Source organism: Phyllobates terribilis, unplaced genomic scaffold, assembly GCF_046119375.1.
Source record: "Phyllobates terribilis strain yellow unplaced genomic scaffold, ASM4611937v1 Scaffold_8__6_contigs__length_399053987, whole genome shotgun sequence".
NCBI classification, from domain to species: domain Eukaryota; kingdom Metazoa; phylum Chordata; class Amphibia; order Anura; family Dendrobatidae; genus Phyllobates; species Phyllobates terribilis.
The window spans coordinates 353,651,707-353,795,885 of record NW_027362768.1 but is presented as its reverse complement, the minus strand read 5'-3'; the positions used below and the strand labels follow the sequence as shown (position 1 = coordinate 353,795,885).

At 45.2% G+C, this 144,179-nt stretch overlaps 1 protein-coding gene across 1 annotated transcript; it reads left to right on the top strand.

Annotated features, from left to right (window-relative positions):
* The first annotated feature begins 45,006 nt into the window (after positions 1 to 45,006).
* Positions 45,007 to 118,759, top strand: LOC141157763 (uncharacterized protein C8orf76 homolog). Its single transcript, XM_073645293.1, has 3 exons — positions 45,007 to 45,100; positions 54,144 to 54,211; positions 118,367 to 118,759. The coding sequence occupies exons 1-3, from the start codon at positions 45,007 to 45,009 to the stop codon at positions 118,532 to 118,534; spliced, it is 330 nt and encodes a 109-aa protein (XP_073501394.1). The 3' UTR covers positions 118,535 to 118,759.
* Positions 118,760 to 144,179: the final 25,420 nt, after the last annotated feature.

Below are 144,179 nucleotides of genomic sequence, written 5' to 3'. Positions count from 1 at the left end.
GAGAAGCAACTGCAATCCAGCAGAGGCAGGGGAACACTGTCAACATTCTGGGACAGTTTTCTGAGACCCGCCCCGCTTACAGGCCCTGAGGCGTGGGGTACTCACAAGGAGTGGGAAGTTTCAAAAGATGGTGAGGGAGTACCTTGCCGACCTTACCAGCATCCTCCGTGAATCCTCTGTGACTTTTAATTATTGGGTATCCAAGCTGGACACTTGGAATGTACTCGCTCTGTACGCCTTGGAGGTCCTGGCCTGCCCTGCCGCTAGCGTGTTATCGGAGCATGTTTTTAGTGCCGCTGGGGGAATTATAACTGATTAGCGCACTCGCCTGTCAACTGACAATGTTGACAAGCTGACCCTTATGAAATGAACAAGGGCTGAATTGGGCCAGACTTCTCATCACCACCAAATGACAGCAGAGTAACAAAGTCAAATCCACTGTGTTATTTCGGGAGGTGTATTCCCATGCACCGCTTCACATCCACACATGGGTATACGCTTCCTCATTTCGGCTGTATTTTGCTCTTCTCCTTATCCTCAGCCTCTACCACCACTATACTACCAGGGTGACCGTGGTCCGTGTTGAAGCATTGCAAGTTCCTCCGTCCTAATTTTTGGCAGCTTTTGCTTGGAAGGCATAGGCAAAGACTATGGGAGACTAACTCCCCAATAATGGGAATAATGTTTTGAATATGCTGTTCTGTATGGCTCTTGTTTGCCAGCATTGCAAGTTCCTCCGTCCTAATTTTTGGCAGCTTTTGCTTGGAAGGCATAGGCAAAGACTATGGGAGATCCACTTCCCAATAATGGGAATAATGTTTTGAATATGCTGTACTGCATGTCTCTTGTAAGGGGCATTAAAATAGTCTTGTTAAGCTACTGTGACCTCCACCACTCTTCCAAGATAAATTGATATTGTCTTTTTATTCCACTGTGACCTCCACGTCTCTTACAAGGGGCTTTAAAACAGTCTTGTAAAGCTACTGTGACCTCCACCACTCTCCCAAGGGGCATTAAAAGCGTCTTGTTAAACCACTCTGAACTCCACGTCTCTTCAAAGGGGCATTAAAAGCGTCTTGTTAAACCACTCCGACCTCCACGTCTCTTCCAAGGGGCATTAAAACCGTCTTGTTAAACCACTCTGAACTCCACGTCTCTTCCAAGGGGCATTAAAACCATCTTGTTAAACCACTCTGAACTCCACGTCTCTTCCAAGGGGCATTAAAACCATCTTGTTAAGTTACTGCGACCTCCACCACTCTTCCAAGGGGCATTAAAACAGTCTTGTTAAACCACTCTGACCTCCACGTCTCTTCCAAGGGGCATTAAAAATATCTTGTTAAGCTACTGTGACCTCCACGTCTCTTCCAAGGGGCATTAAAACCATCTTGTTAAGTTGCTGTGACCTCCACCACTCTTCCAAGGGGCATTAAAACAGTCTTGTTAAACCACTCTGAACTCCACGTCTCTTCCAAGGGTCATTAAAACCGTCTTGTTAAACCACTCTGACCTCCACGTCTCTTCCAAGGGGCATTAAAAATATCTTGTTAAGCTACTGTGACCTCCACGTCTCTTCCAAGGGGCATTAAAACCGTCTTGTTAAACCACTCTTTACTCCACGTCTCTTCCAAGGGGCATTAAAACCATCTTGTTAAGCTACTGTGACCTCCACCACTCTTCCAAGGGGCATTAAAACAGTCTTGTTAAACCACTCTGAACTCCACGTCTCTTCCAAGGGTCATTAAAACCGTCTTGTTAAACCACTCTGACCTCCACGTCTCTTCCAAGGGGCATTAAAAATATCTTGTTAAGCTACTGTGACCTCCACCACTCTTCCAAGGGGCATTAAAACCGTCTTGTTAAGCTACTGCGACCTCCACCACTTTTCCAAAGGGCATAAAAACCATCTTGTTAAGCTACTGCGACCTCCACCACTCTTCCAAGCGGCATTGATATTGTCTTTTTATTCCACTGTGACCTCCACGTCTCTTCCAAGGGGCTTTAAAACCGTCTTGTTAAGCAACTGCGACCTCCACCACTCTTCCAAGGGGCATTGATATTGTGTTTTTATTCCATGTCACCTCCACGTCTCTTCCAAGGGGCTTTAAAACCATCTTGTTAAGCTACTGTGACCTCCACCTCTCTTCCAAGGGGCATTAAAAGCATCTTGTTAAACCACTCTGAACTCCACAGCTCTTCCAAGGGGCATTGAAATGTTGTTTTTAATTAACTCTAACCTCCACGACTCTTCCAACGGACATTGCAATTCCTCCTAATTTTAGTCAGCTTTTGCTTTTCAATGCATAGGCGAACACTAAGGGAGACCCACTCCCCAATAATGGGTAGGAGGTTTTTAGTACGCTGTAATCCACGTTTGTTTCAAGGTGCATTGCAGTTCCTCATAATTTTTGGAAAGCCTTCCATTCACTGCTTAGGCCAACAGTGTACAGGAGACCCAGTTGCTATAAATGGAAAAAACGGTTTAGTTAAGGCCCTCTACCTCCATGTCACTTCCAAGGGGCACTGGAGTGCCTCGAAATTTTTGGTAGGCATTGAACTCATTTTATGCCCTATAACTGTGTAGCCGAACCGTTCCTTTTGGTACAGAAACATATCCTACAAGACATGTGTGGTTGACTGGCCTGATATTGATGTGAATGGTCCCTGTTCCTCCTGCTCTTTCTCCTTTGCCACCACCTCATCCATCATTCATCACCTGAAGCTTTGTTTTAACGGGAGTCATAGAACTGGGATAGTAGCAGGAAAACATCCAGCAATCCTCAGAGGAGGTAGGATATGCGCCAAAACCCTGACCACCTCAGGCCTAGCGGCTACTACATACATGCGCTTGCATTCCAAGGAACAGAAAGCTAAGGAGATGGATGGCCTCATGATCAGGAATAATTTACTCGTTGTGTAGGAGGCCGACCACTGCTGCAGTCTACCTTCTGAACTTTGTGTTGAAGCCTGATTGACCCAGGACCCGCAATCCTCTATGTCTGGAGGACGTGTTGCATCCCAGTGTCCAACTGTGTCCCGGCTTCCACAATATTAACCCAGTGTGACGGCGTCAGTCAGATGGACCATTCCTGGCCACATTCATATGTCCACGTGTTTGTGGTTAGGCTGTCCTTCAAATAGGGGCAGCTGGGGACTGTTGATGGACACCCGGCCGCCCCCAGGTGGCTGGGGACTGTGTGTGGGCACCCGGCCGCGGGGTGGCAGGGGATGCCATGACATGGTGGCCGGCGTCTGCCTCCACATGCCTAAAAGGCCCAATTTTAAGTGCAAGCAAGCTAGCAGTATGGTATTGCAGCCTGGGGGTGGTCGGGTGGCAGGCTGCATACTTGCGCTTGCATTGCAAGGAATGGGGGAGGTACAATTGAACACTGCCCTGGGACAAGGACTTGCACGGGGATAGTTGCAAGTTTGCATCCTCTGATGCGGCAAGGATCACTTCTGATAGGCACACTTTTAGGCAGTGACCTGGGTGTCAGAGATGCTTCCAGGTTTCTTCCCCATGATGTTCCCATGTCTTTTCAGCACTGTATGCATGTGTCACACAGCACATGGCCAGATAAGATTGTAAAATGTTAAAATGACATTTCCCGGTGAATGCATTTGTCACAGTTGAAAGCAATACAAAAGTGCAAAAACGCATAAAAAATGCTACTTGTGAACATAGCCCAAGGTGTGGAGGAGTATTTTTGTTTTTGGTTATTTATTTTACCTTATACACAAGTCTTTATCCTGGAAAGGAAGTTCCTTAACAAATTTCACAGGAAAACCGTTTCAGTTTCGTTTTTGAACGTTTTATTGTGTGCCCGTAAAAGTGGCTTAATACTTCTGACCACATTGTTGACAGCAGTGACCTGGGGGTCAGAAATGCTTCCTGGGGCGATGCAATAGGTACTCAAAAGAAAGACCTACTTCAATTTTGCTTAATCGCGCGCGCCGTCCTAAAAAGTCTCCGGCCAATGGCCGGAGGACTTCCCCTATAAATGGCACCTCCTCCAATATGGAGGTGCCCGTGCAAGGTTGTTGCTTTGTGATTCTTACTTTGCTTCAGCCCCCAGGTCCTCTGCAAGTCAGTCCTGTCCGCCAGTCTGATCTTCAGTCCAGTCCACCAGCCTAACTACTCTCCAGCCCGACAGTCTGTCTACAGTCCAGTCTGCCAGTCTGTCTATGGGCTCTGCCCGCCTGCTAACCTGGAAGCACCTGCCTGTTACCTGCTGTGCCTGCCAGCCCGCTTACCTGGAAGCACCTGCCTGTTACCTGCCAGCCCGCTTACCTGGAAGCACCTGCCTGTTACCTGCCGTGCCTGCCAGCCCGCTTACCTGGAAGCACCTGCCTGTTACCTGCCGTGCCTGCCCGCTTACCTGGAAGCACCAGCCAGCTACCTGTTGTGCCGCAAGTTTGCCTACCCGGAACACTAGCCTGACTATCTGCCTGCTTGTCTACCCGGACCACCCGTCAGCCTGCCAGCCGAAGCTGATCTGTTGTACTGGTCAGTTCCTGCCTCCTGACCCGTGGGATTCACCTGCTCTCATACAAGGTCAGTCCCAGAGTGGCACCTGGTCCCTCTGCTCGGTTCCTCCCTGGTTCACGGAGTCGACTGAGCCGCCGTGCGACCTTGGTCGGACCGAGTTGATACTTAGACACGCCCCACTGGCCCCTCCTTGCACCGCAGCACAGAGGTTCCCCCACCCGGATCCGTAACACCATCCAATGATTCCAGAACAACATTCAGAAAACATTAATTATTTTCCTGGGACTTTGGGTGTTATCAAAATAACTCTGCTCTGGGAATCTGTATGTAATATAAAAAAACTTTTTCAGAAAGTTAACACTAAAATTCTCCAATGTGCCTGGCCAGCAGAATCCTATGGCCCTTAATAATGATTAGGTACAGTGACGTACGGTCCTATATAATGGACACGGACTAATTCTTGAGCACTTTGGAAGACTTCACTTGGCAACCCGTTTTCCTTTTGGCTTCCATTGATATTAAAAGTCTGTACACCAGGATTCCCCAGGACGGGGGTCTCCATGCGGTCCAAGACATTCTGATTAACCCAAATACAAATGAACAATTCATTGTATTTATGAGCGAAGCATTACATTTCATACTTACTGATAATGCTTTTAAATTCAATAATAAATGGCATCATCAGCAGTTCGGCACCGCGGTAGGATTCTTCGTCACATGGATTTACACCAATATTTTATGACCGTTTTTGAAAATAATTATATTTTAATCTAAAGTCATCCGTTCATCAGATTTATTTGTATTTTTTGCTGTTTTGTGGACAATATTTTTCTGATATGTTCTGGTACAGACTCACAATTTAACCAGTTTGTTAATGATTTAAATAATATTGAAAAAATGTATATGAAATTTACTAGCAAGTTTAGTGATATCAGAATAGAATTATTAGAGATTTCAGCCTCTATAATTACCAATGAAATCATTACTAAAAACTACAGAAAACTAGTCTTTCCTGCAATAAGAAAGTGCACATGCTCCACATGTAGAAAATCCAATCCATACAGTCACTTCTTGTGAATCCGATGTATATATAATATTATGGAGAATTTCATGGAACAGGACACATAATTAAAAGAAAGATTCACAAAAAGATGGTACCCAAAAAATGAATCCCAGCAGCTCTGAATGGAGTAAGCTCCAATTGCCTTTTATATTCTAAAGATGAAGAAAGAAGAATAGAAAATAATTTTTGCTTTTCTGTTAAACACCGTCCCTTACCTGCGTCTATAAAATCAGTTATTTATAAAAGTATTGGCATATAATTGAAAATTATCCAGATTATAAAGTAGTGGCCTGAAACGCAATTGCAATAAAAAAATACATTTTAGTGAGGAGCCGCTTTAGTGATAGGAAAACCACCTGGTTAGAAAAATCCGCACCAAACGGAAATTACAGATGGGGCAATTGCACAATATGTGATTATAATGCGAAAACGAACTACATCAGACTGTGAAACATAACGCATCAGGGTAATGAGTTTATTTCATGCCAATAAACATCATAGTCTATGTCCTGCTCTGTGAATGAGGAGCGTTTTATATAGGAAGAACAATACGTAACCTACAGGTCTAAACAAAAGGAACATTTTAAATCAATTAATACAGGAGCTTTTTCTTCTCATTTAATCGAACATATAAACACCGAGAAGGGAAAATTAATATATTACAGTTTGCAGGTTTAGAAAAGGTCCCACCACCACTCGGGGGTGGTGACAGACATAAGATCCTATTAAGAAAAGAAGCATAATGGATCCTCCATACTAACACATTAGGACCTCTGGGGTTAAATGCTAAATTTGACATGAGAGTGTTCTTCTAATTCATATTTTGTCCACTTGACCTTCCTCTATCGAATGCAGCAGAATAAGTTTCTACCATGACACTTTGTAGCAGGGCGTATATAAGGCATACACTGATGTCATGATAGACTCGGGCCAGATGAAGCGTTAGTCACAGTGCGAAACGGCCGATACATTTTCATGTTGCCTGTGTGCACATCCCATCCACCGCTGCACAGAAATAAAGTATATGGGCATTTTACTTCCAGGGTGACTGACACGCTTTTGTCTTTTCTCTGAAGATCCTGTATGTGGACTACACCTTTCAGAGTGTCCAGCACTGACCTTGTGGTCGTATATCCTGGGAGATCCATTATATACATGACATGGCTGCTCTTCCAGTGCAGCCAAGTGATCCATAGTGCTGGCCAATTTCTTTTTACTTGCTTCCTCACAGTAATAATACCGTAACATTACATCCATAGAGAGATAAAGCCATGAAACTACGTCATCCTGTGGCTACTGCAGGGTATTACATCACTGTGGACAAAACACCACAGTATAAAACCCACTGGAGAATGTAGAGATTTATATACTCTTGTATGTAGATGAAATGTCAGTGTGGCCTCTACACAACACAGGGCTGTGGATAGCGGCAGTAGGAGGCAGAATGTGAAATATAAGGATTAGTTCCTATTTTCATTCATGTACATCACTGCAGATATACACCCATCAGCCATAACATGAACACCACCTGCCTAATATTTTGGGTACTTTGGAGACGTCAGTGATGTTTGCCGTGTAGCAGGGGGCATTCTCCTAATGATAGGGACCTCTGCCAGTAGGGAACATGGCTGCCATGAAGGGAGATACTCAGTTTTAGATGAGTCCTGGGACGTAATATCAGGTTGGTAAATTCACCTTAGTTTAGTGAACAGGACGGTGAGGGGAGGACACAGAAACATTCACCTCGTGGGCAATATGGGCCTGAAAACACCGGGATTTACTTGTCTTGACCTGTGTTGTGGTGTCATATACTGGAGCACAGAACTATTTCTCTTATACTTATTTATTTGGGAAGTCACTGTTCCTCTTCCATCTGCAATCTTTACGTGTACCCTAATGTCACAATTGATTATTTCTGCTGCTATATTTAGGTGATTTGGTGTCCTCCTTACTATATTCTGTAACACTGCTGTGTTCCTTCATCGCCGATTGTTATTTTAATATGTCTTTGTGCATATGTTGTTTTTAATCAGATCATGCCCAGCAATTTTGTATATCTAATAAAGATACATTTATTTATTAAACTTTATATTTGTTGGTGCATCGGTCCTTGTTTTTTTTCTAGGTGCTCATAGTTTTTTGGACAGTTAGATGCACAACATTTAGGACCCATCAGTAGAATCTTAAAAAAGGTATGTTACACTGCAAAACAAAACTTTTCTCATACTGGGTTATCTGATTATGTCAAACTTAGACCTTCAGCGGTTGATGACATCATCGCTTACGCTCTGACTGATGATGTCACAATGGCGATGATATCACAATACTATGGAATTGTAAAGTTAAGATTCCACTATCACTTTTCTTACTTTACCTTCAACTGTTGAAGAGTGAGGACGACTTTTGTATACTTAGCAAATTCTTTTTCATTGATATTAACTTATCATGGGAAGTAAAAGGAAGTGTGGTGAGGAGAATAAGAGGAGCGCTAAAAAGAAATGCATGGAAGAGAGTTTTTCTCAGAGAGGAGAAACTTCTCAGGACATTGTACAGGATGTACCTGTTGAGAAGACAGAAGGTCCCTGTACAACATCTTTTGGGCATCCTCTACAGAAAAAGACCCTTAAGAAGGGGAAAAGAAGAGGGAACACATCTCCTGAGAAGGCAGATGAAGCCCCAAATAAGAGAGGGAGAATGGTGGAATCTGAGAGTGGAAAGGATGATACATCTGAAATAAGGTTTAGCGGGTCAGCTAAAACCAGGAGCTCTCACAAACATCAAGAGAGTGGTGAAGATCTAAGTTGTAGAGAACAACTTAAGAGAAAGAGGACATCTGACACTGAGACCACTACAAAGAGAAGACGTGAGAATGACAAAGCCATCTACCAAGCTCCAGAAGGTAAATTCTATAGTCATTAAGTCACAGACCACATCCATGTTTTATATAGTGTTCATTTATTTTACAAAATGTAACCTAATGACATAATCGTATCCCGTACATCTTACCATGTACATCAGAGCTCTCCACTTTCTATACTTGGGGCTCTCCGGCCGGAACATGGTGGTATCCAGCTTCATCATGTTCAAAGTTCATGACTGGGTTAAAATAATTGTCAATTTATTGTAGCATTAAATGCGAGTGCGACAGTAAGATTAATTGTTAGTTCTAATGTTTTTCTTTCTAGGAGTAATTGGTGCACAGACCACAAGCGTTTCAGACCCAGTGACTGCCCGTATTTCCCTGGAGAGTTTCACCTTTACCAGGAAGCTTGGAGAGGGCAGCTTTGGCAAGGTGATGCTGGCCATACATAAAACCAGCGGACATCAGCTGGCGATCAAGATGGTCAAGAAGAGGGAATTGGTGGAGAACGCTAGACACGCCATCCGCTTAGAGAGAGAGGTCCTGGAAATCACTGGAGAGAGCAGATTCTTCACACACGCCTATGGCACCTTCCAGACAGTGGTAAGAGACTCCTTTCCTTCTAGAAATCCCCCCTTTCCCCCCATCATGTTTAGTTGCTTCCATTAGAGTGCAAATCCAATCTTTGCCAGTGCAAATGAAAAGATCTGCTGTGTGCCCTTGCCGCCATTACTGATGACTATCGTTAGTGGATTTTGACTGAATCTTGAACTCGTACGCCTCCAGAGTTTGCAGATCATGGGGACATTTTTTCCTGAACATGCATTATAGTTCCCTGAACCATGGTAAATGTTATCAGGACGTAAAAAAGCCACATTATTTACCATCATCTTCCCTCCTTTCACACAGGACTATGCATTTTATGCCATGGAATATCTGAGTGGTGGCGACTTGACTGCATTTATCAATTCCAGAGCCCCCCTGGATGTCTGCACGACCAGGTAAAAGAACAGCAGCTCTGTGACATCTGTGGCCGCTGTCTCCCATCATAGTTATTAGTGGTTCTATAGAAGTATTAATGCTTATAGGAATTTTTTTCTTCCTTCTTAGGTTCCTTGCAGCAGAAATCTTGAGTGGACTAGAGTTTCTCCACAGCCAGGGGATTATTCACCGGTAATAAGTCATTTCTTTTTAATACATAGGAGAAGGTTTACTTTGTTAAATTGTGAAATGTGCCAGAACTAAGTAATCCGAATAATAGGTGGTGTAACGTCAGACAAAAGTCACTAAAGATGCTCCAAATTTACTGTGATGAAATTTGGTGTGTTTTCAGACAGTCTGGTATACGTCTACACAAGACGGAATTAGTAACTCTGCCCCCCAGTGTTTAGTGAGTGGTCCTGTGCAGCCGCCCCCACAGCAACCCAAGCACTACAACTGATCCACGTCTGATTCACAGAACTATTTTTCTTTCTTTTTTCAGGGATTTAAAACCAGACAACATCCTTCTGGACAGCGATGGACACGCTAAGATCGCTGATTTCGGCCTTGCTGCAATGAATGTATTTGGCTCTCAGAAGATCAGTGACTTTGCCGGCAATCCCGGCTATATGGCTCCTGAGGTGACTATGTGACTACTGATATCTCATATCTTATTATCCACCTGTGATCTTCACTTACTGTGGAGCTTGTGCAATCACAGACCCATCACCACAGCGGCCCTCATTTACTAACGCTGTCTAATTGATGGACTGTGTAAGGGCCCCTATACATATAAGACTAAAGTCAGCCGAACCTGCCAATATCACAGGGTTCAGCCAATGGTCTAATGTGTATGAGGGCCTCTCAAGTCTTCACCCGGGAGGAGAAAAACACGGCACATCGGATTTCCAATGACCGATCTTTTGTTCTTCGGAGGAGTCTAGCAGCTTCTTTCTCATAGAGAACAAAGGAGCTCTCGCCCGAGCCGTGCATTCCTGTTTATGGGGGAGGTAGCTAACAACGATCTTTTGGCCAACACCTATGTAATGTTTATGGGGGCTTAGGAGTGGAGGAACACTACCGGTAAACCTGGCCACGGTTGTTTTGTCTCCCAGAATGGAAAATATACTAACTTATCATTTTAATCTGATTTTTCCACAGATGCATCGTCAGCAGCCCTTTAATTACACGGTCGACCTGTTCTCTTTTGGGATCACAGTCTTCCAAATGGCCACAGGATCTTACCCGTTCTATACTGGTCGGAATCGACTAAGGATTAAGCGTTCAGTGCAGCATGATAAACCTCGCTATCCGAACACCATGGATTCTAACATCAGGGACATCATAGAGAGAGTGAGTAATTAGACCCTTATATCTGGAGACACAGAACAGATAGGACTGTCATGAGTTCTGATAACACGCTGAATATTTCATCACCGTTGTGTTGGGTATTTCAGCTTTATCCAATACAAGTGATTGGGACAACGCTGCAGCCCCCGGCACAGCCCCTCCTATATGTACAGAGTTCTTATGTACAGCCTTATTCATATTATAAAGAGGCCGCGGAGCTCACCAAAATCTCTTCAAACAGCTAATCATCGTGATCATTGGGCATCAGCCCCCGTCTGATCTACTACAGACGGCCTATCCTGTCCTATCTTAACCTGTCCTATCGTATCCCATCCTGTCCTGTCTTATCCTGTCCTGTACTATCCTGTCCTGTCTTGTCCAGTCTTATCCTGTCCTATCCTATACTGTCCTGTCCTGCCCTATCCTATCCTGTCTTATCCTATAATGTACTTTCCTATCCTATGCTGTACTGTCCTATCCTATCTTGTACTATTCTTTCCTATCCTGTCCTATCCTATACTGTCCTGTCCTGCCCTATCCTATCCTGTACTGTCCTATCCTGTACTGTACTATCCTGTCCTATCCTGTCCTATCCTATCCTATTTCTTTCTAGCAATGGTTGTTATAATAAATTCATCTTTCTATAAGAAAATGAGAATACATTTGTGACACTGATGTTTTTCTGCGATTATTTATATTATTACTTGTGATATAATAATGGTTCTTATATATTTGCAGCTCTTGTGTAAATCACCAGAGAAGAGACAGGTTGCTTGCAGCAATTTAAAAGGACATCCATTCTTCTCGCCCATAAACTGGGAGGAATTGGAGGCGGGAAGGTTACGTCCACCATTTACAATGACACCTGTAAGTACACAGCATTATTTTATTATACTGTCACCTCCTCGTCTGTGTAATGTGACAATATGTGTAAGAAATACTCAAATAATGAGTAATAATCATACATAGTGTAGGCCAGAATGTGTTTATCCTCCCCTGCTGGTAAACGTGTGGAATTACAGCATGGGGCAGGATGGGCAGGCCTTTACATATTTCTCAAAAGTGTAATTATTGTCCCCAATTCTCCAGAAGGCCACTTGTTTAATAACTTGGATCCATTAGGCTGCTTTCACACTGTGCATTTTTTTGGTAAAAGCGCCATAATGCTCTTGCCATTTTTTTGGGAAAGCCACAACAAAAGTATGCATTTTTGTCGATACTGCGGCAAAAGAAACCAATGTGGTTGTAACGTGTGAGCGCAGCCTAGTGGTGCAGTTGTAGCCGATGTGCATACCGCAGATTGCCAGGCACCACCAGTAGTTGACTTGTTCTCAAGCTAAAAGTACCGGTGGATGGTGGTGATTAGGGGTAATCTGCACATGGTTACCACGGCTCATCCACAATCTGTACAGGTGCCCTATGGAGGGGACTGATATAATGAAATACCTAATGAATTAACCAGACTGATTTGTTTTTCTTCTATAGATCCCAGTGATGCAAACTAGCAAACAAATTGAATTGCAGCAAGTGATGTCCCGCACTGAAGCTCGGAAACCACCTATAACCCCGGAGGACCAGCGGCTGTTCTGTGGCTTCTCCTATATCAGCGACAGGTGGAAGAACATTCAAAGCCGCAGCAATAACAGCAATGGAAATGTAAAGCAGTTCCCTCCCCCCAATACCTGACTACTGGGTCAGGGAGGCGTGGACCTGGGTGTCTGAAGAAACAGGCGGGGTCTGTTTGAATCCCACCCCTGAGCTTTACCATTGGTCTCTTGTCCAGAGTTCTTCCATCTACTCTGTTACATATCAGAGACCATGACCTCCTGCATTCTCTATTGCTGCCCCATACCTCATCTGGTGGCATGCTGCTTGGAGATGTAGGACCATCATACTACAGGACGGCACGGTGGCGCAGTGATTAGCGCTGTTGGCGAGCAGCACGGTGGTCCTAGGTGTAAATCTGGGACACCATCTGCAATGAGTTTGTATGTTCTCCCCGTGTCTGTGTGGGTTTCCTCCGGGTACTCCGGTTTCCTCCCACAACTCAAAACATAATGATAGGAGAAAAAAATAAAATTATTAATTATTGAACATCATCATCATGTACCTCGTGTATTTCTGTATTTATTACCAGTAAGTGATATATAGAAAGGTGGTAACACTGGACATTCTGTCATGACTTTCATATCCTATTACTTATAATGTCTACAGTGACATAAAACATTAATTTCTCAATAAGTAAGTTTTGAGCCTCTAGTAGTCTGCACAGTTACAATGTAACACGTAAACTCACCGGCTCCTTCCTACAGCCCTCCCTATACGTTGTTATTGCTTCCTCCTGAGAATGAGGTTGTGTTGTTACTAGAACTCCGGGTTTTCTGTTCCTACGTGTGTTATGGGAATCTTACTTAGTTGTATATGTACAGCGGGTGATGGTTGTGGGTGCATGGAGTGGGCTCAGGAGCTGAGACTGGGTCATACAAGGCGGGAGTGGGTTGGGTACACAGCTGACTCGTGCCTCTAACTGACTAAGGTTGTATTGTTACTAGAACTATGGGTTTATGGTTCTGAGTCAGGGGCGCATCTTCCTGCAGCCTCAAACTCTGATATTATCACTCACTTCCATCTCTCCATGAGGCCAAATAAAAATAAGGATAAAAAGTGATCAAAAAGTCATATGTATTCCAAAATGGCACCAATAAAAACAACAGCTCATTTTACAAAAATACAAGCCCTCATACAGTTCTGTTTACAGAAAAATGAAAAAGCTAGGACTCGGACAATATGACGAGCCCCTAAAAAGCTAATAAAAAGTAATTAAAAAAATATATGTGGCGCCCCTGCGGGTTCAGTCACCACAGAGGTACTGCATCTCACCCACAGGTGTGGTATCTCATTCTCAGGTAAGGAGGGAGTACTGCTCGGGACCCAAACACCTGCATCCAACACTACACTACTCCAGACCAGCAGGAGGGGCAAGATGCGTCGCTCTCCTGCTGAGCCCTGTCCCTGGCTGGAGTGGGGGGAACCAAATTAGGGGGAACCATGTAGTGGGTGTGGGTGGAGGAAGCAGCTTAGGGGAGCACTTGAAAGGAGGATATAAAATGAGAAGCCATCTTGTGAAGTCAGGTCAGTCTGAAGGTTCAGTCAGAGGAGAAGAGAGTGTGGAGCAGGAGCTCAGCAGGAGCTCTGCTCAGGAGGAGAGCCTAGTGAGACAGGCCCAGGACAGACTGAAGAGAGGAGTAGAGTGAGAAGAAAGGCTCCAGTAAAGCAGAAAGGATCCCAGGGGCACAGGCAGTGCGGATGCCACCCGTGCACCCGAACCCACCAGGAGTGGAAGGATCAGGTCGCAGAGAGGGGACTGGCCCTTTAACTAGCAGAGTTCTTCAAGTCTCAACTAGACAACCGGAGGGTGCAGCATTTCAGGTGCTGCAGCCAAAAGCCACATCTAACTCATCAAAAAGGTGGCCATAGAGGACCCAGGGGACAGAGAAGACGTCGCCCGACAAGGTCCGCGGTCACTGGCTTGGGGCACTGGGTGTGAGGTGCAGGGAGATGGCCAGAGGGAACACACAGAACGGGGTCCCGTTAAGTACTCTGGAATTGCCTGGGGGTTTGCTGAACCCCTCCCTGAGTAAACACAGGACAACGTGGGAAGTTACCCTGGCCCTGGTAACTTGAAGTCTAAAAATCGTGAGTAAAACCCTGAAGACTGCACCCCACTGTCTCTGTGAATTTTTACTGCGCCATCATCCCCTGCACCACCCTACACACCTACTTCATCTATAACATTCCTGCAACGCTCTGGAGCTAAGCTCTACCTGTGGAGAGCTAAACCAACTCTGCTGTGCTAACATCAGCTCCAGAGGACCTGCTCCGCAGCGGCGGCTCCCTTTTGCTGGCGTCACAAACGTTATATAAAAACTATGAATCCCCTGTAAATAACCCCTTTTGATTGACCGCCCTGGATCACGGACCGGGTCAATGCCACTGTGACATCCCCTGCATCGACCGGCCCGGCACCGAGTACCCCACGGCCCAGGGGGCACATCATATACACTGCGCAAAAAAAAACAAAAAAACACTTAAACAACAGAATATAACTCCAAGTAAATCAAACTTCTGTGAAATCAAACTGTCCATTTAGGAAGCAACACTGATTGACAATCAATTTCACATGCTGTTGTGCAAATGGAATAGACAATAGATGGAAATTATTGGCAATTATCAAGACACCCTCAATAAAGGAGTGGTTCTGCAGGTAGGGACCACAGACCACATCTCAGTACCAATGCTTTCTGGCTGATGTTTTGGTCACTTTTGAATGTTGGTTGTGCTTTCACACTCGTAGTAGCATGAGACGGACTCTACAACCCACAAAAGATGCTCAGGTAGTGCAGCTCATCCAGGATGGCACATCAATGCGAGCTGTGGCAAGAAGGTTTGCTCTGTCTGTTAGCGTAGTGTCCAGAGGCTGGAGGCGCTACCAGCAGACAGGTCAGTACATCAGGAGACGAGGAGGGGGCCGTAGGAGGGCAACAACCCAGCACCAGGACCGCTACCTCCGTCTTTGTGCAAGGAGGAACAGGAGGAGCACGGCCAGAGCCCTGCAAAATGACCTCCAGCAGGCCACAAATGTGCATGTGTCTGCACAAACGGTTAGAAACCGACTCCATGAGGGTGGTATGAGGGCCCGATGTCCACAGATGGGGGTTATGCTGACAGCCCAACACCGTGCAGAACGCTTTGCATTTGCCACAGAACACCAGGATTGGCAAAGTCGCCACTGGCGCCCTGTGCTCTTCACAGATGAAAGCAGGTTCACACTGAGCACATGTGACAGACGTGACAGAGTCTTGAGGCGCCATGAAGAGCGATCTACTGCCTGCAACATCCTTCAGCATGACTTTGTACAGAACAAAGTATTCAATGAGAATATTTCATTCATTCAGATCTAGGATGTGTTATTTGAGTGTTCACTTTATTTTTTTGAACAGTGTATATTTTTTTCATGTAAAGAAACAGTAAAAAATAATTAAATATATATATTTTTGTTATCACTATAATTTTATCGACCCCAAAAAAAGTTAACTTGTTGTAAGAGAATGAGAAGTCCTAACAATCTGAACAGCCATGTTAAACCTAGCAGCCATCTTTTGCAAAGTTTGAGTTTTGCAGCTAATGAGATGCATGTTCTGCGGCTCTAGCCACAATGGAGCCATGGAATGATGTCAGCGCCATTAGCAGGTATGGTTAGCATACACAAAGGTTAATTGGAGCAGCTGCAGGTCATTGTGAAAGTAAATAAGTGGCATTATAGGGTAGAAAATAGTGTCATTGTAATAGTGGTAAAGAAATTAGGACAATACAGTTAGCAATATGTGAGGAATTATGAGGAAACCATCATTAGTTAAGAAGGACATGGGGATTCATGGATTGTAATGGAGTTTGGCAAAAATACTCATAAATATTGTCATGTTGCATTATTTGTTGTTCTAAGACGCATGTTTTCCCTGCAGTATGAGGTTATCATGTACAGTGGGTACGGAAAGTATTCAGACCCCTTTACATTTTTCACTCTTTGTTTCATTGCAGCCATTTGGTAAATTCTAAATAGTTGATTTTTTTCTCATTAAAGTACACTCTGCACCCCATCTTGACTGAAAAAAACATAAATGTAAAAATGTTTGCAAATGTATTTAAAAAGAAAAACTGAAATATCACATGGTCATAAGTATTTAGCCATGAGTCTTCTTGGGAATGATGCAACAAGTTTTTCACACCTGGATTTGGGAATCCTCTGCCATTCTTCCTTGCAGAGCCTCTCCACTTCCATCAGGTTGGATGGTGAAAATTGGTGAACAGCCATTTTCAGGTCTCTCCAGAGATGCTCAATTGGGTTTAGGTCAGGGCTCTGGCTGGGCCAGTCAAGAATGGTCACAGAGTTGTTCTAAAGCCACTCCTTTGTTATTTTAGCTGTGTGCTTAGGGTCATTGTCTTGTTGGAAGGTGAGCCTTCTGCCAAGTCTGAGGCCCAGAGCACTCTGGAAGAGATTTTCATCCAGGATATCTCTGCACTTGGCCGTATTCATGTTTCCTTCAATTGCAACCAGTCGTCCTGTCCCTGCAGCTGAAAAACACCCCCATAGCATGATGCAGCCACCACCAAGTTTCACTGTAGGGATTGTACTAGGCAGGTGATGAGCAGTGCCTGGTTTTCTCCACACATACCGCTTAGAATTATCACCAAAAAGTTCTATCTTCGTCTCATCAGACCAGAGAATCTTATTTCTCATAGTCTGTGAGTCCTTCATGTGTTTTTGAGCAAACTCAATGCGGGCTTTCATATGTCTTGCACTTAGGAGAGGCTTTGTGGAACTTTCTCCCATGTCCCTACTGCATCTCTGGAGCTCAGCCACAGTAATCTTGTGGTTCTTCTTTAACTCTCTCGCCAAGGCTCTTCTCCCACGATTGCTCAGTTTGGCTGGATGGCCAGGTCTAGGAAGACTTCTGGTGGTCCCAAACTTCTTCCATTTAAGGATTATGGAGGCCACTGTGCTCTTAGGAACCTTGACTAATGCAGAAATTCTTTTGTATCCTTGGCCAGATCTGTGCCTTGCAACAATTCTGTCTCTGAGCTCCTTGGACAGCTCCTTTGAGCTCATGATTCTCATTTGGTCTGACATGCACTGTGAGCTGTGAGGTCTTAAATAGACAGGTGTGTGCCTTTCCAAATCAAGTCCTATCAGTTTAATTAAACACAGCTGGACTCCAATGAAGGAGTAGAACCATATCAAGGAGGATCACAAGGAAATGGACAGCATGTGACTTAAATATGAGCAAAGGGTCTGAATACTTATGACCATATGATATTTCAGTTTTTCTTTTTTAATAAATTTGCAAAAATTTCTACATTTCTGTTTTTTTTTCAGTCAAGATGGGGTGCAGAGTGTACTTTAATGAGAAAAAAAATTAACATTTTAGAATTTACCAAACGGCTGCAATGAAACAAAGAGTGAAAAATTTAAAGGGGTCTGAATACTTTCCGTACCCACTGTATACGCCTTTTGCCGCAATATGTAGTTCCTTTGTTTAAGCCATGTATAAAAAGGCTCTGATATTGTTGTTCGGGGCCAGTCCATCGCCACAACACATCCACACCATGGTCAGACCACCACCAGATATTCCAATGCTGTGTTGCTGATCTGGACACCTGCGAGTGCCAGTGCATTTTCCCTGTCTGCATTCTGAACTGTTCTGAATAAACTTCATTCTCTGCTTTAAAGAAGAAATTGTCCACACTGTTTTCCCAGCTCTTCCAGCTCTTGGTAAGGACTTTCTTACACATGTCAGTTACTCTTTGTAAAGACTAAAATTTAAAACCAAACACAGATTTAATCTTTTTTGCTCCTGCCTGCTACCAAAATAATGATAAATGATGATAAAAAAACCTTAAAAACCCCAAAATTGTCCCAGAAAAAACAAGTCCTCATGCAGCCCAATCTGTGGGGAAATAAAGGTTATGATTATCAGAATATGGTGACAAATAAGTATTTTTTTTAATGCAAGTTCTTCTGCAAAAGCAGCAAAAAATAAGAAAAAAATCTACAGTATATAAATTTGATATTGTTGTGATCATATTGAATAAAGATTCCATGATCAAAATATAGAATTGATTCCATCCAAACTGTAAAGAAAAATATATCAAAAAGTCGCATGTACCACAAAATGGCACCAATGTAAACTACAGCTAGTAGCACAAGAAATAAGCCCTCGTACAGTTCAGTTGTCCGAAAATTGCGAAATTATAGCTCTCAGAATTTGATGACCCAAAATCAGAAGATTTTTTTTTATCCATGAGCGTATTAATTGTACAACAGTAAACTATATAAATTTGTTATTGTCATATTTGATCTGTCCAAAACAAACTGTTTACATTCGCCCTGGGATAAAATGCTCTCACTTTTACTAAAGACATTATCACTCCTGGATCACACAAATAGAGGCCAAAACTGTCTGTGACACTATGGGGTTAAGGCTTGTGCGTTCTGCTATTTTGTCCTGTAAAGCAAAAGGGACGGTTCTGTGTCAGGACAGGAGGAGGTTGTGGAGAACATTGACGCTTCAGTCAGGATGTTGCTTATGACAAAATGAAGCCCTTAACGATGAATGATGGATATGGCACATCTTGAGCGAGTATAAGACTAACCACGCAAACCATGAGATCGGCGAGAGGTGCTGAAACACCATCACTTCCCTGCACGATCAGCACCGGGAGCTCGGCTTATCTGACAGCTGAGCTCCTGTGGTAACAGCCATAGCCGGTGCTAGAACTGACCCTGGCTGATTAACCTTCCAGATGCCACGATCCATAGTGATCGCGGCATTTATAAGTTGTAACAGGGAGAGGGCTCCCCCTCTCACCACCATCAGCACCCCATCGACACAATCACCAGGAGTTGAAAGTTGTCATGGTACCCGGAGGTCAAACAATGACCTCCTGGTCTGCTAGGTACGGTGGCCTGTTAGACCCAGCCGTAGGCTGCCAGTTTAATATGATAGGTCTTATGCATTGCTATTGGTGTTGAGCGAGTATGTTCTCTTCCGAGTATGCTCGGGCCGAGCTCCGAGTATTTACAGCTGCTCGGTGATATGTTTGAATCGCTCCCGTGTGCATGATTTGCAACTGTTTGACAGCTTTATTACATGTGAGGAATGTGTAAGAAATAGAAATTCCTCACATGTATTAAAACTGTCAAACAGTTGCAAATCATGCACACGGGAGCGATTCAAACATATCACCGAGCAGCTGTAAATACTCGGAGCTCGGCCCGAGCATACTCGGCAAAAGGGTTAACAGAACATACTCGCTCAACACTAATTGCTATACATGTGTGTTACAGTGCATGAGACCAGTGACCAGACAAATAAAAGTTAAAGTTCCATAGAGGGACTAAGAAAAAAAGGGAAAAAAAGTTAAGAAAAAAATCATAAAAATGATTTAAAAAAAATAACCAAAGAACAAAAAATATTACACCAATAAATGTGCATATTTATTTAAAAACAAAAATGAAGAAAAAAAGTACAGATATTTGGAATCGTGGCGGACGGAACAATGTGATGTATGAAACTGTCACTCAATTTAACCCCTAAAATGAGCACCGTAAAAAAAAAAAAAAAAAAGTGGCAAAAACTTTTGCATTTTGCTGCCAAACAAAAAGGGGAATAAAACGAGATAAAAAAATTGTATATGAAATCCTGAAAAGATTATCTTGTCTGCTAAAAAATATTATAAAATTCTATGAAACACATGTATGTTCAAGACGTTCATCACACTCGTCAATATATTCCTTGAGGGGTATAGACTCCAAATTCGGGTCACATGCAACATGGCGTCTGCAATCTATTGCAGACAAATTTACGCTCTAAAAATCATACAGCGCTACTTCCCTTCCAAGCCCTGCATGTGCCCTAACAGTAGTTTTCTCAAAATTCTTTTTATTTCCACCACATATATTGTATTGTTCTACTCAGGAGAAATTTCACAACAAACTGTGGTGTCTATTTCCACCTTTTACATTTGCAAAAATTTAAAATGTGGGGCTTAAGAGACATTTTAGTAAAGAAAATGTTAATTTTCATTTTTTTTTTCCAGGTTTTTCCAAGTTGAATTTATTCCTGTGAAGCGCCTAAATAGTTATCAAACTTTCTGAATGTGGTTTTGAATACTTAGAGGGGTACAGATTTTAAAATGTGGCATTTTTTGCCAGTTTTCTCACATCTAGACGACTTCAAAAGTGAAGCGGTTCTAAAAATAAAGGTTTTCTAAATTTCAATGAAACAATGAAAAATTGCTGATAAACTTTTAACCTTTTCAATAATTTAGCAAAAAAAAGTCATTTCAAGAATGATGTTGATGTAAAGTAGAAATGTGGTGAATATTATTTATGAATTATTTTGTGTGGTATGACTGTTTTAAAAGCAGAAAAAATTAAAAGTTCGAAAATTGCACATTTTCCACATTTTTGTCAAAGTTTAGATATTGTCATACATAAGCACAAATCGTATCGACCTAGATTTACTACTATCCTGAAGTACAATGTGTCACGTAAAATGACCTCAGAATCACTGGAATATGTTGAAGTGTTCCAGAGTTATTACCACAAAAAGTGACGCATGTCAGATTAGAAAATTGAGATTCGGTCATTAATATACAAAGTGGCTCGGTCCTTAAAGGGTTAAACAGTATGGGGCTGATTCATTAGGATGTATACGTAGTGGAATAATGGGCCCCAATGAAAATTTGGATCTGGACCAGAAAAGCATGTTGGCCTGATGTATAGGGTTCTGTAGAATTCTACATCCTATAAAGACATACCGTATTTTTTGGACCATAATACGCACTTTTTCCCTCCCAAAATTTGGAAGGAAAATGAGGGGTGCGTCTTATGGTCCGAATGTCTGGGGAGTTGCGGTGGTGGTGGAGTGGGATCGATGGCGGCACACACCATAAAAGCAGCGCACACTCCTCACTCTGCCTCATCGCCTACAGCCAGACACCGGCCCCGAGCATCTCACCTCTTCTGCCACCGCCAGGTTTCTGAGGGAGGGAACGGAGGCTTCTGCTTCTTACGATCCTGCTCCACCACCACCGCAACTCCCCGCTGCTGGAACACTCCGGGTTCACAGCATTCCTCCACTTCCGCCGGCTTCTTGAGGGACCCTACCTCCTGAGGGACCGCCCCCCAGGTAAGATACCTATATACCTATTCAGACTATAAGACGGACCACCATTTTATAAAAACATTTTTTTCCTATTTTCCACCCCAAAATTTGGGGTGCGTCTTATGGTCCGGTGTGCCTTATAGTCCGAAAAATACGGTATGTGTTTATCTTACCTACATTAGAAAAAATATGTAAACCTCATAGAAAACACAGCAGTAAGATCATTTTCTAGGTAAAACTTCTAAATAGTAATCAGAGAGTTACCAAATAACAATCATCACCATATTGCTACTGAACAAGTTCACTATACCAAAATTTATTAACCAGTCATAAACAATTTGAAGGGGAAAAATGGCACCACACAATGACCAGATATTATCACCACACAATGGCCATATATTATCACCACATAGTGTCTGAGTATAACCGCCATCTTGTTACTGAACAAAATCTTCTGCTCTGGGTGCAGAAGTGAGTATTTTGACCATATCATCATTTTTATGCAGAGCTTCAACCTCCAAGCTATATAAACTTGAATGCTTATTGGATGAAGCAGATTATGAAAGATTTTAAAAATCGCCTTCAAATATTGAAATTCTACTCTGTAAGCTCTGGCCAAGGTCATTAATAAATATGTTAAAAAGAAAAGAGCCCAATACAGATCAATGTTAACTGTGACCCAATCATAGCCAAGCTTACGCCAGAAATATACTCCAATCAAGGAGTAACATTTATGCTGGAAGTACACGGCACATGTAAGATACATCTAATACATCACGGACACGTGGACAAGTGCTTGTGGCCAGGGATGGTACATCTCCCTGACGGCACACTGGGTAAACATAGTGCAAGCCGGGTGCCCAGTCGGACCTTGGGACGGAACACATCCTCCCCACACCGAGGATTGCGGGCCCTATGTCAGTCAGAGTTGCCCCCACAATGTACAGCTCCTACGCATCATCCTCCTCCTCCTCCTCATGTTCAGCCTCCATCTCACATATCAGCACATCAGTTACAAGCTGGAAGCACTGCAGTACTGCCTCAGCCAAACGGCAACAGGTTGTGCTGAAACTCATAAGTTAGGTGATAAACCTCACACTGCTTGTGAGTTGTGGACAGCTGTGAAAGAGCAGGCAGATCTGTGGCTGACACCGCTGAACTTGCATCCAGGCATTGTCGTGTGTGACAATGGCCGTAACCTGGTGGCGGCTCTGAGACAAGGCGAGATCACACACGTACCATGCCTGGCTCATGTGCTTAACCTTGTGGTTCAGCGGTTTCTTAAATTGTACCCCGAGTTGCCAGATCTGCTCGTCAAAATAATCCGCCTGTCAGCTCATTTTCGCAAGTCGGCTACAGCTTCCGCCGCCCTTGCTATGCTGCAGCAACGTTTGCAGCTTCCGGCACACCGACTGGTGTGTGATGTCCCCACACGTTGGAACTCTACCCTCCACATGTTGCAAAGGATTTGTGAGCAGAAGAGAGCAGTTGTGGAGTACCAGCCGCAACAAGGCAGTCGATATTCAGGTCAGACTCCACACATAAGACCTCAGGAGTGGACCTGGATGTCTGACATATGTACCATCCTGACAAACTTTGAGGAGTCCACCAAGATGGTGAGTGGTGATGACGCCATCATTAGCGTCAGCATCCCACTTGTCTGTCTTTTGCAATGCTCTCTGCAGAGAATTAAAGAGGAGACATTGCAGCCAGAGTATGATGAGATGGATCAAGAAGCCGTAAAGGGCGATTACACACAGCCCAGCCTCATCTCATCCCAACGTGCATTGGGGGACAATGAGGGAGAGGAGGAGGAGGAGGAGGAGGAGGAAGAACAAGAGCTGGTAACATGCGCTGTAGACGGTAGTACCTGTACAACTGTCATACCATCGGTTCAGCGTGGGTGGCCTGAGGACAGGGGGGGAGGAGGAGGAGGAGAGCATGGTCAGTCGTCATCTTGGTGAGGACACGGAAGTCTTGCCCGTTACCAGTCTAGCACGCATGCCTGACTTTATGTTACAAGGCCTTAACCGTGACCCTCGCGTTGTCAAAATGTTGGGTGACAGTCATTACTGGTTGGTGACACTTTTAGACCCCCGCTACAAGGAGAACTTTCCCTCTCTTATTCCTGAGGTGGAGGGGTCTACAAAAATGTGGCAGTACCAGAAGGCCCTTGCTGCAGAACTGTTAAAAAAATTCCCATCTGAACACGCTAGCAGCAGAGGTCACAGTTCGTTGACAAACCAAGGTGTACAGGCGAGAGAGAAGCAACTGCAATCCAGCAGAGGCAGGGGAACACTGTCAACATTCTGGGACAGTTTTCTGAGACCCGCCCCACTTACAGGCCCTGAGGCGTGGGAAGTTTCAAAAGATGGTGAGGGAGTACCTTGCCGACCTTACCAGCATCCTCCGTGAATCCTCTGTGCCTTTTAATTATTGGGTATCCAAGCTGGACACTTGGAATGAACTCGCTCTGTACGCCTTGGAGGTCCTGGCCTGCTCTGCCGCTAGCGTGTTAACGGAGCGTGTTTTTAGTGCCGCTGGGGGAATTATAACTGGTAAGCGCACTCGCCTGTCAACTGACAATGCTGACAAGCTGACCCTTATCAAAATGAACAAGGGCTGAATTGGGCCAGACTTCTCATCACCACCAAATGACAGCAGAGTAACATAAAGTCAAATCCACTGTGTCATTTCGGGAGGTGTATTCCCATGCACCGCTGCACATCCACACATGGGTATACGCTTCCTCATTTCGGCTGTATTTTGTTCTTCTCCTTATCCTCAGCCTCTACCACCACTATACCACCAGGGTGACCGTGGTCCGTGTTGAAGCATTGCAAGTTCCTCCGTCCTAATTTTTGGCAGCTTTTGCTTGGAAGGCATAGGCAAAGACTATGGGAGACCCACTCCCCAATAATGGGAATAATGTTTTGAATATGCTGTACTGCATGTCTCTTGTAAGGGGCATTAAAATAGTCTTGTTAAGCTACTGTGACCTCCACCACTCTTCCAAGATAAATTGATATTGTCTTTTCATTCCACTTTGACCTCCACGTCTCTTCCAAGGGTCTTTAAAACAGTCTTGTTAAGTTACTGCGACCTCCACCACTCTCCCAAGGGGCATTAAAAGCGTCTTGTTAAACCACTCTGACCTCCACGTCTCTTCCAAGGGGCATTAAAACCGTCTTGTTAAGTTACTGCGACCTCCACCACTCTTCCAAGGGGCATTAAAACAGTCTTGTTAAACCACTCTGAACTCCACGTCTCTTCCAAGGGCCATTAAAACCGTCTTGTTAAGCTACCGTGACCTCCACGTCTCTTCCAAGGGGCATTAAAACCGTCTTGTTAAACCACTCTGAACTCCACGTGTCTTCCAAGGGGCATTAAAACCATCTTGTTAAGCTACTGTGACCTCCACGTCTCTTCCAAGGGGCATTAAAACCGTCTTGTTAAACCACTCTGAACTCCACGTCTCTTCCAAGGGCCATTAAAACCGTCTTGTTAAGCTACTGTGACCTCCACGTCTCTTCCAAGGGGCATTAAAACCGTCTTGTTAAACCACTCTGAACTCCACGTCTCTTCCAAGGGCCATTAAAACCGTCTTGTTAAGCTACTGTGACCTCCACGTCTCTTCCAAGGGGCATTAAAACCGTCTTGTTAAACCACTCTGAACTCCACGTCTCTTCCAAGGGGCATTAAAACCGTCTTGTTAAGCTACTGCGACCTCCACCACTTTACCAAAGGGCATAAAAACCGTCTTTTTAAGCTACTGCGACCTCCACCACTCTTCCAAGGGGCATTGATATTGTCTTTTTATTCCACTGTGACCTCCACGTCTCTTCCAAGGGGCTTTAAAACCGTCTTGTTAAGCAACTGCGACCTCCACCACTCTTCCAAGGGGCATTGATATTGTGTTTTTATTCCATGTCACCTCCACGTCTCTTCCAAGGGGCTTTAAAACCATCTTGTTAAGCTACTGTGACCTCCACCTCTCTTCCAAGGGGCATTAAAAGCATCTTGTTAAACCACTCTGAACTCCACAGCTCTTCCAAGGGGCATTGAAATGTTGTTTTTAATTAACTCTAACCTCCACGACTCTTCCAACGGACATTGCAATTCCTCCTAATTTTAGTCAGCTTTTGCTTTTCAATGCATAGGCGAACACTAAGGGAGACCCACTCCCCAATAATAGGTAGGAGGTTTTTAGTACGCTGTAATCCACGTCTGTTTCAAGGTGCATTGCAGTTCCTCATAATTTTTGGAAAGCCTTCCATTCACTGCTTAGGCCAACAGTGTACAGGAGACCCAGTTGCTATAAATGGAAAAAATGGTTTAGTTAAGGCCCTCTACCTCCATGTCACTTCCAAGGGGCACTGGAGTGCCTCAAAATTTTTGGTAGGCATTGCACTCATTTTATGCCCTATAACTGTGTAGCCGAACCGTTCCTTTTGGTACAGAAACATATCCTACAAGACATGTGTGGTTGACTGGCCTGATATTGATGTAAATGGTCCCTGTTCCTCCTGCTCTTTCTCCTTTGCCACCACCTCATCCATCATTCATCACCTGAAGCTTTGTTTTAACGGGAGTCATAGAAATGGGATAGTAGCAGGAAAACATCCAGCAATCCTCAGAGGAGGTAGGATATGCGCCAAAACCCTGACCACCTCAGGCCTAGCCGCAACTACATACATGCGCTTGCTTTCCAAGGAACAGAAAGCTAAGGAGATGGATGGCCTCATGATCATGAATAATTTACTCGTTGTGTAGGAGGCCGACCACTGCTGCTGTCTACCTTCTGAACTTTGTGTTGAAGCCTGATTGACCCAGGACCCGCAATCCTCTATGTCTGGAGGAAGTGTTGCATCCCAGTGTCCAACTGTGTCCCGGCTTCCACAATATTAACCCAGTGTGACGGCGTCAGTCAGATGGACCATTACTGGCCACATTCATATGTCCACATGTTTGTGGTTAGGCTGTCCTTCAAATAGGGGCAGCTGGGGACCGTTTATGGACACCCGGCCACCCCCAGGTGGCTGGGGACTGTGTGTGGGCACCCGGCCGCGGGGTGGCTGGGGATGCCATGACATGGTGGCCGGCGTCTGCCTCCACATGCCTAAAAGGCCCAATTTTAAGTGCAAGCAAGCTAGCAGTATGGTATTGCAGCCTGGGGGTGGTCGGGTGCAGGCTGCATACTTGCGCTTGCATTGCAAGGAATGGGGGAGGTACAATTGAACACTGCCCTGGGACAAGGACTTGCATGGGGATAGTTGCAAGTCTGCATCTTCTGATGCGGCAAGGATCACTTCTGATGGGCACACTTTTAGGCAGTGACCTGGGTGTCAGAGATGCTTCCAGGTTTCTTCCCCATGATGTTCCCATGTCTTTTCAGCACTGTATGCATGTGTCACACAGCACATGGCAAGATAAGATTGTAAAATGATAAAATGACATTTCCCGGTGAATGCATTTGTCACGGTTGAAAGCAATACAAAAGTGCAAAAACGCATAAAAAAATGCTACTTGTGAACATAGCCGAAGGTGTGGAGGAATATTTTTGTTTTTGGTTATTTATTTTACCTTATACACAAGTCTTTACCCTGGAAAGGAAGTTCCTTAACATATTTCACAGGAAAACCGTTTCAGTTTCGTTTTTGAACGTTTTATTGTGTGCCCGTAAAAGTGGCTTAATACCTCTGACCACATTGTTGACAGCAGTGACCTGGGGGTCAGAAATGCTTCCTGGGGCGATGCAATAGGTACTCAAAAGAAAGACCTACTTCAATTTTGCTTAATCGCGCGCTCCGTCCTAAAAATTCCCCGGACAATGGCCGGAGGACTTCCCCTATAAATGGCACCTCCTCCAATATGGAGGTGCCCGTGCAAGGTTGTTGCTTTGTGATTCTTACTTTGCTTCAGCCCCCAGGTCCTCTGCAAGTCAGTCCTGTCCGCCAGTCTGATCTTCAGTCCAGTCCGCCAGCCTAACTACTCTCCAGCCCGACAGTCTGTCTACAGTCCAGTCTGCCAGTCTGTCTATGGGCTCGGCCCGCCTGCTAACCTGGAAGCACCTGCCTGTTACCTGCTGTGCCTGCCAGCCCGCTTACCTGGAAGCACCTGCCTGTTACCTGCCGTGCCTGCCAGCCCGCTTACCTGGAAGCACCTGCCTGTTACCTGCCGTGCCTGCCAGCCCGCTTACCTGGAAGCACCTGCCTGTTACCTGCCTGCCCGCTTACCAGGAAGCACCAGCCAGCTACCTGTTGTGCCGCAACTTTGCCTACCCGAAACACTCGCCTGACTATCTGCCTGCTTGTCTACCCAGACCACCAGTCAGCCTGCCAGCCGAAGCTCATCTGTTGTACCGGTCAGTTCCTGCCTCCTGACCCGTGGGATTCACCTGCTCTCATACAAGGTCAGTCCCAAAGTGGCACCTGGTCCCTCTGCTCGGTTCCTCCCTGGTTCACGGAGTTGACTGAGCCGCCGTGCGACCTTGGTCGGACCGAGTTGATACGAGTTGATACTTGGCACGCCCCACTGGCCCCTCCTTGCACCGCAGCACAGAGGTTCCACCACCCGGATCCGTAACACCATCCAATGATTCCAGAACAACATTCAGAAAACATTAATTATTTTCCTGGGACTTTGGGTGTTATCAAAATAACTCTGCTCTGGGAATCTGTATGTAATATAAAAAAACTTTTTCAGAAAGTTAACACTAAAATTCTCCAATGTGCCTGGCCAGCAGAATCCTATGGCCCTTAATAATGATTAGGTACAGTGACGTACCGTCCTATATAATGGACAGGGACTATTTCTTGAGCACTTTGGAAGACTTCACTTGGCAACCCGTTTTCCTTTTGGCTTCCATTGATACTAAAAGTCTGTACACCAGGATTCCCCAGGACGGGGGTCTCCATGCGGTCCAAGACATTCTGATTAACCCAAATACAAATGAACAATTCATTGTATTTATGAGCGAAGCATTACATTTCATACTTACTGATAATGCTATTAAATTCAATAATAAATGGCATCATCAGCAGTTCGGCACCGCGGTAGGATTCTTCGTCACATGGATTTACACCAATATTTTATGACCGTTTTTGAAAATAATTATATTTTAATCTATAGTCATCCGTTCATCAGATTTATTTGTATTTTTTGCTGTTTTGTGGACAACATTTTTCTGATATGTTCTGGTACAGACTCACAATTTAACCAGTTTGTTAATGATTTAAATAATATTGAAAAAATGTATATGAAATTTACTAGCAAGTTTAGTGATATCAGAATAGAATTATTAGAGATTTCAGCCTCTATAATTACCAATGAAATCATTACTAAAAACTACAGAAAACTAGTCTTTCCTGCAATAAGAAAGTGCACATGCTCCACATGTAGAAAATCCAATCCATACAGTCACTTCTTGCGAATGCGATGTATATATAATATTATGGAGAATTTCATGGAACAGGACACATAATTAAAAGAAAGATTCACAAAAAGATGGTACCCAAAAAATGAATCCCAGAAGCTCTGAATGGAGTAAGCTCCAATTGCCTTTTATATTCTAAAGATGAAGAAAGAAGAATAGAAAATCACTTTTGCCTTTCTGTTAAACACCGTCCCTTACCTGCGTCTATAAAATCAGTTATTTATAAAACTATTGGCATATAATTGAAAATTATCCAGATTATAAAGTAGTGGTCTGAAACGCAATTGCAATAAAAAAATACATTTTAGTGAGGAGCCGCTTTAGTGATAGGAAAACCACCTGGTTAGAAAAATCCGCACCAAACGGAAATTACAGATGGGGCAATTGCACAATATGTGATTATAATGCGAAAACGAACTACATCAGACTGTGAAACATAACGCATCAGGGTAATGAGTTTATTTCATGCCAATAAACATCATAGTCTATGTCCTGCTCTGTGAATGAGGAGCGTTTTATATAGGAAGAACAATACGTAACCTACAGGTCTAAACAAAAGGAACATTTTAAATCAATTAATACAGGAGCTTTTTCTTCTCATTTAATCGAACATATAAATAAAAAGCAAGAAGGGAAAATTAATATATTACAGTTTGCAGGTTTAGAAAAGGTCCCACCACCACTCGGGGGTGGTGACAGACATAAGATCCTATTAAGAAAAGAAGCATAATGGATCCTCCATACTAACACATTAGGACCTCTGGGGTTAAATGCTAAATTTGACATGAGAGTGTTCTTCTAATTCATATTTTGTCCACTTGACCTTCCTCTATCGAATGCAGCAGAATAAGTTTCTACCATGACACTTTGTAGCAGGGCGTATATAAGGCATACACTAATGTCATGATAGACTCGGGCCAGATGAAGCGTTAGTCACAGTGCGAAACGGCCGATATCTTTTAATGTTGCCTGTGTGCACATCCCATCCACCGCTGCACAGAAATAAAGTATATGGGCATTTTACTTCCAGGGTGACTGACATGCTTTTGTCTTTTCTCTGAAGATCCTGTATGTGGACTACACCTTTCAGAGTGTCCAGCACTGACCTTGTGGTCGTATATCCTGGGAGATCCATTATATACATGACATGGCTGCTCTTCCAGTGCAGCCAAGTGATCCATAGCGCTGGCCAATTTCTTTTTACTTGTTTCCTCGCAGTAATAATACCGTAACATTACATCCATAGAGAGATAAAGCCATGAAACTACGTCATCCTGTGGATACTGCAGGGTATTACATCACTGTGGACAAAACACCACAGTATAAAACCCACTGGAGAATGTAGAGATTTGTATACTCTTGTATGTAGATGAAATGTCAGTGTGGCCTCTACACAACACAGGGCTGCGGATAGCGGCAGTAGGAGGCAGAATGTGAAATATAAGGATTAGTTCCTATTTTCATTCATGTACATCACTGCAGATATACACCCATCAGCCATAACATGAACACCACCTGCCTAATATCTTGGGTACTTTGGAGACCTCAGTGATGTTTGCCGTGTAGCAGGGGGCATTCTCCTAATGAAAGGGACCTCTGTCAGTAGGGAACATGGCTGCCATGAAGGGAGATACTCAGTTTTAGATGAGTCCTGGGACATAATATCAGGTTGGTAAATTCACCTTAGTTTAGTGAACAGGACGGTGAGGGGAGGACACAGAAACATTCACCTCGTGGGCAATATGGGCCTGAAAACACCGGGATTTACTTGTCTTGACCTGTGTTGTGGTGTCATATACTGGAGCACAGAACTATTTCTCTTATACTTATTTATTTGGGAAGTCACTGTTCCTCTTCCATCTGCAACCTTTACGTGTACCCTAATGTCACAATTGATTATTTCTGCTGCTATATTTAGGCGATTTGGTGTCCTCCTTACTATATCCTGTAACACTGCTGTGTTCCTCCATCTCCGATTGTTATTTTAATATGTCTTTGTGCATATGTTGTTTTTAATCAGATCATGTCCAGCAATTTTGTATATCTAATAAAGATACATTTATTTATTAAACTTTATATTTGTTGGTGCATCGGTCCTTGTTTTTTTTCTAGGTGCTCATAGTTTTTTGGACAGTTAGATGCACAACATTTAGGACCCATCAGTAGAATCTTAAAAAAGGTATGTTACACTGCAAAACAAAACTTTTCTCATACTGGGTCATCTGATTATGTCAAACTTAGACCTTCAGCGGTTGATGACATCATCGCTTACGCTCTGACTGATGATGTCACAATGGCGATGATATCACAATACTATGGAATTGTAAAGTTAAGATTCCACTGTCACTTTTCTTACTTTACCTTCAACTGTTGAAGAGTGAGGACGACTTTTGCGTACTTAGCAAATTCTTTTTCATTGATATTAACTTATCATGGGAAGAAAAAGGAAGTATGGTGAGGAGAATAAGAGGAGCGCTAAAAAGAGATGCATGGAAGAGAGTTTTTCTCAGAGAGGAGAAACTTCTCAGGACATTATACAGGATGTACCTGTTGAGAAGACAGAAGATCCCTGTACAACATCTTTTGGGCATCCTCTACAGAAAAAGACCCTTAAGAAGGGGAAAAAAAGAGGGAACACATCTCCTGAGAAGGCAGATGAAACCCCAAATAAGAGAGGGAGAATGGTGGAATCTGAGAGTGGAAAGAATGATACCTCTGTAATAAGGTTTAGCGGGTCAGCTAAAACAAGGAGTTCTCAAAAACATCATGAGAGTGGTGAAGATCTAAGTTGTAGAGAACAACTTAAGAGAAAGAGGACATCTGACACTGAGACCACTACAAAGAGAAGACGTGAGAATGACAAAGCCATCTACCAAGCTCCAGAAGGTAAAGTCTATAGTCATTAAATCACAGACCACATCCATGCTTTATATAGTGTTAATTTATTTTACAAAATGTAATCTAATGACATAATCGTATCCCGTACATCTTACCATGTACATCAGAGCTCTCCACCTTCTATACTTGGGGCTCTCCGGCCGGAACATGGTGGTATCCAGCTTCATCATGTTCAAAGTTCATGACTGGGTTAAAATAATTGTCAATTTATTGTAGCATTATATGCGAGTGCGACAGTAAGATTAATTGTTAGTTCTTCTGTTTTTCTTTCTAGGAAAGCGTTTCAGACCCACCAGCGTTTCAGACCCAGTGACTGCCCGTATTTCCCTGGAGAGTTTCACCTTTACCAGGAAGCTTGGAGAGGGCAGCTTTGGCAAGGTGATGCAGGCCACACATAAAACCAGCGGACATCAGCTGGCGATCAAGATGGTCAAGAAGAGGGAATTGGTGGAGAACGCTAGACACGCCATCCGCTTAGAGAGAGAGGTCCTGGAAATCACTGGAGAGAGCAGATTCTTCACACACGCCTATGGCACCTTCCAGACAGTGGTAAGAGACTCCTTTCCTTCTAGAAATTCCCCCTTTACCCCCATCATGTTTAGTTGCTTACATTAGAGTGCAAATCCAATCTTTGCCAGTGCAAATGAAAAGATCTGCTGTGTGCCCTTGCCGCCATTACTGATGACTATCGTTAGTGGATTTTGACTGAATCTTGAACTCGTACGCCTCCAGAGTTTGCAGATCATGGGGCCATTTTTTCCTGAACATACAGTATAGTTCCCTGAACCATGGTAAATGTTATCAGGATGGATAAAATCCACATTATTTACCATCATCTTCCCTCCTTTCACACAGGACTATGCATTTTATGCCATGGAATATCTGAGTGGTGGCGACTTGACTGCATTTATCAATTCCAGATCCCCCCTGGATGTCTGCACGACCAGGTAAGAGAACAGCAGCTCTGTGACATCTGTGGCCGCTGTCTCCCATTATAGTTATTAGTGGTTCTATAGAAGTATTAATGCTTATAGGATTTTTTTTCTTCCTTCTTAGGTTCCTTGCAGCAGAAATCTTGAGTGGACTAGAGTTTCTCCACAGCCAGGGGATTATTCACCGGTAATAAGTCATTTCTTTTTTATACATAGGAGAAGGTTTACTTTGTAAAATAGTGAAATGTGCCAGAACTAAGTAATCCGATCAATAGGTGGTGTAACGTCAGACAAAAGTCACTAAAGATGCTCCAAATTTACTGTGATGAAATTTGGTGTGTTTTCAGACAGTCTGGTATACGTCTACACAAGACGGGATTAGTAACTCTGCCCCCCAGTGTTTAGTGAGTGGTCCTGTGCAGCCGCCTCCACAGCAACCCAAGCACTACAACTGATCCACGTCTGATTCACAGAACTATTTTTCTTTCTTTTTTCAGGGATTTAAAACCAGACAACATCCTTCTGGACAGCGATGGACACGCTAAGATCGCTGATTTCGGCCTTGCTGCAATGAATGTATTTGGCTCTCAGAAGATCAGTGACTTTGCCGGCACTCCCGGCTATATGGCTCCTGAGGTGACTATGTGACTACTGATATCTCTTATCTTATTATCCACCTGCGATCTTCATTTACTGTGGAGCTTGTGCAATCACAGACCCATCACCACAGCGGCCCTCATTTACTAACGCTGTCTAATTGATGGACTTTGTAAAGACCCCCATACATATAAGACGTAAGTCAGCCGAACCTGCCAATATCAGAAGTTTCAGCAAACAGTCTAATGTGTATGAGGACCTCTCAAGTCTTCACACGGGAGGAGAAAACCACGGCACATCGGATTTCCAATGACCGATCTTTTGTTCTTCGGAGGAGTCTAGCAGCTTCTTTCTCATCGAGAACAAAGGAGCTCTCGCCCGAGCCGTGCATTCCTGTTTATGGGGGAGGTAGCTAACAACGATCTTTTGGCCAACATCTATCTAATGTATATGGGGGCTTAGGAGTGGAGGAACACTACCGGTAAATCTGGCCACGGTTGTTTTGTCTCCCAGGATGGAAAATGTACTAACTTATCCTTTTAATCTGATCTTTCCACAGATGCATCGTCAGCAGCCCTTTAATTACACGGTCGACCTGTTCTCTTTTGGGATCACAGTCTTCCAAATGGCCACAGGATCTTACCCGTTCTATACTGGTCGGAATCGACTAATGATTAAGCGTTCAGTGCAGCATGATAAACCTCGCTATCCGAACACTATGGATTCTAACATCAGGGACATCATAGAGAGAGTGAGTAATTAGACCCTTATATCTGGAGACACAGAACAGATAGGACTGTCATGAGTTGTGATAACACGCTGAACATTTCATCACCATTGTGTTGGGTATTTCAGCTTTATCCAATACAAGTGATTGGGACAACGCTGCAGCCCCTGGCACAGCCCCTCCTATATGTACAGCGTTCTTATGTACAGCCTTATTCATACTATAAAGAGGCCGCGGAGCTCACCAAAACCTCTTCAAACAGCTAATCATCATGATCATTGGGCATCGCCCCCCGTCTGATCTACTACAGACGTCCTATCCTGTCCTATCTTAACCTGTCCTATCGTATCCCATCCTGTCCTGTCTTATCCTGTCCTGTATTATCCTGTCCTGTCTTGTCCAGTCTTATCCTGTCCTATCCTATCCTGTCCTGTCCTATCCTATCCTATCCTGTCTTATCCTATAATGTACTTTCCTATCCTATGCTGTACTATCCTATCCTATCCTGTACTATTCTTTCCTATCCTGTACTGTACTGTCCTGTCCTGCCCTATCCTATACTGTACTATCCTATCCTGTACTATCTTGTCCTATCCTGTACTATCCTGTAATATCCTGTCCTATCCTACTTCTCTCTAGCAATAGTTGTTATAATAAATTCATCTTTCTATAAGAAAATGAGAATACATTTGTGACACTGATGTTTTTCTGGGATTATTCATATTATTACTTGTGATATAATAATGGTTCTTATATATTTGCAGCTCTTGTGTAACTTGTGATATAATAATGGTTCTTATATATTTGCAGCTCTTGTGTAAATCACCAGAGAAGAGACAGGTTGCTTGCAGCAATTTAAAAGGACATCCATTCTTCTCGCCCATAAACTGGGAGGAATTGGAGGCAGGAAGGTTACGTCCACCATTTACAATGACACCTGTAAGTACGCAGCATTATTTTATTATACTGTCACCTCCTCGTCTGTGTAATGTGACAATATGTGTAAGAAATACTCAAATAATGAGTAATAATCATACATAGTGTAGGCCAGAATGTGTTTATCCTCCCCTGCTGGTAAACGTGTGGAATTACAGCATGGGGCAGGATGGGCAGGCCTTTACATATTTCTCAAAAGTGTAATTATTGTCCCCAATTCTCCAGACGGCCACTTAGTTAAAAACTTGGATCCATTAGGCTGCGTTCACACTGTCCATTTTTTTGGTAAAAGCGCCATAATGCTCTTGCCATTTTTTTGGGAAAACCACAACAAAAGTATGCATTTTTGTCGATACTGTGGCAAAAGAAACCAATGTGGTTGTAACGTGTGAGCGCAGCCTAGTGGTGCAGTTGTAGCCGATGTGCATACCGCAGATTGCCAGGCACCACCAGTAGTTGACTTGTTCTCAAGCTAAAAGTACCGGAGGATCGTGGTGATTAGGGGTAATCTGCACATGGTTACCACGGCTCATCCACAATCTGTACAGGTGCCCTAAGGAGGGGACTAATATAATGAAATACCTAATGAATTAACCAGACTGATTTGTCTTTCTTCTATAGATCCCAGTGATGCAAACTAGCAAACAAATTGAATTGCAGCAAGTGATGTCCAGCACTGAAGCTCGGAAACCACCTATAACCCCGGAGGACCAGCGGCTGTTCTGTGGCTTCTCCTATATCAGCGACAGTTGGAAGAACATTCAAAGCCGCAGCAATAACAGCAATGGAAATGTAAAGCAGTTCCCTCCCCCCAATACCTGACTACTGGGTCAGGGAGGCATGGACCTGGGTGTCTGAAGAAACAGGCGGGGTCTGTTTGAATCCCACCCCGGAGCTTTACCATTGGTCTCTTGTCCAGAGTTCTTCCATCTACTCTGTTACATATCAGAGACCATGACCTCCTGCATTCTCTATTGCTGCCCCATACCTCATCTGGTGGCATGCTGCTTGGAGATGTAGGACCATCATACTACAGGACGGCACGGTGGCGCAGTGATTAGCGCTGTTGGCGAGCAGCACGGTGGTCCTAGGTGTAAATCTGGGACACCATCTGCACAGAGTTTGTATGTTCTCCCCGTGTCTGTGTGGGTTTCCTCCGGGTACTCCGGTTTCCTCCCACAACTCAAAACATACTGATAGGAGAAAAAAATAAAATTATTAATTATTGAACATCATCATCATGTACCTCGTGTATTTCTGTATTTATTACCAGTAAGTGATATATAGAAAGGTGGTAACACTGCACATTCTGTCATGACTTTCATATCCTATTACTTATAATGTCTACAGTGACATAAAACATTAATTTCTCAATAAGTAAGTTTTGAGCCTCTAGTAGTCTGCACAGTTACAATGTAACACGTAAACTCACCGGCTCCTTCCTACAGCCTCCCTATACGTTGTTATTGCTTCCTCCTGAGAATGAGGTTGTGTTGTTACTAGAACTCCGGGTTTTCTGTTCCTACGTGTGTTATGGGAATCTTACTTAGCTGTATATGTACAGCGGGTGATGGTTGTGAGTGCATGGAGTGGGCTCAGGAGCTGAGACCGGGTCATACAAGGTGGGAGTGGGTTGGGTTCACAGCTGACTCGTGCCTCTAACTGACTAAGGTTGTATTGTTACTAGAACTATGGGTTTATGGTTCTGAGTCAGGGGCGCATCTTCCTGCAGCCTCGAACTCTGAATTATCACTCACTTCCATCTCTCCATGAGGCCAAATAAAAATAATGATAAAAAGTGATCAAAAAGTCATATGTATTCCAAAATGACACCGATAAAAACAGCAGCTCATTTTACAAAAAAACAAGCCCTCATACAGTTCTGTTTACAGAAAAATGAAAAAGCTAGGACTCTGACAATATGACGAGCCCCTAAAAAGCTAATAAAAAGTAATTAAAAAAATATACACTGCGCAAAAAAAACCAAAACACTTAAACAACAGAATATAACTCCAAGTAAATCAAACTTCTGTGAAATCAAACTGTCCATTTAGGAAGCAACACTGATTGACAATCAATTTCACATGCTGTTGTGCAAATGGAATAGACAATAGATGGAAATTATTGGCAATTATCAAGACACCCTCAATAAAGGAGTGGTTCTGCAGGTGGGGACCACAGACCACATCTCAGTACCAATGCTTTCTGGCTGATGTTTTGGTCACTTTTGAATGTTGGTTGTGTTTTCACACTCGTAGTAGCATGAGACGGACTCTACAACCCACAGAAGAATTACCTTTGGAAGAATTACTTGCGTTATCAAATAAGAGAATCACAGTTATGGGAGCGGCCATCTTGGGTTTGGCGGCTCGGCGTCCTGTGCTCTGAGACACGCCCCCAGAGGCTGGTTGCTAGGCAGCGCCTCTGGTCAGCAGTGTAGTGACCCTAAGAGCTCATTTATCAAATGGTTGTAATAGAAAGGGGGACAATCTATATAAAGGGTCTCCTGTCTATATATACTGTGTGTAGAGCCAGAGAGAAGGCTACAGAGTGACCACAGCATGTATCACCCATATCTGCGAATAAAGATCCACATTTACATCTCGTGGCTAAAAATGGAGCAAGTTAAGAGTTGAAGCAGCGCTCCAGTGGAAATAAGTGAAAAAGGCCGACATTATCCATCCAGATCAGATGGGGGAATAAAGTGCACATCACTTATTTTCAGTGAAGTGCTGCTTCCATTCTATTTTTTCCTAATTTGAAGGTTTTTGGCCGGTTGCTGATATTTTTTCCATATATCTCTCTATATCTATAGCAAAAAAATGGCAGCCAGCTCTCCAAAAAAAAATATAGACTTTATTAGCCCGGTGTGGCGATGTTTCAGTTGCAGACAACCTTCATCACTGCTTGATCACTGCACCGCAACCGAAACGTCGCCACGCCGGGCTAATAAAGTCCATATTTTTTCAAAGACCTTTTGGAGCGCTGCCTGCCGTTTTTTTGCTATACTGTCTATACCTATGGATACCTGTTTGGGGGCCTTGCACCCGATATTTTGAAGATATGGTGCTGTTCCAATTTTGACTCTCTCTATATCTATAGATTTATATATAGAGCAACGTTATGTAACTGCACATGATGTTGAGCCCCTCTGTCTATATAACACACGAATGCTTATATACAGTATATATAGCACTGTCTCTTGCTATATATAAATATGTATGTGTACACAAATATACCTGTGGAATACATAGTAGTATATATACAGTATAGACCAAAAGTTTGGACACACCTTCTCATTTAAAGATTGTTCTGTATTTTCATGAGTATGAAAATTGTACATTCACACTGAAGGCATCAAAACTATGAATTATGTGGAATTATATACTTAACAAACAAGTGTGAAAGAACTGAAAATATGTCTTATACTCTAGGTTCTTCAAAGTAGCCACCTTTTGCTTTGATGACTGCTTTGCACACTCTTGGCATTCTCTTGATGAGCTTCAAGAGGTAGTCACCGGAAATGGTGCTGGACTAGCCAAGCATGTGTCCAGACCGAAACCCTGTTGAACATTTGTGGGGCATCCTCAAACAGAAGGTGGAGGAGTGCAAAGTCTCTAACATCCACCAGCTCCGTGATGTCATCATGGAGGAGTGGAAGAGGATTCCAGTGGCAACCTGTGAAGATCTAGTGACCTGCATGCCCAAGAGAGTTAAGGCACTGCTTGAAAATAATGGTGGCCACGAATCATCTATTTAATTCTCTTCCTCTTGTCGGAACTAATCCTCACCTTTAGCTCTACTCAACTGGCACTTCTGTTTGATTTCTAATTTTTGATCTTCCTGTAATATCTTATTTCCAGATGTTGTTCCACCATTGTTGTATCTCTGATTTGTCTTTACTTTTTTGATTCATGATAAATAAATAATTTAAATCAAAACGAAAATAATGGTGGCCACACAAAGTTTTGACACTATGAGCACAATTTGGCCATTTTCAAGTAGGGGTGTACTCACTTTTGTTGCCAGTGGCTTAGACATTAATGGCTGTGTGAGTTATTTAGAGGGCACACCAAATTTACAAGCTGTACACTGACTATTTTACATTGTATCAAAGTGTCATATCTTCAGTGTTGTCCCATGAAAATATATAATAAAATATTTACAAAAATGTGAGGGGTGTACTCACTTTTGTGATATACTGTATCCCCAAAGATCAACGGCTGTAAGCTATTCTAGTGCCTGATCTGCATTGTCTGGTGATGACTGCTATACATTGACTGGGACTACACACTGGAAATCTGGGAGATGAGACATGGGAGCCAGAATGGGAGATGAGACATGGGGGCAGAATGGGAGATGAGACAAGAAGGTCAGAATGGGAGATGACACATGGAAGCAGAATAGGAGATGACACATGGGGGGCAGAATTGGAGATGATACATGGGGGGCAGAATGGGAGATGGCACATAGTAGGCAGAATGGGAGATGAGACATGGGGGCAGAATGGGAGATGAGACATGGGGGCAGAATGGGAGATGATACATGGGGCAAAATGGAGAGGAGACACATGGGAGCTGAATGGAGCAAAAAAATGGGGGCAGAATGTAGAGGAGACAAGGAGGCAGAATGGGAGCTGAGACATGAGGGCAGAATGAGAGCTGAGACATGGGGGTCAGAATGGGAGCTAACACATGAGGGGGGGCAGATTGGAAGCTGAGACAGGGGAGGGGGAAGAATGGGAGATGAGGCATTGGGGGCAGAATGGGAGCTGAGACATGGAAGCAGAATGGATGATGATACATGGGGGGCAGAATGGGAGATGATACATGGGGGGCAGAATGGGAGATGATACATGGGGGGCAGAATGGGAGATGATACATGGGGGGCAGAATGGGAGATGATACATGGGGGGCAGAATGGGAGATGATACATGGGGGGCAGAATGGGAGATAACACATGGGGCAAAATGGAGAGGAGACACATGGGGGCTGGATGGAGCAAAAAAATGCGGGCAGAATGTAGAGGAGATGTGGAGGCAGAATGAGAGCTGAGACATGGGGGCAGAATGGTAGATGAGACATGGGGGGCAGAATGGGAGATGAGACATGGGGGGCAGAATGGGAGATGACACATGGGGGGCAGAATGGGAGATGACACATGGGGGGCAGAATGGGAGATGACACATGGGGGGCAGAATGGGAGATGACACATGGGGGGCAGAATGGGAGATGACACATGGGGGAAGAATGGGAGATGACACATGGGAGCCAGAATGGGAGATGAGACATGGGAGGCAGAATGGGAGATGACACATGGGGCAAAATGGGAGATGAGACATGGGAGCCAGAATGGGAGATGAGACATGGGGGCAGAATGTGAGCTGACACATGGGGGTCAGAATGGGAGATCACACATGGGGGGGGGGAATGGAAGCTTAGACAGGGGGGAAGAATGGGAGATGAGACATGAGGGTCAGAATGGGAGATGAGACATGGAAGCAGAATGGGAAATGACACATGGGGGCAGAATGGGAGATGAGACATGGGGGGCAGAATGGGAGTCAATTTTGGGGGCAGAATGGGAGATGATACATGGGGCAGATTGGGAGCTGACACATAGGGCAAAATGGAGAAGAGACACATGGGGGTCAGAATGGGAGCTCAGACATGGGGGGTCAGAATGGAAGATTAGACAGGGGGGAAGAATGGGAGATGAGACATTAGGGTCAGAATGGGAGATGAGACATGGAAGCAGAAAGGGAAATCACACATGGGGGCAGAATGGAAGATGAGACATGGGGGGCAGAATGGGAGATGAGACATGGGGGGCAGAATGGGAGATGAGACATGGGGGGCAGAATGGGAGATGAGACATGGGGGGCAGAATGGGAGATGACACATGGGAGCCAGAGTGGGAGATGAGACATGGGGGCAGAATGGGAGATGAGACATGAAGGTCAGAATAGGAGCTGACACATGGGGTTCAGAATGGGAGCTAACACATGGGGGGACAGAATGGAAGCTTAGACAGGGGGGAAGAATGGGAGCTGACACATGGGGTTCAGAATGGGAGCTCACACATGGGGGGCAGAACGGAAGCTTAGACGGGGGGAAGAATGGGAGATGAGACATGGGGGCAGAATGGGAGATGACACATGGGGGGTAGAATGGGAGATGACACATGGGGGGTAGAATGGGAGATGATACATGGGGGGAAGAATGGGAGATGACACATGGTTGGCAGAATGGGAGATGAGACATGGGGGCAGAATGGGAGATGACACATGGGGGCAGAATGGGAGATGACACATGGGGGCAGAATGGGAGCTGACACATGGGGCAAATGGAGAGTAGACACATGGGGGCTTGATGGAGCAAAAAAATGGGGGCAGAATGTAAAGGAGACGTGGAGGCAGAATGGGAGCTGAGACATCAGGGCAGAATGGGAGATTAAACATGGGGGGCAGAATGGGAGCTGAAACATTGGGGGCAGAATGGGAGCTGAAACATTGGGGGCAGAATGGGAGCTGAAACATTGGGGGCAGAATGGGAGCTGAAACATGGGGGCAGAATTAGAGTTAACACATGGGGGCAGAATGAGAGCTAACACATGGGGGGCAGAATGGAAGCTGAGACATGGGGGGCAGAATGGGAGATGACACATGGTTGCAGAATGGGAGCTGAGACGTGGGGGGGCAGAATGGAAGCTGAGCATTGGGGGCAGAATGGAAGCTGAGAATTAGGATCAGCATGGGAGCTGAGACATGGGGGGCAGAATGGGAGCTGAGAAATGGGGGCAGAATGGAACCTGAGAATTGGGTTCAAAATGGAAGCTGAGACATGGGGGGCAGAATGGGAGATGACACATGGGGGGCAGAATGGGAGATGACACATGGGGGGCAGAATGGGAGATGACACATGGGGGGCAGAATGGGAGATGACATATGGGGGGCAGAATGGGAGATGACATATGGGGGGCAGAATGGGAGATGACACATGGGGGGCAGAATGGGAGATGACACATGGGGGGCAGAATGGGAGATGACACATGGGGGGCAGAATGGGAGATGACACATGGGGGGCAGAATGGGAGATGACACATGGGGGGCAGAATGGGAGATGACACATGGGGGGCAGAATGGAATATGAGACAAGGGGGGCAGAATGGAATATGAGACAAGGGGGCAGAATGGAATATGAGACAAGGGGGCAGAATGGAATATGAGACAAGGGGGCAGAATGGAATATGAGACAAGGGGGCAGAATGGAATATGAGACAAGGGGGCAGAATGGAATATGAGACAAGGGGGCAGAATGAAAGCTAACACATGGGGGTAGACAGAATGAGAGCTAACACATGGGGGGCAGAATGAGAGCTAACACATGCACATGGGGGTCAGAATGGAAGCTGAGACATGGGAGGCAGAATAGGAGATGACACATGGTTGCAGAATGGGAGCTGAGACAAGGGGGGCAGAATAGAAGCTGAGAAATGGAGGCAGAATGGTAAATGACACATGGGGGGCAAAATGGGAGAGGAGACATGGGGGGCAGAATGGGAGTTGACACATTGGGGGGCAGAATGGGAGCTGACACATTGGGGGGCAGAATGGGAGCTGACACATTGGGGGGCAGAATGGGAGCTGAGAAATGGGAGGCAGAATGGAAGCTGAGAATTGGGTTCAGAATGGAAGCTGAGACATGGGGGGCAAAATGGGAGATGAGACATGGGGGGCAAAATGGGAGATGAGACATGGGGGGCAGAATGGGAACTGACACATGCGGGGCAGAATGCGAGCTAACACATGGGGGCCAGAATGGAGAAATATGCAGGGAGAATGAAGTCACATGGGGCCAGGATGGGAGAACATATCAGGGCAAGATGAAGACATATGGGGTCCAGAATGGAGTACATATGGAAGCAGGATGTGGGACATTATTACATTATTACTGTAGGGGCTAATAAAAGGATATTATTACAAGTGTGATGTATTTTATTTTTGAGAATGCTGTTTTCAGTGGGGAGGGGGCCCTGTTCCTGTGCAGGGTGGCACTATGTCGCTTTTTTTCTTTATTTGGTGTAGTGTAGAAGTTGGTGAAAAATTGGGGAATGTGCTCTGGAAACTGCTCTAGATAACTATGTGTTACTTTCTGCAGAGACGAGTCCTTGCTGGAAGAAGTGATGGCTGTCTGTGCTGGATGAAGAGGAAAAGCGAAGATGAAGGACTTCAACTAGAGACGTTACCGGTGAGTCAGTGTGTTACCTGTACATTTACACTATGCATTACATACTATACACAGAGCTCCTATATACTGTACTTAAAAAGAGTTTTAGGTAAAATAAGAAATGTTTAATAGGTTAGAGTAGAGTAGGGCCCGGCCAGAAGAATCTCCTTGTCGTGGTGGCAGCTTAAAAAAATCTTTTGGCCAAAACAAAAGCTGCTGGCTATGTAGGTGATCTGGTATTCGATGGAACTGTTAATATGTGATTGGTGAGGACGTGGTGCAGAAAGTGGAGTTTTTCCAAGAGTGAGCGGTGGCACTGTGGAAGGTTCGAGGGGTGGAGCTGGTGTGGAGCCTGGGGTGAAGTCTCAGGGGGGCCCAAAAACTTTGGCTGTATGGGGCCCTAAAATTCCTGGAGGCAGCCCTGCAATGTATTCAGGCAGGTCACATTCTCCTGGCATTCACCAAACCTAGAGCCATCCATCAGATGCAGGGCTGCCACCAGTAATTTGGGGGCCCCATACTGACAAAATTTTTGGGCCCCCTTGAAACTCCAGCCAGGCTCCATCCCAGCTCCACCTCCACCCCAGCTCTGTCTCCATCCCTCAAAAGTTCCACAGTCCCACCGCCCACTCCTGGAAAAACTCTACTTTCTGCACCACATCTTCACCAATCACACATTAACATTTCCCATTGAACAGCAGATCACATATATAGCCAGCAGCTTTTGTTTTTGCCAAAAGATATTTTAAGTCACCACCACGACAAGGAGACTCTTCTGGCCGGGCCATAATCTACGCTAACCTATTAAAAATTTCTTATAATATCCAATATTCTTTTTAGGTATATTTTTATTTATGGGAATGTGTTACATATATTTTTTAAAATGACCAATAATACCACGTATAAGGGACAAATACCATCACACCATGACCAGATCACATAATACCACCACATAGTGACCGAATAATACCACATACAAGGGACAAATACCACCACACTATGACCAAATCACATATTACCACCACATAGTGACCGAATACAATACTGATTATTAATAAAAAAAAGAAAACTAATATTACCATAAGTACCATTATACACAGGAGCTCTGTACAACGTACACAGTGTATAGTGTAAATGTACAGATAACACATTGACTCACCGGTGACATTTCTAGTTGAAGTCCTTCATCTTTGCTTTTCCTCTTCATCCAGCGCAGACTGCCATCACTTCTTCCAGCCAGGACTCGTCTCTGCATAAGATAACACAGTTATCAAGAACAGTTTCCAGAGCACATAACCCAATTTTTCCCCAGCTTCTACACTGCACAAGATAAAGAAAATAAAGCAACCTAGTGTCGCCTTGCACAGTAACATGACCCCCCTCACAAGGTCTTCATCCTGTCCCCCATGTCTCCATTTTGCCTCCATTTCCCCCCATGTCTCCATTTTGCCTCCATTCTGCCCCCCATGTCTCAAGCTTGCCCCCATCCTCTCCCCCATGTCTCCATTTTGCCTCCATTCTGCCCCCCATGTCTCTATCCTGGCCCCCATGTCTCCATTTTGCCTCCATTCTGCCCCCAATGTCTCCATCAAGCCCCGCCCCCTGTACAGAGAACAGAGGGCCCCCCCGGTTCGCTAATCATGTCGGCAGCACTGCCGATATGATTAGTGATGTGCCCTCTGGAGAGCGATCTCCCTGCTCTGCCTGCTGCCGCAGTGGCCTTCTGCCTCCTGTGCGCAGCGTGACACTGCCGGAGCGTGCGCAGGAGGTCAGTCTCAGGGTGATGACGTCATCGCCCTGGGACTGCTTCCTGTGCGCGCTGACGGACCCGGCGTCGCTCCAGGCAGCGGCTGCAGGCCTGCCGCTCATCTCGACGCGTGAGTATGAAAAGCAGGGGCCGGGACGGGGGGAGGGATTGGTGGGAGTGACTGGGAGGACCCCTGGCCGAGGCTGGCAGTAAATACTACTGGGCAGTGGGCATGATTATCATCATGCCCATTGCCTAGCATGTCTTGCTTCCAGCCTCTGGTTACTGGTACTATGCCTAGCAGCATGTACTACCACCAGGGGCTGGCAGGACATGCTGGGTGGGCATGATAGTACCAAGGAGGCTGGTGGAGTGGTAGTCAGGGCTGGCGTCAGCTCCCGGGCAAGTGCCGGGGCCCTGAGCAGGCGGGAGGCCCACTTGCCGTCGGGCTCCCCGCCGGGCTATGGGCGGAGGCGAGCAGTGCCAGCGCCCGCCCTTCTCCCCCGATTGCTCAGGGCCCCGGCAGCCGGATACTTACCTCTCCTCGTGTCTCCGCAGATCCGCTGTCTTCCTGCTCTGCGCTCCCTGTGACGTCTCAGGTCAGAGGGTGCAGTGACGACTTTCCACCGCGTCCTCCCCTGAGCCATCACAGGCAGCGCAGAGCGGGAAGACGCCGGCAACGCAGGAGTATAGACCTGAGCAGCGGCAGCAGGTGAGGAGGAGGGAGGTGAATATTTGATTTTTTTTTTTTTTTTATGTATGGAGGCATGGGGCATTATATTGGGGGCGGGTGACATCCTGCATGGGGCTTTATATGGGGGGGTAACCATGCATGGGGCATAATATGGGAGGGTAACAGCCTGCATGGGGCATTATATGGGGGGATGACATCCTGCATGGCGCATTATATGGGGGGACGACATCCTGCATGGGGCATTATATGGGGGGAGGACATCCTGCATGGGGCATTATATGGTGGGGTGACAGCCTGCATGGGGCATTATATGGGGGGGTGACAGCATGCATGGGGCATTATATGGGGGGTGACATCCTGCATGGGGCATTATATGGGGGGAAGGGACATCCTACATGAGGCATTATAAGGGGGGGTGACATCCTGCATGGGGCTTATATGGCGGGGTGACATCCTGCATGGGGCATTATATGGGGGGGAGAAGTGACATCCTGCATGGTGCATTATATGGGGGATGGCATTCTGCATGGGGCATTATATGGGGGGGAGTGATGTCCTGCATAGGGCATTATATGTGGGGGAGTGACATTTTTCATGGTGCATTATATGATGAGTGACATTCTGCATGGGGCATTATATGGAGGGGAAGGGACATCCTACATGGGTCATTATATGGGGGGGGGAGGGACATCCTGCATAGGGCATTATATGGGGGGGGGAGTGACATCCTGCATGGGGCATTATATGGGGGGGAAGTGGCATCCTGCAAGGGGCATTATATGGGGGGTGACATCCTGCATGGGACATTATATGGGGGGGGGACAGCCTGCATGGGGCATTATAAGGGGGGGGGGGGGACAGCCTGCATGGGGCATTATAAGGGGGGGACGGGACAGCCTGCATGGAGCTTTATATGGGGGCCAGTATCCTGTATGGAGCCTTATATGGGGGCCAGTATCCTGTATGGAGCATTTTATGGGGGCTAGTATACTGTGTGGAGCGTAATATGGGGCCATTATCCTGATTTGAGCGTTATATGGGGGCCAGTATCCTGTATGGAGCATTTTTGGGGGGCCAGTATCCTGTATGGAGCGTTATATGGGGACCAGTATCCTGTATGGAGGATTTTTTGGGGGGCCAGTATCCTGTATGGAGCGTTATTTGGGGGCCAATATCCTGTATGGAGCATTTTTGGGGGGCCAGTACACTGTATGGAGCGATTCGCCGGTTTCTGAGCTATTGTAGAATTTAAAATAGATATCACTCATATAATATAAGAAGTGAAATCTTTGCATTGTACTATACTTTTATTTCTCTGCAGTATCTGTGCATCATGAATCATGGTATGTGTTAAAGGGGCCCACTGAGACTCTTTCGCCCGGGGCCCAGAAAAACCTGGATCCGGCCCTTTGTGGTACTATCATGCTAGTACTACTACCACCAGTGGCTGGCTGGCAGGACATGCCGGGTGGGCATGATAGTACCACAGAGGCTTGCAGGACATACTAGGCATGAATCATGCTTAGTATGTCCTGCCAGCCTCTGTGCACTATCATGCCCAGCATGTCCTGTCCTGCCAGCCACTGGTGGTGTGGTACTATCATGCTAGTACTAACACCAGTGGCTGGCTGGCAGGACATGCCATGTGAGCTTGAATGCTAGTACCACAGAGGCTGGCAGTACATACTGGGCAATGGTCATGATAGTACCACCAGTAGACTGACTAGGCGGTCTCCAGGGCTCCATCTCCCCTTCTCGCTGCTGTTAGGATGGGTTAACATTGCGTTTATGCTGTGCGTTACAACGGATCCGTTGTAAATCAACGCAGACGCAATGTACCGTAGACTTGCATTGCAAAAATAGGCATGCATTTGAAAGTATGCATTATTTGCAACGCGCAGGAAAACATGGTCGGCGGCTGGAGGCCAGCTGAGCACTTCTCTGACAACTGTGTTCTAGTGTCATTCTGTGCCTGCTCATCTCTGTCAGCAGGCATATTTGTCTGATGGCAAAGATGTAGCAGAGCTGGAGACAGAAGATCCGTGGATTACGTCAGGGCGAGGATTTTGTTATTTATTAACCAGTTCCCGACCGCCCACTGTACATAAACGTCCGCGCTGCCTGGGCTCTGTGCAGCGCGGACGTTTAAAAACGGTGGGTGGTCTCGCAGCGCTCAGGACCCCCAGGGTCCTGCAAGCGCTGCGATTCCGGTGCAGAGCGTTAGCTCTGACAGGGAACATCATCGGGACCTGATTGGATCTGGTCCCAGTGATGTTAACCCTTTGCTGTCTTCTATATGCTGCGATCTATAGTGATCGCGGCATATAGGAGACAGCAGGAGGAGAGGGGGTCGTCTTACTTACCTCCGAAGACCTCCGATTCCTTTCAGGACCTGGGGTTGCTATGGCAGCTGGAGGTCACATGACCGCCTCCAGCTCTGCCATATATGGTGTCCTGTCTGGCTCAGCCTGCAAGCTGAGCCAGACAGGAGACTCTGCCTGAAACAGGGAAGATCTCATGTAATGTAATGTAATATATGTCTATTACATTACATGAGATCAGTGATCAGAAAAATAAAAATTAATGTCCCATACAGGGACTAAGTAAAAATGTAAAAAAAAGTAAAAAAAAAAGTTTTTAAACTGTTAAAAAAAAAATCACAAAATAAATAAAAATAAATAAACAAAATATTAAACCAATAAATCCGTATATTTTTACAAAACCAAAAAAAGAACACATATTTGGTAGCGCCGCGTCCAAAACAACCTGAGCTATAAAACTGTCACACTAATTAACTCCTTCTGTGCACACCGTAATAAAAATAAATAAAAAACAGAGCAAAAAAATATGCTTTTTCCTCATATCGCCAAACAAAAAGTGGAAAAAAATGCGATCAGAAAGCAAAATAGAAAAAAAAATGGTACCGCTGAAAACGTCATCTTGTTCCGCAAAAAACAAGCCGCCATACAGTTCCATCAGTCGAAAAATAAAAAAGTTATAGTGCTCAGAATAAAGCAATGCAAAAAAAATATTTTTTTCTATAAATTTGTTTTATTGTGTAAAAGCGCCAAAACATAAAAAAATATACAGTAAGTGTAGTATCGCTGTAAATGTACTGACCCGAAGAATAACGCTGCCTGATCACTTTTGCCACACGCAGAACGGCATAAAAAAAAAACTCAAAGAACAATTCCTGAATTGGTTTTTGTTAATTTTACCTCCCAAAAAACGGAATAGAAAGCGATCAAAAAATGTCACGTACCCAAAAATGGTACCAATAAAAATGTCAACTCGTCCCGCAAAAAACAAGCCATCACATGACTGTCGGCCGAAATATGGAAAAATTATAGCTCTCAAAATATGGTGATGCAAAAACTAGATTTTGCAAAAAAAAAGCGTCTTTTAGTGTGTGACAGCTGTCAGTCATAAAAACCCGATATAAATCTGGTATCTCTGTAATCGCACCGACCCGAAGAATAAAGTAATCTCATCACTTATACCGCACGAGGAGTGGCGTAAAAAATAAATATAACCAATTCTTCACCTGCTACTGATTTGTTTATTATGTCTCCGAAAGATCGCAGTAAGGCTCTGCTCACATTTATCCTGCGCTCTGCGCTGAGCACTTACACCAGAGTTTCCGTGTAAATCTCTGAAATACGTGATTCAGCCAGAACCCATGACGGAAGATTCCCTGTAATGAGGCAGATATAGGCCACTGTGGACGCCGTCTAGCCTGGGATCCCACGGTGTCATTTGTTTTAGGCGTGCATAAAAGTGCGGTTGGCCGTTTTGTGCACTTCTGAAAAAAAGGACACCGCTAAACAGAGGCCAGACGGAGTCCAGAGTAACTCTGCTGCCTCATTACAGTGAATGGATCCCGCAGGGGTTTCATCTGAATTACATCACTTGGAAATTTAGATGGAAACCCCGATGTAAGTGCTCAGCCTAGAGCGCCGGATAAATGTTACGTAAAATGTTCCCAATAAAAGCTTCAACTCAGTCCTCAAAAAAAGCTAGTCCCCACTCAGGTCTGTCATCTGTTAAAAATATAAGGGACTTCCAAGTTACTGGTAGCAGAAAGTCTCTGGAAAAGCGAAATGGCCCTTGCCCCCCAATAGAAATTCAGAAAATTTTGTGCTCCCAAATCCAAATGCCTATTCTACAATAATTTGTTCTCCAATTGTCAAATAGCACTCCGTCCCCCCCCCAGATCTCGCCGTATGGCTGAGCGGTAAGATACAGCCACATATGGGGTATTGCCACTTTTAGAAGAAATTGTGTGACACATTTCGGTACCATTTTTACCCATTGCCCTGTGTGAAAATGTAAAATCTGAGGGTAAAACATTTTTTTGTGGTAAAAATATAATTATGCTTTTTTCACTGCCCAATGGTATAAAATAAAAAATTAAAAAATACTCACTACTTCCCTAGATGAATTCCTTGAGATGTGTAGTTTACAAAATGGGGTCACTTGTGGGGGTTTCTGCTGTTTCGGCATGTCAGCGACTCTTCAAATGTGACATGGTGTCAGCCACCTATCCCAGCCAACATAGCGCTCCTTTCTCTTCCGAACCCTGCCGTATACCAAAGCAGTGGTTTTCCCCCACATATGGGGTATCGGCGTACTCAGGAGAAATTGCACAACAAATTTCATGGTGCAATTTATCCTGTTACCCTTATGATAATGCAAAATTAAGGGATGAAAAACGGTTTTGTGGGAAAAATTAGAAAATTTTATTTTTACAGCTCAATATTATAATCTTCTGTGAAGCACCTTGGGGTTCAAGGTGCTCACCACACATCTAGATAAGTTCCCTAAGGGGTCTAGTTTCCAAAATGGTGTCACTTGTGGGGGGTTTCCACTGTTTAGGCACATCAGGGGCTCCCCAAATGCAACATGGCGTCCGCTAATTATTCAAACAAATTTTACATTCAAAAAGTCAAATGGCGCTCCTTCCCTTTCAAACCCTGCCGTGCGCCCAAACAGTGGTTTGCCTCCACATATGGGGTATCAGCGTGTTCAGGAGAAATTGCACAACAAATTTCATGGTGCAATTTTTCCTATTACCCTTATGATAATGCAAAATTAAGGGATGAAAAACGCTTTTGTGGGAAAAATGTGAAAATTTTATTTTTACAGCTCAATATTATAAACTTCTGTGAAGCACCTTGGGGTTCAAGGTGCTCACCACACATCTAGATAAGTTCCCTAAGGGGTCTAGTTTCCAAAATGGTGTCACTTGTGGGAGGTTTCCACTGTTTAGGCACTTCAGAAGCTCTCCAAACGCAACATGGCGTCCGCTAATTATTCAGACAAATTTTACATTCAAAAAGTCAAATGGCGCTCCTTCCCTTTCAAACCCTGCCGTGCGCCCAAACAGTGGTTTGCCTCCACATATGGGGTATCAGCGTGTTCAGGAGAAATTGCACAACAAATTTCATGGTGCAATTTTTCCCATTACCCTTATGATAATGCAAAATTAAGGGATGAAAAACGTTTTTGTGGGAAAAATGTGAAAATTTTATTTTTACAGCTCAATATTATAAACTTCTGTGAAGCACCTTGGGGTTCAAGGTGCTCAACACACATCTAGATAAGTTCCCTAAGGGGTCTAGTTTCCAAAATGGTGTCACTTGTGGGGGGTTTCCACTGTTTAGGCACATCAGGAGCTTTCCAAACGCAACATGGCGTCTGCTAATTATTCAGACAAATTTTATATTCAAAAAGTCTAATGGCGCTCCTTCCCTTCCGAACCCTGCAGTGCGCCCAAACAGTGGTTTTCCCTCACATATGGGGTATCAGCACGCTCAAGAGAAATTGCACAAAAAAATTTGGGGTCCATTTTTTCCTGTTACCCCTGTGAAAATAGAAAAAATTGGGTCTAAAGTAACATTTTTGTGAAAAAAGTTAAATATTAATTTTTTTCTTCCACATTCCAAAAATTCCTGTGGAGCACCTGAAGGGTTAATAAAGTTCTTGAATGTGGTTTTGAGCACCTTGAGGGGTGCAGTTTTTAGAATGGTGTCACTTTTTGGTATTTTCTGTCATAAAGACCCCTCAAAGTGACTTCAAATATGATGTGGTCCCTAAAAAAATGTTTTTGTAAATTTTGTTCAAAAAATGAGAAATCGCTGGTCAACTTTTAACCCTTATAGCTCCCTAACAAAAAAAAATTTTGGTTCCAAAATTGTGCTGATGTAAAGTAGACATGTGGGAAATGTTATTTATTAACTATTTTGTGTGACACATCTCTCTGATTTAAGGGCATGAAAATTCAAAGTTGGAAAATTGGAAAATTTTCAACATTTTTGCCAAATTTCTGATTTTTTCACAAATAAACGTAAGTTATATCGAAGAAATTTTACCAGTATCATGAAGTACAATATGTCACGAAAAAATAATCTCAGAATCAGGGGAATACGTTGAAGCGTTCCAGAGTAATTACTTCATAAAGTGACCTTGGTCAGAATTGAAAAAATTGGCTCGGTCACGAAGGCAAAAACAGGCTCTGTCGCGAAGTGGTTAAAGATGGAGTCCCTACATGTGTTTTGTGTTTTATTTTTATTAAAAAAAAATTTCTGTGTTGTGGTTTTTTTTTCTGTTTACTAGAAATTCATGGTGGCCATGTCTAGTTTGGCGTGACGCCATGAATTTCAGGCTTAGTGCCAGCTGATAATACAAAGCTGGTACTGACCCCATTATTACCCAGCGTGCCACCCCCACCAGGGCCGTTGGAAGAGCCGGATAAAGTGCCTGGAAATGGCACTACGATGAATGCGCCAATTCCAGGGGTGGCTGCGGGCTGCCGTTTTCAGCGTGGGGGGCCCAGAATGCTTGGGCCTTACCATGCTGAGAATCCCAGACCCCAGCTGCCTGGTTTTTTACCAGGCTGGCGATCAAAATATGGCGGGAGCCCACGCATTTTTTTTTTTATTATTTTTTTAAATAATTTAAAAAAAACATTGGGCTTTCCTGACTTTTGATCGCCAGGCAGCTAGAAGTGGCAGCCTGTAGCTGTCTGCTTTATCTGCGCTGAGAATCAAAAATTCTGCGGAGCGCTATGTAATTTTTGTTTTATTATTTATTTATTTTCACACTTCTATATGTGTGACAGGCCCAACAGCTAATCACAGACGCTGACACAGAAAATGGGCGTCTGTGATTGGCTGCTTGAGTAACCTGAAAGCAGCCCATACATAGTACCATACTAGAATGTATGGGCTGATTGTACATTACTCGAACAGCCAATCACAGACGCCCATCCTCTTTGACAGCATCTGTGATTGGCTGTTGGGTCTGTGACATATAGAAGTGTGAAAAGGAATCATTTTTAAAAACATGATGTAGCACTCTGCAGAATTTTTGATTCTCACCGCAGGTAAAGCGGACAGCTACGGCCTGCCACCCCCAGCTGCCTGGCTTTACCTTGGCTGGCGATCAAAAGACAGAGAAGCCGAATATTTGTTTTAAACTTATTTCAAATATTTTTTTTTAGAAAAAGGTGTGTGCTCCTGCCATATGTTGATCGCCAGCCAGATAAAACAAGGCAGCTGGGGGCTGGGATTCTCAGCATGGTAAGGCCCAAGTGTTCTTGGCCCCCCACGCTGAAAATCGCAGCCCGCAGCCACCCTTGAAAATTTCGAGGCGCTTTAGCTGGCTCTTCTAGCGGCCCTGGTGGTGAGTACCCTGGGTAATAATAGGGTTAGTACCAGGCCAGCTTTGTATTATCAGCTGATACTAAGCCCGATATTCATGTTGTCACGCCAAATTAGATATGGCCACCATGAATTTCTAGTAAACAGAAAAAAAACACAGAAATTTTTTTATTATTAAAAATAAAACACAAAACACATTTAGGCTACTTTCATACGCGGCGCAAAAAATCGCTACTGCATGCCGACGTTGCGCTTTTCTCAGCGCGCTTTTCCCAAAGCCATGTTAACATGTAGCCTATAGGGAAATCGTGCCGAAAAAAACGCCAAGAATTGGCATGTCAATTCTTTTTGCACGGCCGCTTTTGCAGTGAAAGAGCCCGCGCAAAAATACGTGGCAAAACGCGGCGTCTGAACACTTTTCAGTAAAAGCCATAGCTTTTGCTGGAAGCCGTTTCCAGCTTTCTTTGGCACTGCTTTTACGCGAGCGCTCTAAAGCGCCGCATAAAAGCAGGAATATGCGGCTATTACTCCGCGTGGGAACGTAGCCTAAGGGACTCTATCTTTAATATAAAAAAAAAAATCCTCGCTCTGACATAATCCATGGGTCTTCTGTCTTCAGCTCTGCCACATCTTTGCCATCAGACAAATATGTCTGCTGACAGATGAGCAGGCACAGAATGACACTGGAGCACTGTTACTGTGTAGTGCGGCACTATGTTGCTTTTTTGTCATTTCATGCAGTGTAGAAATCTTGGGAAAAGTGTGGATTGTGCTCTGGAAGTGATCAGTTATAGCTAACTATGTTATTTTCTGCATAGATAAGTCCTGCATAGAAGATGTGATATATCGGTCTGCAGATAAAGAACTTCACCTAGAGACATCACTGGTGAGTATGTGTATTACCTATACACACACACTAACACTATATACAGAGCTTCTGTGTATAATGTCACTGGTGATGAATGTATAACCTGTACACTATATACAGAGTTCCTGTGTATAATGTCACTGGTGATCACTGTATAACCTGTACACTGACCCAATATACTGAGTTTTTTACATTTTTATTATTTTAGCATTATTTGTCACTATGTGGTAGCATTATGTGCTTTGGTCATGACATGACGATATTTGTCCCTTGTATGTGGCATTATTCAGTCACTATGTGGTGGTAATATGTGGTCTCATGGTGTGTCAGTATTTATACCTTGTATCTGGTAGCATTTGATCACTATATGGTGGTATTATGTGCTTTGGTCATGGTGTGGCGGTATTTGTGCCTTGTATGTGGCATTATTTGGGCACTATGTGGTGGTAATATGTGATCTGGTCACGGTGTGATGATATTTCTGCCTTCTATCTGGTAATATTGATCTTGGTAGAGTGAATTGTGGTTGGTCATTTGTTTTACCTGATATCAATAAGGGGAAACCTCTTTATTTCCAATAGATATTAAATACTTGGATGTTTAACTCCTCCCTGCCCTGTGACTATTACACAGCAGCAGAGATGCAGTTACAGAGGTTCACCAGAGAAAGCAAGTTGGCATTTGGTGAGATTTTCACCTCTGAAGTTGACGCGCCCCCTGGGCCGCGTGGGGAAACCGGAACTGGGCCTTTCGTGGGACGCTGGGGGTTGTAGTCACCGTGGCGGTGACCCGGTCCCGTGGCTCAGGGTGGTCAAACCAGTGGCAGTCTATTTGTAAGGTTTTAGGTTAATTGTCCGACTACGCCACCCGTGGATTGCGGTCAGGGTGTACCGCCGCTGCGAGGCAGACCGCTGAGGCTGGTGTTGTATGCACAGCAGAGAATGGGATGACTCCCCACGGGAGGAGTATAGCCTCAGGGCAATGAGTGTGGATGATGGGAGTGATGGTGCACGAGCGTAACAGGAACGACTCAGAGTCTTTGTAGTGCAGTTCAGGGTCTTTACTGATGATAATAAGGCAGACCCTCCCGGGAGTACTGGCTAGCATAAGAGGCCTGGTCAGTCTGTGAGCAAGCAGGAGCTCCCGTGGCCAGGTGGAGTTGTAGGCCTCCCCGTCTGTCTGCACTCTTCCTGGCTACCTTGCTATAAGCGGGTGATAGTAGCCCACGTCCCTGAGTGTACCGTTTAGTGCTCACCCGTATGGCTGGTGACTTGGGGCCTTCTGTTAGCCTCCGCTCCTCGATGGCGGTGCTGGTCCCTTGCTTGTGACTGAGCCTCCGGGCTTCTATGGCCAGAGGACCTGGAATCCCCTGTCAGCTGGGTTCTGCTGTTGGACTTAGAGATCCTTACAGCCTCGGACTCCGGTGTCCGGTACTTAGATTCTTCTGCCAGGGCGAGCTCTGCTCAGCTCCAGCCCCTGGTCTTCAGCTCCTGCTCCTACAGAGCTCCTTGCTGTTACTTTCCCTGTGTCTGCTTGTTCTCCCTAACCCCGCCCCAGACCCAGTTTATAAGGGCAGATTCCTCCCCTCCCAGGACTGGGCCGGAGGTGTTGCATGTTTAAGGGCTCCTGACCAGGAAACCTCCCACTTGCTCTCAGACGTAATATTTCTATTACTGTGGTAACCAGACCCCTGGGGTGCCACATATTTATGCGACAAAACCAGGAGTGGGTGAGAAATGCATAAAACATTACCTCTGATTGCTCCACTCCTGGTTTTGTCTTATAAATACAGAGGTAAAAATGTCACCAAATACTCAAAGTGCCACAATCTTCTGACAGTGCGGATTCCACCAATAAATAAGTGATCACCTTCCCAACCTGTGCATCGCTGATAACTTGTTTTCACCAATAATAACCCTTTAATGCAAACTACAGTAATTGTACATCGCAGTTCTTGTGAGCGCACATTGATGTGCAGGAGCCGACAATATAATGGGTATAACGGCTAACAGGTATTTGCAAATAGCTGAAAGGTGGGTGGGCCCCTGGAGTCAATGCCCCTGGGGGGCCCCAGACACCCCAGTCCGGCGCTGTATGTACAGTAGTATTCAAAATAATAGCAGTCCAATATGACTAACCAGATTGATCACTGTTTTTGGTATAAATTATATTAAACATTAACAGCAAAATTCAAGGGGCGGCAATATGTGTGGGTTGCCCCTCCTGCCAAGTCCACAATTCGAAAATCATACAGTTAGGTCCATATATATTTGGACAGAGACAATATTTTTCTAATTTTGGTTCTAGATATTACCACAATGAATTTTAAACAAACAATTCAGATGCAGTTGAAGTTCAGACTTTCAGCTTTCATTTGAGGGTATCCACATTAAAATTGGATGAAGGGTTTAGCAGTTTCAGCTCCTTAACATGTGCCACCCTGTTTTTAAAGGGACCAAAAGTAATTGGACAGATTAAATAATTGTAAATAAAATGTTCATTTCTAGTACTTGGTTGAAAACCTTTTGTTGGCAATGACTGCCTGAAGTCTTGAACTCATGGACCAGACGCTGTGTTTCCTCCTTTTTGATGCTCTGCCTGGCCTTCACTGCGGTGGTTTTCAGTTGCTGTTTGTTTGTGGGCCTTTCTGTCTGAAGTTTAGTCTTTAACAAGTGAAATGCATGCTTAATTGGGTTGAGATCAAGTGACTGACTTGGCCATTCAAGAATATTCCACTTCTTTGCTTTAATAAACTCCTGGTTTGCTTTGGCTTTATGTTTTGGGTCATTGTCCATCTGTAGTATGAAACGACGACCAATCAGTTTGGCTGCATTTGAGTGCATCTGAGCACACAGTATGGCTCTGAATACATCACAATTCATTCGTCTGCTTCTGTCCTGTGTCACATCATCAATAAACACTAGTGACCCAGTGCCACTGGCAGCCATGCATGCCCAAGCCATCACACTGCCTCCGCCGTGTTTTACAGATGATGTGGTATGCTTTGGATCATGAGCTGTACCACGCCTTCGCCATACTTTTCTCTTTCAATCATTCTGGTAGAGGTTGATCTTGGTTTCATCTGTCCAAAGAATGTTCTTCCAGAACTGTGCTGGCTTTTTTAGATGTTTTTTTTAGCAAAGTCCAGTCTAGCCTTTTTATTCTTGATTCTTATGAGTGGCTTGCACCGTGCAGTGAACCCTCTGTATTTACTTTCATGCAGTCTTCTCTTTATGCTAGATTTGGATATTGATACGCCTACCTCCTGGAGAGTGTTGTTCACTTGGTTGGCTGTTGTGAAGGGGTTTCTCTTCACCATGGAGACTATTCTGCGATCATCCACCACTGTTGTCTTCCGTGGGCGCCCAGGTCTTTTTGCATTGATGAGTTCACCAGTGCTTTCTTTCTTTCTCAGGATGTACCAAACTGTAGATTTTGCCACTCCTAATATTGTAGCAATTTGTCGGATGGGTTTTTTCTGTTTTTGTAGCTTAAGGATGGCTTGTTTCACCTGCGTGGAGAGCTCCTTTGACCGCATGTTTACTTCACATCAAAACCTTCCAAATGCAAGCACCACAGCTCAAATCAACTCCAAGCCTTTTATCTGCTTAATTGAGAATGACATAACGAAGGGATTGCTCACACCTGTCCATGAAATAGCCTTGGAGTCAATTGTCCAATTACTTTTGGTCTCTTTAAAAACAGGGTGGCACATGTTAAGGAGCTGAAACTCCTAAACCCTTCATCCAATTTTAATGAGGATACCCTCAAATGAAAGCTGAAAGTCTGAACTTCAACTGCATCTGAATTTTTTTTTTTAAATTGATTGTGGTAATGTCTAGAACCAAAATTAGAAAAATGTTGTCTCTGTCCAAATATATATGGACCTACAGTAACTGTATATACCAACTATAGGGATTTAAAACTTAACTTTTACTATCAAGAATAAAAGATTTGGCAATCCTCAATACATAATTGACAATACACATAACAAATATGTTAAAAAGTAGAAAATGTGCCCATGTCCCTGTATAGGATCATACTCTGACAATAGTCAAAAAAGTGGCAACAAGGCATCAGTGAATACCTATATAAATATATAACATGTTACAACAAAACCAGACAATAAAGTCCAGAAATTGTATACAGTAGGGCCAATGGATATAAGGAAAGATCTCACCAAATTCGCTGGTCTCCAAATTCCTCCAACAGGTCCTCATCCATAAAGGCTCAAATCATGGAGTCCAAGGGGTTGATTATCCCTTTCAGTCCCTATAATCTTGACTGACCCTCAAACGTATTCTGCACTCCAGTGCACCGGAAGTGACGTGCATACGTGTCGCTAATGGTGCACCCCATCTACTTGGCACGCAGGGTGCGTTCCAGCGTACCGGAAGTGACGTGCTGGCGTACCGGAAACGAAGTTTGCAGCTCCCCCGGAAATATAGTAGGGAAACTGTGGAGCGCATACAGCATAGTTTGCGGCTCCCCCGGAAATCCTGTGGAGCGCATACAGCGTTCCATAATAGCATAGTGGCGCATACATCCCGGAACCTACCGGCGGTCCACAAACATGAGATATAATATTAAATCTGGTTATAGGGGCGTGACCTCTGTTTATTGCAGGGTCACAGATATGGGTGGTTTTGTAATCCTATTTGCCCAAATAAGGCGAGAATGTCTTGGATAGGTCCACTTGATTAGTTTATTTTTGAATCTACCAATTACGACACATCTACATAACTAAGGGGTGGGGCACCACTCTCCAGGTGTCCACACTCCCTGATTTAGACATGCTATAAATTGCTGGCAGCCTCTATGGAATCTGCCATTGCCTAAAATTACAACCCAGATAGAGGGTTCCCAGCCCAGTTCCCAGCCCTATATTCTACAGTTTTTTGTGCCAATCCCCTGATGACTCAAGATTTTTGAAGAAACACGTAGGGAGGCGCATAGGGCCAGTTAAGGGCTGTCCAGGTTTTCAGGGTCACCTCTTGACTGCCCTTGTAAGGGCGGGAGTCTTGGGGTTTGAGGGTCAGTCAAGATTATGGGGACTGACTGGGATAATCAACCCCTTGGACTCCATGATTTGGGCCTTTATGGATGAGGACCTGTTGGAGGAATTTGGAGACCAGCGAATTTGGTGAGATCTTTCCTTATATCCATTGGCCCTACTGTATACAATTTCTGGACTTTATTGTCTGGTTTTGTTGTAACATGTTATATATTTATATAGGTATTCACTGATGCCTTGTTGCCACCTTTTTGACTATTGTCAGAGTATGATCCTAAACAGGGACATGGACATATTTTCTAGTTTTTAACATATTTGTTATGTGTATTGTCAATTTTGTATTGAGGATTGCCAAATCTTTTATTCTTAATAGTAAAAGTTAAGTTTTAAATCCACTATAGTTGCTATATATGATTTATAAATTATATTACCACATGTCAAGCAATTTACCAGTTGGTGCAGTAGATTCTAAGAAAACCAACAGACTCCGCATTCATGATCTGCATGTTTTTGAGTCTGTGTATTTGAATAATTAATTGTTAGGGGGTGTGTTCAAAATAATAGCAGTGTGGAGTTCAATAGTGAGGTCAATCATTCTGTGAAGACACAGGTATGAATCAGGTGGCCCTTATTTAAGGATGAAGCCAGCACATGTTGTACATGCATTTCTCCTTGTAAGCCTGAGAAATATGGGTCATTCGAGACATTGTTCAGAAGAACAGCGTACTTTGATTAAAAAGTTGTTTGGAAAGGGTAAAACTTATATAGAAGTGCAGACTATGATAGGCTGTTCAGCTAAAATGATCTCCAATGCTTTAAAATGGAAAGCAAAACCAGAGAGACGTGGAAAAAAAACAGAAGACTACCATTCGAATGGATCGAAGAATATCCAGAATGGAAAAGGTTCAGCCAATGATCAGCTCCAGGATGATCAAAGACCGTCTCAAGTTACCTGTGAGTACTGTGACAGTTAGAAGATGCCTGTGTGAAGCTAATCTCTTAGCAAGAAGTCCCCGCAAAGTCCCACTGTTAAAAAAAGACATGTACTGAAGCGGATACAATTTGTCAAAGAACACATCAACTAGCCTAAAGAGAAGTGGAGAAACATTTTGTGGACTGATGAAAGTAAAATTGTTCTTTTTGGGTCCAAGGGGCTCAGACAGTTCGTCAGACGACCCCTAAACTCTGCATTCAAGCCACATTACACTCTGAAGACAGTGAAGCATGGTGGAGCAAGCATCATGATATGGGCACGTTTCTCTTACTATGGTGCCGGACCTATTTACCGCATACCAGGGATTATGGACCAGTTTGCATATATTAAAATACTTGAAGAGGTCATGTTGCCTTACGCTGAAGAGGATATGCCCTTGAAATGGGTGTTTCAACAAGACAACGACCCTAAACACACCAGTAAACGATCAAAATCTTGGTTCCAGTCCAACAAAATAGAGGTTATGGAGTGACCAGCCCAATCCCCGGTGTTACTTATCCGGGTGGTGAAACCTCTGTGCTGCGGTGCAAGGGGGGACCAGAGAGGCGTAACTAGGTATCAACTTGGACCGACCAAGGTCATACGGCGGTTCAATCGACTCCGTGACCAGGGAAGGACCGAGCAGAGGGACCAGGTGCTACTCTGGGTACCAACCTTGTATGAGAGCAGGTGACTCCCACGGGTCAGAAGGCAGGGACCGACCAGTACAGCAGATGAGCACGGCAGGCAGGCTGACGGGTGATCCGGGCAGACGGACATGCAGGCGCGACAGGTAACAAGCAGGAGCCTCCAGGTAGGCTGACAGGTAGGCACGGCAGGTAACAAGCAGGAGCCTCCAGGTAGGCTGACAGGTGGGCACTGGCATGCACGGCTGGCATGCAGACAGGTAGGCACGGCAGGTAAAAGGCAGATGCTTCCAGGCAAGCAGGCGGGTTGAGCCCATAGACAAACTGGCGGACTGGACCGTAGGCAGACTGTTTGGCTGGAGAGTAGACAAGCTGGCGGACAGGACTGGTAGTCAGGCTGGCGGACAGGACTGGTAGTCAAGCTGGCGGACAGGACTGGTAGTCAGGCTGGCGGGCAGGCAGGACTTGTAGTCAGGCTAGCAGCGGGACCTGAGGGCTGAAGCAGAGTTTAACACACAAAGCTACAACCTTGCACGGGCACCTCCATATTGGAGGAGGTGCCTTTTATAGGGGAAGTCCTCCGGCCATTGGCCGGGGACTTTTTAGGACGGCGCGCGCGGCCCCTTTAAGAGGGAGGGAGCATGTGCGCGCCCTAAGTACAGAGCCGGGGAAGCTGCGTGCACCAGCAGCAGCTGCAGGGAGGCCAGAAGACGCCGGAGCAGGACCGCGGCGGTAAGGGGGACGGAGTCTCTGCCGGGCAGGAGGCAGAGACGCCGATGCTACACCCCTATCTTAATCCGATAGAACACTTGTGGGGTGACATCAAAAATGCTGTTTCTGAGGCAAAGCCAACAGATGCCAAAAAATTGTGGGGTGTAGTCAAAGCATGAAACTACTTGCATTTTGCACTTAGTGCATAGCCTTTATGAGTCTAGAAGTACTACTATATGTCAAATTGACCAGAATGTGTATGAGACCCTCCTTTATTCTAATACAGGATGTATCAGAATCCCTAATTTTTGGCAGTTCTTTCTTCCTTCATAAATTACACTAAAATTACCTATTTGTTAATAAAAAATAAAATTTTGGTTTAAGTCATTATACAGGTAAAAAATGATTCTTAAAGAAGTTGTCCAGTACTTTAGATTACCCCCCCCCCCAATGTATCCCCACGGGGCCCCTAAGGATTTTTGTAATTAGCTGACGTTGCAGCCAAGGATAGCGCCGCTCACAGGCATCACGTGACCCCGCGCTGACGTCACGACAAGTGAGGCGTGACAGCTGGATTGTGGGCGCCATCACCCCCCGCGTCACACCCAGCATTCACCTCGTGCGTTCCCAATGAATGGGGAGAGGGACAGCGCGAGGTGGATGCCGGGTGTGACGCAGGGGGTAACCCCACCTACAGCCTGGCATTCACCGTGGAATGTGGAAGAGAGAGACCCCCGGCTGCTGCCAGCACTTGTCGTGACATCAGTGGATATCAGAGCCGGCTGCAGCCGGGGGTCACGTGATGCCTGTGAGCGGCCAGTGATAGCGCCGCTCACAGGCATTATCTGCAACGTAAGGTAATTACAAAAATCCTTAGGGGCCCAGGGGGGATACATTGTGGGGGTAATCTAAAGTACTGGGCAACCCCTTTAACATTTTTGTTCCTGTAAAATGCAATTTCTCATTGATTGGGAATGTTTTATTGTCAGTCCTTAAAGTGGAGAAAAAGTGTCACACCATTGTTCTCAGCAGCGATCTGGGAGTCAGAGATGTCTCCAGGGGTCTTCCCCATGCTGTTCTCCTTCCATTCAGAACTTTTTCCATCCATTTGAACATTTTCACTGCCGCCCAGACCTCCTTGTAGGGTCTTCCAGAAAAATGCTCGGATTTCTCATTGACTTCCATTATACTTGTTACTTGAAATGAGCACACGAGCATTAGGAATTGTTCGGTTCGAGTAACAAGCATCTGAGCAGTTTAGTGCTCACTCATCTATAGTCTTAATATGTGCTGTTATCTACCACTATATGGTCACCAAATAGTGGTAATATCGGTTAGTGACCCACTCGGATGTTTCGCCTCCCCTGTGCTTGAAGTCTTAGCTACGATTTTGGTGGATTGTGACTGCTGGGACCCCCAGGATGCACAGCTCAGAATCCAACTTGTTCTTGTGCCTGAATCTGAAATAGTGCGCTACTAAGGTAAAAGTATCTGAGTTCTTGTAAAATCAGTGGATCAGGGCATGTTTCCACCTAGCTTGGTTGCCACTTTTTGTGCACACAATGTCTATTTCAGGTGGTTTCCTCCTGGTTCCCTTATGAAAAGCACTCAATAAAAATTAAATTGAACATACACTGCAATGTAAAAACAACTTGCTGTGCAAACTGTATGTTTCAGTCTTGTCTAATCTTCTGTTTGGTGTCCAAACCATTGGACAGATATAACATGTATAGCATTGATATGCCATAAATGTCAGTAATATTCAATTAAATTCAAAAGGACATTAATCAATTTTATTTTATTTTTTTTATTAAGAATTACATGGAAGGTTGAAAAGATGTTCTTGGAGGCCTTTGACTTTTGCAGATATTTCTTGCTGGTCAGACGGCCACAGGTACAGTAGATGGTACAACTCTTTCCATGCAGGTACAGCATTGATGGTGGATGTGCTGTACTTTCTTCAGGGCACTAGATGTGAGGGTTTTCTGCCCTTGAGATGTTTCTGGTGCCCTGGTGACAGTGGGCAAAAATGCAGCTTTGTCTGATAGTGCGAGCAGCCCTGGACAATCCACGCCGGCAGGATGATATCATCCGGCGGAAGATAGAACCTATAAAAAAGATGTAAAACCGAAGTAAGTAATGGGACTCCATATTAGAGGACACTACTGTGGTGTCTCTGTGGGAGGCCGGTAGAGGAATCTTCTCCATACAGAGGTGCGGGATCATTGTCAGCCATCATACATGTGACAATCCCACCACTGACAGATGACATCTGCTCCACATGACTTATCTCACTGACCTCATACAACATGGAGATTATCCTCACACTTACCTCGCCTACTACTTTCCCCCTCTTCCACTTTATCTGTTCTTTGCTGTTTTCTCAGATTTAGTGCAGATTTCTTTCTCTCCTGAACTGGAGGTTCTAATAAAAAGTCAGAAAAAGATGTTGATTATAAACTCCTCAAAGATTAATTTTATATGTTTATAGAGTTACTCAAACTGGTTAATATGCACTTGTAGCTTTTCTGTGTGCGGCCGTGTGGTGTCTCCCTTATTAACATGACATTACTTGCAGCAAGCCAAAGTGTTTTTATATAATCCGTCAGATAACACTTAAGCGTAAGTTTAAAGAAGACTCATCACCAGGTCTTAAGTGTCCAGAATTCACTCTTACTTTATTCCCCCTGCTCCCCTGAGGACTCTGTTTTTGGTTTTTATTAAAATCCCCCTTAGGCTATGTGCCCACGATGCAGAAATGCTCCGGAATTTTTCCTGAGCGTTTCTGCATCTCCCTGGCACAAAAAACGCATGCGGATTGTACATGCGGATTGTACAGGCGGATTGTACAGGCGGATTGTACAGGCGGATTGTACAGGCGGATTGTACACGCGGATTGTACATGCGTATTGTACATGCGTTTTTCCTGCCAGGGACATGCGGATGTGAAGCGTTTTGATCATGCGATTTTAGTATCACTTGGAAAGTGCTTGACAACCTGGTCACACTATATTAATCCATGCAACTGGCATGGATTTATATAGTGTGACCGAAAGAATGGTAAAAAATAAATATACTTGCCTTCTGATGGCCCCCGGAGTCCTTGTCTTGGCTTGCCAACAGCTCGCGGTAGATTTAAGGACCTGCCAACATCATTGGTCGCATGACCCGTCACATGACTAAATGACGTCAGCGCAGGTCCTTTAGTCTACCGCGATCTGCCGGCAAGCCGAGACAAGGAACCGGAGGCCATCAGAAGGTAAGTATAATATTTATTTTTTATTTTATTCTTTTTTTTACAGGTTCTATGGGGGGGGGGGGGTCTGGAGGAGAGTCTCCTCTTCTCCAGACCCGAGTACCATCCGCACATTGAAACACATGGATTCCGCATGTACAGATGCAGTGATGCGGATTCCATGCGTTCCAATGCAAGTCAATGGCGGTGAAAACGCAGCACTTCTGCAAAATAATTGGTAGTGCTGCAGATTTTTCCGCAATGATAATCCGCAGCGGAAATTTCCGCAGCATGTGCACAGCAGATGCGGATTATCATTGGGGAACATGGCAGACCTTCTACCAAGCGTTTTTTAAGCGTTTCTGCGGCGGAATTGCCGCTGCGGAAACGATTTAAAACGCATAGTGAGCACATCGCCTTACAGTTCCACAGACAGGGGCCTTTTTATTTAGTGGTCATTTTTATGGTCTTTACCACACTATAATACTGAAGAAGAGGCTGAAGACCCCCCCAAGATAATCCTGTAAGCACCACCCCCTTGTAAAGACCATAAAAATTAGCACTACATAAAACTGCCAATAACTCTGGAACCGTATGGTGGATTTTACCAAAACAAAAAATTGAATACTCAGGGGCAGCGGGAATAAAGTAAGTCATTATCTGAGCCTTCATGTGCAGATTCACATTACACTTTTGTATCATAGCCTATAATGGGATGGTCTATAAATCTGTACATACCTGACAATGAGGGCGAGGATGACTCACACTTTTTAGCAGTGACACACTGATTGTCACCATCATCAGTTTTGGAAGGGGGAGATTCTTTCTGCCTGTTTGGTAGAAGAAAGTCAAGTAAATTACAAGTGAAAACAATACAAAAAGGAAGAACACTTGTCTGTAAGGCCATTTGGGACATCATGAAGGGGATACTCTGCTCAGGACCCCATTCTACCAGCAAGAATGGAGTCTAACTAGTAATATTGGCCTATAAAGAGCTGGGAATGAATGGCTGGTTGCAATGATCAACTGATATAGCTGTGTAATCACAAGCCAGATGAACAGCAATCAGTTATCATGGGGTGGTGGATGCTGGATTTAGATTTGTGTTACTCGTGTCTGAGCATATATCAGAGCTAAATCTCATAATAATAATAATAATCTACTCACCAGTCTGGGTGTTTTTCGCTGTTCTCAGGGGTACACTCTGGAGGTGACATAGGTTCTTCAATGGTCACCATCTTGGTACTGGTGGTATATAGCTAAAAAACACAAAGAAATATAAAATATAAATAGATATATTTTTAAACTTTTTTTCTAATTATAGGTTTTATTCATTTTATTGACCTACATGCTTTAGACATACTTACTTTGGAAAACCTTTGAGAAGATGATTCAAAGTTTTTGATTTCTGGACAGTCATTGTCCTCACTTGTGTCCCCATCATCTGAATTCCTAAATTTATAGCGCACAGAGCGATCTGAAAAGTAAAAGTGTTATGAGAAATTATTAGTATAAGAGCCGGTCAGACAGTCACCATGTTATTACTCATTATGATGGGAACTGATTGTCACACATAATGAAAGAAAAGGCACTCAGCAGTTTTCTGCTGATAACGTCTCATTTTACTTACTGCTAAAGTAGCGGGTGTCCTCATCCGATTTTAGATCAGGAACGAACAGAGGCTTCTGACTTAGAAGGTTGTTAAAGTTTAAGGCACGCAGAAATGGATGAATTTTGATCTCGTGTGCCCCTCCTGGAAAAGGAAGACAAGAAAGAAATCGATACAGTTATTGTCAGAGAAACTACTCCGTATCTATACAGTTTATGTTAATCTGAACTGGAGATTTAAAAGAGCCAACATGAAGGAAATGTACTGAACATTAGAGCATGAAGAATGGGGAATGGACACGTTGGTAGAGACCTTCAGTGCTCATCCTCATGGACACCTTCATTTGTCCAGAGGTGTAATAAGTCATTATTAATACTATTATCATATTACCTGTCCCAAGTCTTTGTTCTGGATTTTTTCTGAGTAGCTGAGTGATGATGCCCCGAGCATTTGGTGGAGGAAAGTAATTACATCTCCAAACAATGTCATCTGTGATATAAAAAGAAAATATTACAGGAAATAAAACCTCTTCATTTATTTACATAAAAAAGCATTTTCCTTAAAAAAGCTAGAAGCTAAACCAAGGAACCAATCAAACCAAATAACAGCGACATGACAAGCTGTCAGATTATTTTACTTACCACTGAGGATACTACGTAATTTCTCCTTTTGGGAAGCCCTATAAAATGGTGTATATCCAAAGAGAAATTCATATAGGATGATGCCTACTGACCACCAGTCAACAGGTCTTCCATAGCCTTTCTGTAGGATAACTTCTGGGGCCATGTAACTAGACGTGCCAGCAGTCTGGAAAACAACAGAAGAATGAGATGATGATCAATACATACGACAAATAACATCAGTGGAAATGTGATGAGAAATGATCAGAGAAGGAGAAAAAGATGAGATATGTAAAGTAGAAGATCCTGTAAGTAAAGCCGACCTCTTTATCACAGAACTCTTTGGTGATGTCCTTAGTTGGAGCCTTATAGATGTTTGATGTTGGTCTCATGAGGCCAAGTTTTGAAACTCCAAAATCAGTCACTTTAATATGTCCTGTTGATGTTATCAGGATGCTGTAAAAGAAAAGATGGTGTCAGCCCCAAGTAATAACCCATAGACTGTATAACAAACTAACTTTCATCCCCTTTATTATACCTTAAGGGTCACTTACTTTACAGGCTTCAGGTCTCTGTGCACCACACCATAGCTGTGCAGATATTCCACAGCAAGGACTGTTTCTGCAATGTACAGACGGGCCAAGGTGATAGGTAAAGGACCCCTGTGCTGTAGAAGATTGCCACAGTCTCCTCCTACAGGAAAAAGCAAATATGACAGGTGAGGGTCTGTTACAGAGTAAATTACACATGATGAGTGTGAATGTGAAACAAGCGGAGATATTGGGACAGGATGGTATATATAGAGATACACTGTGTAATGTAGAGCGTATACTGCAGAGGAACCCTGTACATAGAGACAGAGCCAGGCCTCATCTACAAGCCTCTAATTTATTTCTCTGTGAAAGTTCTCATCTATAAAAACTGTTCAAATACAGAGAAATCTTCCTTTCCTCCATAGCAGATATTGCCGCCATGCTCAGTGAGGACACACAAGGCATCTTAGTAACATTATAGTAAATGCGGTGTGGACATGTAACCGTCCATGTGGACATGTTCAGGTTATATATAAGGTGCTAGGATTAGGCAGACGTGGGCTGGATATAAATACAATGGATGTGTCCTACCTGGTGCATACTCCATGACCATACACAGATGAAGTTTAGTAGGAAAGGAGCAGAACATGGAGGCCACAAAGGGACAATCAGCGAATGTAGAGATGTCCCTCTCCTGAAAGGCCCATTTAAGTGTCTTTGGCTTTTTCAGGTTCTGCTTGTCCATTTTCTTCATAGCACATATCTTGTTTGTGTCTGTATGGCGAACTAGGTGGACGGATCTGAGGAGGAAGAAAATCCATGATTTATTATGAATTCTTACAACAGTCCATCCATAGACCTGATCAAGTGATCTCCTGTACTAATGGCTAATACTAGATGTGCGGCCATCACTAGAAATTCATAAAATAACACTCCATAAATGATCACCTATGGAAAGTCCTCATCCACGTCACATCCTAACTGACCTGAAGAGAGACAATTAGATGTGGACAGTGATGTGGAACCATAATTTCTCTATGGTAGCATTGCACGGGCAGGACGTAGAGACATAGGCATCGTCATAAGGAGCCCTGAGAAATGAATATTATACCAAAGTAAAGCTCACCCAAATCCTCCACAGCTGATCAGTTTGATAGGATTAAAGTCGTCCTTACAAGGATTTCTCCCCTGGTTCACTGATCTGATCAAGGCCTAAAAAGGAATAAGAAATGACATTAAGACAACGAAGCTGCAGGAGGATAAAAGCTCCAGATGCAGGAACATCTCCCGTCTATATTATATCCCCCCTGATTACACTGCAACCGAAGTAGAGGACGTGATAAAAGCCGGACCCCTCACAGACACTATTATATTATAAAGGGATATTCCCCATACACATAAATCATTGTACTGCAGGGGAGGATAAGGGACATCACACGGAGGAGACAGAATAATAACACCACCGTCACCCATAATAGGTCTGATCTACATAAGAGCAGAGATATCCCATTGTCATATGGGGTATAATATGGGATGTGTAATTCTCACCCGTCATCTGATGATATACAGACGTCCCATGATACTTACACTGGCAGATTCCTGGATGATTTCTGGTGGCTCAGATGTTCCACCATCAGTATTTGCCAGCACAGTTATTCCTATAATAATGATAAAATAATGAAGAGACGACATGTATTAGTCTATATCACCACTTATATAACACATCCATATAATAATGGAAATGATAAGACCCCTGTACATGGAATATACTAGATATAAGGATGTTCTGCACACACTGTATATATTTATGGCATATCTATATATATATATACTGTACTATGAATGTGTCATTGCTCAGGATCTGACCGAATCCTCAACAATTACATGATTGGGGACCAATGAGCCTCTTTGTACATTTGTGACCCCCTCCATTATAGTCCATGGGGGCTCATGAGCCGCCAGCGGCCTCATACATTGGATGAAGAGTAAATCTCCATGTTCTCTGCCTTTCTCTATAACTTGATATTTGTATGTAGAATATTAGATGACCGGCTTACCTTCCATCAGATCAGGGTTCGGCCCCGGCTGACTGATATCAGGGTCAGCAATATTTCCGTTTTGCCCCTCTTTGGAGTCGCCTTCAGATGTTTCCTGATGGATATAATATATACAATTAATATAACATTTCACAAATACTACATTACCACATACAATAGACAGGAAGGACTAAACATTGGATTTCCTGGATAATTTCAGTATTGGACGAACTGTACAACGCCGCTCCCCCCAGTAAATCCACATTAATATACAACCCCTGGTAAAAATTATGGAATCACCGGGCTCGGAGGATGTTCATTTAGTTGTTTAATGTTGAAAAAAAAGCAGATCACAGACATGGCACAAAACTAAAGTCATTTCCAATGGCAACTTTAGGGCTTTAAGAAACACTAAAAGAAATCAATATTAAAAATGTGGTACTTTTTTTTAGACCATACAGAGGGAAAAAAATTATGGAATCACTAAATTCTGAAGAAAAAATTATGGAATCACCCTGTAAATTTTCATTTCCAAAACTAACACCTGCATCAAATTAGATCTGCTAGTTAGTCTGCATCTAAAAAGGAGTGATCACACCTTGGAGAGCTGTTGCACCAAGTGGACTGACATGACTCATGGCTCCAACACGAGAGATGTCAATTGAAACAAATTAGAGGATTATCAAACTCTTAAAAGAAGGTAAATCATCACACAATGTTGCAAAATATGTTGGTTTTTCACAGTCAGCTGTGTCTAAAATATGGACCAAATAGAAACAACATGGGAAGGTTGTTAAAGGCAAATATACTGGTAGACCAAGGAAGACATCAAAGCGTCAAGGCCGGAAACTTAATCCAACATGTCTTCAAAACAGGAAATGCACAACAAAACAATTGAGGAATGAATTGGAGGAAACTGGAGTCAATGTCTGTGACCGAACTGTAAGAAACCGCCTAAAGGAAATGGGATTTACATGCAGAAAAGCTAAACATAAGCCATCATTAACACCTAAACACAAAAAGAAACAAGGTTACAATGGGCTAAGGAAAACCAATTGTGGACTGTGGATGACTGGATGAAAGTCATATTCAGTGATGAATCGCGAATCTGCATTGGGCAAGGTGATGATGCTGGAACTTTTGTTTGGTGCCATTCCAATGAGATTTATAAAGATAACTGCATGAAGAGAACATGCAAATTTCCACAGTCATTGATGATATGAGGCTGCATGTCAGGTAAAGGCATTGGGGAGATGGCTGTCATTACATCTTCAATAAATGCCCAAGTTTACATTGATATTTTGGACAGTCTTCTTATCCCATCAATTGAAACGATGTTTGGGGATGATGACATCATTTTTCAAGATAATAATGCATCCTGCCATAGAGCAAAAACTGTGAAAACATTCCTTGAAAGAAGACACATAAGGTCAATGTCATGGCCTGCAAATAGTCTGGATCTGAATCCAATTGAAAATCTTTGGTGGAAGTTGAAGAAAATGGTGCATGACAAAGCTCCAACCTGCAAAGCTGATCTGGCAACAGCAATCAGAGAAAGTTGGAGCCAGATTGATGAAGAGTACTGTTTGTCACTCATTAAGTCCATGCCTCAGAGACTGCAAGCTGTTATTAAAGCCAGAGGTGGTGCAACAAAATACTAGTGATGTATTGGAGTGTTCTTTTGTGTGTTTGTTTTTCATGATTCCATAATTTTTCCTCAGAATTGAGTGATTCCATATTTGTTTCAATTGACATCTCTCGTGTTGGAGCCATGAGTCATGTCAGTCCACTTGGTGCAACAGCTCTCCAAGGTGTGATCACTCCTTTTTAGATGCAGACTAACTAGCAGATCTAATTTGATGCAGGTGTTAGTATTGGAAATGAAAATTTACAGGGTGATTCCATAATTTTTTTTTCAGAATTTAGTGATTCCATAATTTTTTTCCCTCTACTTGGTATGAAAAAAATTACCCTTACTGAGTACCACATTTTTAATCTCGATTTCTTTTAGTGTATCTTAAAGCCCTAAAGTTGCCATTTGAAATGACTTTAGTTTTGTGCCATGTCTGTGATCTGCTTTTTTTTCAACATTAAACAACTGAATGAACATCAGACTGTCCTCACAGATGATGGAGCCGCAGAGACAGGCGGTCATAAAATGTCCTGTGTCTGCCTGGAGCGGACAGGGAGGCCTCTACCACCATAAATCTGAGCTTCTGCTATATGACGGTAATCTGGAGAAGATCAGACAACAAGGACATGAGATATAGAAGACGATGGCTCCTTACCAGGCGCTCCAGGGAGTAGGCCGGATACTCCAGTACAAGCAGGACATTCTGGGCCAGTTGTTTAATAAAGGCCAATTCTCCACTATGGGATTTTTCTTCAGTCTATAGAGATGGAAATAAACAAGAAAGGAAAATCATGAGAGAAAGTGCAGAATGGAGGACGCCATTTATATCGCCGTGTTACTCCTGATATCGGCACTACAAATGCTACATAACAGCTGACGAGGGATCCGGTCATTTGTAAACCTCTAAAGGGAACCTGTCATGTAAAGTAATGCTATTAACCTGCAGATATGGAGTTGATATACAGGTTATTAGCATTCTGACACTGTGCTGTCATATTAGCACCGGCTGTCAGTCAGTGCCGGGTGCGGTTACAGCCGCCGCTCACTATGCAGAGAACGGTGACTGAAAGCCTGCCGGCGCCACCGATATGACTGAAAGAGTGAGGCTGCCAGGGGGGATACAGTTTATTTCAGTGTGGCGGCTCCATGGTGTCAGAACGCTGTTAATCTGCAGATTAAGGTGCAGGTTAATAGCATTATTTTAGGTGACAGGTTCCCTTTATATCTCCACGTCCACCCTCCACACCTAGGGCATGTAAGTAAGACACATGACTGCTTACGACTTGTGTAAATCGGCCTGTGACAATTAAAAATCACATCTCCCCAAACCCTCTATTTATCAAGTACCGCCTTTTAAATCCTCCTTCCTCTCCTCCATTTCTTACAGCGTAAAAAACCAAGTCTTCACTGGGCCCCATCAACAGAAAAATAAGAAATGTTACGGGTCTCAGAATTTAGCGACACAAAGCAAAAAAATGTTTTCGCAATATTCTGAATTTTCTTTGCATATTCGGTATCGCCTTAATCGAACTGACGTGGAAAATCATTTTTCCAGGTCATTTTTACTGCATAACAAACGCCGTAAAAACAAAACCCCAAAAAAACTACTGTATATTTTATGGTAAAAAGAATGGAGCCACTCAAAGCTACAACTCTTCTCACAAACCCCAACAGAAAAATAAGAAAGTTATGGCTCTTAAAAGAAAGTGATGAAAAAATGACAGCAAAAAATGACAAATTTCCTGGTCCTTACAAGGTTAACCAATCCCATTCACCCCACGGTAACAACCTTCCTGTCCCTATTTCAATTAACCCTTTAGATACCTCAATTTCCCTTGTCATGTAGCCTGTATGCCCTATTTTTGGTCCCCAGCTATTCTTATCTTAGTATTTGGAACAGGTTAAACTTAAACATGTAATCCCTTATCATATTCTATTATTATTATTATAAGATTTGTGCAGATTGCCTGCTATTTACCTGCTGTACGAGTGTCCAGATGTTTTGCTGTAAATGCTCAAGATATTCTGAGCTAATACGACCTTTGTGGTATTTGGTCAGGCAGTCTCTCACAAGCTTCATAACCAGCCGGTAAGTGAAGCTGAGGACGCCATCGGGTAGTGGTAGCACAATGTCAGGGGCGTAGGTGGTAAGAATCCCCTGGAGCAGTGCTAACACCTGAAGTCTGTCTGAAGGAATTTCAGACATTTCAAGTAAATCCAAAGTAAATCCAAGCGCAATCAGTATATGATTAGCTATGTAGCTTCTCACTGACAGCAATGACACCGGAATGTCAAAGTGACTATATGGGTGTAAACACTTCTGTAAGTAGTGATGGTTAATTATGATGTCATGATGGAAACTAGTGTTCTCATCTTTTTTTTTTTTTTTTTAAGCAAACTTTATTTAATGAGACAAAATAGACAAACAAATCAGGTTATAATCCTAGAATCTCCATGACATTTACCAACACAGACCACATCTTTAGAAATAAGTGTGAAATTTATCCAATCATTTTTTTTTCACAATTTTAACAGATTCAATTTTTAACTCCGCATGCAAAACAGCAAAAAAATACTTTTCCAAAATCCTTATATGAATAGATGTAAAAATAAGTGAATCCATTAGACTTTAAGTAATCCTGTTGTCCCCCTATGTTCCTCCGTATGATACCAGGATGTGTGTCAGAATACTTTCATCAGCTGTGACATATCAGATTGTGTATTGCTATATTCATTAAAAGATCTCAGTTGGTGAAAAAACGCTGTCGTCGACTTTTCTTTTTGTCTTTCTGACTCAAGTTTGTCATAAACTAATAAGGTTTTCAGAGTTTTGATTATTTCAGATAATTGAGGAGTCTCTTTCTTCAACCAATATCTAAGTGGACATTTTTTAACCACCAAAAGAACGACATGTATTATCTGTATAGACAGAACTCTGTCCCCATCCTCCCGATGTTCTGTTACAATATGATGAAATAAACATGCCCGAGGAGACTGTGGTACTTTCATTTTCCAAACATTATCTAAATAGAGAAGGGTCTCTTCCCACACCATTTGGGTGGAAGGGCATCGCCTGATGCTATCAAACAAATTGGTTTTAGGTTACATTTTGGGCATTTTCATAAATAATGTGATGAAGCGTCTTTGTAGGAAAAATTGAAAGCATAAATGGCATTATGAATCAGTTTGTACTGCATTTCTCTCCATTGTTCATTGCTATTTTTACTTTATCCAAGCCCGTCAAAAGTTTACCATCTATCTAAGTGTCATTTAGCGCTATACTCCAATGGATAAATGAATCAGGTACCGCAGTGTGCAGAATTTGTCTCCTAATCCTTTGTTATATTGTGGATAGGGAATTTACCCATGAGCTAGACCACATCAATATGTCAAAATCACCCCTCCTTTCCACCTTCCTGAAATCTCTCACCATAGAGCTGTAGAAAGTAACTGTTTGGTGGTACTGTAGACATTGATGATCTCCCATATCATACATCCCTGAGAATTCCTGCCAGGTGAGCAGCCTTCCTTCATTAACATTTAATAAATCCCTTTCTGGTTCCATTGCTTACAAAGCTTGTTCTGTTTACCCTGAATAAATCTAGGATTTTCCCATAAGGGCACTAATTTAGATAGGTGAAAAGGTTGTGTGTATAATTTTCTTAAAACTTTCTACACACCCCCGGGCATGGGGAGCAGTGAATATTCCGCCAGCTGACATCGGCGTGTGGGGGCCATAAACAGTGCCAGCAGGAGACCCTTCCCCATAACAATGCGGCATGACATTTTTTTTTTCACATTTTTTTTCTATTTTCCTCCTCTAAAACCTTATGGTCTGTAAAATACGATATATTAAAAACTGTGGATTAAGACATAGATTTAAAAAAACAACTCACATATATACATTGCTCATTAAACCCCTTTACCATCTTGGGATTTTTTGTTTTTGCATTTTCATTTTTTGATCCCCTTCTACCCAGACACATAACTTTTTTTTTTTCAGTCAATGTGGCCATGTGAGGGCTTGTTTCTCGCGGACGAGTTGTACTTTTGAACGACACCATTGATTTTACCATATTGTGTACTGGAAAACGGGAAAAAAATTCCAAGTGTGGTGAAATTGCAAAAAAAGTGCAATTCAACAATTGTTTTTTTTAACATATTCACTAAATGCTAAAAGTGACCTGCTATTATGATTCTCCGTGTCATTACGAGTTTGTAGACACCAAACATGGATAGGTTCTTTTTTATTTAAGTGATGAAAAAAAATTCCAAAGTTTATAAAAAAGAAAATAAAGGAGCCATTTTCAAAGACCCATGGAATCTCCTTTTTTGGGATCTGGGGTCGGGTGAGGGCTTATTTCTTGCGCGCTGAGCTGACGTTTTTATTAATGCCATTTTGGGGTAGATACGATGTTTTTATCACCCTTTATTTCATTTTATTGCAATGTTGCAGCAACCAAAATTCTACATTTTTGTGTTTTTTCCTCATTACCGATCTGATTAATTCTTTTTATATTTTGGACAAATCGGGTGATTTTGAACTCACCGATTAGAGATGAGCGGTGTTCGACTCGAACTGTTCGCCAATCTCAAATTCGAGCTGTTTTGGGCGGTGTTCGAGCCGTTCGGCGAACACGAACGATTTGAAAAAAATTCGGCTGTTGGAGGTTATGTTCGATAACTGTTCGTGCACCAAAATCATAACTGGATTTTTTCTCAGTAATGATGAAAATTAATGTTAATACGCAGTTTGAGTGTACAGCGGGGCGGGGGGAGGGGCAGGGGATGGATCTCTGCAGGAATAATGAAGATCTCCATTTTTTTTTCTCTTTCCCGCATTTACAGTGGGGAGGTGCAATCTGTCAGCCTATCAGCAGCGCACACACGGAGCGAAGTGCTTTTTTTCACACAAGCAAGGGCATGTGTCATTGGCAGTGTATGTCACATGTCCTTGCCCTATAAGACCCAGCCATTTTCCCCGTCGCCACCATTTTCTCACTGCTGCAGCTGCGTGTTAGACGGCACCGCTGTTGCTGTGTGCGCTATACCTTGTTAATTTCAAGCCAATTTTCGCACAAATCTACAGATAGCTTGGGAGTAGGGAATAGTTGTGATTGCAGTCCTTTTAAGGACTAGGTTACAGCATTTCCTACGACTTATCAGGCAGGTCTGTACTCTTAAATAGATAGGTTGGGAGTAAAGACTAATTGTAATTGCAGTCCTTTTCAGGACTAAGTTACATCAGTTCCTATCAGTTTTTGCCAGGCAGGTCTGTGCCAGTGCTGTGCAAGTTTTTTTTCACAGCATTTGGCTAAATCTAGCAAAGCAAATCCTTTTTGGCCTCTTGCAGTGTGTGTTAGTCAGTGGAGTAGCCTATCTGTGTTGCAAGCTACACCACCTGTGTATAGAATACCAATTTTTTTACTGCACCTAGTGAAGTAAAACCTTTTGGGCATAGCATCATTCTATTAGTCCATCTATACTGACCTCCATCAGGTTGCAAATTAAAAATAATTTTTATCTGCATCTAGCTCTGAAAAAATATTTGGCCTTCTAGCAGTGTGTGGGACTTGTTCTATTAGTCCATCTATACTGACCTCCATCAGGTTGCAAATTGAATATAATTTTTATCAGCATCTAGCTCTGAAAAAATATTTGGGCTTCTAGCAGTGTGTGGGACTTGGTCTATTAGTCCATCTATACTGACCTCCATCAGGTTGCAAATTAAAAATAATTTTTATCTGCATCTAGCTCTGAAAAAATATTTTGGCTTCTAGCAGTGTGTGGGCCTTGTTCTATTAGTCCATCTATACTGACCTCCATCAGGTTTCAAATTGAATATAATTTTTTTCTGAATCTAGCTCTGAAAAAATATTTGGGCTTCTAGCAGTGTGTGGGACTTGGTCTATTAGTCCATCTATGCTGACCTCCATCAGGTTGCAAATTAAAAATAATTTTTATCTGCATCTAGCTCTGAAAAAATATTTGGGCTTCTAGCAGTGTGTGGAACTTGGTCTATTAGTCCATCTATACTGACCTCCATCAGGTTGCAAATTAAAAATAATTTTTATCTGCATCTAGCTCTGAAAAAATATTTGGGCTTCTAGCAGTGTGTGGGACTTGTTCTATTAGTCCATCTATACTGACTTCCATCAGGTTGCAAATTGAATATAATTTTTTTCTGCATTTAGCTCTGAAAAAATATTTGGGCTTCTAGCAGGGTGTGGGACTTCGTCTATTAGTCCCTCTATACTGACCTCCATCAGGTTGCAAATTCAATATAATTTTTTTCTGCATATAGCTCTGAAAAAATATTTGGGCTTCTAGCAGTGTGTGGGACTTGGTCTATTAGTCCATCTATACTGACCTCCATCAGGTTGCAAATTGAATATAATTTTTTTCTGCATCTAACCCAGCCAATAGTTTTGGCCTAATACCACAGTTTGGCCACTCAGCTCTGCTCAGTTCCCATCCATTGTTTTTTTGTGCAAACAACTCCAGAGTTGTGAATTAGTTAACCACCAAAATGAGTGGAAAAAGGCCTTCTGCTGGTGGAAAGGGAAATAGGCGTGTTGGGAAGGGGAAAAAAGGTTGTGTCCGTGGGGTAGGTGTTAAAGGAACAGTAACATCTCCAGAAGAAAGACCATCTTCCAGCCAAACTAAAATGTCTACTTCTTTTAGCGGACAATGTGATAAGATCCCTTTCTTACGGCCACGCCAATCGCTACAAATTCCAGATGAGGCACAAAAACAGCAGGTGCTTCAACGGATATCAAGTGTTCCTTTAAGTGGTCTCTCCTCCACATCAACTTCAACATCACAAATACTCCAGTCCTCAGAGGTGTCACCCCAATCGCACTTGCTTCCTCACAGCTCCCAAATCTCCAGCTGCCCGTCTGAGTATGAGGTAGAACAGATGGTTGAGTCTGCAGAGCTGTTTACTCATACTATAGCCTGGGAATCAGAGGTCGGCTCCAGAGCTACTGTGAATCCAGGCGAGGAAATGATCTGCACTGATGCCCAGAATCTTTATGAGTCGGATCCAGGACCAGACGCAGAAGGTTCTGACCATAATGTAGACCCTCATTCCCAAACTGTAACTCCTGTTGGTGGAGACAATGAGGAAGACGATGATGAGACTCAAATACCTGATTGGCTCGACAACTTTAGTTTTTTGTCAGGGCAGGAACAGGTTGGCTCTGAGGACGACGGGTGTGATAACACACAGGGTGATGATGATGAGGTTGGAGATCCCACTTACTGTCAACCCACAGTCAGCCAAGAGATGAGGTCAGCAGAGGAGGTGGAGGAGAATGCTAGTGACGACGAGGTCAGGTTGCGCCTTCCTGGACAGAGACGTAGTACTGGAAGCACATCAACAACTGCATCCTCAAACACAACTCTGCCTCTCACCACAAGTCGTGGTGGCTCTTCAGGTCGCATGGGTGCTAAGCCTTGCATAGCCTGGGCATTTTTTCAGATCGATAAAGATGACCCAACTCGTGTTATCTGTAACATTTGTCAGCAAAAGCTAAGTAGAGGCCAAAAAATACATAGTTTGAGTACTTCATGCATGAACCGGCACATGGACATGAAGCATAAGTTGCAGTGGGAAGCTCACTGTGCTACAATGCGGCCTAGCCGGCCTGGCCAACCACCGTCTGCCACATCTTGTGCATCCGCGGCCTCTTCATCCTCTGTGACTGGGGGGACAGCAGTCACACCTGTTTTGGGACGCAGACCTGCCACCTCTTTACCTACAACAGCCAGCGTGATTGGCTGGTCATCATTTTCTTTGGAGGTGGTAACACCAGCTGGTGTTGAGCGCTGTCCGACATCGATAGCACCACCTTTGGATCAAGGCAACCTAACATGTCCGCCTGCATCCTCCTCACAGACCGGCAGTTTGCCAGGGACACCCTTATCAACCCCGTCTAAGCACAACAGCCAGCCCTCGGTCCCTCAGATGTGGACAAGTAAAAGACCATTTCCTCCTAGCCATGAGAAAGCTAAGAGGTTGAATTTCACCATCTGCAAGCTCTTGGCTACAGAAATGCTGCCTTTCCGCCTGGTGGACACAGAGGATTTTCGAGACCTTATGTCCGTCGCAGTGCCCCAGTACCAGATGCCCAGTCGGCACTACTTCTCAAAGAAAGGTGTGCCTGCGCTCCACCAGCATGTCACACACAACATCACCGCTTCTTTGAGAAACTCTGTGTGTGACAGGGTGTATTTCACCACAGACACTTGGACGAGTAGGCATGGACAGGGGCGTTACATGTCGCTGACTGGGCACTGGGTAACTATGGTGACAGCAGAACAAGGGGCTGCTGTCCAAGTCTTGCCGTCCCCACGAGTTGTGCGTCAATCCTCTTTATGTCAAAGTTCCTCCACTGCTTCTGCCTCCTCAACCTCCTCTCGGTCCTCCACCTGCACCCAAAGCCTGTCTGGTCATGCCACAAGCTTTCTAACTGCGCAGAAGGGATCCTGCACATATCCTTACTATGCTGGCAGTAGGGCTCAACGTCATCAGGCGGTTTTTACTTTGAAATGTCTGGGAAATGTGAGTCACACAGCTGAGGAGTTGTGGTCAGCTCTGGAGAACCAATTTCATGAATGGTTGTCTCCACTGGACCTGAAACCAGGGAAGGCCGTGTGCGACAATGCTGCAAACCTGGGTGCGGCCCTTCGCCGGGGCAATGTCACACACGTGCCTTGTATGGCTCACGTGTTGAACCTGGTTGTCCAGCAATTTTTAGCCCACTATCCCAGACTAGATGGCCTTCTGCAGAGGGCACGGTCTCTGTGTGCTCACTTCCGCCGTTCGCATCCCGCAGCTCAGCGACTTACATCTCTACAGAAGTCGTTGGGCCTGCCACTTCACCGGCTAAAATGCGATGTGCCTACCCATTGGAATTCAGCTCTGCACATGTTGCAGCAACTGTGGCAGCACCGACAAGCCCTGGTGCAATACGTTCTGACGTATAGCCTGGGCCAACGAGAACCAGAGGTGGGGCAAATCACGCTGGAGGAGTGGTCTCAGATCACGGACCTATGCACCCTTCTGCACAGTTTTGAAATGGCGACGAAGATGTTTAGTGCTGACGATGCCATTATCAGCATGACTATTTCGGTGATTTACATGCTGGAGCACATGTTAAACAGAATTCGGAGTCAGGTGGTGGCACAATCTAGTGAGGAAGGTGCAGGAGCCCAGGAAGAAGTGGAGGACGAACTGATGGAAGACTCATCAGATGAGGGAGACCTTGATCACATTTCTGTTGTGCGAGGTTGGGGGGAGAGGACAGAGGAAGGAAGCATGATTGTTACCTCACCACCAACACAACAGGGACTTGGTGCTCCTGGATGCGCAAGACACATGAGTGCCTTCTTGCTGCACTACCTGCAACTGACCCTCGAATTGTGAGAATTAGAAATAATCCTGACTACTGGGTTGCCACACTGTTAGATCCCCGGTACAAAAGTAAATTTGCAGAAATTATTCCTGCCATAGAAAGGGATGCACGCATGCAGGAGTTTCAGCAGAGACTGTTGCAGAATCTTTCATGTGCTTTTCCACAAAACACCAGTGGTGCACGTAGTGAATCTCACAGTTCCAACTTGCCAACCGTGGGACCGTCGAGTGTTCAGCACTCAAACCGTAACAGAAACACAGTATCTGCTGGTAACATCAATTTTGCGGAATCATTTCACCACTTTTTTAGCCCATCCTTTGCAAGGCCACAGGAGACAAGAAGTCTGACACATAGTCAACGCCTAGAGACGATGGTACAGGAGTATCTCCAAGTAAACATTGAAGCCATGACTGTCTCACTGGACCCTTGCTCTTTTTGGGCTTCCAATCTGGATAAATGGCCGGAGCTAGCCACTTACGCCTTGGAGATCTTGTCATGCCCCGCAGCCAGCGTTCTGTCTGAACGTGTGTTCAGCGCTGCTGGTGGTGTGCTGACAGATAAGCGCACGCGGCTCTCCACTGATAATGTAGACAGACTCCCGTTCATAAAGATGAACAAATCATGGATCCGAAACGACTTTTCTACCCCTGTGTCATCCTGGGGAGAGTAAAAGCTTGATGATTGGTTAAAATCACCTCACCAACTGTTTTAAGCTTTCAAATTACTAATCATGTTTATCTGTATCTTGGCTGGAAAATAATTTGGGCTTTGTAGCAGTGTGCAGTACTGATTCTTTTAGGCCACCTATACTAAGCTCCACCAGATTTAAAATTACTAATCATGTTTATCTGTATCTTGGCTGGAAAATAATTTGGGCTTTGTAGCAGTGTGCAGTACTGATTCTATTAGGCCATCTATACTAAGCTCCACCAGATTTAAAATTACTAATCATGTTTATCTGTATCTTGGCTGGAAAATAATTTGGGCTTTGTAGCAGTGTGCAGCACTGATTCTATTAGGCAATCTATACTAAGCTCCACCGGATTTAAAATTACTAATCATGTTTATCTGTATCTTGGCTGGAAAATAACTTGGGCTTTGTAGCAGTGTGCAGTACTGATTCTATTAGGCCATCTATACTAAGCTCCACCAGATTTAAAACTAATAATAATTTTTAGCTGCATCTAGCCCGGAAAATAATTTTGGGGCTCCGAGATGCGCAAGACACATAAGTGCCTTCTTGCTGCACTACCTGCAACATGACCCTCAGATTGTCAGAATTCGAAGTAATCCTGACTACTGGGTTGCCACACTCTTAGATCCCCCACACTCTTCGATCAACCTTTTCATTTTAATAAAGACCAAAACAATGGTCATTATTGAAATTATAAGCATTAGCAGGTTATTAGAAACTGAAATCAAACAGTTTTCAACTCAAAACTTTATTCTAGGTGATGTTACATTTGCACATAGGACCCCTTGTTCGAAAGGAGCTTCTTAACTCTCTCGTCCATTGAATTTGTCAGGTTTTGGATGGTTTCTGCTTCAATTGTTTTGCATGAGTACAGAATACCCTCCCAGAGCTGTTGCTTAGATGTGAACTGCCTCCCGCCATCATAGACACTCCTTTTGTTGATGCTCCAGAGGTTCTGAATGGGGTAGAGGTCAGGGGAGCATGGGGGTCACACCATGAGTTTGTCCCCTTTTATGCCCATATCAGCCAGAGATGCAGATGTGTTTTGTGGAGCATGAGTTGGTGCATTATCATGCATGAAAATGATCTTGCTGTGGAATACACGGTTCTTCTTCTTGAACCATGGCAGGAAGTGCTGTTTGAAAAACTCCACATACATTATGGAGTTCACCTTTACCCCTTCAGGGATCCTAAAGGGGCCGACAATCTCTCTCCCCATGATTCCAGCCCAAAACATTACTCCACCTCCTCCTTTTTGGCGCTGTAGCCGTGTATGCATGGGATGTCCATCAACCAGCCATCTTCCACTCCATCCATCTGGACCATCGAGCGTTGCACGGCACTCATCCGTGAACAAAACAGTTTTGAAATCAGTCTTCATGTATTGTTTGGCCCACTGGAGTCGTTTCTGCTTGTGTGCAGTGGATAGAGGAGGTCGACAGGATGGCGTATGCACAGCTGCAAACCTCTGAAGGACCCTGCATCTTGTTGTTCGGGGGACGTTGGAGGCACTAGCAGCTTCAAAAACTTGTCTGCTGCTATGACAAGGCTGCTCTTTTAACCTGACGTAATTGCCTGTAGGAAAGAGTCCTCAATTTGCCCTTATCAGCACGCACACGTGTGTACTGTGAATCAGCTACATACTTCTTGATTGCCAAAACACTTCATCCTGATCATCGCACAATGTTGATTGTAGTCATGCCTTGACCTAAACACTCCACAATTTGTTGCTTCTCAGCAGCCGACACATCCTTTTTCTTTCCCATTTTGGCAGAAAATGTAGGCTGCTTAATAATGTGGGACAGCCTTCTTAAGTAGTCTTGATTTTCATTGGACACACCTGCCAAACTAATTAGCACAGGTGTCTGCAATTGCTTACAGTGATATAAAGAGCCCTGACACACATTACCATCAATGAGTTTAACTGACAAACAAACAAATTCTTCCCTTATCACTCCTAAACACTTTTTGCATAATAATTTGGAACACAGTGTACATGTGCTTTTCCACAAAACACCAGTGGTTCACGTAGTGAATCTTACAGTTCTAACTTGCCAACCGTGGTCTGTATGGAGTTGTTCAATAAAGGGCCCAAAATTAAGATAACATAGATGGGAGAGGTCTCTATGAATATTAATTCCTAAGTATTTGATACCCTGTGAGGGCCAGGCAAAGGGAAAGTTGGAATGGATGGAATCCTGTATGGATTTGGGGAGGGAGACATCGAGGGCCTCAGACTTCGCTGCATTGATTTTAAAATTTGACCATGTAACAAAGTGATCTATTTCAGCCATAACAGCAGGGATGGATATATGTGATTGAGTGATATATACTAGGACATCATCAGCAAATAGAGAGCACTTGTACTCGGTGCCTCCCACTTCAATCCACCTAATATTGGGGTTATGGCGAATTGATGAGAGCAGGTGCTCTGTCACTAGGATGTATAAGAGAGGGGACAGAGGACATCCCTGCCTTGTCCCATTGGTGATTATGAAAGGTGATGAAAATGTTCTGACGCACCCCCTGGGCCTTGGGACACCCGGAGCCGGACCCTTTTTGGTGGATGCTGGTGGTTGTAGTCTCCCGGTTCCTTGGCTCAGGGCGGTCAAACTAGTGGCGGAACTATTTATGTGGTTTTGATGTTTAAACGTCCAACTACGCCACCCGTGGATTGCGGTCAGAGTGAACCGCCGCTACAGGGCAGACCGCTAAGGCTGGTGTTGTGGGTGCAGCAGAGCGTAGCATAACTCCCCACGGGAGGAGTATAGCCTCAGGGCAGTGTATGCGGAGGATGGGGGTGATGGTGCAGGGCAGCAGCAGTAACAACACGGAGTCAGTGATGCAGTCCAGGGCCCTTACTCACAGTTCTTATTATCCAGACCACTTCTGCAGGTAACGGCTGCCCACGTCGTACTGTGCTCACCAGGTGAGTGGCCCAGACAACTCCCAGATAACTTTGGAGCGCTTCACAGGACCACCTTTGTGTGTCCTTTGTCTGGCCTTTCTTGCCAACCCTTCTGTCCGGCTGCCTCGAGCCTCCTCTTGGTAAACTTGGCGCCAATTTCCCTGACCCTATGTGGTGCCTTCCTAGCGGGTGTAGCGAGGGGCTGCGCCACATAAAATGTCACAGCCTCCGGTTTCTAGCTGAGGGTCGTTTCCCGCCTCCACTAGTTTCGGGGACCGGTCTCCCCCTTTGGCCTGACCCCTCCACGCAGGTGGATTCGGGCGTGCGGTGGCGACTCGCCCGTCCGCACCCCTGGGATCCCTTCGTTCCTCGTTCCTGGAGCCTTCTCCGCTCCTCTTCCTTCCTTCTCCCTCTTCCAGGCCTGGGCCTCTGTTACTAGGCCCGCCTCCGGAGCAGAGCTCATGCAGAGCCCCTGCTCCCTGTCACTTCTGCTCAGACTTCTCTGCACTGAACTAAGATGGTGCCCACCTTTTATACTCCCTTCTCAATGCACCCAGGAACTGCTTCCTCCCTGCTCCTGCACTACAGGGTTCCCCTTCCTCAGTGTTTCCTCCCCCCACTCCAGCCAGGGACAGGGACTGTCGTGCCCATCTCAGGGGCATATTAGTCGCCCTGCCCCACGGCAATGTGGTGTAATGCATGCAGGTGTCGGGTCCTGATCCACACTCCATCCTTACCTGAGAGTGAGATATCACACCTCTGGGTGAGGTGCAATACCTCTGTAGCAACCGAGCCCTCAGGGTGCTACAGTTCCATTTATCTTCAGCCTAGGTGACGTATTGCGATACAGGGCCGTGATTTTGGCTATAAAAGTGTCCCCTAGACCCCTACCCCAAGCTTTTTAAGAGAATAATATATGGCGTGCCAGGAGACTCTATGGAATGCTTTCTCAGCATCCAACGAGAGTATCTAATTACAAATTTTTGACTGCATCTAGCCCAGGAAATACTTTGTGCCTAGTAGCAGTGTCTGCTAGTCAGCAGATTATCCCGGCTGTTAAGCAAGCTACACCACCTGTAGTTTGGACACTTAATTTTTTCAAAGGAAATGCTTCGGGACCACGGGATACTCAGTGAAGAGCATCAGGAGGCACCCCAAGGCATAGGGGCTGGGACTGGCAGTAGGATGCCTTGCGGTGGACAGTCGAGCTCGATCCTTATAAAAGCTTTTTAACTGCAGCAGCTTTAGTGGACGCTACTGGAGCTGGAATTACGTGGCTGCTGGCATGAGACTTGCCCTCCAATAGATCCTTGTAAAAGGATTTAAAGTGTATTCATTCAAATTAGAGAGAAAATTTAAATTAAAAAGCTTAGAGCTGCCTCCACCACAGGGGGGCTCGCTCGACCCACCAGCGGACAGGCACCAGTATTGGGAGAGGGGGGCTGGCCGTCAGGGTCCACCGCGGCTCTGGCACAAACCCGGCGACACGGAGGTGGCACGGGCAGGAACGGACTGGCCGTGTCGGCTTCTCACTTTTTGGATTTTAGAAGGGCATGACATGCCTATATCTGTGTCTCCCCCTCCTTTTACTCCTCCACCTCTTTTCTTTTCGCATGACTATATGTACTTGTCACTTTTCCATGTGTTAGTTATGTCTTCTGAGCAGTTTGTCAGCTTTTGGACACCTTTGAAGGTGTTTTCTATGTGTTTCTATGTGTTTTTGTTTGCCTGCCATTGGTTTTAACGGTGTTCGAAGGTGTTCGACGAACAGTTCGGCGAACACACGGGTGTTCGACGAACCGAACCGAACTCGAACACTACGGGGGTGGCTCAACACTAGTAATAACCCCTAAAACAAAACCTTCGTTTATTATAGCATGGGTTGTTATTTTGTAATCTGTGGAGGGATTTGATGGAATTTTTGTGTAAGTAGTTGTATCAGACAAAAGCGCCAACATTTGGTTGTGATACATGTCTTCATCCATAACTACTACTAGTCCGCCTTTATCTGACATCTTAATAATGACATCCTCCATCCGTTTTAGTTCCTGTAATGCCTTCATTTGTTTTTTGCATAGATTTTTTTCTCAAAGTAATAAAAAGATGAAAGATGTCAATAAATTTGTAAGAAACCTGACGGTAAAAAGACATTTTTTTATCTGCACCTAACAATACAGATCATGACAAAATAACCAATGAATTTCGGACTCTTAATTTTCAGGAACAATCAGCATTACTACACCTTCAAGATTTGGAAAAGGAAAATCGCTCTCCACAACCTAGCATCAATTCAGCAGAGTTTTTTTCAGGGCGGAATCCTTTTTTTATCCTATACAATCGAGAACGGGAGCAATGGATAAATTCCAGGAAACTATTCAACGTGAACTAAAAAATCTCCATATGCAGGTGGAAAATAACAGCTCAAAAAGTAATTTGAACAAAAAACAAATGAAGGCATTACAGGAACTAAAACGGATGGAGGATGTCATTATTAAGATGTCAGATAAAGGCGGACTAGTAGTAGTTATGGATGCAGACATGTATCACAACCAAATGTTGGAGCTTTTGTCTGATACAACTACTTACACAAAAATTCCATTCCACAAGAATGTGGTTGTGTATTTGGATGACATTTTGATTTATTCACCAGATCTGGAGTCCCATTGGCAGAGTGTACGTGAAGTTTTGCAGTTATTGAGTGATAATTCACTCTTTGCTAAGCTGGAGAAATGTGAGTTCGCTGTGCAGAAAATTAGTTTTTTGGGCTACATTGTCTCCAGCGAGGGCTTTGAGATGGACCCTGTGAAGGTTCAGGCTGTGCAGGAATGGCCTAGGCCTATTGGTTTGAAATCTATACAGAGGTTTTTGGGTTTTGCCAATTATTACAGGAAATTCATTAAGAATTTTTCTGTAATTGTTAAACCTCTAACCGATCTCACCAGGAAAGGTGCGAATACGACCCAGTGGACTACTGAGGCCATTGAAGCATTTGTGTATCTCAAGGAGAGGTTCATTTCTGCCCCTATCCTTATGCAGCCTGATGAGACCAAACCTTTTTTGGTCGAGGTCGATGCTTCATCAGTGGGGGTCGGAGCAGTTTTGTCTCAGGAGAACAAGGGTGGAGTACATCCTTGTGCCTTCTTTTCGAAAAAAATTTCGGAAACCGAACTGAATTATGATGTTGGAAATCGGGAGTTGCTGGCTATTAAACTTGCGTTTGAACACTGGCATCATTTTTTGGAAGGCGCCAGATTTCCTATTCAGGTTTTCACAGATCATAAGAATTTGATCTATCTGGATGCTGCCAAGCACTTGAATGCCCGTCAAGCTAGGTGGGCACTTTTTTTTTCTCGGTTTCATTTTTCTGTTACCTATATCCCTGGTGCTAAGAATGTTAAAGCCAATGCTTTATCTCGCAGCTTCTCTCCTACGGTCGGTGCCGAGGAGGAGGAGAGCATTTTACAGAAAGGAGTTGTGGTGGCGGCATTGGACTCCGATTTGGAGAATGGGATTCTGAATGCTCAAGATGATGCTCCATCTAACACTCCCCATGGGAGGTTGTTTGTGCCTAGAGCCTTTAGGAGAGCTTTGTTTGTGGAGTGTCATGAGTCTCGGTTGACAGGTCATCCAGGAGTTTCGGAGACCAAGAGACTTATCAGTTGCAGTTTTTGGTGGCCTGGATGGCAGAAGGAAGTCATCAAGTGGGTGCGTCAGTGTACTGTGTGTGCCAGGTCAAAGGCTTCACATACTCCTGCTGCGGGGTTGCTTTGCCCTCTGGAGGTTCCTAGTGCGCCTTGGACGCATCTCTCTATGGATTTTATTACTGATCTTCCTGTGTCTGAGGGTTTTACTGTCATCTGGGTGGTCGTAGACCGTTTTAGTAAGATGTGTCATTTGGTTCCATTCATTAAGTTGCCCTGCGCCAAGACACTCGCTAAGGCGTTTGTTAAGGAGATTGTCAAGCTCCATGGCGTTCCCACGAATATTGTTTCTGATAGAGGACCTCAGTTTGTGGCTCGCTTTTGGCGTGCTTTTTGTGACTGGTTGGGAGTTCATTTGTCATTTTCGTCTGGTTATCATCCTGAGTCTAATGGACAGACTGAAAGAAAGAACCAGGATGTTGAACAGTTTTTGCGTTGTTTTGTGGCGGCCAATCAAGAGGTGTGGTCTGAGTTTCTGCCTCTCGCAGAATTTGCTCTTAACAATCATACATCCTCCTCTGCTGGGTGTTCTCCTTTTTTTTGTTGCACTGGGAGACATCCGTCTTTTGGTTCGTTCTCCAAATTGGGGTCGGCGGTGCCGGAGGAGGAGAGTTTTTCCGGTGATTTGGAGAGAGTTTGGACTAATGTACGTTATAACCTGCAAGAGGCTAACAAGAAGTCCAAGAAGTATTTTGACAGGAAACGTAAAGAGGTTTTGTTTACTGTGGGTGACATGGTTTGGTTGTCCTCAAAGAACTTGCGGTTGATGATTCCCTCTAAAAAACTGGGTCCTAAGTTTGTGGGTCCATTTAAAGTGCTTCAGGTTGTTAACCCATCTGCTGTCAGGTTGGATGTCCCTACTTCCTGGAAGATTAATCCTGTGTTTCATGTTTCCATGTTGAAAAAGGCTGACGTTTCTAATAGGGACGCCACTGTCACAGTTCCTCCTGTGGTGGAGGACGGTGAATATGAAATTTCTCGTATTTTGAATTCAAGATGGCATAGAGGGATATTACAGTATCTTGTGTCCTGGAAGGGTTTCGGTCCCGAAGACAACTCCTGGGTAAGGACGGATGATGTCTCTGCTCCTAGGCTTGTTAAAGCTTTCCACAGGAGGTTTCCTGACTGCTGTACAAAGACGAGGAGATGCCACACAGTGGTAGACATGACCATGACCTGATTTTGAGTTGTGTTGCTGCCGTCAATTTCTACATTAGGTAAGTTTTTCAAATGAAATGGAAAATGTCTGATGTTCACCCTCTGATCTGTGATCTATGTTCTGTTGTGAATAAAATGTGGCTATAAGAGATTTCCCAATCATTGCATTCTTGTTTTCTTTCCATTTTTACACACGGCCCCAACTTTTTGGGAATTGGGGCTGTAATTTATGGTCATGTTCAAAATGTCCACAAAGATAAAACATGGATATATCCATTTTCCATCGGATTTGCAGATAAAACTCGCCCCTTCGAGTGAAAGTTTGTAAGGAAAATGCGCAGCACTCGGATGCTATCCACGTCATTTGAGCAATGTCTGTCTTTTAGGGTTTAATGGGCAGGAGACGCTTGGAAACACTAAAGGGACGTCACATAAATGTGTCACATACATTGACATGATGCAGATTTTAATTCTACATTGCAAACAATTTCTGCATGAAATCAGCAGAGACATTTATTTTCAGCGTGCAGATTACATTTTGTAAACTTCCATCCGCTTTCCTGCTGCTATAATACGCTGCGGCTTTTCCACAGAGAGAGGACCCTGGTCCACAACATTTTGCTTATTTTGTTGGGAATTGGGCCCTCCGGAGTATGGGAGCTGACACTGATATGGAAGGTTTTATGCTGTTTGTGCAGTATTTGGGACATTAATCTATCCACTATTTGGCCAGGGTATAACAGTATTTTAGGTAATGATTTGTATTGTACTAATATTTAAAACTTTAATACAATAAACTTTATGGTGTGATGTCAGGACTATGGCACAGTTATTTGGCCGGTGTATTTCAGTATTGTACAGCTCTATTATTTGGGGACTTTCTGACGTGTATTTATGGACTGTGGGGTAGAATTATTTTGTGCACTGTATTGCACTATTTTCCATAGAACTGTGTGGCTATATTATTTGGCCAGCATATGGTAGTAGTTTTTGGCACTATGGATACTATTATTCTGAAACTTTGTGTCATCATTTTGTGGACTGTACAATTCTGTTCATACTAATGTAATTGCTTCTATTTTTATAGTCTATGTAACATTTTGAACACCGTACGTACGGTATTATTTTATGACAGAATTATTTGACCACTTTATGGAATTATTTTCTTATGGACTGTATGGTGCCATTATTTAGTTATTGTATTTTCGTTTTTAGTAATGTGTTACTATTCTTTAGAGGTTTCATATGGTGTGTATTTAGGGATTGTTTGGTAGAATTAATTTGACCACTGTATGGCAGTATTATTGAGGCATTATAATAGGCCCATTGTGTGAATGGTGAAAGTATATCCAGCGGAGCCGTCACCACAGGGAGTCTCACATGTAGACCCAGGTGATGTGTTTGACCTGAGAAAAATACCTCCACTAGCTTTGGGGGGAGGGTGGGAGCAGTTCTGTCCATTCAGAGGGCTGATCCCAGTGAAGGAGAAAAGAAGCCACATGGTTAGAGCTGGTGGAATGTCGTTGAAGGGATAGTATCTAGTCTGAGGATCTGGACCATGGATGAATCGATGGCTTATGGCGTAGAGATCAGCTATCACCTGAGCTGAATAAATGTGCTACAGTTGTGGGATCCGTGATCCATTGTCTGGATTTGATACATTTTCTTAAAGGACTGTTGCTACTGGATACCTTTGCTTCTATCGTTTTATGTGTCATATGGAGGATCGTGGACTGTGACTACAGACTATACTTGCTGGAGATACGAAATATGTGGGCCAACCAAAAGTTGGGGGATAGTGATTATCGCTTGGCACAAAGGCAGTGGAATTACCTCCCCGGGGAGGGGATCTTGTGGACTGAGACAATTGTATTTTGGACATTTACCTGGAATTGCTGTATTACCATGGATGTAAGGAATAAAATAGTGTTGCTTGTAGATGGTAAGCTTAGGAGCAGGGACCTCACTCCTCATGTAACAGTTTAAACTGTCTTACCTTGTATTGAACTTATTGTATGTACATGTCCCCGCTTAATTGTAAAGTGCTGCAGAATATGTTGGCGCTATATAAATAAAAATCATTATTATTATTAACCTGCCTAAGTAATTATTGAAATGCACCATCTCAGATCTTCACAGTATGGACCCCAAAATAGTAAGGATAAAAACTACAGCAAACACTGCAAATAAAAAAATAAGAAAGTTGGAAAGCAAAGAGGAAGCAATAGGACTATGTGACCCAGGACCTGGTGCAGCCATCTACTAATGTGCAGGACACCCTGGGGACAATGTCCTCCCCATCCATTAGAACTACAAGGTCCAGCAGACAAGCAGCAGAGCACATCACTCCTTCCCTCCATGTTCCGCTGCCGACATTACCACACATGGCCGCTAGATGGCGGGGCACCTCTGCTGTTGCAGCCAATACTAGCGTGCAGGTGAAGTCGCTGGCCACTAGGTGGCGGGGCATCTCTGCTGTTGCTTCCATTACAATTGCTGGGTGCAGTCGCTGGCTACTAGGTGGCGGCAGACTTTTCCAGGCTGGAATGTTGCTCTCTTCTGCTCTTGCTGTCATCACGGAGTCTCCAGTCTGATATAACGCTGTGGATTGTGGGCAGCAGAGATCACAGCCGCCCTTTCTCCTCCTCACTCCGCGGAGAGATCCTGTCAGTGAGCCGCCCTTCCTGTCAGGGCGCCGGGAGGAGCCTGACCGCTGCCTCCATCCATCACCGGCCGCTGCTGCGGGCACAGGTAAGTAGCAGCCCCGTGCCCACAGCCCATGTCCCGGGCTGAGAAGCCTCCGGCTGCTGATTGCTGCTGGCAGAGGCGATGGCAGCCGGGACTGGCAGCAGGTGATGGGTCCTGTGTGATGTGGGCACATACTGGTCAGATGGGGGCACAGCAGTGCCAGGGACGCTGGCAGGAGGAGATGCCCATAGTGTGTTGTGTCTGGGGTGATGGGGTGAGACTGGCACCTGCCCTGGTAACGCTGCCAGTGCCCGGGAGACTTGTGCCGCTCACTGTGCCCGGGGAAACTCGATCACCTGCTGATCTGCCAGTATTCTACAGCTGGGATTGGCTGTAAGAAGCGGATTGTAACCAAGTCCTAGTGATTAGCTGCAGCGTCGCTATGTGCCATTGTGATCGTTATATACCAGGGATTAGCTGCAGTTTCGCTATGTGCCATTGTGATCGTTATATACCAGGGATTAGCTGCAGCGTCGCTTTGTGCCATTGTGATCGTTATATACCAGGGATTAGCTGCAGCGTTGCTCTGTGCCATTGTGATCGTTATATACCAGGGATTAGTTGCAGCGTCGCTCTGTGCCATTGTGATCGTTATATACCAGGGATTAGCTGCAGCGTTGCTATGTGCCATTGTGATCGTTATATTCCGGGTTACATTGTGACCCTATAAGATGTGAGTAGCCCCTGAGTAATAGACACGAGGAGGTGAAGGACCCTCCTGCTGTTCCTCCTGGCCCGGTGGCCATGGCACATATGGACGTCCACTCCAGTGATGGGTATAAATGTTATTATATTATTTTCTGATAACTGAATATTTTATCAACGGTATTTTCTGCCGGTCCCAGTGTGCTATGAGATATACCCCAGCACCTTCTCTCCTGCTGATATCCCCCCACTCCATTCCTCCGTGCTGCTGATATCCCCCCTCCATTCCTCCATGCTGCTGATATCCCCCTTTCCATTCCTCCGTGCTGCTGATATCCCCCCCTCCATTCCTCCGTGCTGTTGATATCCCCCCCTCCATTCCTTCGTGTTACTGATATCCCCCCCTCCGTTCCTCCGTGCTACTGATATCCCCCCTCCATTCCTCCGTGATACTGATATCCCCCCCCTCTATTCCTCCGTGCTACTGATATCCCCCCTCCATTCCTCTGTGCTGCTGATATCCCCCCTCCATTCCTCTGTGCTGCTGATATCCCCCCCTCCATTCCTCCGTGCTGCTGCTATCTCCCACATTCCATTCCTCCGTGCTGCTGCTATCCCCTCCACTCCATTCCTCCGTGCTGCTGATATCCCCCCCCTCCATTCCTCCGTGCTGCTGATATCCCCCCACTCCATTCCTCCGTGCTGCTGATATCCCCCCCACTCCATTCCTCCGTGCTGCTGATATCCCCCCCACTCCATTCCTCCGTGCTGCTGATATCCCCCCTCACTCCATTCCTCCGTGCTGCTGATATCCCCCCACTCCATTCCTCCGTGCTGCTGATATCCCCCCCACTCCATCCTTCTGTGCTGCTGATATCCCCCCACTCCATTCCTCCGTGCTGCTGATACCCCCCCACTCCATTCCTCCGTGCTGCTGATATCCCCCCCACTCTATTCCTCCATGCTGCTGATCCCCCTCCCCACTCCATTCCTCCGTGCTGCTGATATCCCCCCTCCATTTCTCCGTGCTGCTGATATTACCCCCCCTCCATTCCTCCCTCCTGCTGATATCCCCCCCACTCCATTCCTCCGTGCTGCTGATACCCCCCCACTCCATTCCTCCGTCCTGCTGATATCCCCCCACTCCATTCCTCCGTGCTGCTGATATTCCCCCCACTCTTTTCCTCCGTGCTGCTGATATCCCCCCCACTCCATTCCTCCGTGCTGCTGATATCCCCCCACTCCATTCCTCAATACTGCTAATATCCCCCCCCACTCCATTCCTCCGTGCTGCTGATATCCCCCCCACTCCATTCTTCTGTGCTGCTGATATCCCCCCCACTCCATTCCTCCGTGCTGCTGATATCCCCTCACTCCATTCCTCCGTGCTGCTGATATCCCCCCCACTCCATTCCTCCGTGCTACTGATATACCCCCCTTCATTTCTCCGTGCTACTGATATACCCCCCTCCATTCCTCCTTGCTACTGATATACCCCCCTCCATTCCTCCGTGCTATTGATATACCCCCCCTCCATTCCTCCGTGCTGCTGCTATCCCCCCTCCATTCCTCCGTTCTGCTGCTATCCCCCCTCCATTCCTCCGTGCTGCTGCTATCCCCCCTCCATTTCTCCGTGCTGCTGCTATCCCTCCTCCATTCCTCCATGTTGCTGCTATCCCCCCTCCATTCCTCTTGCTGCTGCTATCCCCCCCTTCATTCCTCCGTGCTGCTGCTATCCCTCCCTCCATTCCTCCATGCTGCTGCTATCCCCCCCTCCATTCCTCCGTGCTGCTGCTGCTATCCCCCCCTCCATTCCTCTGTACTGCTGCTGCTATCCCCCTCTCCATTTCTCCGTGCTGCTGCTGATATCCCCCCCTCCATTCCTTCGTGCTGCTGCTGATATCCCTCCCTCCATTCCTCCGTGCTGCTCCTGATATCCACCCTCCATTCCTCCGTGCTGCTGCTGATATCCCCCTCCATTCCTCCGTGCTGCTGCTGATACCCCCCCTCCATTACTCCATGCTGCTGCTGATATCCCCCCCTCCATTCCCCCGTGCTGCTGCTGATATCCCCCCTCCATTCCTCCTTGCTGCTGCTGATATCCCCCCTCCATTCCTCCGTGCTGCTATTGATATCGCCCCTCCATTCCTCCGTGCTGCTGTTGATATCCCCCCCTCCATTCCTCCGTGCTGCTGTTGATATCCCCCCCTCCATTCCTCCGTGCTGCTGTTGATATCCCCCTCCATTCCTCTGTGCTGCTGTTGATATCCCCCCTCCATTCCTCCGTGCTGCTGCTGGTATCCCCCCCTCCATTCGTCCGTGCTACTGATATCCCCCCCTCCATTCCTTCGTGCTACTGATATCCCCCCCTCCATTCCTCTGTGCTGCTGATATCCCCCCCTCCATTCCTCTGCGCTGCTGATATCCCCCCCTCCATTCCTCCGTGCTACTGATATCTCCCTCCACTCCATTCCTCCGTGCTGCTATCTCCCCCACTCCATTCCTCCGTGCTGCTGATATCCCCCCCACTCCATTCCTCCGTGCTGCTGATATCCCCCCCACTCCATTCCTCCGTGCTGCTGATATCCCCCCACTCCATTCCTCCTTGCTGCTGATATCCCCCCCACTCCATTCCTCCGTGCTGCTGATATCCCCCCACTCCATTCCTCTGTGCTGCTATTACCACCCCCTCCATTCCTCTGTGCTGCTGATATACCACCCCCTCCTTTCCTCCGTGCTGCTGATATTCACCCCCTCCATTCCTCCGTGCTGCTGATATCCCCCCCTCCATTCCTCTGTGCTGCTGATATTACCACCCCCTCCATTCATCTGTGCTGCTGATATCCCCCCCCTCCATTCCTCTTTGCTGCTGATATTACCCCCCTCCATTCCTCCGTGCTGCTGATATAACCCCCCCCCTCCATACCTCCGTGCTGCTGATATCCCCCCCCCCTCCATTCCTCCCTCCTGCTGATATCCCCCCCCCCTCCATTCCTCTGTCCTGCTGGCCGTGTCCCCGCCTGTTTCTTCTCTTCTTCCATTGTTGGCTCGTGCCTGTCCCATCCAAGCAGTCGTGGTAGCAGGTATGGCCACTGACTTGGCTGCAGCAGTCACATGCCAACAGTACTGGGAAAGGAGCCTAGTGGGACCCGACCCGCAGCATGGAGGACTAGGGGGGGATCAGCAGGGGCTGTTCAGTATTTCCATCCCACACTCAGCCCATACCTACATATAGAATGTGATGTCTGCAGCCGATCTATAGCTACTGATTGTCTGCAGCGGTCCTATGATCCACCACCAATAGAGAGGTTATTTCCCTGCCAGAGCGCTCAGCACATTGTGTATGGACTCCATAGAAAGTCTCTGGTCCTCACACTGCACTGTGTGCACGCTCCTGCAGCCGCTCACTGCTTCTGCTGCTCAGGGGTTTCTATAAAGTCTGTTGCATGATTGTTGGGGGTCTGAGGACCCCGACCCCTCAATCTGCAGGACGTTTAATTCCCTACAACATATAAAGGAATCTTGTGAACTCCTCGGTGCACTTCACTATTGGGGGCGCTGTCCGGGATCGTCCTCACCCACTGGGATTCTGGCAATAATGAGAAGCGATAAATGACGGGTGAGGAAAATCCTGGAGAAAAGCCAAAAAGAGAAACCTTCAGGGTGTTTCCTACTGATTCTATAGAAATCCTTTTCTCCTCCAGTAACATAGTCCATTAGCCCCCATAGTGACTGCCTGGTGGTCAGGGGGTCCGGGGTGTTGTTCCCTGGTGGTCAGGTGGTCCGGGGTGTTGTGGTCAGGGGGTCTGGTGTGTTGCACCTGTGGCCTCTGTACATTTATAAGGGTGGAGTCGCTGAATAAAGATGGAGAAATGCTGGAGATCTCCGGATCCACTGTGATCTCCTAGAAGAGATCTGCCAGTGACGCCCCAGAAACGATGACTGTTCGGAGCTCCGCACCTTGGATACGAGTGGGGTCTCATTCACACCTCCGTGATCTTCACGTGTGCAAGAAAAATGCTCCCGTGGTCCTCAGTGTTCTGGATATAAGTATAAGGGTCTGTGCGCACCACGTCTTGTAGATGCCGGCGACCCGCTCAGCTTTACTACAGGAAGAAGCTGCAGAAACCGAGACAGGGAGAACTCCGAGCAGAAACCGCCTGGAGAACGGAGCGGTCACTTCTAACCGCGTGGCCTCTTCATAAACGTGAAACGGTTAAAGGACTGACCATGTGCACAGCGAGGCGGATTACATTGCAGGGTATATGGTCATTCTATCTATTTATTGGGTGGTTGTTCTTCAGACGGGTTGTGGAGCGTACCGGCCTGATAAAGGCGCTGTGTGCACAGAGCCTAAACCTGCAGTGGGAATCATAGGGTCAGCCATGAATCTCTGCTCGTAGATCACATTGCAAATGCACAAGGGATTTATTAGTGTGAACTCCCGGTAACAATGCTCACACTCACTGGGTGGATGTGGACCAAGCCTGCTCATATTCACCACCTAACATGTATGGTGTTTCTTCATGTCTGGGAAGGAAAGATCAGGCATATTGGATATCAGCATGCCCAATCCTTTTCTTCTGAGAGAAGCTGTCACCAGAGGCGTCTGACAGCTGCTATCTCTCTGGTGAGAATAAATGCCCTCTTGGCTGTGGAGTGTGCATGTGTATAGCGGGGGCAGGAGGAATAGTGACGGCTGGACAAGCTTTCTTATGGCGGCTATCCCATGACTATTTCCCTGAACAAACAGCGGTGGAATAAGTATTCATCACGTCACTACTATTCTAAGTAAATATATTTCTAAAGGTGCTATTGCCATGAAATTCTCACCAGATGTCGGTAACAGCCCATCCAATCCACACAGGCAAAGAAATCACCATAGATGTCCATAAATGAAGTTTTGTGTAATGAGAAATGACAATTTCTCAGCTGGAGGACTAGGAGGCATCGAGTGATATCATTGCTACTAATGGAGACAAGTGTAGAGAATTCTGCTACTTCTGGGCTTAGGACCATTATGTGCAAAAAGTGTATGGTGTGTGTTAACAAAATAGGAATACCTCTTTAAAGGGGTTGTCCGAGCTTTTATACTTTTCAATGTGTGTGTCTAAGTTGCAGAATGCTGACCCCTTGTAATATACTCACTGTCAGCATTCTGCACCGTTGCCTACATACTATACTTCAGCATGTGACCAGCCTCACTCCTGGTTTTGGAGGACCTGGTCACATCCTGACTAGTCTTTTCGTGTTCTGTTCGGAGACTAGTCATGAAGTCACAACTAACACCACACCCAGTTTCTGCCAGACCCTCCTCCTTCAGCCTCCTGTGCCTGCACACAGTGCAATAGAAAAAAGAGAGGGGTCGCTCACTGGTCTATTCAGGTGCTCTGAAGAAAAAAGTAATCTCAATTGCAAAAAGAACTTCGGCACTCCATACATGAATATATAAGAAATATTGTATCTAGACTAATGTCACTTTGAAAAATGAAGGTTTTTTGCGCATAATTTGGCCAATTTATGTGTGCCCATCAACCACGGCAAGGTCACCTTCGTATGATGGGAAACTACGCTACGCTACCACTGGATATGCCACTCTTGGGCTGTAAGCCTGTATGAACAATATGTCTCTGCTTGGGCTTTTAACCTACAATGTATGGGCTGGTAGAGCTAGTTAAAACCACCTGTGACTGAATGGGAGGGACACATGGTCAGAAAAAAGGCTGTCAAACTTCTAATAGTGTGAACACGTACCTGCTGCAATGTTCCAGGAGCAGGATCCCAAAAATAATTAATAGAAAAAAGAGAGGGGTCGCGCATAATTTGGCCAATTTATGTGTGCCCAAGCAGAGACATATTGTTCATACAGGCTTACAGCCCAAGAGTGGCATATCCAGTGGTAGCGTAGCGTAGTTTCCCATCATACGAAGGTGACCTTGTCGTGGTTGATGGGCACACATAAATTGGCCAAATTATGCGCAAAAAACCTTCATTTTTCAAATTGACATTAGTCTAGATACAATATTTCTTATATATTCATGTATGGAGTGCCGAAGTTCTTTTAGCAATTGAGATTACTTTTTTCTTCAGAGCACCCGAATAGACCAGTGAGCGACCCCTCTCTTTTTTCTATTAATCATTTTTGGGATCCCGCTCCTGGAACATTGCAGCAGGTACGTGTTCACACTATTAGAAGTTTGACAGCCTTTTTTCTGACCATGTGTCCCTCCCATTCAGTCACATGTGGTTTTAACTAGCTCTACCAGCCCATACGTTGTAGGTTAAAAGCCCAAGCAGAGACATATTGTTCATACAGACTTACAGCCCAAGAGTGGCATATCCAGTGGTAGCGTAGCGTAGTTTCCCATCATACGAAGGTGACCTTGTCGTGGTTGATGGGCGCACATAAATTGGCCAAATTATGCGCAAAAAACCTTCATTTTTCAAAGTGCCATTAGTCTAGATACAATATTTCTTATATATTCATGTATGGAGTGCCGAAGTTCTTTTTGCAATTGCACACAGTGCAAGGCAGCAGTGTCTTGTCACAGCTGGTTGCACTAACCAGTCCAATCAGCTGCTAGCAGAGACATACAGGTGAACTGAATGGTGGAACAAGGAACTGAAAGCTTCTTCCTCCACTGATCAATCTCAGGAAAGGCTGGAAGTCCTGTCACTGATGATGATGGTAAAACAGTGCTGCTGTAGGTGCAGCGCAAAATCACATTTTGCAAATGGGAAAGTAATCAGACCTAGGTATTTCTAATAGCTGCAGAGCAGGTGACATTACTTTGACCGATGTCCTAATAGACCTTTCTTCAGTCAAGGTCTAATAGGAGCTGTAAGATGTCAGTCATGGGGGTCACTGTTAGGACCCCAACTTCTATAGAAACTCATCTGCACCGTAATCGTATCTCCCTCTCCTTCTGTCCAAGCCATCTAGATGCTGTGGTTGCTACTGACGGTAGGGTATAAGGGGTTAAACTGCCAGGATCAGGAATAGCTCCTCCAGCAGCGGGACTGTGTAATACAGCTGTACGACTGCTGCAGATCTCGTAGGTGCCCTGACGACACCTGCCTGATGAAAATGTGCACTATTGAGCGGGTGCCGGATCCTGACTGTGAAGTATATTTTCGATGCTTCTCGGGAACCAGTTATTCTTAATCTTTCAGCAGGTTAAGGGTAGAGAGTCTGATTCCAGTGATGTGTCAATTACTAGGTGTGTTTTGCTGTTTTAATACAATCAGTATTTTATCAGCAGGACGTTATCACTACAAGACTAGGTGTCTCGTGTCTCCTAGTCCAACCACACCGCCATCACTGGTTAGCGGCTTTCTGTCAATATACAGTGTACATAGAAAGCTGCCAATCAATGGTGTGTTCGGGGTTATACAGGGCTCAACATCTGAGCTCTGCTACAGAGAAAAGTGTGATTCTATCACAATTGCTGCACCCAGTAAGTGGCACATCGCTGGAATCAGGGTCTCTGTCCCTACATCATGCTGCTGTCAGATTATATAGCAAAAACCTGCTGACAGATTCCCGTTAAGGCCCAGCTATAATATCACTGTAACACTATCATTAGATGTGAGCTCCCTATACCTGTATACCTGCTGCTGTGGTGCTGCACAAAAAGTTATTCACAAAACGAGTGTATACATGTATATCTATATCCCCTGAATGGTATTACTGCTAGATTTACTATAGATATACAGTACAGACCAAAAGTTGAAGCTCATCAAGAGAATGCCAAGAGTGTGCAAAGCAGTCATCAAAGCAAAAGGTGGCTACCTTGAAGAACCTTGAATATAAGACATATTTTCAGTTGTTTCACACTTTTTTGTTAAGTATATAATTCCACATGTGTTAATTCATAGTTTTGATGCCTTCAGTGTGAATGTACAATTTTCATAGTCATGAAAATACAGAAAAATCTATAAATGAGAAGGTGTGTCCAAACTTTTGGTCTGTACTGTAAATATGAGGTTCTTAGCGCACATTTTGAGCAAATTGTGCGAGCCCATCTGCCAACGACAAGGCGACCTCTTCAGATGGGTCCCTACACTAACCTAACACTAATTTATTTTCTAACTGGAACTCGGCCTCACAAATATCTTATTATTACTACAATTTTTACGATTTATTAAAAATGTACCTTTTATTATTTACTTTATTTATTAGTTTTATCATTTTTTTATTACTCTTGTGACTCTAATAATGGTATTACTAAAATCCCTATGTCTAAAGCTTTTGATCCAGAAGAAGGCAAAAACCCCAGGACACATTCAGCCAATTTGTGTCACTGGGGAAAAATTCCTTCTTGACCCCGAGAAAAGGCGATCAGTCCTAGGACCCTGGATCAAACCTAATTATGTTATTACTAGTTATCTAATTAATATTGCAGTGCTAATTATACTACTACTATAGTTATTATTATTTTATATATAGGGCTTTGTTCTTTTTATAGATATTATACTATTATTAATATCCCGCTATTTTATTACAGAACTATTCTAACTTTTAGATCAGGTTTTGTTCTTTTTATAGATTTTATATTTATTACTTACGTCCTGCTATCTTATAGTACTATTCTAACTTTTCTATGACTATTTCACTTTACACTACTGATTGAGCTACTACTATAATTATTTTAATTTAGTGTTTTGTTCTTTTTATAGATATAACTATTTTATATTCTTACTATTATTAATACTGCTATTTTATAACTATTATTCTAACTTTTCTATTATCATTAATACTACCCTATTCCTACACTGTTGATCCAAAAGAAGGCAAAAACCCCAGGACACATTCAGCCAATTTGTGTCACAGGGGAAAAATTCCTTCTTGACCCCGAGAAAAGGCGATCAGTCCTAGGACCCCGGATCACACTGCTATTCTACCTACTACTGTACTATTACTACGGATATTTTATTACTACTTTTATGACTTTCTTATTATCACTAATATAATTACTCTTGTTAGTCTAATACTGATCTATTACCACTATATTACTATTCTCCTGCTATTATTATTACTGGTGTTTTTATACTTACTGGCCGGTAATGCCGCATCTGATGTTATCGGCAGAGAGGTCCCAGCAGGACGGTCCACAGGATGTACTTCTTTCTTGTCATAGGGAAGACTTGGCTGACTTGGTGGTGGAAGTTGTGCGGCCTGGTCCTGCTTCTTCTTGTGCTGCTTCTCGGGAGCTTAATGTCCAGTTTGATCTTCTTTGCCGCCTTCTGCTCTTCTTTCTTGTCTTCCTCTTCATCCAGATAGTCCAGCATTTCTCTTAGAGCCATTTGTTGTTCTTCTTCCCGTTTCCTTTTCTCCCTGGCTTGGATGCTTATGGGTGGAGCGGGCCGTTCTTCTCTCCTTACAGTATACCTTCTTTGGGCTTCTGGGTTGGTTGGCATGAGGCGCTCCTTCTTGTAGAGGGGAGAAGGGAGAAGCTTCGTACAATACGCCAGTCTTCTCAGTATCTCCTCAGGGGGGACGTATCCGGGGCACATGGTGACTGCTGACATCTTCACTGACAATGTATCCAAATCCTATAAAACATCAGGAATAGTCAGCAGGGGTTTTGACTATAAATTCTGGTGCAGGGTAAGGGCAACATTGGGAAATGTACAGGATACTGACTGTTACATATGTCGGCTCCATTACAGGGGGATTTTCAGTTGGAACCAGTTATCACTTATACCTGGGATAGGTGATGACTTATAGATCAGTGGGGTCCGTCCGCTGGGAACTCCAGCCGTCACCAGAACTTTTATCCCTGTTAGATGGTAGAGGAGGTGCACATGCTCCACCGCCGCTCCATTCACCCTCTCTGGGGCCTGCAGGAGCTGTACTCAACGTTCTCTGGCACCCTCGGTGGTTGGGCGAGGGTACTGCCGCTGCCTCCTAACAGGATAACAGGGCCCTGTTCTGGCGATTGGTGGTTCCCAGTGGTCGGACTCTGATCTTATCCCGCAGATAGGTGATAACTTGTTGGGAGCTCCCCTTTAGTATGTGGTATATATGGAGGACGGGGTATCGTGCAGAGTACTAGCAATACTACACTGCGGCCATCCTGTGTGCGCCGGGGCCGTTCCCCATGGAGGAGCAGAGCGGGGGGTAAATATCGGGATCTTGTTGCCGGATCCATCCAGATGGGAGATGTGACGAGTGCGGCCTCACCCCCTGATATCTCATCCTATTGTGTGTTGGGGAATAATAAGTTGGTGCTGAGCAGATTTCTCAGGACGTCTTGGTTGTGGTCTGTGAGTGCGTGTGATGGGATGTGGCTCCTCCGTTATCTTATAGACGTCTTATACCTGGAATCTCGCGCTGACTGCAGGTGTCTGTCTTCACACTCGGATGAGATATAACAGACTGACTTCTTTTTTTTTTTTTTTTTTTCAAATTCAAACTGAGCAATCCTATTGGTTGTTCAGAAATGCGGTTACCATGGTGACAGAAGTATCTGAAGATTTAAAGGGACAGGATGCTGTTATAGTGCTATAATACATTTTACTATAATGTTCCCCAAATACTGTATATTATGTGGCCCTGTGCAGATAATGTGGGGGCATATATAGCTCTCCATATATAGCTCTTCATATGTTACATAGATTCATTTAGAGGATCTGCAGAGATATTTTGGGGGAAAATAACTTATGGTAACAATTGAACGTGTATAAAGAAGGCTGGTTATCTATTAATGGTCATACGATTGCGGTTTATGTTCAATACAAATCTAAATATTAATCAGAAGTCACTGGGAGAGATTTATCAGCTAAATGACAGAATCCTGTAGTTCTGTGCAGCAAAATCTGTATTTCATGATTTGCTTCACATGTTTTAAACTCTTTCTGTGCCTTGTCTGACAAGAGGCGTGGCTTAGCTGAAAAGGGGTGTGGCTTATATGAGAGGGGAGGGGCCTAACATTCTACTCCAGAAATTACACCAAAATTGTAGCTCACATTTCTGGCAGAAACTAAGTAACTAACTAACTAGATGGTGTAAATGTGGAGAAGACAGTGTAAGAATGTGGCAGATGGATGAAATGGCCGCTGCGGGAGGAATGTGACGCCCCACACTGATTATTACCAGTTCTTGCAGCTGCAGCGCTTACTGAGCGGAGTCACTGGAGGTGACGGGTGGGCGACCCCTGAATAGAATAATGCTCCACATCGCCAGCATGGTCTATTCACTGGGAATCATTCACTATAATATCAGTCAGCATTAAACTGAAGGAAACTTCCCAGCACCTCCTAACAGCTGGAAGTAAGTGCCGGGTGCTGTGACTGCATTATACACCGTGTGCACTGAGGGATCAGCAAACATTGAGGAGCAGATGACAGAATCTTGTAACATTTCAGTTTGCCAGCCATGATGAGTTTTCCACAATAAATTGATTTGTGGCAAAATATTGATGGGAAAATACGTGTATAACACATGGAGGTCTTCTCTAACTTTTTTTATTCTCTTTTGAGTTTTTTAACACAAACTTAGTGTCCAAGTGATCTGAACCTATCTGACTAGAGGAAAACGGATGGTAACTATTAACTGCACTAACAGACTTTATAGGAAAAATCCAGCTCACCAGCAATGGAAATGCTGGAAATCCAGCGTCACAGTCATACAAAAATTTCTTTAACCCGTTTCTGGCATGAGGCGTAATAAGACATCCCTGTGCCCTGGGCCTTAATGACCAGGTACGTATTATTACACCTCGGCGATCGCGCCCACACACATGCTGTGCTGGCGCGTTCAGCTCCGAGTGTCAGCTGATTCTGACAGCTGACACCCAGTATTCTGTGCCAGGAGCAGCCCGGCACATTAACCCCCAAAATGCTGCGATTTGAAGTCGATCGCAGCATTTCGGGAGCAGGCTGAGGTAAGACAGCCCCTCCTACCTTGGATCGGAGACCCCTCGCTGTCTCAGTGGGGTGGTCTTGTTTGTTGCCATGGTGACCCGATGTCTTCATGACTACATCCGGGTCACCAGGCACCAGCAAGTTTGTTAGATCATGTGCAGAGCACTATCTATCTAACTTGTGTCAGTGCAGAGCTTACAGCCTGCATAGCTTAGAGATGCTGCTGCATCCCTATGCTATACAAGCAATCAGCCTGCAAAAAAATGAAAGTCCCATAGTAGTACAAAGTAAAAAAGTGTCAGAAAGTAAAAAAAAAATTGGAAAAATATAAAACAAAATGAAAAAATCTTAAAGAATAAAAATATATTATACCCATAAATAAATATTATTATGAAAAAAACAAAACAATAAAAGAAAACATATTTGGTATCACCACGTCCAGAACGACCTAACCTCTAAAACTGTCCCACTCATTAACCCATTTAGTGAACACGGTGTAAAAAAAAGATGCAAAAAACAGTGCTTTATCATCATACCGCCGAACACAAAATGGAATAAAATGCAATCAAAAAGACAAATGTAAATAAAAATGGTACCGCTGAAAACGGCATCTTGTCCCGCAAAAATGAAACCGCCATACAGCTCCATCAGCTGAAAAATAAGTTATCGCTCTCAGAATAAAACGATGCAATAAAAATACAAAATATGTAAAGAATATTGTAGATATAATCCCATGTCAATCATTGTATCCTATTTGGCAGGGGATTATAAAGATCTACTGCATACAGTTGTAACTGGATACTTCTACAGCCAAGAAGGAGGAAGGGGGCCCGAGAGAGTGAGTGACAAATATTTCACTTAGCAGCTCCAAGCCAAGAAATTACACCCCCACCAGCTAGCGGTGGGCTTCAACAGGAAGACCCCCTGGAGATCCAAGCCATGCCGTTCCCTTTGTGTCAGACAATTATAATTCAATACCAAATTATGGAAATGCTATATGTCCTAGTTATTTATAAAATACATTTTCAAGATCCCAAGAGAATGGGGAATGTCAGCCTTACTCCCAGCCCAGTCTAGCGCGTAGGGATGGGGAGATACTAGACACAGCCTTTTGAAGACCCGTAGGGTCACTGTCTTTAGTCTCCACGCGTAGCAGGGGCCCGCCTGGATCGTGATGACACCAGAACCGGCTCCCTAGGACCGTCCATTAAGGAAGTATAACCCATTTTCGTTTTTGGAGTTTATAGCTGAGGGAGGCCATGGGTGGAGATTTAGGTCCAGTCCAAGGGGTAGGAGGGGGAGTGACCCAGAGAGTTTAAAAGCTCCTGCAGTTCTAGCCCAGGGCTTTTTCTCTGGGAGGTTGCGACAACACATCATGTGAGGGAAGTCATCTCCACAGAGGGACCCACAAGCCTACCATGTGGCAGCCCTCCCCCGCAAGCCAGGCTTTCCATCTGACTGGTAACTCACTCTTAATATCTGTTTTTATCTTTTGTACCACTACTATTGTGTTTGCATCTCTGACCATTATGTATTTATAATCCTTATGTATATAGGCGATGTGATGGCAATTAAATATATAGTTTAACTTTGGGCTGATCTTTTATCTCGATCCACGAATCCTCATGTCCATTGTACGGTCCAACTAACACGATACCCGGGCTGGTTTCTGGCCCGATAATTCCCGTTAATGGACCGGGGGGCTTATATCTAATAGAAACTGGTAGCAGCTCTACCAGGCTGACAAGGTTCTGTTTCACTGGGGCTAGTGGAAGGGGCCTCTCAGCCTGTCAGGGGTGTGAGCGAGTGTGGTGCCACGTCAGACACTGAGTGGGCAACCTCTTCTCACGCCCGGTATCTTCCTGTACCTGTGTGGACAGGGGTGTCTGTGTAGAACTGTACCAATCTGACATTACGCATCCTCGAGGGGGTGCGGAATGTCACGTTGGTGCAAAGGGCAGATCCATATCATGTGATCCATCAGACGTAACTGTGATGTCAGGCGGGTGGCGAGGTGTGGATCCTTCACATGTGGTGGCAGTGGTGGGATTCTGCGGGATCTCTCTGGTGCCATATCGCCAGAAAAAATTAACATACCGGCATGAGCTGAAACGACACACACATGCTGCTGCTCCCAACGCACGTTTCGCCATCTGGGCTTTGACTAGGGACAAGGAACAAAAAGGCAGAGTTGGTATTTAAGCCGGAGTCAGCCAAAAAGGGTGCAAAGTGCTATATAGCAAGCCGCGATTAGCTGGTAACAGAGAGAGGGATTGTCATGCATGACAACGTCACATCCGGTCCGCGTGACTCGACTCGCTTGAGCGCATCAATAGGGCAGAAGTGACGGCGGTATGCATTCAGCGTTGGAGCGCAAAACAAGATGGCGACTTCTGCGCTCCACGTTAGAACACAAGGGTCAAATTACAGCCGGCTGGGCTCAGCGCAATAAATATACAAGGAACCTCATGTCCTGAAACGTAAAACAGAAGTGTGAAAGGTGAATGAATGAATGTTAGTGACCTATTATGAATAAACAGTGTGTGGGGGGGGGGTAAGCAAATGTGAAAAATGTAAGTAAGAAAGAAGAAAATAGAAAAAGAAATTAAGTAATGAGTATACAGTACAGACCAAAGTTTGGACACACCTTCTCATTTAAAGATTTTTCTGTATTTTTATGACTTTGAAAATTGTACATTCACACTGAAGGCATCAAAACTATGAATTAACACATGTGGAATTATATACTTAACAAAAAAGTGTGAAACAACTGAAAATATGTCTTATATTCTAGGTTCTTCAAAGTAGCCACCTTTTGCTTTGATGACTGCTTTGCACACTCTTGGCATTTTCTTGATGAGGTTCAAGAGGTAGTCACCAGAAATGGTCTTCCAACAATCTTGAAGGAGTTCCCAGAGATGCTTAGCACTTGTTGGCCCTTTTGCCATCACTCTGCGGTCCAGCTCACCCCAAACCATCTCGATTGGGTTCAGGTCTGGTGACTGTGGAGGCCAGGTCATCTGGCGTAGCACCCCATCACTCTCCTTCTTGGTCAAATAGCCCTTACACAGCCTGGAGGTGTGTTTGGGGTCATTCTCCTGTTGAAAAATAAATGATGGTCCAACTAAACGAAACCGGATGGAATAGCATGCCGCTTCAAGATGCTGTGGTAGCCATGCTGGTTCAAAATGCCTTCAATTTTGAATAAATCCCCAACAGTTTGACCAGCAAAGCACCCCCACACCATCACACCTCCTCCTCCATGCTTCACGGTGGGAACCAGGCATGTAGAGTCCATCCGTTCACCTTTTCTGCGTCGCACAAAGACACGGTGGTTGGAACCAAGGATCTCAAATTTGGACTCCTCAGACCAAAGCACAGATTTCCACTGGTCTAATGTCCATTCCTTGTGTTCTTTAGCCCAAACTTGTCTCTTCTGCTTGTTGCCTGTCCTTAGCAGTGGTTTCCTAGCAGCTATTTTACCATGAAGGCCTGCTGCACAAAGTCTCCTCTTAACAGTTGTTGTAGAGATGTGTCTGCTGCTAGAACTCTGTGTGGCATTGACCTGGTCTCTAATCTGAGCTGCTGTTAACATGGGATTTCTGAGGCTGGTGACTCGGATAAACTTATCCTCAGAAGCAGAGGTGACTCTTGGTCTTCCTTTCCTGGGGCGGTCCTCATGTGAGACAGTTTCTTTGTAGCGCTTGATGGTTTTTGCAACTGCACTTGGGGACACTTTCAAAGTTTTTTTTTTGCTTTTTTCTTGCCATAATACAAATTCTAACACTCTATTCAGTAGGACTATCAGCTGTGTATCCACCTGACTTCTGCACAACACAACTGATGGTCCCAACCCCATTTATAAGGCAAGAAATCCCACTTATTAAACCTGACAGGGCACACCTGTGAAGTGAAAACCATTTCCGGTGACTACCTCTTGAAGCTCATCAAGAGAATGCCAAGAGTGTGCAAAGCAGTCATCAGAGCAAAAGGTGGCTACTTTGAAGAACCTAGAATATAAGACATATTTTCAGTTGTTTCACACTTGTTTGTTAAGTATATAATTCCACATGTGTTAATTCATAGTTTTGATGCCTTCAGAGTGAATGTACAATTTTCATAGTCATGAAAATAAAGAAAAATCTTTAAATGAGGTGTGTCCAAACTTTTGGTCTGTACAGTATATGATTGTGAACTAAAAGTAAACGACACAAAGTGAATAACAATTGATCATACTTTCCATACACTAATGAAAGTGCTACAGTGCATATATGAACAATAAAAAATGTGTATATAATTTATTTAAAACAATAATAAATATATAAGGATTGAGAGGAACCACTAATTTTAAAAACCTCTATATCACAAAAGCTATTGTATTAATATACAGCAGCCTGTCACTGGTATTTATTCAGATAAGTATGATGAACATAACTCCAGAATGTGAAGACCAATTCCTCGTTGGTGAAATATCATCAATTCAGATGCATTTTTATTGTGTAAAAGCGCCAAAACATAAAAAACTATATAAATGTAGTATAGCAGTAAATGTACTGACCCGAAGAATAAAGCGACCTTATCAATTTTACCACACGTGGAACAGCATAAAAAAAGTAAAAACAATTCCTGAATTGTTGGTTTTTGTTTGTTCTGCCTCCCAAAAATAGGAGTAGAAAGCGATCAAAAAATGTCACGTGCCTGAAAATGATACCAATAAAACCGTCAACTTGTCCCGCAAAAAACAAGCCCTTACATGACTCTCTCAGCCGAAATATGGAAAAATTATAGCTATCAAAATATGGGGATGCAAAAACTAGTCTTTGCAAAAAAAAGCGTCTTTTATGAATATGAATCTGGTATCGTTGTAATCGCACCAACCCGAAGAATAAAGTCGTCTAATCACTTATACCACACGAGGAACAGCGTAAAAAATAAGCTCTAGCATTAGAGTTACGGTTAGACCACGGCCTCATTATCAGTATTCGGTCAGTATTTTTTCTCAGGAGTGGGAACCAAAGCCAGGAGTGGGTGATAAATGCAGAGTTGGTGACTTGTTTCTATTCTACCTTTTCTCTGATTGCTCCTCTCCTGGTTTTGTCTCCCACTCCTGAGAAAAAATACTGACCAGATACTGATAATGGGGCCCTGGCCTTAGGGTTGTTTTAGGGTTAGGGTTGTGTTGACGTTGGGATTTTTTCAAAAAGTAAAGAAAAAAAAAAAAATGATGACGATATGGTGACTAGTCTTGAGCACAAGTGCTCGCTACTTGAGTATGCGTCGGGTGCCGGGTATGCACTGAGTATCGCAGGTGCTCAAGTGACATGCTCGAGTCTCTGCCCCATATGTTTCACGGCTGTTATACAGCCAAAAGAAAAAAACACATGGGGATTGCCTGCTATGCATCGGCAATCCCTGCATGTTTTTTTTTGTTGTTTTTTTGAGTGTCTAAAAACCGTGAAACATGCGAGGCGGGGACTCGAGCATGTCACTTGAGCACCTGCGATACTCAGTGCATACCCGGCACCCGACGCATACTCAAGTCACTCGAGCCCCCGCGATACTTGTTTCATACCTGAGTACCTGATGCAAACTCAAGTAGCGAGCACTTGCGCTTAAGACTAATGACAACATATTCAATATGATGACATAATGTTATCAAACTCTGTGTTCTGTGTCGTACCTCTGGGTTCAAAATGTTCACTATACCCTGTGACAAAGTCACTGGCAAAGTACTGGAGGGAAGATGTGTAGCACTGAGATTAGGAGCTCCAGTAATTAAATATAGGAAAAAGGTTCCAGCACACGAAGGGGTTACTCAGCCATCTTTAGTTCTAAGGTGGTTAAACACATGTAGAAAGGAAGGAGGTCAGAGGATAAAATCCCAGCCTTTTAGAGCATTTGTGTGTAGGGTGGGTTTGGAGGTGAAAGCTCTGAGCTGTTTTGTCATGTGAAGGAAAGACAAACCTTGAGTTGTTTGTTCCTGAAGCGGGCGGTTACTTGTAGCTACAAGGACTGTGCCATACGTTATGTTTTGTTTTTCCGGTTAGGCCAGGAAGGCCGTGTTTGTTTTTGCTGTGGTTTATGCAGCATTCTTAATAAACCCAGCGAAGATTTAAAGAGACAATGTTCCTGTGTACCGCTATATGCAACCAAGTGAGCCGATCTACAACAACCCCTTGATAAAATCCTTGGGGGGTCTAGTTTCCAAAATGGGGTCACTTGTGGGGAATGTCCACTGTTTAGGTGCATCAGGGGCTCTCCAAATGCGACATGGCGTCCGCTCTCGATTCCTGCCAATTTTGCATTCAAAAAGTCACACAGTGCTCCTTCCCTTCTGAACCCTGCCGTGCGCGCAAACAGTGGTTTTTCCCCACATATCAGGTATTGGCGTACTCAGGAGAAATTGCACAACAAGTTTTGGGGTCCATTTTCTCCTCTTACCCTTGTGAAAATAAAAAATTTGGGGCTAAAAGATCATTTTTGTGAAAAATGTTAAATGTTCATTTTTTTCTTCCACATTCCAAAAATTCCTGTGAAGCACCTGAAGGGTTAATAAACTTCCTGAATGCTGTTTTGAGCACCTTGAGGGGTGCAGTTTTTAGAATGCAGTCACTGTTGGGTATTTCTGTCATATAGTCACTTCCACCTCCTATTCACGATCTGTCACAAACTCTCGCAACCCTTCAAACCTTATTCCCATCCGCCCAGCCCCCGCCTCCCCAGTCCCACTAACAGGATCTCTATGCAATGCTCGCTCCGTGTGCAACAAACTTTCCTACATCCATGATCTTTTCATTACTAACAAACTCTTCTTCATCGGCATCACCGATACCTGGCTCACCACCTCTGACACGGCGTCCCCAGCTGCACTTTCGTACGGTGGATTCCATCTTTCTCACACACCCCGCTCCAATTTCAAGCATGGTGGAGGAGTAGGTTTTCTCCTGTCAGGCAACTGCTCCTTCACCCATATCCCACTGCCACCCTCCATTACTCTCCCCTCCTTTGAAGTACACTGTGTGCTCATCTACTCCCCCCTCCAACTGGCCGTCGTTTACCGCTCCCCAGGACTAACCACCACCTTCTTTGACCACTTCAACACCTGGCTGCTTAATTTCCTTTCGGATGACATCCCCACTGTCATCATGGGTGACTTCAACATCCCCATTGACACTTCCCACTCATCTGTCTCGAAGCTTCTATTCCTCACTTCCTCCTTCAGCCTTGCTCAATGGTCTTCAGCCCCCACTCACAAAGATGGCCACACACTGGACCTCATCTTCACCCTCCTCTGTTCCCTATCTAACCTCTCAAGATCACCTCTCCCTCTTTCTGACCACAACTTACATTCTCTTACCTCTCCTCTCCAGGTACACAAGCCACACTCCACAAACTTGCACACCCTCACAGAAATCTCAAACACCTTGACCTACACTCAATCTCTGAATCCCTTCTCCCTCTCACAGGCATAAGTTCATTACACAATGCAAATGCTGCTGCCACTTTATATAACACCTCAATAGCTGCAGCTCTCAAATCGGTCGCCCCCTCACACGTATCACAGCTCGCCCATTCAACCGGCAACCCTGGCACACCAACCTGACTAAAGAACTGCGAAGGGCCTCCAGGGTTGCTGAGTGGAAATGGAAAAGGCCCCACTCCAACGAGCACTTCATTGCATTCTAACAGTCCCTCACTACCTTCAAGTCCACACTTACTGCAGCAGAACAAACATACTTCTCATCTCTCATATCATCCCTGTCTCACAACCTTAAACAGCTATTCAAAACTTTCAGTTCTCTCCTCTGTCCCCCAGCGCCTCCTTCATCTCCTCTCATCTCAGCCGAAGACTTTGCCACATTCTTCAAGCAGAAGGTTGACACTATCAGACATATCTTTTGACTAAAGTCCCCACAGCCCCTCCTCACACCTACTCAACCATCCTCCTCCAAAACCAGCTTCTCCACCATTACAGACAATCAATTCTCCTCTTTACTCTCCAAATCACACCTCACCACCTGCAAACTTGACCCAGTCCCATCCCACCTCATCCCTAACCTTAACACTATTCTCATCCCAACCCTAACCCACCTTTTCAACCTGTCACTAACAACTGGTGTCTTCCCCTCATGTTTCAAACATGCCTCGATCACACCCATCCTCAAAAAGCCATCCCTTGACCCATCCTCTCTGTCTAGCTATCGCCGCATATCACTTCTCCCCTATGACTCAAAACTACTGGAACAACACGTCCATTCTGAACTGTCCTCCCACCTCTCCTCTTTGACCGCCTCCAATCTGGCTTCCGACCGCACCACTCCACTGAAACTTCCCTGACTAAAGTCACCAACGACCTACTAACTGCCAAATCCAAGCAACACTACTCTGTCCTCCTCCTCCTGGACCTGTCATCTGCCTTTGACACAGTCGACCATTCCCTCTTACTACAGACTCTCATCTCTTGGCATCATGGACTTGGCCCTATCTTGAATCTCTTCATACCTAACTGACCGGACATTCAGTGTCTGCCACTCACACACCACCTCCTCATCTCGCCCCCTCTCTGTCAGTGTCCCCCAAGGTTCAGTCCTAGGACCCCTGCTCTTCTCCATCTACACCTTCGGCCTGGGACAGCTCATAGGGTCTCATAGCTTTCAGTATCACCTCTATGCTGATGACACACAGATCTACCCCTCTGGAACCGATTTCTCCTCCTTACTAACCAAAATCCCACAATGTCTGTCCGCTATTTTATCCTTCTTCTCTGACAGGTTTCTAAAACTTAACATAGACAAAACTGAATTCATCATTTTTCCACCGTCTCACTCAACCCCCCCCAACTGACCTATCCATCAAAGTCAATGGCTGCCCAATCTCCCTAGTCCCGCAAGCCCGCTGCCTCAGGGTAACCCTGGACTCTAACCTCTCCTTTAAACCACATATCCAAGCCCTTTCCACTTCCTTCCGACTCCAACTCAAAAAATATCTCCCGGATCCGCACATTCCTCAACCACGAATCTGCAAAAACACTAGTGCACGCCCTCATCATCTCCTGCCTTGACTACTGCAACCTCTTGCTCTGTGGCCTCCCTTCTACCACTCGCACACCTCCAATCTATCCTAAACTCTGCTGCCCGACTAATCCACGTGTCCCCCGCCTCTCCTCTCTGTCAATCCCTTCACTGGCTCCCCATTGCCCAGAGACTCCAGTGTAGGGCCAGCAATGGCAGCCCTGGGAGCAGCAGTACAGTATATCACTATAACCATAGTGAGCATCCAGGAGATGTGTGGCTGGCATGGCCGTGCTGTTTATGTGGCAGAAGCCACATGATATAAAGACAAAGTAGCACTCTGTAGTGCTAAAGCATGGAAACATGAAATACATGGAATTTGAATGTCATTACTGCTTTAGATAATAAGAAAAAAATGGAGATGTTTAGCACATAATTTGGCCAATTCATGCAAACCCAGCAGCCAACGACAAGGCACTTTCCGGTTTGCTGGGAACTGATCTAATGTGAATCCTCTGCTAGGCTAAAGCCTGAATTTATGGGTAGCTAGGATCCTGCTGCAATTAAATCCACCACAGGCTGGAGGGTGGAGCGCTCGGTCAGAGAGACAATATACAAATAGCAAAAACTGTCACTTCCAAATCAGAAAACTGGTGTGTACAAGGCCACTCTGGAGCGGGGCTGCGCCCACTAGTCGGGTTCTGCCCGGGAGTATGTATAATGCATATATCATCGCCTTCCCCGGGTCAGAAACCAGCGACTCCGCACAGTGCCCAGTCTCTGCGCTGGAGGATTTATAAGTCTGCAGTTACACAGTGACCCGACAACCCCTTACAGCAGGGGTCTCAAACTCGGCTTGGTATATGGGCCGCACACGGAAAAAAATTTAATTTGGGGGGGCGCATTCTTTGCAGGACAAAGTGACATTTTTAGTGATACCATTTTTTTCTATACACCTTCTAAACATTTTTGCTGTTTTATTTTTTATAGCTTGAGTCTTTGTGGATGTGGCGATAATAAAACATGCACTTTTTTTGTTTACTTTAGTTTATACAGTACAGACCAAAAGTTTGGACACACCTTCTCATTTAAAGATTTTTCTGTATTTTCGTGACTATGAAAATTGTACATTCACACTGAAGGCATCAAAACTATGAATTAACACATGTGGAATTATATACTTAACAAAAAAGTGTGAAACAACTGAAAATATGTCTTATATTCTTGGTTCTTCAAAGTAGCCACCTTTTGCTTTGATGACTGCGTTGCACTCTCTTGGCATTCTCTTGATGAGCTTCAAGAGGTAGTCACCGGAAATGGTTTTCACTTCACAGGTGTGCCCTGTCAGGTTTAATAAGTGGGATTTCTTTCCTTATAAATGGGGTTGGGACCGTCAGTTGTGTTGTGCAGAAGTCAGGTGGATACACAGCTGATAGTCCTACTGAATAGACTGTTAGCTGCTTTTTTCTTGCCATAATACAAATTCTAAGTAAAGAAATACGAGTGGCCATCATTACTTTAAGAAATGAAGGTCAGTCAGTGCGAAAAATTGGGCAAACTTTGAAACTGTTCCCAAGTGCAGTTGCAAAAACCATCAAGATCTACAAAGAAACTGTCTCACATGAGGACCGCCCCAGGAAAGGAAGACCAAGAGTCACCTCTGCTTCTGAGGATAAGTTTATCCGAGTCACCAGCCTCATAAATCGCAGGTTAACAGCAGCTCAGATTAGAGACCAGGTCAATGCCACACAGAGTTCTATCAGCAGACACATCTCTACAACAACTGTTAAGAGGAGACTTTGTGCAGCCGGCCTTCATGGTAAAATAGCTGCTAGGAAACCACTACTAAGGACAGACAACATGCAGAAGAGACTTGTTTGGGCTAAAGAACACAAGGAATGGACATTAGACCCGTGGAAATCTGTGCTTTGGTCTGATGAGTCCAAATTTGAGATCTTTGGTTTCAACCACCGTGTCTTTGTGCGACGCAGAAAAGGTGAACGGATGGACTCTACATGCCTGGTTCCCACCGTGAAGCATGGAGGAGGAGGAGGTGTGATGGTGTGGGGGTGCTTTGCTGGTGACACTGTTGGGGATTTATTCAAAATTGAAGGCATACTGAAGCAGCATGGCTACCACAGCATCTTGCAGCAGCATGCTATTCCATCCAGTTTGCGTTTAGTTGGACCATCATTTATTTTTCAACAGGACAATGACCCCAAACACACCTCCAGGCCGTGTAAGAGCTATTTGACCAAGAAGGAGAGTGATGGGGTGCTACGCCAGATGACCTGGCCTCCACAGTCACCAGACCTGAACCCAATCGAGATGGTTTGGGGTGAGCTGGACCGCAGAGTGAAGGCAAAAGGGCCAACAAGTGCTAAGCATCTCTGGTAACTCCTTCAAGATTATTGGAAGACCATTTCCGGTGACTACCTCTTGAAGCTCATCAAGAGAATGCCAAGAGTGTGCAAAGCAGTCATCAAAGCAAAAGGTGGCTACTTTGAAGAACCTAGAATATAAGACATATTTTCAGTTGTTTCACACTTTTTTGTTAAGTATATAATTCCACATGTGTTAATTCATAGTTTTGATGCCTTCAGTGTGAATGTACAATTTTCATAGTCATGAAAATACAGAAAAATCTTTAAATGAGAAGGTGTGTCCAAACTTTTGGTCTGTACTGTATATAGAGCAGCATTTTTAGTGGCAAAATATTTTTTCATGCTTTATTTTGAAGTTTTTGTACCAAAATCTAGTAGTAACGTGCCCCACCCTGGTCTGCGTCTTGTAATGTCCCCCATCTTTGTCCCCATCGTGTTGTAATATTCCATGCTGGGCCCCATATTGTCGTAATGTCACATACCGGTCCCCATATTGTAGATATGTCCTCATCTTGTAGCAATGCCCCATCCTGGTCCCCATCTTGTTGTAATGTCCCCATCTTCTAGGAATGTCCCCATCCTGGTCCCCCTCTTGTAGTACTGTCCCCAGCCTGGTCCCCATGTTTTAGGACTGTCCCCAGCCTGGTCCCCATGTTTTAGGACTGTCCCCAGGCTGGTCTCCATGTTTTAGGACTGTCCCCAGCCTGGTCCTCATCTTTTAGGACTGTCCCCAGCCTGGTCCCCATCTGTTAGGACTGTCCCCAGCCTGGTCCCCATGTTTTAGGACTGTCCCCAGCCTGGTCCCCATCTGTTAGGACTGTCCCCAGCCTGGTCCCCATGTTTTAGGACTGTCCCCAGCCTGGTCCCCAACATTTTAGGACTGTCCCCAGCCTGGTCCCCACCTTTTTAGGACTGTCCCCAGCCTGGTCCCCACCGTTTTTAGGACTGTCCCCAGGCTGGTCCCCACCGTTTTAGGACTGTCCCCAGCCTGTTCCCCACCGTTTTAGGACTGTCCCCAGCCTGGTCCCCACCGTTTTAGGGCTGTGCCCAGCCTGGTCCCCACCGTTTTAGGGCTGTGCCCAGCCTGGTCCCCACCGTTTTAGGGCTGTCCCCAGCCTGGTCCCCACCGTTTTAGGGCTGTCCCCAGCCTGGTCCCCACCGTTTTAGGACTGTCCCCAGCCTGGTCCCCACCGTTTTAGGGCTGTCCCCAGCCTGGTCCCCACCGTTTTAGGGCTGTCCCCAGCCTGGTCCCCACCGTTTTAGGACTGTCCCAGCCTGGTCCCCACCGTTTTAGGACTGTCCCCAGCCTGTTCCCCACCATTTTAGGACTGTCCCCAGCCTGGTCCCCATCTTGGAGGACTGTCCCCAGCCTGGTCCCCACCGTTTTAGGGCTGTCCCCAGCCTGGTCCCCACCGTTTTAGGGCTGTCCCCAGCCTGGTCCCCATCTTGGAGGACTGTCCCCAGCCTGGTCCCCACCGCTTTAGGGCTGTCCCCAGCCTGGTCCCCACCATTTTAGGGCTGTCCCCAGCCTGGTCCCCACCGTTTTAGGGCTGTCCCCAGCCTGGTCCCCACCGTTTTAGGACTGTCCCCAGCCTGGTCCCCACCGTTTTAGGACTGTCCCCAGCCTGGTCCCCACCGTTTTAGGACTGTCCCCAGCCTGGTCCCCACCGTTTTAGGACTGTCCCCAGCCTGGTCCCCATCTTGGAGGACTGTCCCCAGCCTGGTCCCCACCGTTTTAGGACTGTCCCCAGCCTGGTCCCCATCTGTTAGGACTGTCCCCAGCCTGGTCCCCATCTGTTAGGACTGTCTCCAGCCTGGTCCCCATCTGTTAGGACTGTCCCCATCTATTAGGACTGTCCCCAGCCTGGTCCCCATCTTGGAGGACTGTCCCCAGCCTGGTCCCCATCTTGGAGGACTGTCCCTTATGCCGTTCTACACATACAAGAGAAAAAAAAAGATTCTTCTCACCTGTCCTCCGTTCCCTCGGCGTCTTTTCTGCACCTGTGGCCCGCAGGCACCATAGACCCCGATCCAGGAGCTGTCGGCAGCTGCGCTTCAGTTCAGTGTACTGCCGCGCAGAGACCGGCTCTCTGTACAGCAATACCAGTGGCAGCCGCCGGCCTATCAGAGGCCAGCAGCTGACATCTGCGCGTGTCAGTGACGTCATACACTGCTGCGCTGGGACGCAGATGTCAGCTGCTGGCCTCTGATAGGCCGGCGGCTGCCACTGGTATTGCTGTGCAGAGCAGTACACTGAACTGAAGCGCAGCTGCCGGCAGCTTCTGGACCGGGCCGCCATCGGGGTCTATGGTGCCTGCGGGCCGCGTGTTTGAGACCCCTGCCTTACAGCAAGCCAACCATTTGCTTTGTGTGTAATACCAGGGTGAACCCAAGGTTATGGAATGATTTGTACTCACAGAACTATAATAAAACAATATATTTGTCACTTAGTTGATTTTCTTATAGAATGATCAGACTCGCAGAATTGCAAGAAATCAGTTCTGCAGTTTTGTAGGAAAGACTTTGCCCATAAACCAAAAGACTTTGCTAAAACATCTGAAAAGAATTCTGCCACCATCCCTTTCTTTTAGGAAGGATAATGGCCGTTCTCTTTCTTCCCTTTCAGAAGGCGTTTAATGTGTCCAGCGACTGCTCTGCACTTATACCGCTGGCAAACACCGCAATGAGGAGCGACGTCCAGGAAAGTCAGGCGCGCGGCTTACTACATCTGGGGAGGCGCAAAGAAGCGCTGGAGAGCGCAGAACTGCTGGGAATGGAATTGGAGACATTATAGGGAAACATTATTTGTCCAACTTGAGAAGAAAAAGTTGCTTTATTATGTTTAAAAGTAAAAATGGATGAAACTTACTATTATGCTCTAGTTAAAAAAAAGGTATGGAAAAGTTGTCATATTTGCATTGGTCCAGGATCTCCTTCTGCCAGTGACACCTATGTGGGAATGGAGCTGCCAACACCTGGGACCAGCGCTGATATAGTGTTGTGGGAAAACGCTGCAAAGTCAGAATGCTTTAAAAAATAAGTGTTGTGTAGGGGGGGCATGTCCGGCAGCCATTGGGTGCGTATGTGTCCAAGGGGGCTCCGAGCTACACAGAGGGCTCATCCCGGCATGGAGGGCCATCAGTGTGACTCCTCTTGGTTACAAGAAGCTTATGGGCCCATTTTCAGATGAGTTTGGCTGTGCTCCATTAGCATGGCCTACGCGATGCTCAGAGTTGCGGCCTCACTTGAGCTGAGGTGGGAGACCAGAGGACCTTGTCTGCCATTGTCCTGTTACGAATGGGCCCCAGACTGTGAGACCCGACTCAGAAACACATGGCCCCTTAGCAGCGCTTCACTAATTGGTACTGTCCCTTGCCACAAGATGGCGTAGTTGGCCCAGACGAAGGGTGCAGTTGTAGGTAGACATTGTTCCCCCTGATACCATCACCTATTTACCAGCGCTCAGAGGGAGAGCGAGAGGAGACTGAGGAACAGGGCACAGATACGCCCTCACAGACATTATCGGGCGCACTTACAGTCTGATGTCAGCCATACCAGTGCAAGTGGCAGTGTAGCACCCTGAGGATTCGGCTGCTACAGGGGTATTGCACCTCAACCCAGAGGTGTGATATTCCACTCCCGGGTAAGGATGGAGTGTGGAACTGAGCTCGGTAGGCTGCATGCACTACACACATCCCATTTCCGAGGAGCAGACCGACGGTACTCCCACTTAGAAATGTGCAGGTACGACCGAGTCTGTTCCTGGCTGGAGTGGGAGGGGGGTGGTACATCCCAAGTAGTGTAGGGGCAGATAGGGGGAGCAGCCTGGGTAAAGTTAGGAGCTCATTGGGTGCTGGTCACCTGAGCTCACACATAGAGGGTGTATATAAGGTGGGCACCAACTAAGAACAGGGTCAGATGCAGAGAACAAGTCAGGAGCAGAGGAGAAGGAAAGACCCAGAGTGAGAGAGGAGAAGAGAGAGACCCAGAGGCACAGAAGAACAGGACTCTAAGATCCCAAATTAAAACCCCGGGTGAAGAGTCGGCATCAGGGTATCGGAACCCAAGCTGGTGGGGGTAAAAACATTCCCCAGCCAGAGACCGGAGACCGTGGGCAGCGTTTGCCACGGTCACCCACCACATCCACCCCGAAGGCACACCACATGAAGGGTCAGGGAACCCAAGGCCAAGGGTGTCCCAACAGAAGGCCCGAGGGAGCTGGACCTAGGTGGATCACTGGTGGGGACGGCCAGTGAACGGGACAGAAGGAGAGCTCAGGGCCACGCTCCGGACTTGTTTGGGGGTTGGCTGGATCCAGGACCTGGTTGACGCAGCACGGCTCGGGTGGTCACTCGGAGCTGGAGTGACCAGTACAACATCTGCAGTAAGTAAACACCCTTAACTGCACAACCCGACTCTGTCTTCACTGCCGTCTGCACTGCACCACCACAACCCCCATCCTCTGCACCTGTTCCCCCTGAGGCTATACCCCACCCGTTGGGGGTTATACCATCTCAAGCTGCACCTGCACCATCAGCCTCAGCGGACCCTGCTGCAGCGGCGGCCACAGTGACCGCATCACAACGGGTGGCGTAGTCGACACAAAAGAACTCTTAATAACATCTGTAGGACTGCCACATAACACTGAGCTTGACGCCCTGGGCACGGGGCCGGGTCACAGCCGCTCGGAGACTACAACCCCCCCATCTGATCCGGTGCCGGGTATTCCCCTCAAAAAGGAATATGTCCCAGGGGGCGCGTCAGCAGCACATGTAATATGCAGGTACTGTTATGTCTGACCTTATTCTGAGCATAGTACTCTGCTGCCCTCATGTGGTGAATGTGAAAACTGAAACATCTCTGCACATATAAATAAAAATGATTATTGTATCATAGCACCAACATATTCTGCAGCACTTTCCAATTAAGTAAGGACCTGTACAGACAATAAAAACAATACAATGTAAGACATTTTATCCGTTACAGGAGGAGTGAGGGCCCTGCTCGCAAGCTTACAATTTATATACTGAACTCTCTCAGTATCTTAAGCTGTGCAAAGCCCCCCGCTCTCATTGTCTGATGCCGGTGAAATCTGCAGCATTAACTCTGGCTTTGTGGGGTCCGTCCTTTTCAGGCTCATTATAGCTCATTTGCTAATTCTACTTTGGCTACATGAATCCAGTTCTCTATGAATTTGTCTGTCACCCCTCCCCCATCAGATCCTCTTGTTTGTGTTTCTGGAGTAGATCATTAGTGATCCGGTCTCCTTGGGAAACTGTGCGATCTCCTTTTCCGTTGGATTCTATCCTTCTCTTCCTGCCCCTCTTGGAGTTGTACACCCCCGGTAGCACACCGGACCCTTACCTTATTCTGTGACAGAGACCACCTACTACACGGCTCATTAGAAGGGGAGATGTAGTGTCCGTCCTTTGCTCGGCTTCACCTGCATCCGGCTATTGCTAACCCGGGCTGTGGAGTCAGTAAGCCAAACCTACGACTCCTCCATTTCCAGGCCTCCGACTCCCTCATACACGGCTCATGTGTAAGTGATAAATTTACTGTAGCACAGATTCATCTCAGCTAAAAGTCTAGACCCTTAGATCAGGAATAGGACAGACATTTATAGGACATTTCATAACTTTACCAAATTCTTGTGCAAAAAATATTCCCCACAAACTACTGTACCCAATTTATTATATATTTTAGGAGTCTGAGCTGATCCATTTTATACGGATTCCACCAAAATGGGCTTCATCTCACAACAGAACAGCAGATAAGCTGCAACTTGTTAGGGTGCTTTCACCTTGCATTCTGTGTCCCCATCGGGGCATACTTCCGAAGTTCCCCAAAAAACAGGGTCCAGGCGTATTCACTGACTGGACATAGTAGACTGGGTCTGGATGTCTGTCTCCGGGAGGCGTATACTGGACGTTCGCTCAGTTTGCATCATTGCAGTCTATGGCCCCTTTGGCGCATACTCCTGGACCTTGTTTTGTGGGGGTATTTCAGACATATTCCCAAATATCCACGGCTCTTTTTAGGGAATGTACTGATCTCCACCTATGGCCGGGATAGTTTCTCGGCTATGTACATTGCAGAGGGCATATCACATCCCTCCATCCCTTGCCCCTTGGGTCTGCACCTTACACCTTCATTGCAAAATTCTTCAACTGTAGAGACAGAGACTTTCTTCTTTGCTTGTCTCGAAAAGACCATATGTAGTTTGAGAATACTCGCTCAGTTCTGTCAAATTCCTGAAGGAACTCAACCTTATATACTCCATGTTCTCTCTGTCTCGCCTGAAGGTCATTGCTGACAACCAGTCTGACTTCTTTGAAATCCCACTGGAGGCGTTTTCACGTTATCTGTCTTCAGGTGGGCTTACTATTCAGTCTTTTGTACATATGCCCGGGTAGTTTCTATCCTAGTTATGCGCACCCTAAATTGTACCCTTTACAACATTGAAATTTATATAAAGAAGGTATGTGTGTATTCTTGTACTGTACGGCCAAGACATATGCAAACACTAAGAAAATAAGATCTAAACTGCACTATTGCTAAATAAAATGTACTTAGAAAAAATCACGGTTCTTAGCGCATAAATTGGCCAATTCATGTGTGCCCATCAACCACGGCAAGGTGACCTCCGCATGATGGGTAACTATTTTCCTAAACATGCCTCTCTTGGGCTATAAGCCTACAATTTTAAGTGGGCAGTTAGAAAGCAACACTAATTAAAAGCACCCTTGGGTTGATGGGTGGAGTGCAGAGTCAGAAAAGGAGGCAGTCAAAACCTCCATGGTAAACTGCAAGAAAACAAAAAACCTGACCACCACCTCTTGGCCCTTACAGAGTGCTGCTGTTCTTTCTTATTTTATGTTATGCAGTCATTGCAGCGTGCACCTGTTCACACTATATGGAGGGTGTTAGGGATCCGGGTGGTGGAACCTCTGTGCTGCGGTGCAAGGAGGGACCAGAGGGGCGTAACTAGGTATCTACTCGAACTGACCAAGGTTGCACGGCGGCTCAATCGACTCCGTGAACCAGGGAAGGACCGAGCAGAGGGACTAGGTGCTACTCTGGGCCAGTCCTTGTATGAGAGCAGGTGACTCCCATGGGTCAGAAGGCAGGGACTGACCAGTACAGCAGATGAGCACGGCAGGCAGACTGACAGGTGATCTGGGTAGACGGACTGGCTTACACCACAGGTAACTGGCAGGAGCCTCCGGGTAGGCTGGCTGGTAGGCACGGCAGGTAACTGGTACGTTCTCCGGGTAGGCAGGCAAGCCTGGCCCATAGACAGACTGGCGGGTTTGGACCGTAGGCAGACCATCGGGCTGGAGAGTGTATCTGGCTGGCGGACTGGACTGGTAGTCAGGCTGGCGAACTGGACTGGTAGTCAGGCTGGCGGACTGGACTGGTAGTCAGGCTGGCGGACTGGACTGGTAGTCAGGCTGGCGGACTGGACTGGTAGTCAGGCTGGCGGACTGGACTGGTAGTCAGGCTAGCAGCGGGACCTGAGGGCTGAAGCAGAGTTTAGAACACCGAGCTACAACCTTGCACAGGCACCTCCATTTTGGAGGAGGTTCCTTTTATATGATAAGACCTCCGGCCATTGGCCGGGGAGTTCTTAGGACGGCGCGTGCGGCCCCTTTTTAAGAGGGAGGGAGCGCGTGCCCTAAGCACAGTGCCCGGGAAGCTGCGCGCGCCGGCAGCAGCAGGAGAGCCGGAAGGTGCCGGGCCGGGAGCGCGGCGGTAAGGGGGACGGCGTCTCTGCCTATCAGGGGGCAGAGACGCCGATGCTACAGAGGTTCTGGTCAGGTTTTTGTTTTCTTGCCTCTCCCACATAGATCTTGCCCTGGTGCCGGACTCTGCCTTGGCTGCAGTCATTTTCTATTATTACCTCTGTTACTCCATCCCAGATCTTACTCCTCTCCCTGTTCCCCTCTTGGGAGGGTCCATTTCCAAGGCCACTGTGACATATAAATCCATCTTGTGTCTCTCTCCTTCTCCTTTTTTTATTTTAAAATAACAATAAGGACCGTATAATACAACAGGTATGGGATACTTTTGAAGCATTTGCTCATGATATCCTGGCTCCTGCTGTGAGGGATGTGAAGATGACTGAGGTATCACACAGGAGCTCCAGTACCTGTGGAGCATAATTCCCAGTGGCCGGCAGCCTTACTTGTTACACTCCCTCTGCTTAGAGATGATGAGCAACATGGTCCTTTTATGTATGACAGGAATACTAAATGGGGACAAATGTGGTAAACTACTTACCTATATGGCAAATCGTTACTGTGACCCCGTGGTAATCAGGGCACTTAGGGGCGAGGAGAGGAGAACTAGAGGGGACCCTAAACATGTTCTGTCGGAGTTTGATAATTTTTACCAATCTTTATTCCTCATACAGGCCTGTTTATTACTTCAGTTTGATGTAAAAATTCTAGATAAAGTATTGGAAATTCCTCTGCGTTCATATATTCGGCAAATTATTCATTGTGACCAAACTGACATTGTGCCAGGAAAGTCGACAACCCTCAACCTCCAGCGTTTTTATTTATTTTTCTCTAAGGAGGACACGTTATGGTCTCACTTGATGCCAATAAAGCCTTCAGCTCTATTGAATGGTCTGTTCTTTGGGCGACCAAGCGTTGGATGGGCTTTCGGCCAGTGATTACTAAATGGGAGAAGCTCCTATACGCGGACACTGTGGTGCGTATATGCTTCCCCCTGATCCAGGGCGCGCAGCAGGGATGTCCGCTGTCCCCAATGCTGTGACTGTAGTGGGGCCACTGGCCGCCCTTATCCGCTCCACCCCAGAGATTCAGGGGTTTATCCCGGCCCCAACACACAGCAAACTTAGTCTCTACGCAGACAGCACTTTCCTGTACCTGCAAGGTGCTAACGTGTCAGTACCAGCAGCGCTGAATGTGATTGATGAGTGCGGCCTCTTCTCAGGTCTAAAAATCAACTGGGATAAGTCTTTTGTCTTCCCTGTAGACCTGAAAGTCCCCTCCAGACAAGCCTCCCTCCTATCTTTGATATGGGTTTCAAAGTTCTCTTAACTAGAAGTCCAAGTATCTACATATTTAGGTGAATTCGCTACACAGCTTCGCTCTTTTGTTGATTATAAAAGCTAAGATAAGGAGATAAGAGAAGTTACTCCTGTCGGTCACGGCTCACATCAGGTTATATCCCCAATATATGTGAACTTCAATACCTTCAATAAGCGTAACTCCATCTTTTCCTCATTCATTTTGCAGGGTTACAGAACTGGGATCCATCGCCCGGTCCTGTAATATGCTCGGGTGAGGGGGTGGCTTTATCGGACCCTAGACTGTATTATTAGGCGTATTATTATCCTTTTGCGCATTATTGGTTTGTTCAGCTTTCCTGTATATGTAGGTGGAACAGGGATGACTTCCTGAGAGCCCTTGTGGCCATTGTTTGACCCTATGACCCAGAGATTAAACACCCTTTGCACATACTTTTTTGCTCCTCCAAGAGCATACATGGAAAGCTCTGGCCCGCAGGGTGATTTATATTTGGCTTGCGGCACCAGAACCGCCACCCCTATGTGGGGCCCATTACCCTGTATGGAGGACTATGTGGGGCACATTATACTGTATACTGATTGGCTCACGACTTTGTCCAAGTTTGTCATTTTGGCCCTCTGTGTGTTTGAGTTTGACATCCCTGTTCTAGAGGGCCCCTTCAATACATAACTGATTTTCATGCAGGTTATATCAATCTAGACCATGGTATGGAAACTTTTCTGTGCTCCTTTTTCTCACAATCATACCCCTCTCTGGCATAGCAGCACTCTTATTGAATTATTAGATTTGGAGTGAGGGCCTTTATGGGAAAGGGCAGGCTCGGTTTACCTGGGTCAGGTCTATGTGGCTGGTGACCCATTTCATGTTCTGAAGTGAAATCTTCTTTACCCTTCCATTTCCTACAGCTTAGACAAACTAATTCCTAGCTATTCCGAGAGAGCGGCTCAACTCTGTATCCTACATTGCACATATTACACCACAGCCACGATGAGTAGGGTCCAGCCCCAGTTCCTGGATGTATGCCTCATGTGCCGCAAGGGCCGGGGGACGTTCCTCCACCTTCTGTGACACTGTCCAGAGATTTGAGCTTACTGGCCAAGTTGGTTAGATTCCTACATGACAGTATGGAGAAGCCTGTCGCAGAGGACCCTGTAACCTGCCTTTTGGTTCTTGACCTTGAGGAGTGCCCGGGTCACTCCTAACTGCCTGCACTCTTTTGGGGCTGGTGGAAGGGTGAGAGCGTCGATACTCATATCTGGTGGCAGAGTTTGTGGTATGGTGGAGTGTTCGTCATTTTTTTCCTTCTTACTGTTCCTGGGTCTCACCCCCGGCCCATTCTCTGCTTCCTGGCCCCCAGTGGGAGCAGTTTATTTTTATTTTTTTATTATTAAAATAGTTTGATCCCAGGCCTTCATAATGTACAATCTCATGGCAGTGCACTTGGTATACGTGATATTTTCTTTGCACATCGGTCCCTCCTAGTTGTACATTTCAATGTTCGGTTCGGAAATGTTCATAGAATATTTAGACATTCGCCGAACATTTCCGAACACCATACTGTTCAATGTGGGGGGGGGGGGGACAAAAAAAAAAGCATATGCAACACCTTCACTCTGGCCCAAAAGCTGTCAAAACACATCAAATTAAGGGTGTAGACACCAGGAAAGTGGGTCAATTGATGCCAGAGTACAAATACTATATTTATTATTACTATTGCAGCGACATTTATTCCGTGGTGCTTTGCATGTGAAAAGGGGTCACCGACTGGTACAAGAGGAGAGAGGACCCTGCCTGCGAGGGTGCACAAACAATCTGCAAGGGATGGTTGAGGATACAGTAGGTCAGGGTACAGCTGGTTGTGCAAAAGTACGCTGGAGTGAGGGTTACCACATATTGTACGCTTGTCAGAAGTGGATCTTCAGCTTCTTTTTCAAGGTTTCCATGGTAGGCGACAGTCTGATGTGTTGGGGTACAGCGTTATCACAGTAGGGGAGATGCATGGAACAAATCTGGTGAGAGCCTAAATCACGGTAAGCTTCCAAGAGCTCACAACTGAGCAGATAAACCCCTGCACCGATTAATATGAAGGCGAAAGGCTTCTAATGACTGCAAGCTTCAACACAATGTTCACAAGGTAGACAGCAGTGGTGGTCGGTCTCCTACACAACGAGCTAACTCCATGATGATAGACGACAACATCTGCAAGTAGTTTGTATGTTCTCCCCGTGTTTGTGGGGGTTTCCTTCAGGTTCTCCGGTTACCTCCTCAGTAAAAAAGCAGTCATACAGCAGTGTTCACAGTTCAAAAAATTAGGGACTGACACCACCATTTGCGTGGCCAACAGTTTGGAGATGGTGCAGTTCGACCTCTTAGCTTTGTCATGTGTGGGAGGAAACAATCTTTTACGTGACCACAAATGCGGGACTGAGGGCGGGCTGTGGTGCTGATAGAGGGCGGAGTATGGTGAAACGGACAAACTGCTGGACCGTGAGTGAGGTGCAAGCACAGATGTAACAGTGGATTGAGAAACATGGTGTGCTCAGTGAAACAAACACAGCAGGCATGTCTGCTTCTGATACAGCTGACAGGCTCTCTTTCAGCCTGACTGGAGCGGGAACAGAACTAGAAGTTCTGCGGTGGGAGACCTGCATGACAATACTTGGCACGGTAACAGAGGAGGAGGAAGAAGCAGCTGATGCGGTTGATGGGGCAGCTGATGGTTGTTGAGGTCCGCATTTTAGCGCGGTAAGATTACCAGCGTAACACATGTTGTGTGCGCATGTGAAGGTTCATGCATGTAGTAGTCAAATTATTAGCACTTTTTCCCTCTACTGAGTTTTTTATCGCAAACTTTGCAGATAACGCGATCTGGCTCATCTTTGCGGTCTCAAAAAAAAAAAAAGCCCAGACTAGGCAACCTTTGCCGCCCCTGCGAGCTGCAGACCAGCGACCGCTGCCGGTCACTGCCACGGTTGTTGCGAAGGATGCAGTGCTCCTCGTGTTTGCATTACTTTGTGTCTGCGCCATAGGACGCAACGTAACCTTCTCGTCTTCCTCCTCCACCTCCTCAGATGAGCTACTCAGCTGCGTACCTCTGGGTTCACACCAAGTTGGATGAACAACCTCATCATCCCATGTGCTATCCCATTCCTCACCTTCATAGTCACCCTCCTCCTCATCTTACCCCGACCGCACAGTACAGTCGAGGGTCACGGAACTACTCTTACTCAACCCCCCCCCCCCCCCGTATGGAGAGCAATATCTGTCCCAAACAATTTTAAGCGGAGATGTAGCCTGCTTTATATACCAATTTTGAGTTTATCAGGTCTGTGTACCCCTTTTGTGGAGAAAAATATCTGCACCAAAAAATTTATTTCACTAGAGTATAACTATTGTAAAGGAGACCAAAACCTCTTCAAATACAGCCAACCCAGCACATCGAGATCCAATCAGGAGTGTTCACATTTCCCTAAATTAGGGCCTAAAACCACCGAAGTGGCATCAATTTCACACAGTAGAAATTGTAGAATTAGGAAGGACACCTCTTCCCCTACAGCCAACCCAGTAGATGGAGATCTAATCAGGATTCCCCACATTTCCAAAAATTAGGGCCTAAAACCTGCAGCAGCAGCAAGAATAGGCACACAACCCACATCACAGACGCAATTCCGCAAGATCAATGCAGCACACTAAAAACTACAACATCGCCTACTCTGTACAGTCTGCAGTTATGGTGCAAAAGTCCTTGGAGATCCATGACTTGTTCATCTTGATGAAAGTTAGGCGGTCAACACTTTCATGGGACAGCCGGCTGCGCTTATCCGTCGGGACACGACCAGCAGCGCTGAAGACACGTTCTGAGGGAATGCTGGCTGTCGGGCATGATAAAACATCCAAGGCGTGACAGGCGAGCTCAGGCCATTGATCCATTTTTGAAGACCAAAATGTAAAAGGGTTAAAATCCTCCCTGATGGTATTCATATTGAGCTCTAGATACTCCTCCACCATCCTCTCCAGTCGTTTACCATGTGTCAAACTTGTACTCTGTTGTGCTGGTGCATGAGCTGGTCTAAAAATGTGTGAAAGGGCTCAGAAATTGCTTCTGCCACTTACGCTGCTGCTGCTAATGTTTTGGCGTTGACAAACTGACGTGCTGGAGGTTGAAAGACTACAGCTGCGACGCACACTGTGTGCCTCACTCCTATCTTGGGGAAAAGCTCTATTAAGGTTGCTTAAAAGCTTGTTTCGAAACTCCAACATTAGCAGGTCCCTTTCCAGGGCGGGAAGCATCTGGCAAAATTTAGTCTTATAACGTGGATCTAACAAGAGTGGCAACCCAGTAGTCAGCATTATTTCGAATCCTAACTATACGAGAATCATGTTGCTTATAGTGCATCAAGAAGGCACTTGTATGTCAGGCTCTTCCAGGTGATCCAAAGCCAGGCTCTGTTGCTGGCTGCGTAACACTGATGCTTTTTTCCTCAGTCCCCTCCTGCAAACCATGTTCAACAGAGAGGGGATGATTATCCTCTGACAGCTACTCGCCCATCACTTCTTCCTCCTCCTCCTCCATTTGTTCCTCGGCTCTTGCACCTTCACTAACAGTATGTCTGGTGTCACCAAACCCCTCGATCGCCGGAATCCACCGTCACTTGGCATCCGCCTGTGTGACAATAGTCTGGAACTTTGAGACATTCTTATCCCTTCCGCATCCTCCTCTTCTTCTGGGACAACCACCTCGTGCTGCACACTATTCAAATTCTGCTCCAGCATGTGTATGACCGGAATAGTGATGCTTATGATGGCATCGTCAGCGCTAACTATTTTAACCCCTTTCTGACCTTGTCAGTAATAGTACGTAGCTGTGCCCTGGGACTTATGGACCAGCTACGTATAATTACGCGCGCTGCGATCGCGCCCGCACACAAGCGGGGCGATCGCCGCTGGGTGTCAGCTGATTGTCACAGCTGACACCCGGCACATTGCGGTGGCAAGGGGGGAGGTGATCGGTATACTCTCCTCTCCTGCCGGCGTCCAGCGATGTCTGCGGCGGCTTCCGGATGTTGCCATGACGATCCGATGTCATCATGACAACATCCGGGTCACCAGGAGGCAGGACGTTCCTTTGGTCATGCGCAGTGCGCGACCAAAGTAATGTCTCCCCGGTGTGCAGCGATGACAGGCTGCATGACAAAGAGAGCTGCTGCTCTCTATGCCATGCAGCCGATCAGGCTACAAAAAGTGAAAGTCCCATAGTGGGACAATGTGTAAAAGTAAAAAAAAAAAGTAGAAAAGTGGAAAAAAAAAAAAAAATTTTTTAAAAATTGTAGAAATATAAAAAAGTAAAAAATAATCCCCAAAAAATAAAAATATATTGAACCCATAATATTTATTTATTATGAAAAAAAAAAATAAACCAATAAAAGTACACATATTTGGCATCGCCGTGTCCGGAACGACCTGACCTATAAAACTGTCCCACTAGTTAACCCCTTTAGTGAACATAGTAAAAAAAAAAAAAGAAATAAAACGAAGCAAAAAATAATGCTTTATCATCATACCGCCAAACAAAAAATGGAATAAGACGCAATCAAAAAGACGAATGTAAATAAAAATGGTACCGCTAAAAACGTCATCTTGTCCCGCAAGAACACAAGCCACCACACAGCAACATTGTCCGAAAAAAAAAAGTTATAGCTCTCCGAATACACTGTGTTCCAAATTATTATGCAAATAATATTTTCTTAGATTTTCCCAAATTACCTATATGAATTGCAGTCATTGTAATTTTCCAGTCAAATAACTATTAGAGTACAATTGAAAGGTTTTTGTACAAACTGCCTATGATAACAGTATATTTTTAAAAAAATAAAACACTCAAACTGCACTCAAAATGCATGTTCCAAATTATTATGCACAGCAGAGTTTTCAACCTTTTCATTTTAATAAAGAACAAAAAAATGGTCATTTTTGAAATTATAAGCATTAGCAGGTTATTATACACTAAAATCAAACAGTTTTCAACTTAAAACTTTATTCTAGGTGATGTTACATTTGCACATAGGACCCCTTGTTCGAAAGGAGCTTCTGAACTCTCTCATTCATTGAATTTGTCAGGTTTTGGATGGTTTCTGCTTCAATTGTTTTGCATGAGGACAGAATACCCTCCCAGAGCTGTTGCTTAGATGTGAACTGCCTCCCGCCATCATAGACACTCCTTTTGATGATGCTCCAGAGGTTCTCAATGGGGTTGAGGTCAGGGGAGCATGGGGGCCACACCATAAGTTTGTCCCCTTTTATGCCCATAGCAGCCAGAGATGCTGATGTGTTATGTGCGGGATGAGACGGGGCATTATCATGCATGAAAATGATCTTGCTGCGGAATGCACGGTTCTTCTTCTTGAACCATGGCAGGAAGTGTTGTTTGAGAAACTCAACATACATTATGGAGTTCATCTTTACCCCTTCAGGGATCCTAAAAGGGCCGACAATCTCTCTCCCCATGATTCCAGCCCAAAACATTACTCCACCTCCTCCTTGTTGGCGCCGTAGCCGTGTTTGTGTGACACCCAGGGGTCTGGTTGCCACAGTGATAGAGATATTACGTCTGAGAGCAGGTGGGAGGTCTCTTGGTCAGGAATCCTATGCATGCCACACCTCCTGCCCAGTCCTGGGAGGGGAAGAACTTCCCCTGTATAAACCTGGGGCTGAGGCAGGGTTAGAGAGTTCAGAGGGAGAGTGCAGCCAGGAGGGCTGACAGGGAGCTGTGGCTCCGGCTGGGCCCAGCTCCTGGGCCATGCCAGAAGTAGAAGAAGAGAAGCAGCATAGGAAGAAACAACAGGAGCTCTGTGGGAGCAGTGTTACAAAGAGTCAGGGGCTGGCAGCTGCAGAGCTCGCCCTGACTGAGAAGATTTCTTACCGGACCCGGAGTCCGAGGCTGTGGGGACTAACTCCTACCCAGCAGCAGAATCCGTCAGGCAGGGGATTTCAGGTCCTCTGGCCAAGAAACCCGAAGGCACGGTCACACGCATGGGACCAGCACCGCCGTCGTGGAGCGGAAGCTACTAGAAGGCCCCGAGTCACCGGCCATACGGGTGAGCACCACACGGTACACTCAGGGACGTGGGCTACTTATACTCGCTTCTAGCAAGGTAGCCAGAAGAGTATCGTTAGTTTGGGAGGCCTACAACTCCGCCTGGCCAGGGGAGATCCCATCTGCTCAAGGACTGACCAGGCCCCAACCGCTAGCCAGTACTCCGGGAGGGTCTATCTTTGTCACCAGTAAAGACCCTGAACTACACCGCATCGTCTCTGAGTGGTTCCTGCTACCCCCATCATCCACGTCGGCTGCCCTGAGGCCATACCCCTCCCGTTGGGGGTTATACCATCCACGCTGCACCATCCTTCCACCGGCCTCAGCGGTCTGCCCTGCAGCGGCAGCTCCATAGCTGCATTCAACGGGTGGCATAGTCGTCCATCATCTACCGCTGATACAGCGCCACTTAGTCTGACTCCCTGGGCACGGACCGGATCACCGCCACGAGACTACAACCCTCAAGAGATCCGGCTCCGGGTAAGCTCCCGCGTGCGCAACGCAGCGCGACACAGGCCCAGGGGCGCGTCAACTTCATGGGGTGTCCATCAACCAGCCATCCTCCACTCCATCCATCTGGACCATCGAGATCATTTCATGCATGATAATGCCCCGTCTCATGCTGCACATAACACATCTGCATCTCTGGCTGCTATGGGCATAAAAGGGGACAAACTTATGGTGTGGCCCCCATGCTCCCCTGACCTCAACCCCATTGAGCACCTGTGGAGCATCATCAAAAGGAGTGTCTATGATGGCGGGAGGCAGTTCACATCTAAGCAACAGCTCTGGGAGTGTATTCTGTCCTCATGCAAAACAATTGAAGCAGAAACCATCCAAAACCTGACAAATTCAATGAATGAGAGAGTTCAGAAGCTCCTTTCGAACAAGGGGTCCTATGTGCAAATGTACCATCACCTAGAATAAAGTTTTGAGTTGAAAACTGTTTGATTTTAGTGTGTAATAACCTGCTAATGCTTATAATTTCAAAAATGCCCATTTTTTTGTTCTTCATTAAAATGAAAAGGTTGAAAACTCTGCTGTGCATAATAATTTGGAACATGCATTTTGAGTGCAGTTTGAGTGTTTTATTTTTAAAAAAATATACTGTTATCATAGGCAGTTTGTACAAAAACCTTTCAATTGTACTCTAATAGTTATTTGACTGGAAAATTACAATGACTGCAATTCATATAGGTAATTTGGGAAAATCTGAGAAAATATTATTTGCATAATAATTTGGAACACAGTGTAAAGCGACACAAAAATATTTTTTCTAGAAAATCGTTTTTATTGTGTAAAAGCAGCAAAACATAAAAAAAACTATATAAAAAATGCACTGACCTGAAGAATAACGCTGCATTATGAATTTTACCACACGCGGAATGGCATAAAAAAAAACGCAAAAAAACAATTCCTGAATTGTTGCTTTTTGTTTATTCTGCCTCCCAAAAATCAGAATAGAAAAAAAATGTCACGTGCCCGAAAATGGTACCAATAAAAAAACCTCAACTTGTCCTGCAAAAAACAAGAAATCACATGACTCTGTCGGCCAAAATATGGAAAAATTATAGCTCTCAAAATATGGTGATGCAAACACTAGTCTTTGCAAAAAAAGCGTCTTTTAGTGTGTGACTGCTGTCAGTCATAAAAGCCCGATATGAATCTGGTATTGCTGTAATCACACCGACCCGAACAATAAAGTAGTCTAATCACTTATACCACGCGAGGAATGGTGTAAAAAAATAAACTCTAGAGTTACAGATGTGCTAGGGTTAGGGTTGGGGTTGTATTAGGGTTGGGGCTAGGGTTGTTTTTTTTTTCAAAAGTAAAGAAAAAAAAAAAAGATAATATGGCGACCATTGTTGAGTGCAAGTGCTCGCTACTTGAGTTTGCATCGGGTATTCGGGTATGCACTGAGTATCGCGGGTGCTCGAGTGACATGCTCGAGTCTCCGCCCCATATGCTTCGCGGCCAAAAAAAAAAACGTTGCTGGGATCGCCTGCCATGCACGAGCGATCCCCGCATGTTTTTTTTGGGTGTCTTACAACCGTGAAACATGCGGGGCGGGGACTCGAGCATGTCATTCGAGCACCCGCGATACTTGGTGCATATCCGAGTACCCGATGCAAACTCAAGTAGCGAGCACTTGCGCTCAAGACTAATGACAACTTATTTAATATGTTGACCTAATATTATCAAATTCTGTCGTACCTTTGGGTTCAAAATGTACACTATACACCTTGATAAAATTCTTGAGGGGTCTAGTTTCCAAAATGGGGTCACTTGTGGGGGGTTTCCACTATTTCGGCACATCAGGGGCTCCCGAAATGCGACATGGCGTCCGCTCTTGATTCCAGACAATTTTGCGTTCAAAAAGTCACACAGTGCTCCTTCCCTTCTGAACCCTGACGTGCGCCCAAACAGTGTATTTTCCCCACATATGGGGTATTGGTGCACTCAGGAGAAATTGCACAACAGTTTTTAGGTTCCATTTTCTCCTCTTACCCTTGTGGAACTAAAAAAAATCGCTGATCAAATTTTAACCCTTATAGCGCACTAATAAAAAAAAATGTTGGTTCCAAAATTATGCTGATGTAAAGTAGACATGTGGGAAATGTTATTTATTAACTATTTTGTGTAACATATCTCTCTGATTTAACAGAATAAAATTTCAAATTTTGAAAATTGTGAAATTTTCAAAATTTTCGCCAAATTTCAAATTTTTTCACAAATAAACGCAAGTGATATTGAAGAAATTTTACCACTATCATGAAGTACAATATGTCACGAAAAAACATTCGCATAATCAGCGGGATCCGTTGAAGCGTTTCAGAATAATTACCTCCTAAAGTGACAGTGGTCAGAATTGTAAACATTGGCCTGGTCATTAACGTGTAAACCACCCTGGGGGGTAAAGGGGTTAATAATAGCCATTTCAAAACTGTGCAGAAGGGTGCAGAGGTCCTTAATCTGTTCCCACTCCGTAAACGTGATACGCCCCACGTCCGTACTGCGTTGGCACAGGCTATACGACATGACATACTGCGTCAGGGCTCGTTGCTGCTGCCACAGTCGCTGCAACATGTGCAGAGTGGAATTCCACCGCGTTGGCACATCACTATCAACCTGTTAACTGTCATGGAGAAAGACCTCTGTATCAATGCAAGTCGATGACATGAGGGGTGCGAACGGCGGAAGTGAGCACACAGCTTCCGGACTTTCTGAAGCAGCTCATCCAGGCCGGGATAGTGGCGGAGAAATCGCTGTACCACCAGGTTGAGGACGTGAGCCATGCAGAGCACGTGTGTGGGTTCGCCTTGGCGTAGAGCCGCAAACAGGTTCGCACCGTTATCGTACATGGCCTTCCCTGGCTCCAGGTTCAGCGGAGACAGCTATTGCTGAAACTGAGCCTGGAGAGCTGTCCACAACTCTTCAGCTGTATGACTGCGATCTTCAAGGCATATTAATTTGAAGACTGCCTGGTTGCTGTGCTGCGCAGTATGGAGGTGGTGTGAATTTGCTCTGCACTGTTGGAACGCGCGTCTCGTTAAGGCAGAGGTTGATTGCCAAGTGAAGCACAGTGGATGGTCCATGCAATTTAGCAAATGGAGTTAGGGATTTAGTCAGGATTGATGGCTAATTATCTGCCTGTATTTTTCAGCATTAAGGACTCCATCATACAATTCCATCAGGGAGGCGTCTGATTGCCTCCAACATTATTCTGCAGCAGCAAAACGACCACAAATATACAGCCAATGTCATTAAGAACTGTAAATGGCATAAAGAAGAAAAAGGAGTCCTGGAAGTGATGATATGTCCCCACAGAGCCCTGATCTCAACATCAAGTTTGTCTGGGATTACATGAAGAGACAGAAGGTTTTGCAAAAGCCTACATAGGATCTGTGGTTAGATCTCCAAGATGTTCGGAACAATCTCCCTGTCGAGTTCCTTCAAAACTGTGTAAGTGCATCCAGAAGAATTGATGCTTTGATGATGTATTGTGTTCATTCACTTTGTATTTTGTTAATTGATAAAAATAGACACTTCTACATTTTAAACCATTTTCACTGTGCAGCATTTCTCCACACCTGCCTGTCTAGTTGATTGGAGGGGTTTCGGTCCTGAGGAAAGGTCTTGGGAGCCTGCCGACAACATCGTTCTCCCCCCTCTTCCCCCCTGTGATTTTTGAGCAGTTTCTCCGTCGGGTTGGCCTAAAGAAGAGTGGGGCGTCAGGGGGGTGCTGCCACAGCAGTAACTCACGTGCCTCCTCAGCGTCGTCCTACTCTCCATCGTCAGCGTTCGGCGTCTCCTCCCATCAGGTCGGCTCGCTGAGGTTTGCCTCTTGCAGCTCTCCTCTGCACAGCTGCAACAGCATGGTGTTTTCCATTTGGCCTTAGGGGGCGTGGCCGGTCTCTGCAGGAATTTAACCCTGCTTTGTCCTGCAGAGATCAGGAGTGGTACCTGGCGACTACCTGCGGCCAAGACTATCCTCGCCACCAGAGGCTCTAGTGAAAACCAGTTAGTTGCTTAGTCACGCCACTCCAGGGTCAGCCCGGCCCCAGGAGCAGTGGGTCCACACCCAGCCATGTTACAGGAAGTTTCATCAGTTTTTATTTTAAGTACATTAAGACAACTTTTTCTGTTGAACAACTTCCTTTGTAGAGAAGCTGTCACTTGACATAAATGTGTAATTTTTTCCGTTCTCATGAATCTGCGTCATTTTGTTTTTCTTTCCTGTGCCCCTTCGTTTAGAAAATATGGCATTTTATGCCTTGTGTAAAGTAGTCTTTTTAGCCAACTCGGAGTGGTCTTTAACCCCTTACTGGCCAGCGACATTAGCCCCGCCCATCGGTGACCTGTCACGTGATCGCGGGTTACCGATGCGTGGGCATGGCAACCCGGGGTCTGCAGCAGACTCCTGTGGTTCTCATGTCTTGCTTGCTATGAGCGCCACCTAGTGGTTGGCGCTCATAGCACAGAGCATTTCTGCTACATAGAGGCAATCTGCTCATCGCCTTTCTGAAGCCGAGCCGATCAGGTATCTGCAGCTTCTGGTCTCCTGTGGAGACTATTGAAGCATGCGGAAAGTGGAAAAAAATGTTTTTAAAAATATGAAAAAGGTAAAACAATATATAAAAGTTTAAATCGCCCCCTTTCGCCCCATTCAAAATAAAATAATAATAAAGAAAAAACACATATTTGGTATTGCTGCGTTCAGAATCGCCCATTCTATCAATATAAAAAAAAGAATTAATCCGATCGGTAAACGGCGTAACGAGAAAATTCTAAACGCCAGAATTATGTTTTTTGGTCGTCACAACATTGAAATAAAATGAAATAACGGACGATCAGCTCGACACGCAAAAAATAAGCCCTCACTTGGCCCCAGATCCCGAAAAATGGAGACTCTACGGGTCTCGGAAAATGGCGCCATTTTTAGCAAACTTTGGATTTTTTTTTCACCACTTAAATAAAAAAGAACCTATACATGTTTGGTGTCTACAAACTCGTAATGACCTGGAGAATCATAATTGCAGGTCAGTTACAGCATTCAGTGAACCTGGTAAAAAAAAAACAACCGTGGAATTGAATTTTTTGTTGCAATGTCACCGCGCTTGGAATTTTTTTCCCCGTTCTCCAGTACATGATATGGTAAAACCAGTGATGGCGTTTAAAAGTACAACTTGTCCCGCAAAAAATAAGCCGTCACATGGCAATATTGACCTAAAAATAAAAAGGCTATGGGTCTGGGAAGAAGGGGAGCAAAAAATGAAAATGCAAAAATGGAAAATGCTCCGGTCATTAAGGGGTTAAAAAGCCTCCCATGTAGAGGAGTTTTGTATCACTACCACTTAGCTAAAGGGAGAAGATTAATATATAAGTAAGAGGAGTGGAGTGGCCGATGGAAAAGGGAATAAAACCAATCCCAGATTCAGAAGAACAGCGGCATTTACACCAAATAAATGTCACATATTTATGACAAGTGACAGATCCGATTTAATGTGATTGTTTCTGTGACAAAACAGACATTTTCTGATGTTCTATAACTCCTTTCCATATAAATGTATTGTGGGCTCTAGATGGCACCGTGTATGCTATCATTGTAATCTCCATTACTGGATAGAATTAGAGGAGAAAGACTAAGGCCAGAAGCTGTGACCAAAAATTATCAAAAGTGACTGCAGATTTTATTTGTATTTTTTTTAGGCAAAAGGAGTTAATAACAGCGACCACCTGACTGGGGTCTTACATCTTCAAGCAACTATTCCCAATCATCCGGGGAATCTACAAGAAGAAATGTCTTGTTTGCAGCCACTGATTTCTCTGCCTCCATTCAGTCCACAGTTGTGGATTTGTCCGGCTGAATCTTCCATGAGGCTTTTCCTCTCCATCACTGACTGCGAGGATCCATCACATAACTGCCATAGATTCAGCTTATGTGCTCAGACATCACTGGGAGCCCCCCAGCAATGTATACATGACATTGCCAGAGCAGACCACCCCACTGTATCCAGAGCTGATCACTCCGTACTAGTGTAGCACCCCGAGGGCTCGGCTGCTACAGGGGTATTGCACCTCGAACCAGAGGTGTGGTATTCCACTCCCGGGTAAGGATGGAGTGTGGAACGGGGCTCAGTTAGCTGCATGCACCACACTCACCCCATTTCCGGGGGACAGATCAACGGTACTCCCACCAGATTGATGTGCAGGTACGACAGCGTCTGTCCCTGGCTGGAGTGGAGAGGGGGGAGGAATATCCCAGTGGTGTAGGAGCAGACAGGGGAGGGACTCTGGGCATAGGTAGGAGCCCATTGGGTGCTGGTCACCTGGGCTCGGGTGTCAGAAGGGAGTATATAAGGCGGGCACCATGATAGGGCAGGGGAGTGCAGTCAGAGAGGAGTTCAGTTCGGAGAGGAGCTCAGCCAGAGAGGGCTGACAGGGAGCTGTGGCTCAGTCCGGGCCCAGTTCCAGAACCAGGCCTGAAGTGGAGGCCTGAGGCAGAGAGAGAGAAGGAAGAAGAAGAAGGAACAGAAAGGAGCAGGAACACAAGGAAAGGCCCAGAGACGCAAGAAAAGAGGGAACCCTGAGATCCCACGAGTTAACAGGTGAAGGGTTGGCAGAACAGGGTACCGGATCCCAAACTGGTGGAGGCCAATTATCCTCAGCCAGGAACCGGAGGTCGTGGTCAAGTCTTGGCGCGACCCCTCACCATATCCACCAGGAAGGCATACCATATAGGGTCAGGGAAACCGGGAAAGGTTTCACCAACAGAAGGCCCGAGGGAGCCGGACAAAGGTGGGTCCCTGGTGGGGACGGCCAGTAGGAAGGGAGAGAGGGGAGCTCTGGACCACGCTCTGGAATTGCCTGGGAGTTGGCCAAGTCCCGTACCTGGTGGACGCAGCACGGCTTGGGTGGTCACTGCTGGCCGGAGTGACCGGAGCAACAACTGTGAGTAAAGCTTTAAACCTGCACCACAAGTCTCTGTGATTCCTTGCCACTCCAGCACCACTAGCACTGGGACCCTCACAACATCACTCCCATCAATTTCCACACTAGCTGCCCTGAGGCAATACTCCTCCCGTGGGGAGTCATCCCATACTGAGCTGCACAACCAACATCAGGCTCAGCGGTCTGCAGTGCAGCGGCGGTCCCCACTGACCGCAATCCACGGGTGGCGTAGTCGAACAATATAACATCTTATGCCAAGCACCGCCACTTAGTTTGACACCCTGGGCACGGACCGGGTCACCGCCACGAGGACTACTACCCCTATCAGATCCGGCTCCGGGTATTCCCCGCATGCCCAACGCTTCACAACATGGCCCAGGGGGCGTGTCACTAGGACCCTGTAATAGAAGTGGACGGCCCCCACACACAGGGGGCAGCTGTGGACGTGGTCCTGTGCCGGCTTCATTAGGGCAAGGTATATAGAGGATCTCATCTGTACCGAGAAGCCGGACGAGCAGTCCTGCAGCAGAAGTGACCGAACACTGCGAGTGTCAGTACCTAGGACCACCTCTTGGGAGGAGGAGGATGTTTTAATGAAGTATAAAAACTTAGGACACTATAGTCCTGATTGATGAATGCAATTATGCCAGAATTCTGGTGTAAATCACTTTGAAAAGTCACAATTTTTGTGCATTGTTGAGTTGATCAAAAATGTTGTGACTTTTGGTGTTTTCACGTCAGTTTTGCCCAGCTTCACCAAAATGGGCAGAGTTGGGGCAGGATGGAAGTGTGGCACCACAGCTTGTCTAATTCATGGCGAACTGTGGCTTCCCTTACACCCGAAATCTTACTCCAGTCCGTGACTGGAGTAAGATTTGTGGCAAGGTGCACGCACCACTTGTCAGAAGCGCATAATTCATGCGCCACTTAATGAATCTGGACCGTCTGACTCCAGCACGCTCCCTCATCAAGAGCAGCTTGAATATGGCCAGTCTTAATGAATCCCTGTCCTAAGTGCTTTATTAGTTAAAGAATAACCGTTGTTTTATTTTTTTTTTGTAAATTAATATTACACATGAAAATAAGTAATTTTATAATCTTATCAGAGAAGTCTTCTTTTTCCTGCTGGATTGATCTTTCAGTTTCAATTTGCGGTAACATCAGTAAAATCTGTATTCAGTGAAGACAAACTTTCCTATTAGTGAGATAGATGACAGTTAGTGCTATTAATACTCTTTAAAGAAGGAAGGGGGAGGAGCTAGCGGAAGGGGGAGGAGCTACCGGAAGGCACAGACCTTCTGCTGCAAGTTCTCCTGAAACCACAGTTACTTCTCCATGGAAGATTGCAGCTGGTGTTTATACATAGAATCCTAGAACATTAGAATTGGAGGAACCTCCAGGGTCCTAGTGTCCAACCCCTGCTCAATGCAGGATTCACTAAACCATCTCAGACAAATGTCTGTCCAGCCTCTGTTTGAAGACTTCCATTGAAGGAGAATTCACCACCTCTCGTGGCAGTCTGTTCCATTGAAAAACGCACCAAATCTGCAGCGTGTGCACACAGCCTTGTTGTTCTTTTGGTCACAGGCAGGTCTTTGCACAGTCCTGAATGATAAGTACAGCACATACACGCTAAGGCTATGTGCCCACGTAGCAGATTTGATGCAGAGCATTTTTGCCTCTCTCTGGCAGAAGAAAACGCATGCAGATTTACATGCAGATTTACATGCATTTTTTCTGCTAGAGAGAAGTGTTTTTTCAGCGTTTTTTCAGCATTTTTTCAAGCACTTTCCAAGTGATTTTGAGCATCACTTGGAAAAGTGCTTGACAAGTTGGTCACACAATATAAATCCATGCAACCGGCATGGATTTATATTGTGTGACCAACTTAGATGCTTTAAATGCTGCATCTATAGTAAAAAAAAAAAAAAGAATTAAAAAGTTAAAAATAAAAAACAAACCTGTATACTCACCTCTCCAGTCTCCTCCCGGCGGCGTTCTCTCTCATCAGCGTCCCGCGGTATACTGGCAGGATCTGCGGTGACGTCATCTAGTCAGCTGATGGTCACGCGACCATCACCTGACCTCTTTCGTCAGCGGTCGCGTGACCATCAGCTGACTAGATGACGTCACCGCAGGTCCTGCAAGTACACCGCTGGACGCCGAGGAGAGAGGATCGCCGCCGGGAGCAGACCGGAGAGGTGAGTATATAGGTTTTTTTATTTTTAACTTATTTATTTCATTTTTTCACCGCTTGGTAGCCGGGATGAAGAGGAGTTGTAGTCTCTTCTTCATCCTGGGTACCACACGCACCCCGATTACGCTGCAAATTCTCGGCCATTGAATTCAATTGAAACGCAGCAAATCCACATATACCGGCGGGGTTGCTGCTTTTCAATGGTCGCGAATTTGCGGCGTAATCGCGGTAGAAATGGTCATGCTGCGTTTTGCAACGCAATGTGAATTCGGCTCTCTAATTAGCGCATCATGTGCACAGCACATCTGAATTCACATTGCTTTGCATGGCAGACGGTTTTACAAGCGTTTTCATGGGCACATAGCCTAAGAGCGGGGAGCGGCTCTAGTGTCACCTGCTGGGATGGCACAATCACTGTCACCAGGATACAGGGGACATTATCAGAAAGGAGGAGATGAAGTCTCTTCCCTCTCGCCTATCAGAGAATAGATTGCTGTATACGGGGGGCCTTATCCTCCTCTATTACACATCACTCAGTTCCTAAAGGGAATGATTTGACCATAATACAATATATTTGAGTGGGGCCAGTGCTCCAGTTTTATGTTCATAATGTTGAATGGAGATTGATCAGTTCCAGTGTGTCTGAACAGGGTCCGAGCCCACATCTCCTGAGCTCAGGCTTTACACTGAGCATCACTGTCACGGAGGTCAGATTAGAAGGGCATGGAGCACGATGTGGATGGTTGCCTCCGTATCCGCCATTACCTGGACTGCTAGCTTTACCTAGACACTCTGGATCAGCTCCTCCGTCTTGTCGAGACCTCTAAGGGCCTGTTCACACAAGCAGATAAAATATCATTCAGAGTTTCATCCAGAAAAGTGGGAGAATTCTTTTCTCACTTGTCGTCCATGTGCAGTCCAGATCTAATCTGGCTTTTTAACCATTTACAGTTTCCAGGGCTACAGGATTGCAATGTATCTGTATAAAGCAGATTTTTTTCTGTACCCATAGACTTGAATGGGTGAATCTTGTCTGACGGATGAAACGAGGACATGCTGCCATTTTCTCTATTTATTTTTTGCTCACACACAGATTCGATCAGTGACAAAAAAAAAAAAAGACTCCTCTGCACTTTCCCATTGAATAGCATTGGTCTGAGTGCCGTCCATTTGTTCCACAGACAACTTTCGTACTGAAAATACATTCGTGTGAACGAGTCCTAAGAAAGACATTGTAATTGGTTATTAGATGTTGACTGAAGTTTGGCTCTGAAAATGCAGGGCTCTTAAAGACGTTCTCTAATACTTTAATGCAGATGATTTATGCATAAAATAGGTGGTCTATATCAGATCGTTGTAGGTCCGACTCTTGGCTCCCCACCAATAAGTTGTTTATAGCTCTGGCAACGGCTGGATGTAACTTGTGCACAGAGCGCACCCCAGTGGCCACTGCCTGGTACTGCAGATCACCTCCGGTACTCCTCAATAGCTGGTCTGCACCCGGCAGCGGCCGCAGTGTACGGAGCGGTTTTCTTCCACTTTGAACATTGCCTGCATCTTGCCAGAGGTGATGACAGCTGATCATCGGGGGGCCGATGGTTGGACCCCCACCTATCTTATATTAATGACCTATCCAGTGGAGTATAAAAGTGTTTGATAACTCCTTTTAAAATCTTGTTTCCATCCCATTGTCTTATACAGCGTGTATGTGTTCTTTCTGTAACCAGATCGGCCTGACCTCTGATGGTTCTTCTAGGCCTCTATTACAGCTCTTACAGCCCCAGCATGCATCATTTGTGCTGGAGAGGAATATGAAGACGCAGGAGCAAATAGAAGAACAATTAGGAAAGCTTGGATTATTAGAAGAGCAAAAAATGCTCATAGTGGAGGTGAGCCTATTATTATTATTTTATTTATTTTTTAACTTTCATTTTTATATTTTTTTATTTTTAGGACATTTGTTTCCTCTCTTCAGAAAATAACAGTAGATAAGATTGATTAAAGCTTCTGGAAAGATGTTCAATAACGTCTGATCAGGTGGCTGGTTTGTAATGGTTGTCCCATCTTACCAATCCCTCTCTCCTGCGGTGAATGTGACATTGTGGGATGAATATATATATATATATATGTATATGTGTATGTGTTTAAAGTTATTTGCCCCTTCCTGATTTCTAATTCTTTTGCATGTTTGTCACACTTAAATATTTCAGATCTCAAAACAAATTTTAATATTAGACAAAGATAACACAAGTAAACACAAAATGCAGTTTTTAAATGAAGATCCTAATTATTAAGGGAAAAAAAATCCAAACCTACAGGGCCCTGTGTGAAAAAGTGATTGCCCTCTAAACCTAATAACTGGTTGAAGCACCCTCAGCAACAACAACTACAATCAAGTGTTTGGGATAATTGGCAATGAGTCTTTTACAACACTCTGGAGGAATTTTTGCCCACTCATCTTTGCAAAATTGTTGTAATTTAGCCACATTGGAGGGTTTCCGAGCATGAACCGCTTTCTTAAGGTCAGGACTTTGACTAAGGCTGTGTGCCCACGATGCGTTTTTGGTGCGTATTTTGGTGCATATTTGCAGCGCGTAAACGCTCCAGAAACGCATTGCATACCTTATCCTATGAC

What these genes read in the sequence shown, in the direction of transcription:
- LOC141157763 (XM_073645293.1), top strand. Translation starts at nt 45,007, where the DNA reads ATGACGTCATCGCCCTGGGACTGCTTCCTGTGCGCGCTGACGGACCCG. An exon ending in CCTGCCGCTCATCTCGACGC is followed by an intron (nt 45,101 to 54,143) that starts GTGAGTATGAAA and finishes TTTTCTGCATAG; the next exon opens with ATAAGTCCTGCATAGAAGAT. An exon ending in TTCACCTAGAGACATCACTG is followed by an intron (nt 54,212 to 118,366) that starts GTGAGTATGTGT and finishes CTTCCCTTTCAG; the next exon opens with AAGGCGTTTAATGTGTCCAG.